General features: G+C 42.0%; 6 protein-coding genes across 12 annotated transcripts in view; 2 read left to right on the top strand and 4 right to left on the bottom strand.

Moving 5' to 3' along the window:
- Positions 1-17247, bottom strand: part of LOC115784264 (myosin heavy chain, fast skeletal muscle-like) — a 19344-nt gene extending 2097 nt beyond the window's left edge. The window contains exons 1-34 of the mRNA XM_030735425.1: positions 17044-17247; positions 15042-15185; positions 14804-14960; positions 13595-13622; positions 13365-13476; positions 13167-13259; positions 13006-13069; positions 12820-12918; positions 12638-12741; positions 12425-12563; positions 12229-12347; positions 10868-11017; positions 10615-10785; positions 10222-10531; positions 10010-10101; positions 9341-9428; positions 9131-9248; positions 8948-9039; positions 7693-7724; positions 7450-7586; positions 7106-7361; positions 6779-7021; positions 4810-4986; positions 4588-4733; positions 4416-4506; positions 3940-4329; positions 3273-3399; positions 3072-3190; positions 2792-2988; positions 1256-1439; positions 985-1150; positions 771-895; positions 364-672; positions 1-54 (exon numbers count right to left, since the gene is read on the bottom strand). The exon at positions 1-54 is cut by the window's left edge and continues 150 nt beyond it. Coding sequence (XP_030591285.1) covers positions 1-54; positions 364-672; positions 771-895; positions 985-1150; positions 1256-1439; positions 2792-2988; positions 3072-3190; positions 3273-3399; positions 3940-4329; positions 4416-4506; positions 4588-4733; positions 4810-4986; positions 6779-7021; positions 7106-7361; positions 7450-7586; positions 7693-7724; positions 8948-9039; positions 9131-9248; positions 9341-9428; positions 10010-10101; positions 10222-10531; positions 10615-10785; positions 10868-11017; positions 12229-12347; positions 12425-12563; positions 12638-12741; positions 12820-12918; positions 13006-13069; positions 13167-13259; positions 13365-13476; positions 13595-13622; positions 14804-14960; positions 15042-15185; positions 17044-17247 — 5037 coding nt within the window. The remainder of the gene's footprint in view (positions 55-363; positions 673-770; positions 896-984; positions 1151-1255; positions 1440-2791; positions 2989-3071; positions 3191-3272; positions 3400-3939; positions 4330-4415; positions 4507-4587; positions 4734-4809; positions 4987-6778; positions 7022-7105; positions 7362-7449; positions 7587-7692; positions 7725-8947; positions 9040-9130; positions 9249-9340; positions 9429-10009; positions 10102-10221; positions 10532-10614; positions 10786-10867; positions 11018-12228; positions 12348-12424; positions 12564-12637; positions 12742-12819; positions 12919-13005; positions 13070-13166; positions 13260-13364; positions 13477-13594; positions 13623-14803; positions 14961-15041; positions 15186-17043) is intronic.
- A 4242-nt stretch (positions 17248-21489) lies between these two features.
- Positions 21490-53012, bottom strand: LOC115784530 (myosin-1B-like). 4 transcript variants are annotated; one of them, XM_030735787.1, is made up of 39 exons: positions 52178-53012; positions 47649-47858; positions 47416-47559; positions 47171-47327; positions 44877-44904; positions 44679-44793; positions 44481-44573; positions 44309-44372; positions 43231-43329; positions 43026-43129; positions 39533-39671; positions 37995-38113; positions 37760-37909; positions 37494-37664; positions 37108-37414; positions 36934-37007; positions 35398-35485; positions 35192-35309; positions 34995-35118; positions 34677-34813; positions 33984-34239; positions 30012-30254; positions 29755-29931; positions 29519-29664; positions 29079-29169; positions 28596-28985; positions 28389-28515; positions 28184-28302; positions 24830-25026; positions 24566-24749; positions 24322-24487; positions 24108-24232; positions 23721-24029; positions 23438-23641; positions 22364-22489; positions 22102-22272; positions 21914-22018; positions 21723-21818; positions 21490-21633 (listed from the first exon to the last, which is right to left on the bottom strand). In XM_030735787.1, the coding sequence occupies exons 2-39, from the start codon at positions 47847-47849 to the stop codon at positions 21490-21492; spliced, it is 5808 nt and encodes a 1935-aa protein (XP_030591647.1). In that variant the 5' UTR covers positions 47850-47858; positions 52178-53012. The 4 variants fall into 4 exon arrangements, with proteins under 4 accessions (XP_030591647.1, XP_030591651.1, XP_030591649.1 ...); XM_030735791.1 differs by lacking the exon at positions 52178-53012 and adding an exon at positions 49954-49961 and having other exon boundaries at positions 36934-36991; positions 37104-37414; positions 47649-47844; XM_030735789.1 differs by lacking the exon at positions 52178-53012 and adding an exon at positions 49954-49961 and having other exon boundaries at positions 47649-47844.
- A 216-nt stretch (positions 53013-53228) lies between these two features.
- On the bottom strand, positions 53229-56629 carry LOC115784532 (protein SCO1 homolog, mitochondrial). Its single transcript, XM_030735792.1, has 7 exons — positions 56313-56629; positions 55138-55257; positions 54752-54842; positions 54413-54610; positions 54060-54152; positions 53596-53711; positions 53229-53513 (listed from the first exon to the last, which is right to left on the bottom strand). The coding sequence occupies exons 1-7, from the start codon at positions 56460-56462 to the stop codon at positions 53379-53381; spliced, it is 903 nt and encodes a 300-aa protein (XP_030591652.1). The 5' UTR covers positions 56463-56629; the 3' UTR covers positions 53229-53378.
- A 201-nt stretch (positions 56630-56830) lies between these two features.
- Positions 56831-59849, bottom strand: tmem220 (transmembrane protein 220). Its single transcript, XM_030735794.1, has 6 exons — positions 59305-59849; positions 59176-59205; positions 59032-59092; positions 58607-58730; positions 57732-57791; positions 56831-57082 (listed from the first exon to the last, which is right to left on the bottom strand). The coding sequence occupies exons 1-6, from the start codon at positions 59404-59406 to the stop codon at positions 56950-56952; spliced, it is 510 nt and encodes a 169-aa protein (XP_030591654.1). The 5' UTR covers positions 59407-59849; the 3' UTR covers positions 56831-56949.
- A 3421-nt stretch (positions 59850-63270) lies between these two features.
- map2k4a (mitogen-activated protein kinase kinase 4a) lies at positions 63271-75554 on the top strand. Of its 3 annotated transcripts, XM_030735687.1 has the most exons (13): positions 63271-63693; positions 64525-64560; positions 65457-65489; positions 69694-69796; positions 69885-70059; positions 70162-70281; positions 70369-70488; positions 70583-70634; positions 70716-70843; positions 73253-73330; positions 74390-74538; positions 74662-74707; positions 74819-75554. In XM_030735687.1, exons 1-13 carry the CDS (start codon positions 63558-63560, stop codon positions 74930-74932), a joined length of 1290 nt encoding a protein of 429 aa, XP_030591547.1. In that variant the 5' UTR covers positions 63271-63557; the 3' UTR covers positions 74933-75554. The 3 variants fall into 3 exon arrangements, with proteins under 3 accessions (XP_030591547.1, XP_030591549.1, XP_030591548.1); XM_030735689.1 differs by lacking the exon at positions 65457-65489 and having other exon boundaries at positions 69706-69796; XM_030735688.1 differs by lacking the exon at positions 65457-65489.
- A 1775-nt stretch (positions 75555-77329) lies between these two features.
- elac2 (elaC ribonuclease Z 2) lies at positions 77330-91224 on the top strand. 2 transcript variants are annotated; one of them, XM_030736381.1, is made up of 25 exons: positions 77330-77414; positions 77634-77836; positions 78901-78951; positions 79054-79124; positions 80618-80682; positions 80772-80829; positions 80918-80986; positions 81083-81199; positions 81526-81581; positions 81677-81735; positions 82038-82110; positions 82198-82310; positions 82618-82716; positions 82796-82934; positions 83142-83227; positions 83550-83671; positions 84426-84522; positions 86447-86585; positions 86667-86705; positions 86801-86910; positions 88096-88195; positions 88280-88400; positions 88866-88944; positions 89272-89416; positions 90802-91224. In XM_030736381.1, the coding sequence occupies exons 2-25, from the start codon at positions 77646-77648 to the stop codon at positions 91048-91050; spliced, it is 2448 nt and encodes an 815-aa protein (XP_030592241.1). In that variant the 5' UTR covers positions 77330-77414; positions 77634-77645; the 3' UTR covers positions 91051-91224. The 2 variants fall into 2 exon arrangements, with proteins under 2 accessions (XP_030592241.1, XP_030592240.1); XM_030736380.1 differs by having other exon boundaries at positions 77342-77836.
- Positions 91225-142055: the final 50831 nt, after the last annotated feature.

Below are 142055 nucleotides of genomic sequence, written 5' to 3'. Positions count from 1 at the left end.
TTCCTTCATATCCTCCTGTCCTCTAACAGATTCATCCAGGTGGATTTGGGCATCCTGCAGATGCAGTCAGGTGAGCGGCCAGTTAGCTTGTTTTTGCCCACCTGAGAGATCTCACTGACTGCTGCTCTAACCTGAGCATCAGGTCACAATTTACAGTGTATAGAAAAGCTTGGTCCATTTTTCAAGAGCTCCTAATGATAATGTTGACCTTTGTTTATACAAAGGTTATGTTTATTTTTAAAAGCACAAACTTTTTCAGTTTTTTATCATTTGCATTAAAAACAGGTCATCAGAAAACAAACATTCTTGCTTTAAGTCATCCCGTTGTGTGAATGGTATAAAAGTATGAATGTGTGGTTGTACCTTGAGTTGCCCTTGAATGTTCCTCAGTTGTTTCTGAGCCTCGGCCGCCTGCCTGTTAGCGTGGTTCAGCTGGATCTCCATCTCGTTCAGGTCTCCCTCCATCTTCTTCTTCACTCTCAGGGCGTCGTTCCTGCTGTGGACCTCGGCGTCCAGAGTGGCCTGCATGGACTCCAACACTCTCTGGTGGTTCCTCTTCAGCTGGTCGATTTCCTCGTCCTTCTCTGCCAATTTCCGGTCGACTTCAGCCTTCATCTGGTTCAACTCTATTTGTAGGCGCAGGATCTTCGACTCCTCCTGCTCCAGGGAAGCCTTAAAAACATTTTGGTTTAGTCTAATAGTGCCACATAGCAACGCTCGCTAGCTGTGAAGTATTTTTCTGACTTTTGTCAGTTCTTCATGAGTCATACCTCAGCTTCTTCCAGAGCAGCCTGCATGTCATATTTCTCTGTTTCCACCTGCTTCTTGAATTTCTCAAGCTCGTGAATCGTCTTTCCGCTTTCTCCAAGTTGTTCCGTTAAGTCTGAGATCTCCTCTGTGTGTGGGAAAATCGGGGTTGAAAGAAATTTTCAAAACAGCGGATTTAAGTTCGTGCTTCACACAAACCACTTTGATTGGACTCACGCTGCAGGTTTTTATTCTCCCTCTTCATCGTCTCCAGATGATCCAAGGCTTCTTCGTATGAGTTCTTCAGTTTGAAGAGCTCAGTGCTCAGAGATCGACTTTCTTTCTGAGTGCCCTCCAGCTCAGCCTGCGACTCCTCGTACTTCTGCTTCCACTCAGCCAGAATCTGAACTCATTGAGACATTAGGGGGTCAGAATTTATCCTGTGGTATGAATTTATCCTGTAATATGAAGTGTGTGATATGGAGCATAATTAAACACACAAAAAAACCTTGTCAAAGTTTCTCTGCTTCTTGTCCAGTGTAGCAGCTAAGCTGTTGGATCTTTCCACATCCACCATCAGGTCCTCCATTTCGCTCTGAAGTCGTTGCTTAGTTTTCTCCAGTGAGGCGCACTTTGAGTTCACCGCCTCGATTTGTTCTTCAGCCTCTTGGAGACGCTGGGCGAGTTTTTTCCTGCCACAAGTAATAACATTTTTCTAGATTCAAAATTTTACAAGGTGACTAACTTGTTATTGTTTGAGTGTTGAAACAATGTCCATCTCCAGGCAGTCAACGAGACTCAGCTCACCTGCAGCTCGTTTACTGCTCTGCCAACAATCAGTTATTTACAGCTGGTATTTGCAGTAACGGAGTCGGGTCATTTACTAACTCCAGTTTTATTTTTAACAGGCTTTTTAGAGGGATTGGTCTGATGGCATGGTGATGATAAAGGAAAGGTGTGTGGGGTCATTATAGTTTACATTTTGATTTTATTGTAATTTTCTGGCAGCACGGTGGCGTGGTGGTTAGCATTGTTGCCTCACAGCTGGAAGGTCTGAGTTCAATCTTCTGTGTGGAGTTTGCATAGGTTTTCTCTGGGTACGCCGGTTTCCTTCCACAGTCCAAAGACATGCAGTTAGTGGGGTTAGGTTAATTGGTGATACATAAGTGCGAATGGTTATCTGTCTCTCTGTGTGTACTGTGACAGGGTGTACCCTGCCTCTCGCCCTATGACAGCTGGACAGGATAAGCGGGATGGATGGATGGTGTAATTTTCCACTTCTTATCTCTCCATTGTTCTGCGACCACGACTAACAGGTCTTGAGCAGCTGCAGCAGAAGCTTTGGTGCTTTTTGCTTAAAAATGATTGAAACCACATTAGAACATTTTAGAATGAATCTGCCATAGATAAAGGAAACAGCATAACTTTTTTCTTTAAAAAAATAATTCTTATATAAAATATAATTGTATCATAAATTACCCTTGAGTGGACATAACCAAGGTCGGGAGCTCTAGCTACTTTAGGGCCTAAATCCAGGTCATCACAGGGGGTTCATGTTTGTTCACCCTTAAACTTACACATATCTACCCCCTACGTTGGCCACTTGACCAAAGACTTGAGTTTAGACCTTTTATTTTCTTTAATACAAATAACAAGTAAGCAATGGATTTCACCGATTTTGATTTTTGGGCTGTTTTCTTGCTTTTTCTGCTGTCACTTATGCAGCACTTTGGCTCAAATTTCTTTAAAAATTCACTCTATAAATAAACTTGACTTTGAAAAGAGTCTTATTTCTGTAGGTTAAGCTGATCTGTTCTGTTTGTAGCTGACTGCAGATGCACTAAATAAAATCTGCTTTTCTTTTCTTGTTAGAGAAATGCATTAAAGGTTTATTAGGAAATCACCGATGCACAAAATTAAGTGTTGTGCTTTGTTGCAAGATGAAGCAAAATAAATTATGCATAATAATTTACTCATTATTATATTAAATGAGTGATATTTAGTTAAAGCCTGACGCACTGATCTGTTCCCATTGTTTAATTACTTTGCCTCCTCTAGCTCTTCGGTGCGTTGGATGGCATCAGTCTCATATTTGTTCCTCCAGAGAGCCACCTCCGAGTTCGCCTTAGACAAACAGCGCTGCAGCTCGGCTTTGGCCTCCTGCTCCTCCTCATACTGCTCCCGAAGGAGATCGCAGTCGTGACGGGCCGACTGCAAACCGTGAGCCAGGGCGTTCTTCGCCTGCAGAGGAACACATAGATATGAAACATCATGCATAAAAAAGTAATGTAAAGCAGATCTTCGCAGGTGTGAGCTCTGATTACCTTTGTTTCCTCCTCAATCAGTCGTTTTAACTCATCAATGTGTAATGTGAATCCCTGTTTGCCTCTCGTCAGTTGGGAGATGAGACTTTCTCTCTCTTCCATTTGTCGGGATAATTCGGCTACAGCGACCAAAGAAGAAAACACTTTTTAATTAAAGGTTAGTAATTTTATCGCCTGTGATAAAAGGAGGAGTAGAATTACCGTTCTCAGTCTGAAAGCGAGCTTGCTGATTGTTGAGGTCGGAGATTTGCCGCATGTTTCCATCATTTTTAGTTTTCAGCTCCATGAGTTGATCTTCAAGTGAGCGACACATCTTCTCCAGGTTGACCTGTGAGAGTATAAATGAACACAAATGAGAAATTCAAACAGTTACATTTTTTTTCAGTGTTTTCATTTATGCACTATCACAATAGTGGAAGCTCATATTAAACCTGACAACAGTTTTAAATGGAGGTCAGCATGAATAAAAACTCAGACTTTAGGCTGCTCTAAATGCTGTTTCAGACAGTTTTTTTCTACTATGCTCTATGTGATGTCAGTAAGAGTAGTATTCTCAGAAGCCCCACCCACCAGCTATCCATCAGAAGAAAGTTGGCATAAAAGGAGAGGAGCTAAAGCAGCTTCTTTCAGACAGAGGATGAACTGAGCTGCCCAGTATAAGAAACTGCATAAGGATTATTTTGAATTGTGATTCATGCAAAGCTACTCTAGAGTCAAAGAAAATAAACACGGAGCTGGAAATAAGCAGAACGGGTTGTGCAACAATCGAAATGTTCACCAAATCTGCGGTTGAGCAAATCTATCAAAGCCTAAGGATAAAAATGTGACATTCAAAATAAGCCGAATAGGTCAAATTCTGTAAAACCACCTTTGCTTTTGCAACGGTTTCCATATTGCTGGCCAGATCATCAATCTCCATCTTCAGCTCACTCTTCTCCTTCTCCAGCTTCTGCTTGATTCTTTGGAGGTTGTCGATCTGCTCTCCCAGCTCGGCCATGCTGTCCGCCTGCTTCTTGCGCAGAGCTGCGGTCGTGGCCTCGTGGTGCAGCGTGGACTCCTCCAGGTCGCGGCGCAGTTTGAGGAACTCGGCTTCGTGCTTCTTGTTCATCTCGATCTGCGCGGCGGTGGCTCCTCTGGCCTCCTCCAGCCTCTCGCTGATCTCCTCGAGCTCCCTGGTGAGGTCAGACCTCTGCTTCTCGATCTTGGCTCGGACTGCCCGCTCGGCTTCAACTTCTTCCTCCAATTCTTCAATACGAGCCTGAAAGCAGAAAAACACAACACGTACCATCGCCAAGAGACAATGAATTTATATCAGTCTTATAATTTCACTCTGAGCTTTATTACATGGAGCTCCTTGATTTTCTTCTGGAGCTGGTTGTTCATCGCTTGCTCGTCTGAAACTTTGCTGAGCAGCTGGTTGTTTTCAAATTCTTTTCTGTGAAGAAAAGAAGATATAAAATATTTAATCAATTTTCTTTCCACTCTCATTCTCCACAAAATCATTGCATGAGCTTACTTCTTAATTTTCTCCTCAGCTTGCTGTTTGTCATTTTCCAGGTCCATGAGGGATTCCTGTGTCAGCTTCAGATCCCCCTCGAGCTTCCGCTTGGCTCGTTCCAGGTCCATGCGGATCTTCTTTTCCTGCTCTAGTGAACCTTCAAGCTTTACAAGCAAATTGCACAGAGTTAATTGAGACGTTTGGTAACATCAGGGTCTGAATGTAATTACAGCAGCTCACATCATCCACTTGCTGCTCCAGCTTAGACTTGGCTTTGGTCAGAGTGTTGACTTTGTCTTCCTCCGCTTGAAGGTCGTCCAGTGTTTGCTGATGAGCCTCTTGGAGGGCTTTCTTCTCCTTGCTAAGTTTGGTAATGTTTTCATCCTGACCAGCCAGCTCCTCCATCAGGTTTTTAACCTGCAATAGGTCATGAGTTAGTATTCTGAACAAGAGTGCAGGGTGATACCTGTGCTTGCAAAAAGGCTTCTGGTCCTGCAGAAGCATATGGGAAAACACCCCCCAGCCCTGACCTCTGTGATGTCACAGCAGCCACGACCCTCTTTTATACAGTCTATGGGAGCGTCACTGTAAGTTTGACTTGAAGGCATTGGTGTAAAATTTGCTATTAAGTGGGAGCCCACCATCACCTCTGTCGTCAAAAAGGCCCAGCAGAGGATGTACTTCCTGCGGCAGTTGAAGAAATTCAACTTGCCAGCAAGGACCATGGTGCAGTTCTATACTGCCATCATTGAGTCCATCCTTACCTCCTCCATCACTGTGTGGTACGCTGGAGCCACCACTAGGGACAAACAGAGACTACAGCGCGTTGTGCACTCTGCTGAGAAGGTGATTGGCTGTAACCTCCCATCTCTCCAGGACCTGTACACCTCCAGGACACTGGGGCGTGCAGGTCGGATCACAGCCGACCACTCTCACCCTGGGCACAGACTTTTTGACCCTCTCCCCTCAGGCAGGAGGCTACGGTCCATACGGACCAGAACCTCCCGCCATAAGAACAGTTTCTTCCCCTCTGCTGTTGGACTCATGAACAATAACCCTAAGACTGTTATCATCACCCTCCACAAATGCTGATGACCCTATGTCTATGCACCTGTCTGATTGCACTGATGTACATATTAGTGGAATATAGTCTACATTCTTTTATCTTTTAATTAGTCTCTGCACTGTATATTTTGTAATTTTGTAATATTGTGTTATAGTTATAGCTCTAATATCTCTGTATATTTGCAATTTGTATACTTGTATATTGTCTTATAGTTTTTATACTTATTTGTTTTTTCTGTAAGCACGAAGTACCGCAGCAATTTCCTAATGCTGTGAACCTGTTCACCCATATGGCAATAAAACCTTCTGATTCTGATTCTGATTCTGAATGTTCTTCCCTTTTTTTGTTAGATGTTAGATTGAACTCATTCTCACTGTGCACACAACAAAATGATTGTTCCAGATCACTCATCCAGAGACAAGCATCTGCGGTCATGCAGCCAGAGACTGCTGCTACAGTTAGGCAATGTGGTTTAAGTGTCTTGCCCAAGGACAAAACGCAGCACAGGGACAGGGGCTCAAACCGACAACCCTCCGGCTGCAAGGCAAGCGCCTACCCAGTGCGCCACTGCCACTAAGCCTTTATTATCTTAACTTTATTAGATAGGACAATAATGCACAGAAATGCCTCAGAGAGGACTTTAGCCTTGAGTATGTGGCTTAAACAGGTGAGTTATCATGGCACTCAAATATTGCAGCTTGAGTGATTCTCCAAATGTGTTGTTGTGTTTGATGCCAAATATCCAATATTAGCATATTAACATGATAAACTGAGGTTGTGAACATGCTAAAGGCAGTGGGTTTTGAGCTTGCAACATTTGTTCTGATTGAATCCAAGCTTCAGATCTGAGATCTGAGCTTTGATCTAAGATCTCTGCAGAGTTGTGAGACTTTCTTCTAAAAGAACTTTGGCCCGTACCACTCGTGTATTTGTGCACATTGTGTAAAATCAATCCACCGACTTAAAGGTGAACTGCCATAAACTTTTCCAGGGTTTCATGTTTAATGTAAAAGTGTTTGAAAGTGTACGACATCAAAAATGACAAAGCTTCATGAACGATAAAACGATCCACAGAGACCTCTTCAGAGATCCTGTCACCAAGCAAGGCAGTTTCAACCAAAACGTCCATTTAAAATCACAGACCTTGTTTTCGGTAGCATGTTTCTCCTTCTCCACTTTAGCCAAAGTAAGTTCCAGGTCGTCAATGTCTTTTTTAAGCTCGGAGCACTCGTCCTCAAGCTTCCTCTTCTTGGCGGTCAACTCTGCGTTCATTTCCTCTTCGTCCTCCAGTCTCTCGGACACCTCTTTGAGTTTGGCCTCGAGCTGGATTTTGCTTTTGATCAAACCTTCACATCTCTCCTCTGCATCACAAAGATTTTCTGAGTCCTGAGAAAATTAAATGATAGACCAACATTGATGATAAGCATCGACTGACTGAATGGTTTGAGGCTTTTTTTTTTTTGTACTCACAGCTTGTACTTGCAGTAGAAGGTTGTTTTTCTCCTGCAGCAGAGAAACCATTTTCTCTTCGAGCTCCTTTCTCTTGGCCTCTGACTTCGCCAGATCGTCTTTACATTTGATGAAGTCCTCTTTCATGGTTGCCATCTCCTTTTCAGTTGCTGCGCTTTTTAGAAGTGGCTTTATTTTAAAGAACAGCTTCATCCATGGCCAGTGTTTGACATTCATGAACGAGCGCAGGTTATACTGCAGAATCCAAACGCAGTCTCTGAAAGACACACAGCAGCAGTTTTTAGGCTCTGTAGTGCTAGTTTTTTGGGGGGATAACTAGGGAGCATTTGCAATTATGGGCACACCTTTGTGCGATTAATTTGGAGAATTCTTTTCTCATCAGATAACCACGACACAGAGCTTGAGTCTGGGTCACGAGAGAAGCGAGTTTCTCATCTCGCAGCTCCTCTAGAGTGCCGAGTAAGCCAGCTTTAAAGAAGACCTGCACCAATACGGCATATTAACAGCATGAATTCAGTGCATTCAAATTAATCAATATGTTCCCAAAAGCTTTTAGAACTTTGCTCTGCAGACATCTAGACAAATACCTTTGTAGAACCAAACCGGTACTGCGTGTGGTAGGGTTTAATCCCGGGATCCGGGATTCCCGGGAAATGCGATCAGAACCATTTCCCGTTTCCCGGGAAACGTTAGACGGGAAACCGGGAAAAAAGTCGCGCGCGTCGATTTGACTTTCAGAAAGAAAAGAAAGCTTCAGAAAGTTAAATTTAAGGAAATATTGAGAGAAGGGTTCGTTTAATGCGAAAAGCATTACTCTTCATTTCAGGCACGTTCAGCCTCCGTTTAAGGCTTCAGCTTCATCTCAAGCGTTTTAATAGAGGTATTACACAGTTGTACTTTTTTCCTCTTTAATTTGTTGAAATCGTAGGCAATGTGTTTACCCTAAGGTATTTTGTATTATATAATTTTATATTATTATATATTGTTATATTGCATTATATAGCCTATAAAATATGCCTGCCCTGAACAATAAAGAAATATCTGTTTAACTTCGAGTGTTTCTTTTCCTCGTTTGCAGCCGCTTACTAACAATCATGAATTAGGATACGGGCCTAATGTGTGAAGAAATTATCATGAAATAGATTGCTTTAACATATTTTGCTTTTTAAATGGAGTTGAGTAAAATGTATATTTTTTAGGCTATAAGGATTGGCCAGTTTTTCAATAGACGATTCACAGCGAACCTACTTTAACCCTCAGACACGGTGTTATAAATTTGCTGTTGCCAGAATGGCAATGACCAAGTCGTAGTGCATTACTCGAGGCCCTGTGTTATGTCATATTATAGTGTAGTACGGTAGTTTACTTTTCAATGACTATTACAGCGTTCCACTTGTGGAGATATAGCGCAACAGATGTCGCCACGACAGCGTGGCTGAGCCTTTATCAATGCTGTGGAGATGAACCGTATTGTTTTGCACCAGCAGTTGTAAAATATCTTGGTATAATTCCATGTACAATGGAGGAATATTCGAATTATATTTGTTAAGGGAGTGTTGAGGAACGACACAACACCGCATAGCTCGAGCACTCGAATGTCGAGATGTAGGTTTTATTGCGTTAATCAAGCCGACGTTGCCCCCTACTGGGCATAACAGGACATAGCTGGAAAGCTACCTCTACAATATCACAATAGGTTAAGGCCGACACAGGCTACAGAAGGCCTAATTAAAATAAAAAAATAAATAAACTTTTTCCCGGGATTCCCGGGAAATGGCTCGTCATTTCCCGGGATTTGATTCATGTCATTTTCGGGAAAAATATTAAACCCTAGCGTGTGGTCAATGTCAATCGAACCAAGAAGCTTCTCAGAAGCCTTCTTTCCATCGATGAACTGTCCCTCTGGGATGGCACTGGCGTTCAGGATTCTGTATCTGTTGGATGTGGGTAAATGTCGGCAATCACAAACTGCAGTTTAGCTAAATACTCATTTGTAGTTGTCTTTAAATTGTGATCAGTGCTGACCGCTGCTTGAAGTCAGCATAAAGGATCCTGCTGGGGAATCCTTTCCTGCAGATCCTGATGCCCTCCAGCACGCCGTTACAGCGCAGCTGGTGAATAACCAAGTTGTTGTCCATGACACCTGCAGCGAGATTGACACAAATTATTGTCATCAGACAAAAGAATATGTTGCATTATTTTTGTCTTCAATAAGTGTTTTGCTTTTGCGCGTACCTGGTTTTTTAATCTCATTTGGAATCAGACATCGTACAAAGTGAGGATGTGTGCTCCTCAAGTTGGTCATTAGCTTTCCAAGATTTTCCTGCAGAAGAACAATTATCAGACTTTTTAAATTATCGCACACTGAGAACAAAGGTTGATGTAAATAATCCAAAATGAATACAGTTCAGTATTTTTTTAAAGATTTTCTTAAAACTGAATGCATCAGTCGTCCATTATGTGCATTGGACACACACAACTTGCAAAATCTGAATATCCAAAGAAATCAAAGGTTTGTCCTTTTGGAAAATAAGGTCAAATTTCAAAGGTGCTTGAAATCCATAAAAAAGGCAAAAAAGCCAATCAAAGACCAACATGGAGGGATGTCAGCAACCCTGACCTAAATTTAAATGAGCTCCACAATATTAAAGTATTTATTGTTTTTATTGGTTCACTCTGTCCAAGTGTGAAACCACTTGTGTTAGCATCTGTATCGAAGTGTAATGTTGTGAAACTTGTAGGTTAAACAAACAAACAAAACTTTAACCTTTGAAGTTTACCAAATTCATTTTCATATGTTGTAGCTGTTTGGAGATGAAAGCTGCTGGATACAGGCTCACCACCTTGAAGAATTAAAGCAGTTTAATAAAAGTTCTCTCCATAGATAATTTATTATTTTCATACTCTGAAAACAGCAGACACAGTCTGAAATGAGCCTCCCTTCTTCTTTCCTCCCTTCTTTCCACCTTTGCCTCCTCCAGCATCACCACCTGATTCTACGAAGCAGAAACAGAAACATTAGCTGACATTTCGTAGGTTTAAAGCTCGGTTTGTGTTTCCACTGGATTCCATATTCAGGACATTTATTTTTGTTTTTGAAGGTAAATATAATGCACCTGCTTCTGAACTGGAAAAAGAGGCATACAAGTATGACAGCAGTTTCATTGGTGACTTCTGGTATAGCTGCACCACTGACTCATTCAGTGGGTCTTTGTTCTTCTCCAGCCAGCCACTGATGTTGTAGTCCACGGTGCCGGCATAGTGCACCAGGGAGAAATGAGCCTCAGGCTTGCCTTTGACAACCTTTGGTTTCTGGAAAGCGTTTGTTTTTCCAAGATGCTGATCATAGAGTTTGTTCTTAAAAGAAGTATCTGAGGCCTTAGGGAACATACACTCCTCTTCAAGGATGGAGAAGATGCCCATTGGCTGTTAAATACACAATGGAAACACATGAGATATGGTGTCCAACATGAGGTCTGGTGCATTCATCGACAGAATGCTTATCTCACCTTTTCGATGAGCTCAATGCAGGCTGCGAGGTCCATGCCAAAGTCAATAAACTCCCAGTCAATTCCTTCCTTCTTGTATTCTTCTTGTTCCAGCACAAACATGTGATGATTGAAAAACTGTTGCAGCTTCTCGTTGGTGAAATTAATGCAGAGTTGCTCCATGCTGTTGAACTACAACCCCCCCCCAAATTTGACAAATGCATAAAACGTATATTTGACAACTGGAAGCCATCAGCTGAGCGTCGAAACTTACATCAAATATTTCAAATCCAGCGATGTCCAGCACTCCGATGAAGAACTGCCTCGGCTGCTTTGTGTCCAACATCTCATTTATTCGAATGACCATCCACAAGAACATCTTCTCGTAGACAGATTTGGCCAGAGCACTAACTGCATTGGCAACCTTATTGGAAGATTTTATTGATAAGTAAGAAAATACTGTTTGGGAAAAACAAAAAATATAGTTAGTATACTAAGGTAATCCGGCCTTTTTGTACTTCATCCAGTCTGTAATAGTATTCATGTTAGTGAACCAGTTCACCCAGAATTTGTACTTTCAATACCCTCAACCAACTTGGACTGACTGCAGTCACTCTCAAACAGCTTGGCAAAGGTTTGGAAATGGTTGACTAATTCATAACTGCAGACAGATTGGCAACATGTTGCACCAATGAGTGCGACTCATCTGTAATACGCCTCTTTGCCAGAGGGAATTTGACTCAACTGGTTGCCAATTGACTGCATTCTGGTTGTGTTACTATATAAAAGCAAGGCTGCCAACGATCTGTGTCATTTTACGGTTGAATTGCCATCCTGCAGCAACTATGTCACTATTTATGTATTTCTGTTTCAAATATATGAGGTTCTGGCTGGACTCTGAATGGAAGGAATTAATGGGAATTTTGGCATATGTAGACAGCAACAATTTAGCAATTTTTGCTGATTTATCACAGTTAATTACCAAATTACCACAAACAGTTTGCATACAGTTGCCAAGCTGACCCATTCAGCCTCAGACTGACTTCACCTTATTGCTGTTTTATCGCTTTCTTGACGCACCAAAGTTGCTTTGAAGACTGCAACTGACTGCGAGTGGTCACAGACCTGGTCCCTGTCTTCGAAGCAACAATTTAAAAGGCAACAAGATCATAAGTTCATTGCATAAGGTTGCAGTAATTCTATTTGTGCCACGCTCTCCAACCACTGTTTAGCATAAGTGTAGGAATAGGGAAAACATTTTAATGGTAGCACACTAACATTTATGGTAGACATTCTAATACACAGCAATGATAACAATGTAGCTGAACTTCAATGGAACGGCGTCTCCCTGAATAGGTAAAGAATTTAGAGGAGACCAGTGCACCTGTTACCAGCACCTAACACAATTTATCAAATTACTCTTTGTATTATGAGCTTTTTATCCATGTGTGCATATTTTAAATAACTTTCTAGTTGTACACTAGTAGTACAAGTACAGATCTTGCTGTGATCAGAGGATTTGTGAGAAGGATGTAACAAGATTTCTCTTTGTATCATTCCCTCCCCTCTTGTGCAATAATTTCAGCTATCACTCCACACTGTTGTACCGTAGGAGCCTTTAAAACGTTACCATACCTGAGGGACTGTTTGGCCCTTGGTGACATATTCATTCCCCACCTTCACTCTGGGGTAGCATAGTCCTTTCAAAAGGTCAGCAGAGTTCAGCCCCATGAGGAAGGCGACTTTGTCTGCCACTGAGAGACAAAAGGACATGTTTGACATTAAGATATTCATAGTTTCTTTATTGATAATGAAAGGCAAAGGCACTCACCCTCAGTGCCATCAGGCTCAGCCTGCTCCTCCCGCTGCTTCTGCTTGAACTTCATGTTCCCATAATGGATCACAGAGCCAGTCAGCTTGTAGATGGAGACTTTTTCTTCACTGCTGAAGCCCAGGATATCAATGGCAGTCTGTTAAACAAGACACATAATGAGCTAAAGCGTACACGTGTGTATGCCACTGAAAGTGATGAGAAGTGACTCACATCTGTGGCCACCAGCTCTTCTTTGTCGTTGATGCTGGCCACAGAGATCTGCCCCTGACTTATCATGGGGAAATCGTACGGGTTTGTTGTTATAAGGAGCATTTCTGTAGAGAAACAGAACTGCTTTTATTTAAATGTCTTAAAACTAAATCACTCTTTAAGACCTAATATGCTCACATTACCTATAAGCTCTGGCTTGTGCCCAGTGAGTATCTGATAGAAGATGTGATAGCTCCTCTCTTCAGCCAACTGGAAAGTCACTCTTGATTTTTCCAGCAGATCTGCATGGAGTTACAGGAAATACTTAACAATACCAAGCATCTTACACATATTACAAGCATCATTAAATTGTGGAAAAGCAAACTTACAAGTTTCTATATCAGCGGAAGCCAGTTTTCCTGTGGTGCCAAAGTGAATTCTTATGAATTTGCCCTGTAAAATAAAAGTCCTCTGTGAAATCCCTCAAGAAAAAACAGCTATAACCCTAAATCTTGTGTCAGTTTATGGCTTTTCTGATTTTGAGACTTACAAATCTTGAGGAGTTGTCATTCCTCACAGTCTTGGCATTCCCAAAGGCTTCCAGCAGAGGATTCGCTGAAATGATTTGATCTTCCAGCGTCCCCTGAAAAACAAGTCCAGCTCCATCAGAATCGCATGTTTGGGATTTGGTGTTAAATCCAGTCATAAGATCATGAGCTGAAATCTTGTCATATTTCTACTACAGTACCTGCATTTTGCCAGATGAGTGATCCTTCTTGTCCCCACCGGACACTGCGATTGTCGCAAAGTACTGAATGACACGCTTGGTGTTGACAGTTTTTCCTGCACCAGATTCTCCACTGAGACGCAAACATAATAAAACACTTGAAAAACAATCAATAAAAAACACCAAACACTTGATTTATTTCATGTTTTGAAATATAAGGCTTGTTTTTAGTTTGCATGCAGCAGACTCACGTGATCAGGATAGACTGGTTCTCACGATCTGTCGGGAACAAGAAGCATGAATATACACCACTCAAAAACAAAGTTAAAGGTACACCTTGAAAGATGCATCAGATGTCAATGGAGACAAAATCCTGCTGGATATCTATACTGCTATGGACTGGGTAATGTGTTAGGAATGAAAGTATACCACATCGTTTGATGGAAATTAAAATTATCAACCTACAGAGGCTGAATTCAAAGACACCACGAAAAATCAAAGTGAAAAAATGATGCGGCAGGTTAGTCCATTTTGCTGACATTTCATTGCAGTAACTCAAAGTGGTGCTCAGTAGTTTGTTTGGCCCCCACGTGCTTGTATGCCTGCCTGACAGCATCGGGGCTCCTAATGGGATGACAGATGGTGTCCTGGGGATCTCCTCACCAGACCATCACTGACCTGCCACCAAACTGGTCATGCTGAATGATGTTACATAACGTTCTCCACAGCTTCTCCAGATCCTTTCACATGTATCACATGTGCTCAGGGTGAACCTGCTCTCATCTGTGAAAAGCACAGAATGCCAGTGGTGGACCTGCCAGTTCTGGTGTTCTATGGCAAATGACAGTCAGGCTCCATGGTGCTGGGCAGTGAGCACAGCGCCCACTAGAGGACGGTAGGACCCTCAGGCTAACCTCATGAAGTCTGCCTATGATTGTTTGGTCAGAGACATTCACACCAGTGGCCTCCTGGAGGTCATTTTGTAGCTCTGGTAGCCGCTCATCCTGTTCCGCTTTGCACAAAGGAGCAGATACCAGTTCTGGATTAAGGACCTTCTACAGCCCTGACCAGCTCTCCTGGAGTAACAGCCTGTCTCCTGGAACCTCCTCCATGCTCTGAGACTGTGCTGGGAGACACAGCAAATGTTCTGGCGTTGGCACATATTGATGTGCCATCCTGGAGGAGTTGGACTACCTGTGCAACCTCTGTAGGGTCCAGGTATTGTCTCATGCTACCAGTAATGACACTGACCCTAGCCAAATGCAAAACTAGTGAAAAAAACAGTCAAAAAAGGTGAGGAAGAAAAAAAATGTGTGTCCTCCACTGAAAATCATAATAAAATATTCTGCTTAACATCACACCCAATTACACCACAAGTTTACAAGCTACTTTTCAAATCAATACCTGTTGCTATAAGTCAACAAATGTTGTTGTCTGAAAAAAAAAATCATCTCTCTCACCTGTAAGCATATTTTGATATGCACTATCAGAAACAGAGAAAATGTGCGGCGGGGCCTCCATGCGCTTTTTCCCCCTGTAGGCTGCCACCACCTGTGGGTCGTACACTGGCAGCCACTTGTAAGGGTTTACAGTGACACAGAAGAGCCCGGAGTAGGTCTGCAGAGGAGAATAAATGTGAGCCGAGGGACAAAAATCAGGGAGTCAAACAGAGAGATGAAAATGTCCTTTATTACTCACGTAAATCATCCACGCTGCATAACGATCTTTGAGGTTAAACAGCACAGAGGGCTCATTGAGGTGCGTCATCATGGCCATGTCCTCGATCTTGTCGTACTTTGGGGGATTCATGGGATGGCAATCTCCCTCCTTAACTGTTACAGTCTGGAAGAGTGAAGGAAATGAAACAGAGGGGGAAATGAAACAGGAGTAATGGGATCCAGCAGCAAGGAAGACAGACAGAAAAAGGCATAAGAGAACAGGCTGGAATATAAAATTAAAAGAATCTGAAAAGAACATGAAGCAAAAACATTTAATGGTAGCAGGATAATTTCTGTGTATGTACAATGCAGCTGGAAGAGCAAACTGAGCTGGGCTCCATCTGCCTCTGTTACACTTGTGTTTTGACTCTGCGTGAATAAAGTTTCCAAACCTATTATTGTACTATTGGTCTGCACAGCTGAGGTTCATTAAGCTCTAATTGTGAACAAATGATAGCTCTCAGTGGGCACACATGGATTAAACTGCCTCTGCCTCAAAAATCTGGCAAAGCGACGGGTAAATCATTTGGCAAAAATGTCAACATTTGGTTTGATGTGAGAAAATATTTTAAAGAACAAAATTCTCTGTTTCAAAATAGTCCTACATGACATAACCTGGAAGAGCAGATGCTACATCTATGCTTTAGGCCTCTGAATGTGTAAACAGAAAATATTTCTTTAAACGTCTGCAGCTGAAAGGTTTTATAAAAGCACATAATTAACTTAATTACATAATTAACCCCCACAAAAACATGCTGAAATAATGACGAGAAAGGAGTGTTGGTCACGGTGTTTGGTACAGAGATCAAAACATTTTGTGTGATTATTTTTGAAAGAGTTTTCAACAAAACTGAAGTGATTTCTATTTTTGTTCTTATCCAGAAGGACACGTATAGAATAAAACTCTCACTAAAAGCCTCATTTTTTTAAATGCCAAAAACATAGTAGTGTTGTTTGGGGGGAAGATGCTCGTAGACCAAATGTTGCACACCAGAGAAAACAAATAATTTCAACATTTACAGTAAAAGCTAAAAAAAAGATGTAGGGACTGTTTGTTTTTTTTAGGTTTGTGAAGAATTTGGATGGGGGAGGGGGGGGTGACTTTAAGGCTTGTTTTTGAAATATATTCATGGCCACGTTTCTAGTGGTTGGTTTCTTTCTCAACCCTCTGAGGTCAAAGCTGTCATCTTTGACCGCCCTTGGGGGCTGAGCTGTCGGTTATAACTTGGGGTAACCTTCCCAGCATCAAATGATGTAGAACTGTACATACCAAACCCTTTAACCATATTTTCTTATTCAGTCTTTACCTCTAATCTTAACTGCTTCAGAATTTGCCTGTGTGGTACTATATGCATCCCAAGATGCCATTTTCCCTAACCCCAACCTTTTATAACCCAACTCCTTACTCCGGCCCTGACTGCTAACCTTCCCCCTCAATCTCAGCTCTATCTCTAGCAGCTTTTCATCTCCTTTCCTTCTCCTTCCCCTGTAAGAGTGATGGAGGGAGATGAGTATATGGGCTACGCCTAATCTGGCACAGCTGTGGTTTTCAGTGCAGTTGCATTACCCACTTCTGATCCATGCAACCTCTTTTCTCTTCAATTATTTCTTTTCCTACTTCTGTTTCTCCCCTCCAGTTGCTTTGGTGGAGCAACACATGGTGCAGAGAGCTTGGAAAGTGACACGCACTGACCTGCGCATTGCCTTAGGTCGACAGATCGTTTCGTGGAGGGTCATCGAGATAACTTCAAAACCCTCAACCTGCCCCTGGACAATCAGAATTTGTCATTTTTGTTTTTGCTCAATTGTTCTCCAAAGTCTCGCCAATCAGAGAACAAAGAAATCAATAATTCCAACTGACACACAAAGATAAATCCCACTTTTTCAAAAAGTTCATTTTGGCCTGCTCCAAAACAAAGAGTTATGGGAGGATTAGGGTTTGAATTGCCACCTATGATGAAGCTGTGTGTAGAAATACTCACCTCATCAGCTTCAGTCTTCACAGTGACTTGGTCACCTTCTCTGCTCTGGATGACACCTTTGATGTACAGCTCCTTGGCATCGGGCACAAAGCAGGCTGTTCTGGCATCGAACGGACGGTTCTGGGCCTCAATTCGCTCTTTCTCCGGTTTCCGGAGATAGATGGCTGCCGGCCCGTACTGGGCCATCTCAGCGTCGGTGCTCATGTTGATATCTGAATTTTAAAAAGAAACGAGGAATGTTGGTGAATTTTTAAATAATTTGTGTGAGCCTGAGTATATTTTCTTACGTACCAGGTATCCAGACCCTGGTTCAGTTAAATGAAACAACAGGGTGCAAGTGGTTAAAAAATGCAGTCCTCAGCCACCAGTGTTGACAGAGACCTGAAGAGTAGATGGATGGTCTTCTAAGTGAACACCAGCAGGAGGCTCAAACTCCTTTTATCAAGATGGATGTGCTGCTGAAGCAAACCGGATGCTCCAAACTTGGCAATGTCACTCTGTCCAAATGTCAATCTCAGTGCATTATCGATCTCTGCTTGACACTTAAATATGGCACGGGATTTTACAGTAGTAATAAGAACATGTCAGCAGCACCAGGTGATGATCCTCAGGCACTATTTTTACACGCCTTCCATTCTCCTGATAACGGTCTCTGCTTGATCTGCAGGACGGCACGTCACGTTTAACGCACGATGAATCCCTTAATCGGGTTATTCAGTGCAAAAGCATTGATTTGGAGTGAGAGAATTTGTCATTGTATTTATTAATGGGCATCAACCCGACATAAAGATTGTCTCCATGGTGAATCGTGACCTTCACGTTCATCCTGAGCTCAAGGAGCAGCTGCTCGTTCACCTCCAAGGCACCTTGTTTGGATTAATTGTCTTAAAGTCGAGACAGATGAAAGAACAATGTTGACATAACATTTGAAAGAAGGTACAATTATTTCTGCTTTTGTCAGTTATTTTAATGTTTAATTTCACAATAAATTATTTTATTCAAATGTTCTAAAGTACAATACACGCATGCGCACCAAAAAGTGACCTTTGTCAGGAAATTTCAGTAGCACCAAACATCACCTGCAGTCGCTCTCCTCCAAAGTTCTTTATTCAAAGTCAGCAAATACTAATACAACGCAGCAAAGGGTCAAAATATGGCTCTAAATGGTGTAGTTTGCAGCCTACCACATTTCTGTTCATTTTAATACGCGTATAAAGGATATCATTGTAATCCTTTTAAAACATATGTTTTAATATATTTTTGGCATACCTGTTCAGTGTTGTCATTTTGTAACTTTGTAACCTTCCAAATATTTTTTTATACTTGTGTGCTTTTGTTTATGAAGCACATTGGCTTAACTCCTGTTATTTTTATGAGCTGTCTGAATAAAAGTGATGTAACTTGACATCCTAAAGCTTGTTACCTAACATCAACTGATGAGCTGTAAAATTCTGCAACATTTAAAAAAACCCAACAAGCAAAAAAAAAAGAAAGAAAAGAAATGAAAAAAAAACACCTTATATTCGTAGAAAAGGTAAAAAAAAAATGTTCACAATTCTGCTGAAGCTATTTTTAATTGTCACATTAATTCTACACTAAATCCTTTTTAGTGTTTTCAGTCACCTTTACTTGGCTGGTAAAAGGCATAAAAATCCTACAAATATAGGCTAATCTCATGTGACCTACCTCTGTTTATTTCTTTACCACAAAGCATCACACAGATATAATGTTGTGCATCATTAACATAAAAGCGTAAACAGAAAAGATGACTAATGTGGCAGAGCTGGAGCTCATATGAAGAAAAGAGAATCGAGCCAAGGATTGAACCTTGTGGGACACCGTTCACCGATGGTTATGGATTAAAAAGAAAAAGACAAAATATGATTCCAGAGAAAAAAAATGTATTAATCTTTGTGGACTGTTCCTCACACTAATATTATTTTAATACAAATATTGCAATGGGGGGAAATTGGCACTGAATTCAATTATTTTATATTTCTGTTATTGGCATTTACATATTTATTTCTTTTTATTCTTAGATGAGTTTTAAAGCTGGTGGTAGCCAGCCACCTTGAGAGACAGCGTGTCTGCTTTGATTACAAGTTAACACATAACCGCGTCCAGTGTGTGCTGCACCGAAGGCCGTGTGAACATCACGGGCAGGTGGAAACACATGGCAACTGCTTTGCGCCACATTTAGACCGAGCATGGAAGAGTGTCTGTAATTTAATATGTCATATTAGAGGGAGAAGTGCGCGGAAGCAGGTGTGAACAGCAGCTTGTCAGCTTGAAAATAAATCACAGCACCTCTTAATGCTCAGTATGAGAGACTGTAGGTTCTTAGGCTTTGCAATAATAAGAATGACAATAAATTAAGTTAATGGAAGTGTAAAATACTAACACACATTCGTCTTATATATTTTCCAGTACACCCAAAATCAGTCCTGTCTTTGTCTTATATAATTTAAATTAGACATGTTCTTTATTCCATATTTATGGTAAGCTGTAGTTTTACTTTACAGGAAGACCCTGAGACTGATTTAAATATCTATGACCCCCCCCCGGCCAATGTGAGTCACAGTCACAGTTTGCCCCCATCCGTCTGCTCGGCGTCCTGTTATGTCAGTGCAAACAACAAGTTGTCGGCTCTCTCCTCTCTCAGAGGTTACCTTCAGCACTCGTACGTAACCCTCCGACGCTCAAAGTCACACATGTGCTGCAGAGGTAACTCTAACCCCGCTTCACACGGATTTCTACAAATGTCATGAACATACCAGCTGCTGCTGGTTACTGCAGCGCTGACAGGGGGGGGATTTTCATGTGGCTTTTCTACACTGACTGACCTTCAGGAGTTTTTATCTCAGCCCTCTGCTTTTCCCCTCGTGAGCTGTGAGCCGATACTAATGTGATTTTTACAGTTGAACTGATGAGTGTCTGCAGTGCTAATGAGCAGCTTTTCAATACAGGCTGTGCGCGTCAGTTGTTAGTTGAAATCTGTGGTGCAGAGTAGAAACAGGCTGTTTTAGTGCTTTCATTTTATCCAGTTACTCTGAGCTGTTTGCATATTTCTTTTATTTTGCTGCATGCATCAAATGTCATTTTTCAGCTTTGATGTCAGTCATGTTTTCCTGTTTTGTTGTTAGTAGATAAAAGAGAAAAAAGCATCAGCGTGTACATCTATGCTGCTCTTGCTATTCGTTTATTGATCGCAAACTTTACTTGGAAATGTTCATTTTGCTGCACGTAGCGGGGGGGTGTCCATAAGTATTTAATATGTGATTGAGGTACAGATTTTCCACTTTAATTCAAGGAGTTTAACAAGACACTTGCATTGATGGTTATAGACAGAAATTACAGCTATTTTTGTACATAATCCTCCATTTTCAGAGGCTCAAAATTAATTGGACAGTTCATATATTAGCAGATAAAACAGATTAAAAGAAACAACAACCCCCCCCCCCCAAAAAACAAACAAACAAAAAAAACCAAACAAAAAACAAAGTTGATTCAAACTTGCATTTAGTAACTGTCCACATGAGGTCCAAAGAGATGCTGATTAAAGTGAAGTTGGCCATAGTTAGGCTCAAATAAATCTGCCGGAGAGATACCAAAAACCTGAGGAGTACCCAGTTCAACAGTCTAGTCCCAATAGTTGTGATCTATGAATGAAGGCCAAGAGGCCTGAAAGACCACAGAAGACACCCAAAGGATTTTCATCCAAGTATTAAAGACAATCCTGATTTAATATTATGTTAGTTTGCCCAATAACTTTCAAGTCATCTCACTGAAAGTCTGCATTTCAGTTCCATCTTAATTGTTTGATTTAAGCTTCGCTGTGGAGGGTACAGCAGCAGAACTACAAACAAACCCCCAAAACTGTCATCGCTCAGATACTAATGGACCCGGCTGTATGTTATTCATAAGGACTTAGGAGGAGAGAACCTGGAGAACAACTTAATGATAATAATGTGTCCACAGATGTGCGTCTGCTGCAGCAGATACCATCTGCTCGTACTGTGTTATTTGATGCAGGTCATACAGGAGAGAACCGCCAGTGAGAACTATCACTGTGAGGTTGTAGTTTCCTGTTCCTGCTGTGAGATCACTCCTGCATTCATTAAGGCCTTCTATGACTGACATCAGATTCATTCATTATAACCTTAAATAATGGAGCTAAGAGAAACTTAATATCATTTTATTAAAGCTCATAATCTTTATTTTTAAATAGCACAAGGCAACAACTTCATAAGATGCAGTGTAACTGTCAGTGGGTTCATCCGCCCACATTAGCAGGTGATGGCAGGACGTGAAAAACACACCCTTCGGGTGACTGTTGTTGTGATTTGGTGCAATATAAATAAAACTAAATTGAATTTGTTTGGGCATTTTCTGAAAACGATGATGATTTCTATTTTTTTCTTTAGAGGATTGTACTCGTGAAGATTTCTATTCCCCTTTCCCAGCAACATCCCGACTCTTCACCCTTAATTTATTCAGCTGGGACTCTGCGACATCAGCTCGCTCCTCCGCCTCCTCCAGTTCATGCTGCACCTTTCGAAATTTAGCCAAATGGATGCTGGTTTGTTCCTCCTGCGTGTCACAAAGCAACCGTAAATGCGGGTATTTTATTCTACTTACTGTGTCTGAATTTCTCACAGTGTTTAAGGATTTTCTCTCACCGCCTCCTCGCACTGCCGCTTATATGCTTTCACTTTGAGCTGCAGTTTGTTGACCAGATCCTGCAGCCTCGCTGCGTTCTTCTTCTCCTCCTCGCCCTACAATAAAACATTAGAGGTGCTCCTCTCACATCTCTCTGAATATTTTCTGAGCAGCTTGTGAAATCTGCTTTGTTATGTAACAGAATTGTTACCTGATAAGTGAGCTCTTTAATTTTTCTTTCATATTTCCTCACACCTTTCATGGCCTCAGCACTGCGTTTCTGTTCCACCTCCAAGTCGTTTTGCAGCTCACGGACCTTAATAGAAATATGCTTAGTTCAAATGACATTTTATGCCTTAATTTCTCTGCAGCATGTCTGTGCTCTCTGTCACATCATACTCTGGCTTCCAGCTTCTGAAGCTCCTTTTTTCCTCCTTTCAGAGCCACCTGCTCGGCCTCATCCAGGCGCTGCTGCAGGTCTTTCACTGTGGCCTCCAGGTTCTTCTTCATCCTCTCCAAGTGAGCGCTGGTGTCCTGCTCCTTCTTCAGCTCCTCAGCCATCATGGCAGCCTGTATGCAAATGTGAAACTTTAATCCAGCCTCAAAGTCCAGCAGCTCTCATTCAACCGACTGAGCAGTTAATTGATTTGAGGAGACTCACATCCATGATGGCTTTCTTGGCCTTCTCGTCTGCGTTCCTCGCCTCCTGGGCGGTGTCCTCCATCTCTGACTGCACCTGACTCAAATCGGCCTCCATTTTCTTCTTAGCGTTCATGAGGCTGGTGTTCTGATTATTAAACATTTCAATTTGAAATTGATTACAAGAAGTGGTGAAAGAAGTCTTCAGATCTCTTACATTTGTGAATGTGTTAATGCCAATGTGCTGGATGGCCGCAGCGCTGGCTGCAACAACAAAACAGAGCAGACCCATCAGAGAGAGTGGCAGCAAGGCGAGTGGCCAGATCAACAGTGTTGGTGCCAACGAGCTCAGCAAGACAAACAGACACAGATAAGCACAGAAGATGACAGGGGTGGATGATTGAAGGATGCTTTCGATAATGAAAGGGAAAAAAAACACATTCACAACATCTGTCTAAGTAAAGAAAACTCTCAGGGGGGGAAGGCTCATCTTTATCTACCTCTATTATAAAGAAGAGACTTTGCAAGAGAAAATACAGACGTGCAAACCGGTCATCAGTCTCAAGAACAAAAAGGCCACATTAAAGTTCACCAAAAAGCCCGAGCAGCTCTGAAGCAGTTTTCTTTGGACAGAGAAAGCTGAGGTGAACCTGCACCAGAAGGATGGGGTTAAAAAAAAGTATAAAGAAGGCTTGAAAATGGCTCATAATCTGAACCTTAATACATCGTCTTAAAACACAGTGGACGCCCCTGTGTCTGTTACACATGCATTAATATAAGAGAAGCTTTCACTGTAGCAGATGGTTTAAATAAAACTGTTTTATATACAGTAGAAATGCAGCTATAGATTGATCTGATGAATCTGTGAAAGTCCCTGCAATCATACAGAAAAAGACTAAAAACTGAGGACTGCTGAAATTCATGCAGGACGTGTTTCGTCATCATCTCCTGAAATAAGCAAGCTCAGCCCTGAAGGAGACGTCACCTGCACCACGTGTAGTAATGATATGAAAAAGCTGATTGTTTCCAAATCATTGCACTTTTTATTTATACCTGCTACACAGAACTGGAACTGGGTTGTATTTTGTGCCCTCACCTGAGACTGTAAAAGCTGAACGCGCTCGCTGACTTCGATCAGTTCCTGCTCAGCGAGCTTTCGGCTTCTGTCGGACTGCTCCAGCGCCCCCCTCAGCTCCTCATTTTCCGCTGTCATCAGATTGTTGCGACGTTCCTTGATTGCTAGTTCCTGCTTTAGGTCCTCCTGACGTTGGAGGGCTTCGTCCAGATGGACCTGGGTATCCTGAGGATGGAAGCAGCTGTTTCAGGTTTTAAATGTCATCCCAGAATTTTTAACCCGAACGGAAAAAGTTCCCACACACCTTCAGCTGCGCCTGCATGTTTCTCAGTTGTTTGGTTGCCTCGGCTGCCTGCCGGTTGGCGTGACCCAGCTGGATTTCCATCTCATTGAGATCTCCCTCCATTTTTTTCTTCATCCGGACAGCGTCGTTCCTGCCACGCGTCTCAGCATCCAGCGTGCTCTGCAGATAATCCACCGTTCTCTGGTAATTCCTTTTCAGCTGGTCAATTTCTTCGTCTTTCTCCGCCACCTTTCTGTCCACCTCTGACTTGATCTGGTTCAGCTCCAGCTGAAGCTGCAGGATTTTGGCCTCCTCTTGTTCCAAGGAAGACTTTGGGGAGAGAAATCAGCACTTAATGATGTTGTTGTGATTTTATGACACGTTAAAGTTTGTGGAGGTAAAACGAACCTCAGCGTCTTCGAGGGCAGCCTGGGTGTCTCGCTTCTCTTGTTCAGCCTGCTTTGTGGCTTTGTCCAGCTCACGGAGCGTTTTGGAGGACTGTCCAACCTGCTCGGTGATATCTGTGATTTCCTCTGAAAAGTATGTTAACATGCATTATGTAAAACAATGACTGCTGCCCCTCTGCACCAAAACAGTGGCTTGTTTCCTGCAGAAACCTTACGTTGAAGATTTTTATTGTCTCTCTTTGTGTTCTCTAGTTGATCCAGGGCTTCTTCGTATGAATTTCTCAGCTTGAAGAGTTCTGTGCTCAGTGCTCTGGACTCTCTCTGGGAGACTTCCAGATCTGATTGACTCTCCTCATACTTCTGTTTCCATTCAGCCAAAACCTGCTAGGAAGCAGCATGTGTAATCACTGTAGCCTTAAGCTGACACAGATAATAATGTTTGCATAAAGAAAGACGCACCTTGTCAAAATTCTTCTGCTTCTTTTCTAAGGCGGCATTTGCTGCATTTGACCTTTCCAGCTCAACCATGAGATCCTCGACCTCCGCCTGCAGCCTCTGCTTGGTCTTCTCCAGCGATGCACACTTGACATTCGCTGCCTCTGTCATCTCCTCCGACTCCTGCAGCCTCTGGACCAGCTTCTTCCTTTGAACCAAAGATAAATTGCATTAAAGCAGAAGCAGCCCATCCGCGCTGACCTGAAATACACACCGTGCAGTTCTCACTTTGCCTCCTCGAGCTCATCGGTGCGCTGGATGGCATCTGTCTCGTATTTGGTTCTCCACTGAGCCACGTCACTGTTCACCTTGGACAGGAAGCGCTGCAGTTCAGCTTTGGCCTCTTGCTCCTCTTCGCACTGCTCTCTTAACAGCTCGCAGTCATGACGAGATGACTGCAAACTGTGAGCCAAAGAGTTTTTAGTCTGGAAAGTGTAAAAACATACACAACAAAACTGCTTCAGAGAGATGCACTAACACATTTTGACAGGCTGTGAATGCAGCTGCGAATCACGCTGAAGTTACGCCCGCAGGCAAACATCTGTTACATTTAATATTTATGGAGTAACATTTGAATTCTTCTGAGGTCTGATTTTGGTTTCCTGACTCTACCTGCTGAATGTTCACCAGCTAATCTCTAACACTGAGCAGGTAGGGAGGCTTTGAGGTTTCTCTATGGAAACAGCCCTGAGAGAGAAAAAGAAACAGACAAATGAGGAGATGAAACTGGCTGCAAAGCTCCATCAAGCTGAACTGAGATTCAGGTGATAATTCTTTGCATGTTCATTTTCTTTTGCATTAGTTTTTAATGTTTTGTTTGTCTGTTTGTTGTTGCAAAATATATTAAACATTTACTTTGAAAGTGCTGTGGAGTTTTTAACTGGTAGTTTTTTCTGGCTTTGCATGTTGTGTGTGTGAATGCGAACACTCCCAATACCACTAAACAGTTGAGGGGCAAAGATGCAATCTATGGTGCAACAATAACTGGAAAAAAAAGGAAAAACAATCGAGAATAGATACAAAAGAAACTGCAGCCATTATTTGTGAGGACCAGTTATGAAGCCTATATTAATTTTTTGAAGATGAATGGATCTGACTGAGAACCTCAAGGACTCTGCGCGCTTATGAAGCATCCATCCATCCATCCATCCTCTTATCCTTTTCAGGGTCACAGGGGGCAGGAGACTATCCCAGCTGTCATGGGGAGAGAGGCAGGGTACACCCTGTACAGTCTGTCGCAGGGCTAACACAGAGAGACAGACAACCACTCATTGCCATATGGACAATTTAGAATCACCAATTAATTGCATACCTTTGGACTGTGGGAGGAAACCGGAGAAAACCCACACAAACACAGGACAAACATGCAAACTCCACATGGAAAGGCCTGGGAAGATGGTGGATTCGAACCCAAGTCCTTCTTCCTGTGAGGCAACAGTTATAACCACCATGCTGTGTCATGTCAATCAAAAGTTAGGCCTGTTTTAAAGCAAACACTGCTTTATTATCTATTTTACTCTAAATAGAACCATTTAGGGTGAGGAGTGCGGCCATTCAGGAGGGGCTCAGAGTAGAGCCGCTGCTCATCGAGAGGAGCCAGTTGAGGTGGCTCGGGCATCTGACTAGGATGCCTCCTGGGCACTTCTTGGGCGAGGTGTTCCGGGCATGTCCTACCAGGAGGAGACCCCGGGGCAGACACAGGACAAGCTGGAGAGATTATATCTCTCAGCTGGCCTGGGAACGCCTTGGAGTCCCTCTGGATGAGCTGGTGGAGGTGGCTGGGGAGAGGGAGGTCTGGGCTTCTCTGCTTAGGCTGCCCTCACGACCCGGCCCCAGATAAGTGGAAGAAAATGGATGGATTGATGGATGGATAGAACCATAATTTACTAAACATACATAGTCTCATTAATAAAAAGGTTTTAACTGATGGCACAGGTCATCAGAGCCAAGGGCTGTTAGTCCATAGAACGATTCATATTCTTTGCACATTCAGAATATACAGGAAAGGCTCCAACAAAACCTTTTTTCTTTTAACTGATTCATTAAAATTGCCAATTACAATTCTCTTCTTCTTTTAGCTGCTCTCTTACTTGCAAGGGGACACATATTAGATTTGTCCTTCCTGATGCAACACCTACAGGGATTTGTGTCTCCTCCCAGTCTTGATTCAGCAACGTTTCACATGTTGAATGAACATGTTAAACACTACACTATGGAGCTGGCGCCAATCACAGCTTTGTATACTGAAAACAGAATGTTTGAGCTGTAAGATATCATAAAATAGTGATACATCTATGTTATAATCATCTAAAGTTGAGGGTGTTGTCTTCAAGGTACTTCAAGTCTTTTCCAGCAGCCGCTCTATAATGTGCATCAGTTACTCAGCCTTATATTTTCACAGGCTGGGCAAGAGGGTAGTTGCCATTTGTGTCCTCCTTCAAGTGAACTAATGAACTGAGTATTAGTATCATCGAGTAACTCCACGGATCATGTTTAAGCTGTTTCCTCCACCTGTTATCGGGACATGGCTCAGAAGGAATCAGTAAAGGAACTGCAGTCGTGCACTGTAGCTCACGATTAGCCGACATGCATCAAACTTGGTGTCAGAGCCGAGTTTATTAGATTCTTGTCACATGGTTTTTCTGCAATAAACTAAATGATTCCTGAACTCTTGCAGCCAGTAGGCTCCAAATTGGCTAGTCTGTAACTTAGCCCACGGGGGGGCAACAGCCAAAATTTTAGGACTTGGGGTGTAGCCGGGATATCCAGAATAAGGGATGACAGATATCTGTGGCCAAAACATCCTGTTCAGTCAGCCAGTCATTGTTTGCTAATTCAGACAGTTAGAAAAAAAAGCTAAATTGTCATGGCTGATGGTTTTGAGATTGAATTTCTCATATCCATATTTTTATTGAATGGACCCCCTTGTCTTTGTCCTGGAAGTGCTCCCAAGCGAGTGGTTAACCAAAGAAAAATTATCTGCTTGGAATTGGGTGGCAAAGAAAATGATTACTGTATGCTGGTACAAACCCTCTCCCCCCCACTGTAAATCAATGGAAAGAGAGATTGGTGAAAGTTTATAATATGGAGAAAATAACAGCAAAGCTAAACTTAACCACTGATTTATTTAAGAAAAGGTGGAATCCACTGATAACATATTTAGAACTGACATAACGCGTAAAATTACGCAAATGTGTATATATGCTTATGTATATCGGTGTATAGGTGTTTGTAGATAGGCACATATGTGCATATATGTGCATAGGTGTATGTATATGTGTATATAAATATATAGATATATGTATGTAGGTGTAATTTGTTCCCTTTCAATCCCTCCAAGATGTAAAGGAAAAATCTTTTTTTGCTAAGATCACCGCACGCCAAGATGTTCTCAGTGTTCAAATTCAGTTTTGTTTTGTTTTATTTTGTTGTACTGAAAAAGATGTGACTTGGAAATGTAAACAGAACATTCTATTTAAACAATAAAATACACAATTGTTCAAAAAGGAATTTCTCATATCCATTCACAGAGATCAGTGAGCATCCTAAATTTCCTCTCAGGCTTTATTGTGTCTTTCAGACCTTCATTTCCTCGTCCAAAAGTCTCTTCATCTCTTCGATTTTCTGACAGGCCACAGTCTTCCCTCTGTTCACCTGGGACAGAATGGACTCTTTTTCTTCCAGCAGACGGCTAAGTTCACCTATTCAGGACAAAAAGAACAAAAACTCACGAATCTGTCCATCGAAAATGTCATTTTTATTCTTTAAATAAAAATTAAACACCTACCATTTCGTGTTTGCAGATGAGCGCTCAGGGTAGCGTAATCACTAAGAGAGCTCTGGGCTTCGTCTGCTTTGGTCTTGTATTCATTCATTTGATCCTCAAGGCTCCCGCACTGTTTCTCCACAGCAGCCTGAAATATTAAGCTTTGGTTATTATGGACTGTTGAAAACAACATTTTAAGACATATTCCTCTCTGTCTCTGATGCTTACCTTGCTTTTCAGAACGCTCTCCATGCTTCTTGCCATGTCATCGATTTCCATCTTCAACTCACTCTTGTCTTTCTCCAGTTTCTGCTTGACTCTTTGAAGGTTTTCCATCTGATCGCTGAGTTCGGCGATGCTGTCCGCCTGCTTCTTGCGTAAAGTTGCAGCGATGGATTCGTGTTGCAGGGTGGACTCTTCCAGCTCATGGCGCAGCCTCTGAATCTCAGCCTCGCGCTTCTTGCTGAGCTCAGCCTGAGCGGCGGTGGCTCCTCCGGCCTCCTCCAGCCTCTCGGTGATCTCCTCCAGCTCTCTGGACAGGTCAGACCTCTGCTTCTCCACTTTGGCTCGAGCTGCGCGCTCAGCTTCGATTTCTTCCTCCAATTCTTCAGCGCGAGCCTCCAACATTAATGTATGAAACTGGCATTATCATACAGAACATCAAGTGCTAGATACTTTGATACTGTTAGAACTATGTCATAAATAATATACCTGAAACTCTTTGATCTTCTTTTGAAGCTGAGTGCTAAGGGCCTGCTCATCATCAATTTTGCTCTGCAGGCTGCTGATTTCAAAGTCCTTTCTGAGAAGAGAATAATTTCAGATTCAGATCATATTTAATGCTATTTATATGAGCAAAATTTCCTTGCTATAGACCACAGACTGTGATGGATACAGCCACGTGACAGCATCCACTGGTGCCAGTGTTCATTTTCACCATCTTGGTGTTTTAAAACCAGACTTGATAAGTGTGGAATGGAGCTGACTGAGAACCCAAGGGACCCTGCACACGCATACAGCAGTGACCCGTCAATCACAAGGTGGGCCCACCCTAAAGAATACCCTATTTTATCATTATGTTTGAGTTTAAAGGGGGCTAAATAAACATCGTGTTTTATGCTGAACATTTTATTCAGGATTTCTCAACTCACTTCTTCAGTCTTTCCTCCGCCTGCTGCCTCTCATTCTCCAGATCCATGATGGCTTCCTGGGACAGCTTCAGATCTCCCTCCAGTTTCCTTCTGGATCTATCCAAGTCGGCACGCAGCTTCTTCTCCTGCTCCACCAGGCCCTCCAACTGCAGGAGATGTCTACATCAATCACTAAGTCTGCAGAAAGTCAAGGTGTCATCTTCAGTTTAAGAAGCGTTCGGCCTTTTCATACTTACATCATCAACCTGCTGCTCCAACTTAATCTTTGTCTTCATCAGAGAATTTACTTTGTCCTCCTCGGCCTGGAGGTCATCTAAAGTCTGCTGGTGCACCTCCTGCAAAGCTTTCATCTCCTTTGAGGACTTTAACAGGTTTTCTTCAAGAGTGGCTAACTCCTCTACCAAATTCTTCACCTAAGGAGAGAAACATTTATTTTCAAGTTTGTTTGGTAAAAACTAAAAGCTTTAACATCTTTAACGTGAGAAATCATCACCTTATTTTCTGCTGTATATTTCTCCTTCTCCACTTTGACAATGGTAAGTTCCAGGTCATCGATGTCCCGTTTGAGCTCCGAGCATTCGTCCTCCAGCTTCCTCTTCTTGGCGGTGATTTCGGCATTCATCTCCTCCTCTTCCTCCAACCTCTCGGAGAATTCTTTGGCTTTGGCCTCCAGGTGGATCTTGCTCTTTATCAACCCTTCACACCTCTCCGCTGCATCGCACAGGTTCTCCCGCTCCTGAAAAACCGGGATGCAATGTTTGTTCAAGAATCAAGAATCAAGAATGCCTTTATTAGTCCCACAAATGGGGAAATTGCAGTTAACAGAACATCCATCCAAAACAAAAACATAACACAGACAGGGGGGGACAGATGTCTGAGGTCATGCAACCGTTTCTCAACGGCGCTACCTTTAGCAGAGAGACAGAAAGAGATACATTGGGATAGTTAGGTTCAAAAAATCATCTCATACTGTGTTCATAAAGAACACCTTACGAGGTTCCAAAAAACACCTCAGCAAAAAGCATATTGCACATATAAAGCCGGGATAGCAGTATGGTGGGTAGGGTCAGGGTCAGGAGGGGACGCAGACGGAGACGAGAGGGTGGGGGCATTGTGGAGCCCAGATGCCAGCTCCCAGGCAGACAGTTTGCTGATAGTGATGGAAGTTCATCAGCAGCCTTGGTACACCAGATCCAGCTTCACAAATCACAGAGAGGGCTGAGGGGGATAGCGGCCTTCACACATAGTTCTGGAGAGATATGATTGCCAGCCAAGGCCGGCTAGGGAGCCGAATTCTGATAATGCAGATGTTGTTTTGGAACAGGCTGCTTGTTTTTTCAACAGCCTTCAGTCTCACTGGGAAACCATTCAATAAATCCAATAATCCAAATTCATTAGTTACCTTCCTCACTGAGCAGAACCGTACCTTATCTCCAGATCGAACCCCTCTCACCTGCTACTCCCCAAGTCTACGGCTCAGGTTCATCAGGCTTTGAGTCTGAGTCTGTACCATTCTGGTCAGCCCATCCACCTGGGTCGGCAGCCTCTGCAGATGTCGAACTGCCGTCCAGGTTTTCTTGATTCCACGGTAAATCAGGTATCCTCCAAGCCCAAACAGAAAAGATACCGCTACCAGATAGCCAAATATGTAAGCGTCTTCCACGTCTTCCACCTCTAGGGCCGAGAAGCACACAGGTCTCCACGAGCTCCAAGAGTCGATGACGTATCCAACCGGGTCTGTTCCACTCGGACACGCAGGCTCCCCTTTCCCAGATCTCATAGTGGAAAAAATTCGATCCATGGTCTTGAAGGCCCAGTTTGCCAAATCCATATTGCTCTCAATCTTATTCTTATTCGAACAGTGTGCAAGAGACGCTCTCACAGCAAGCAGCAAGCAGGAAAGATAGGGAGGGCAGGGAGAGAGATAGAATGCGACCGTCCCCGTCAGAGGCTGGAGCAAGAAAAAAAATCCTGTTATCCTGTTACAGTCCAGGATAACTGTGAAATATCACAATCATGTAACAAGCAGAGCAAAAAATATTTTAGACTTAGACTTCTTCAAAGTAGCAGCGGTTTGATAATGCTTCATTATCTCAGCCAGCTTCATTCCTACATATAATAAGCATACTAAGGTTTAGGCGGGCTGACTGTGGAGGCAGGTGATAGAATGCAGTAGTTCATGGGTGGCTCTGTGGATGAGCGGGTGACCACGCGTGCCACGTGCTTATGGTGCGGGCGGCCCAGGTTTGCGTCTGACCTGTGGCCCTTTCCTGTGTGTCTTCCCCTAGATCTCTCTCCCCACTTTCCTCTCTCTCTTCACTGTGAACTATCTAAAAAAAAAAAAAAAGGCCCCAAAAAGAATGCAGTACTTCATCACCTGCTTCTTGGTCAAACAGGGTCTGGAGTCATGTTGGACCATTGTTCCCCCAAAAATGATGGTCCCTTCAAGTTCAAACTAGATGGGATGACTTGTGGTAGCTATGCTGTTCAAGTATTGTCTCTGACTACACTACAAATATGAATATATTATGAACAAATCTCCAACAGTGTCCCCAGAAAGACTCCAAATGCCATCAGAGCTCCTCCTCAGTCCTCAATTCAATTTTACTTATATATCACAACAAACAGTCGCCTCAAGACGCTTTATATTCTAAGGTAAAGACCCTACAATAATTACAGAGGAAACCCAACAGTCAAAACGACCCCCTATGAGTAAACACTTGGCGACAGTGGGAAAGAAAAACTAATTTTTAACATGAAGAAACCTCCAGCAGAACCAGGCTCAGGGAGGGGCAGTCATCTGCTGAGAGGGGGCTGAGGGGAGAGAGACAGGACAAAAGACACACTGTGGAAGAGAGACAGAGATTAATAATAACTATTAATTAAATGCAGAGTGGGGTATAAACCGGGTAAAAAGAGGTGAATGAAAAGAAACACTCAGTTCATCATGGGATTCCCCCAGCAGCCTAGGCCTATAGTTCAGGGTCACCTGAACCATCCTGATTATTCAAGACCTTGTATATGAGAAGAAGGATTTTAAATTGTCTTCTAGATTTAACAGGGAGCCAATGAAAAGAAGCCAATATGGGAGAAATCTGCTCTCTCTTTCTAGTCCCTGTCAGTACTCTAGCTGCAGCATTTTGGATCAGCTGAAGGCTTTTCAGGGAGCTTTTAGGACAGCCTGATAATAATGGATTACAAATTCCTCACCTCTTTGTGGCTGTAAACAGATAATTTGAACTTGAGGTGAAATTTTTGGAGATGACACCTCTATTTGGTTACTTCTCAGCATTTTGTAGAAGCCTTTCAGAGCACAGTGATCTGTCTTCTGTTTGGCAGCTTCCATTTTGCCTCTATGAAGGGCCTCAAAGATGCAGAAGCCTCTCATTTCCTCATCTCTATCTCTATGCAGTGAAACAATAAACCTTAGAATGGGACTGTTACATTCTGTAGTTTAATAATAAGATAAGAAATATTTTATTTATCCCAGAAGTTGCAAAAATCACTGTGTTAAAATGGGAACAAGAATGGAATAAATACAATATCACAAAAAAATAGCTCAAAATAGACTAAAGATACTCAGTTAAGGAGCTTTTAGCTAAAAAAGATTTAGAGTGAACTGGATTCAAACAGCGATGATGAATTCCCTCAGTTTCTGCAGTAACGTGTTGGAGCTTTACACCATTTTTCAATCAGACCTTGTGCAGTTACTCCGCGTTTCTTCTGACTGTTCAGATTAGCGTCCTGTCCAGGTAATTTTTGCTCCTTTCTGCTCTCATTCTAGACAGGTCTCAATCCTGTTTTACTAATATTTTCATAAATGAGCTCATCAAACCAAAGTCCAGATTCCCACTGCTCTCATGTCCACTCACTGTGTTTCTGGCTCCCAGCAGCTCTTTTTCTTGCAGTTCTCTCATAGCTTCTTCCGACAGCTGCTTGAACTTGAGGAAGCACTGAAATGGGCTCTAATTTCAGAGGATGGTGACACCAATGACCTAACTCTCTGCAGCAGAGTGAACTTGTGGTCTTCCTTTCCTCGGGCCTGTTTCATCACAGCATATGCAGATGCTCTCACAAACACTTAGACTCTTGTGTATTCGCTGACCTTCATGTTTGAAAGAAATGATTGACCGTCGTGTTCTTTACTTGACCTGTTCTTGCCATAATAAGGATTACTGCAGTAGTAGACGTGGACTTTTTTCTGTGCACTAACACTGGAAACCTTTGACCCGTATCTTAATATATCTGTTATAGTCATTGTTTGCTTTGAGTGGAAAGGCCCTGTCTGCTCTGTTCTTATTTTTACTTTCTTTTCCTCCAGTTTCCCCACAATGATCAATAATACTGCTTTTTATCTCACCTCATTATTGATCATCTTTCCTTTTAATCGGATCTTAAGTCAGACCGAACAAAATCAATACAAACAGACCCACTCTGTCCCACTCTGGGCTGAGTGTTTACATACTGCGTGGATTTGAAGGTAAAGGTCGTTTTTCTCCTGGATGAGCACAACCATCTTCTCCTCCAGCTCCTTCCTCCTGGCCTCCGACTTTGCCAACTCCTCTTTGAGTCGAGCGAACTCCTCTTTCATGGTCTGCATCTCCTTCTCAGCCTCTGCACTTCGTAGCAGAGGTTTTATCTTGAAGAAGAGCTTCATCCAAGGCCAGTTCTTCACATTCATGAATGAACGAATGTTGTACTGGATGATAAAAACGGCCTCTCTGCAGAGTGAAAAAGCAAACCATTGAAGACTTTGTTACAGATTGATGTTTATTTATGTTTTCCGCTCTACGTTTCTCCATCTTTCCCATAAATTTCATGTCCAGTACATCCATCCATCCATTCTCTTCCGCCTATCCTTTTCAGGGTCACGGGGGCTGGAGCCTATCCCAGCTGTCATAGGGCGAGAGGAGAGGTACACCCTGGGCAGGTGGTCAGCCTGTCGCAGGGCTAACACAGACAACCATTCACACTCACACCTATGGTACACCTAAGTGCATGTCTTTGGAGTGTGAGAGGAAACCGGAGTACCTGGAGAAAACCCATGCAAACACGGGGAGAACATGCAAACTCCAAGGTGGAGTCGAACCCAGACCTTTTTGCTGTCAGGCAACCACACCACCACCATGCTGCCCCATTCAGAAAATGTGTCAGAAACCTTTTATTCATCATCTCCTTCAACCTCAGCCTGGTGACGTAGCCTCTGGACACAGCCTGGATTCGAGTCATCAGCACAGCTAGGCGCTCATCTCGCATCTCCTCCAGAAGACCCAAAAGGCCAGCTTTAAAAAACACCTGCATGTTGACGGAGAGAAGCTCAGTTTCATATCCCACTGAGGTCAATAGGGAAACATTTCTAATTATTTTAGAATGAAATATTAAAATGAGTGGTCTGTGCAGAAATTTATCTGTTTCTAGCATGAAAATGTCCATGAAGAGAATTGAAAACGGTCTTTATAGGAAAAGAAAAACAAACCTTTGTGTATCCAAATCTATACTGGGTGTGGTCCATGTCGATGGAGGACAACAGTTTCTCTGAGGCCTTTTTGCTGTCAATAAACTGCCCCTCAGGGATCGCACTGGCATTCAGAATCCTGTATCTGTCACACACATGAGGAGGTTTAATCTCAAACTCAGGTAAATTCCTCAACCAAATTCAGTGGGATATGTTACCTTTGCCTAAAATCTCCATACAGAATCCTGCTGGGAAATCCCTTCCTGCAGATCCGAATACCTTCCAGCACGCCGTTACATCGCAGCTGGTGAAGGACCAGATGGTGGTGCATGATTCCTGTAATAGATACAGGTAACTTTTCTCCACAGGTTAACTTCAGGTAAAAGTTTCTTCTTTATTTGCTGTCTAGTCCGTATTGTTTTACCTGGTGTCTTGGTCTCATTTGGGATGATGCATCTGACAAAGTGTGGATGTGTTGACCTCAGGTTGGCCATTAGTTTGTTCAGGTTCTCCTGCAGCAGATAAACACATCATGTTCTCAGTCAGATGGACTGATGATACCCTTCTAATGTCTATACCACAGAATACATATTAACAATAGATGTCACCAACTGGTTTTTGGACTCACTATTCTGAAGCCTTGGCTTTAGTATTGGTGCAAGAAATGGCCATATTTACATGAGATGATGGCATGCTAAGGTAAAAGCTAAAGCTAGTAAGCTTGGTTAGCAGCATGTTTCTATAGACTATATGGGTCCAGTGCATGTACACAGATGCTAACTAGCGCTAAATTGCTAAAAGTCACTAAAACTGGAAGACAGAGTTCTTGGCTGTAAAAGTAACCACACATCAAGCCACATTATTTGACAAATAATTGTAACTTTTTGTCCAAAAATCTATTTTATGTCTCAAACATGAGTAGATAATTAGCCTTATTTTTCCAGAGCTCTGGATATCATTAAAATCAGAACATGGAATTTATTTCTGGGAATTTGGGAAACTGGGATAACTTCTGGACAGGTGAAGTCAGGCAGAAGTCTCTGTGGATTATGATAATCATAGATGACACAGTGATCTGTAGGGAGAGTAGGAAAGAAAGCCTGGAGAGGTGGAGGTATGCTCTGGAGAGAAGTGGAATCAAAGTCAGTAGAGGCAAAACAGAATACATGTGTGTGAATGAGAGGGAGACGTGTAACAGAAATGCTGCAAGGAGCAGAGGTGGTGAAGGTCGATGAGTTTAAATACCTGGGGTCAACCATCCAAAGCAATCGACAGAGCACAAGAGAGGTGAAGAAGAGAGTGCAGACAGGGTGGAGTGGGTGGAGACGAGTATCAGGGGTGATTCATGACAGAGGGAGAGCAGCAAAGGTGAAAGGGAAGGTTTACAAGACGGTGGTGAGACCTGCTGTTATGTGTGGTTTAGAGACGGTGGCACTGACAGACAGGAGGCTGAGCTGGAGGGGCAGAGCTGAAGATGGTAAAATCTTCATTGGGAGTGACCAGGATGGTCAGGATTAGAAGATTAGTGGATATTCTGGACAAAGGTTGTTGGATATGGAGCTGCCAGGCAGGAGGAAGACCACAGAGAAGAGTTGAGGATGTAGTGGTGGAGGACATGCAGAAGGTTGGCATTTATTCCAGAAAAGTAGAGAAAACAAGATGATGAACTCTTAGTGAGCTCTTAGACTTGTAGTCCATCACAAATATCAATGAGTTGTTTCATTTTAATCAATTTTTGATGGACAAAGATGAAACTCAAAGCTTAAAATTCTGAAATGATACATAATTTATGTAGAACAAAAAGAATTCCTGTCCCGTCTCATAAAGACACTGTAGAGTCATCAAAGTGGAAACTCTTTTGGTCACTGTTCTTTGTCATCATACAGAAAAAATATCTTTTTTGTAATGAAAAATAAAGGCTTTACAGATTCATTTAATAACTGAACATATTGTTTCTTACCCTAAAAAGTGCAGAAACTGTCTGGAAGGACGATCCTTTTTTCTTATAATTTTTCTTGCTTCCATCAGCGGCAGCTAAAAAAAAAGAGATGAATTTGTGAAACATCAAAGCAAAAAAATCGTAATCTAATTTCTCCGATCTGCATTTGATGTCCGTCATAAAGAGAGGACGTACCGTCAGCAGATGCATATGTGGCAAAGAGCTGACAGAGCAGTTTAAGGGAAGCTTTTTGGTAAAGCTGCACCACGGTGTCGTTCAGTGGGTCCTTGTTTTTTTCCAGCCAGCCGCTGATGTTGTAGTCGACGGTCCCGGCGTAGTGCATGAGGGAGAAGTGGGCCTCTGTCTTTCCTTTGGATGGTTTGGGCTTCTGAAAGATGCTGTTCTTCCCCAAGTGCTGGTCGTACAGCTTGTTTTTGAAGGAGCCGTCTGTCGCCTTTGGGAACATGCACTCCTCTTCCAGAATAGAAAAAATACCCATCGGCTGAGGGGCGGAAAGCTGATTAGTGTTTTATTCCTGTCTTCTACTCCTGATTTGAAGGTAATAAAAAAAGCAAACAAACCTTCTCGATGAGCTCAATGCAGGCTGCCAAGTCCATGCCAAAGTCAATAAACTCCCATGCAATCCCTTCCTTTTTGTATTCCTCCTGCTCCAGCACGAACATGTGGTGGTTGAAAAACTGTTGCAGCTTCTCGTTGGTAAAGTTGATGCACAGCTGCTCCAGGCTGTTTATCTGAATCAAACAGAAAGCTTTTACCCATCAAACAATCAGAGATGATCTTTAAAGTGATTTAATGGATCTTTCATGTCAGCAGGGATCCCGTTCACCTCAAAAATTTCAAACCCTGCGATATCCAGGACACCAATGAAGTGCTGTCTGGGAAGTTTGGTGTCGAGCTGCTGGTTGATCCTTGTGACCATCCAGAGGAACAGTTTCTCATACACGGCCTTCGACAGGGCGCCCACGGCATTGTTCACCTGAAAATTAGACAGCATTTTCACTTGGATTCTCACAGACGGGCTGTGGTTAATGGATGTTTTCAGCTGTAGAAACATCATGTACCTGCTGTGGAGTCTGACCTTTGGTGACATACTCATTCCCAACCTTCACTCGAGGGCAGCACAGAGCTTTCAGCAAATCAGCAGAGTTTAGACCCATCAGATAGGCAACTTTGTCTGCCACTGAGGGATAGATGAGACAGAGGGGAGGGTCAGTGGGAGGGTGCACCCTGCTTTTTAGCTGGAACAGGCTGTAGCCCCCCCAAAAACCTTAGGATAGACACATAATTTAAAAAAAGGGATGATCGATAACTCTGGTCAGCAAAATCTGTCATGTTAACACTGGAAAGAATCATGAAATTTGAGGAAGTTAAAAACAATGAAAGCAAATTTTCAAAATAAAGGCTATTTCAGGTTCTTTGTGCTGCATTCAGCTGTCGCTCAGGTGGAACCTGCAGCCTTGTTCATCTGTTAGAGGTATGGCAGAGCCTCATGCTTCCAGCAGAACATTGCAAAGTATGCAAAACTGTAACAGTGAAAGAAATAAGTGGAAGTGACAGACATCAAAGACCTATTCTGAACAAAGGGGTCAAACTCAGGTGTCAAATCTGAAGCTTTCAAAGGAGGAAATGCACAGACCTCTAAAATACTTTGTGGAAACTGGAAGATGAGATTTTATACCGAACAAAACAATTGTAACATCCCTTTCTATGTCTCATATATTTTTTTTAGTATATTTAGCTAAAATGCCGGCCAGAGCCTTGAGTGACTCAGGTTTTTGTGTTTCATTATTCGATGGAGCAGCCGAGTCGTGCTCATCAGCGCAGACTGACTGAATGATTACATGTCGGCAGTCTGTGTTTATAAATTAGATGGTGATTAATTGCAAACCTTCAACACTCTGTTGTTTGAGACTGACTGCAGTCAGTTTACTTGGACTGAGACAGGTTGCATCACAGCAGGCAACCTGTGCAATCTCCTTGCAACCAGAAGTGGTCGCCCAGAGGTTGAGGATGAGGGTGCTGCACGTTCAGCCTCTTGGACACCAGGCGGTCGCCACAAGTTTTTTCAATTGGTCCTAGATGGCAAAAAACATTTAATGCAATAACTAGCCAATAACTGCTTTTTCCTGGTTGCATGGAGACTGCTGTCCTACTGTTACTGCACTGTGACTGAGGTGTAAAGTAGAGGCCAGAACAAAATTCAATACAGAACTTAAATTTTGAGCTGAATCTGAGCCAATCGTCTTTGGAATGACCTGCTTTTTCTCTTCTCGATGCTTCTCAGCTTTATCTTAAATGGATCACTGGCACCAGTGTTTGGCTTTATGTATCTATTTACCTTCTAAGTATTCTGTTCTTAACAGATGAAAACAGTTTTTAAATGTGGTAAAAAAAATTACATTTATTATTACTATACTGTAACTATGACATTGTCAGGTTTTGAACAAACTGGTGGAGTCCGTGAGATGGTCTCAGCTTTTCACTCAGTCCTTTAAGCTGGTGTCTTTTCAGTGAAATTCTTTCTGTGGTGGTCTCAGACATTCAGACTCTACATTACTTTAAATCTAAGCTGGAAGAAGCATTGCCTCAGACGTCTCACCCTCAGTGCCGTCGGGCTCTGCCTGCTCCTCCCGCTGCTTCTGCTTGAACCTCATGTTCCCGTTGTGCATGACGCCACCCGTCAGCTTGTAGATGCCGACCTTTTCCTCTGTGCTGAACCCCAGGATGTCAATGGCTCTCTGAAGAATGGACACAGACATGGAAACATTGTGCATGATATGTTGGTGCTGTGCATTAATTTATTGTCCAAATTATTAATGATAATGTCAAATATGCATTTGTTCTGCAGGGGTAAATTTATGCATAATTATTTACACATTTAACATAATTTATATATTAAGAATCAACAAAAATCGGGTATTTGAGGTCTGAGTCCCTCCTGCAGGCCCACCACCCGCAGGAGGTGTCGTAGGGGTCGGGTGCAGTGTGTGTCGGGCGGTGGCCGAGGGCGGAGGCCCTGGCGGACCGATCCCCGGCTATCGAAACTGGCTGTTGGGACATGGAATGTCACCTCTCTGGTGGGGAAGGAGCCTGAGCTAGTGCGTGAGGTTGAGAGATACCAGCTAGACATAGTTGGGCTCACCTCAACGCATGGCCTGGGCTCTGGAACCAGTCTCCTGGAGAAGGGCTGGACTCTGTTCCAGTCTGGAGTTGCCCTCGGTGAGAGGCGGCGAGCTGGGGTGGGTATTCTTGTATCCCCCCGGCTTGCTGCCTGTACGTCGGAGTTTTCACCGGTGGACGAGAGGGTAGTTTCCCTGCGCCTTCGGGCTGGGGAACGGGTCCTGACTGTTGTTTGCGCTTATGCGCCGAATGACAGTTCAGCGTACCCACCCTTTTTGGAGTTGCTGGGTGGGGTGCTGGAGAGTGCTCCATCTGGTGACTCCATAGTCTTGCTGGGAGACTTCAACGCTCACGTGGGCAATGACAGTGAGACCTGGAGGGGCGTGATTGGGAGGAACGGCCTGCCCGATCTGAACCCGAATGGTGTTTTGTTATTGGACTTCTGTGCAAACCACAGTTTGTCCATAACAAACACCGTGTTCGAACACAAGGATGTCCATAAGTGCACATGGCACCAGGACACCCTAGGTCGCAGGTCGATGATCGATTTTGTAATCGTATCATCAGATCTGCGGCCGTATGTTCTGGACACTCGGGTGAAGAGAGGAGCTGAGCTGTCAACTGATCACCACCTGGTGGTGAGTTGGATCAGGTGGCGGGGGAAGATGCTGGACAGACCTGGCACACCTAAACGTATTGTGAGGGTGCGCTGGGAACGCCTGGCAGAAGCCCCAGTCCGGGAGATCTTCAACTCCCACCTCCGGCAGAACTTCGACAGCATTCCGAGGGAGGCTGAGGACATTGAGTCCGAATGGACCATGTTCCGCACCTCCATTGTTGAGGCTGCTGCTCAGAGCTGTGGCTGCAAGGTGGTTGGTGCCTGTCGTGGTGGTAACCCCCGAACCAGATGGTGGTCACCGGAGGTGAAGGGAGCCATCAAGCTGAAGAAAGAGTCCTATCGGGCTTGGTTAGCCTGTGGGACTCCGGAGGCAGCTGACAGGTATCGACAGGCCAAGCGGAATGCAGCTCGGGTAGTGGCCAAAGCAAAAACTCGGGTGGGGGAGGAGTTCGGTGAGGCTATGGAAAAAGACTTTCGGACGGCATCGAAGCGATTCTGGCAAACCGTCAGGCGACTCAGGAGGGGAAAGCAGTGCTTCACTCACACTGTTTATAGTGCGGGGGGGGTGCTGCTGACTTCAACTGAGGCTATAGTCGGACGGTGGAAGGAATACTTCGAGGACCTTCTGAATCCCACTGACACGCCTTCTGTAGTGGAAGCAGAGTCTGGGGATGACGGGGATGACTTGACCATCACTGGGGGTGAGGTCACTGAGGTAGTTAAACAACTCCTTGGTGGCAGAGCCCCTGGGGTGGACGAGATTCGCCCTGAGTTCCTGAAGGCTCTGGATGTTGTAGGGCTGTCTTGGTTGACACGCCTCTGCAACATCGCGTGGAGATCTGGGGCAGTGCCATTGGATTGGCAGACCGGGGTGGTGGTCCCCATCTTTAAGAAGGGAGACCGGAGGGTGTGCTCCAACTTTCGGGGGATCACACTCCTCAGCCTCCCCGGTAAGGTCTATGCCAGGGTGCTGGAAAGGAGGGTGCGTCCGTTAGTCGAACCTCGGATTCAGGAGGAACAATGCGGTTTTCGTCCTGGTCGTGGAACGCTGGACCAGCTCTTTATCCTCTCAAGGATATTCGAGTGTGCGTGGGAGTTTGCCCAACCAGTCTACATGTGCTTTGTAGACTTGGAGAAGGCATTCGACCGTGTTCCTCGGGGTGTTCTTTGGGAGGTTCTGCGGGAGTATGGGGTGTCTGGCCCATTGTTGCGGGCCAGTCAGTCCTTGTACAACCACAGTGAGAGCTTGGTCCGTATAGCCGGTAATAAGTCGGATTTGTTTCCTGTGGGTGTTGGACTCCGTCAGGGCTGCCCTTTGTCACCGATTCTGTTCATAATTTTTATGGACAGAATTTCTAGGCGTAGCCAGGTGGCGGAAGGCTTCTTCCTTGGTGGCCTCAGAGTCTCATCTCTGCTTTTTGCAGATGATGCGGTTCTGTTGGCTTCATCAGGGGGGGGCCTCCAGCTCGCAGTGGAACGGTTCGCAGCCGAGTGTGAAGCGGCTGGCATGAGAATCAGCACCTCTAAGTCTGAGGCCATGGTCCTCAGCCGGAAAAGGGTGGAGTGCCATCTCCGGCTCAGGAACGAGTTCTTGCCTCAAGTGGAGGAGTTTAAGTATCTCGGGGTCTTGTTCACGAGTGATGGGCGAAGGGAACGGGAGATCGACAGGCGGATTGGGGCTGCTTCTGCAGTGATGCGGACGCTGCACCGGTCCGTCGTGGTGAAGAGGGAGCTTAGCGTAAAAGCGAAGCTCTCGATTTACCGGTCGATCTACGTTCCTACCCTCACCTATGGTCACGAGCTTTGGGTAGTGACCGAAAGAATAAGATCGCGAATACAAGCGGCAGAAATGAGTTTCCTTCGAAGGGTGGCTGGCCTCTCCCTTAGAGATAAGGTGAGGAGTGCGGCCATCCGGGAGGGGCTCAGAGTAGAGCCGCTGCTCCTCCACATCGAAAGGAGCCAGTTGAGGTGGCTCGGGCATCTGATTAGGATGCCTCCTGGCCGCCTCCTGGGTGAGGTGTTCCGGGCATGTCCCACCGGGAAGAGGCCCCGTGGTAGACCCAGGACACGCTGGAGAGATTATGTATCTCGGCTGGCCTGGGAACGCCTTGGGGTCCCTCCGGATGAGCTGGAGGAGGTGGCTGGGGAGAGGGAAGCTTGGGCTTCTCTGCTTAGGCTCCTGCCCCCGCGACCCGGCCCCGGATAAGCGGAAGAAAATGGATGGATGGATGGAGGTCTGAGTCTCGTCTGATGTTGTAATTTTCTTTATCAAAATTTAATCAGTAAAAAATACTGTAATTAAATGCATGACTTAAGCCAATATTCTGCATTTCTGCAGATATTCTGCACTTACATCTGTGGCCATGAGCTCCTCTGCATCATTGATGCTCAGCACAGTGATTTCCCCTTGGCTGATAAAAGGGTAATCATAAGGATTGGTGGTTATCAGCAGCATCTCTGAAATGAACCATAGAAAGATAGCTGATAGCTCTGCGCGGGACCAGATGCTACGGAAACTGTGTCATCACCATTTAGAGCTCATTGATTGGTATATTCACCGATTAAATCGGGCTTCCTGTTTGACAAGATCTGATAGAAGATGTGATAACTCCTCTCTGCCAGCAGCTGGAAAGTCACTCTGGATTTCTCCAAAAGGTCTGGCAGTAAGTAGAAATAAAGCACAAATGACTTGGAATGAGAGTAGAGTATTAATCATTCATAAGTATATTTATATAAATCAAGTGAACATTCATGGCCACCTACCTTACTCTCTGCCAGAAATTCTGCCATGATATAGCTTAATTTTTGATAACACCTTCACTAACTGACCTCAGGAGTAAAACCACATATTAATTATATTAATATTAACTATTATCAGGCAATGTAGGAAGTGCCTTGATCCTGCATTCCTTCTAATGGCCACCAGGGGGCTGCTTTCATAAACAAGTCAGATTATGCAGAAGTCTGTGAGGGAAAAATGATCACTCGATTTATGACTTCAATAAATACTTTCCTGGTGAGTTTATGACATCAGCCACTAGTTTGAAGTCATGTTTAAAACTGCACGATGTTTATTTTGTAACATTGATAAAGCAGGCTCTGCTTTAGCACACAGCTTTCTAGAGGATACGTTTAGCATTAAGGCATCAAAATGTTAGTAAAAATCTAATAAAGCTAATAAGTCGGTCCATTTCACCATCAACACTCCGCAGCCTTCATACACTTCATATGCTGCTTATTAATTAAAATTATAAAATTATAATTTGTCAAACTATAACTGAAAATGAAATTAAAGTATTTAAACTATTAAAGTATTCTAATGATTAAAGATTTAGGAAAGTTGGAATTGATTATTTTCCAGGCAACTTATGAACGGGATGAAGAGGACATTTGCACCTCGTGTCACCTCTCTCCTGCACTGGCACCCTCCTGGCAAACTGCTTACTTCCTGGGCAAACTGTGTGGATAGCAGAGATCCCTGTGAATACTTGCCTGTCATATCTCAGCATCATCTAGCCTCGGCTACTCCATGAGTGTGATGTCACTCTGGTTACGTCCATTTGTTGTATAAAGTCAGTGGTCAGACTTCATGGCAGAAAAGCTGCAGTTATTGTAACTAATAAAATGGGCACTTACAAGTTTCAATATCAGCTGATGCCAACTTCCCCTTTGTTCCAAAGTGGATCCGGATGAATTTTCCCTGGAAAATTTTCACATATAAGGACAGGGGAAATCTTTGAGTATTTTTGGTAGTTCTTGGATGTCCCTGGTAATAAAGCTCTAAGCTCAATAAAACAGATCAACTCACAAATCGGGACGAGTTGTCATTCCTCACGGTCTTGGCATTCCCAAAAGCTTCCAGCAGAGGGTTGGCCTGGATGATTTGATCCTCCAGCGTCCCCTGCGGCAAAATAAAAAGAGACTGTCCATGCCAGTTAAGTTAAAAGAATATTTCAGTTTGCCTTTCATCTTGAGATAATTAGAAGAAGAGTTAAGTGGACCGAACCTGCACTTTACTGTCAAGCTGTTCCTTCTTGCTCGAGTCTCCTAGTGATGTAATTGTTGCAAAGTACTGGATTACTCGCTTTGTGTTGACTGTTTTCCCAGCACCAGATTCTCCACTGATAAAAATATAAAATGAAATGAATGATGGGAAATAAAATAAAGACAAATAAATACAATACGCTAATAAAGGCATACTTACGTGATCAGGATAGACTGGTTCTCTCGATCTAAAGGAAGGAAAGAAACGGTGATATCTGAGTAGAGCTAGGGTGTGTGTGTGTGTGTGTGTGCGCGCACCTTAGTCTAATTTTAAAAATATCTTGTTTCTATTTATTTATTTCACAGTGTGGAACTCTTGAAATCTCAGAGGGAATTTTTTTTTTATTATCTGAAACAAGTAATGTACCTTGATAGTATAATTAAGAAGACTCATGTGTCTGTAACAACTCGGGATGCACAGCGCTGCCACATACTTAGTGATTCTGATTCTTAAGTCCTGATATGGACCGGGTAATGTGTTAGGAATGAAAGACTGACACATTGTTTGATGGAAATGAAAATGATCAAAGATCAAAGTGAAAAATGATGCAGCAAGCTGAACATTTGGACAAAATTTCATTGCAGTAACTCAAAATGTTACTCAGTAGATTGTGTGGCCCCCAGGTGCTTGTATGCCTGCCTGACAATGTCGGGGCTCCTAATGAGATGATGAATGGTATCCTGGGGGATCTCCTCCCAGATCTGGACCAGGGCATCACTGAGCTCCTGGACAGTCTGAAGTGCAGCCTGGCAGCATCGTATGAACCTAAACATAATGTCCCAGAGGTGTTCTGTTGGATTTAGGTCAGGCAAACGTGGGTACCTGTCAGTGATATCAATCCCTTCATCCTGCATACTCTTTTTTTAAAGTGTATTTTATTCCAAGGAGCCAGATTTTTTAAAGTGGTCGTGATCAATAGTTCTCCAGGCCTTTCTTTGGACATTGGCTGCGTTTTCCCTCATTTTCCATCCAGTTTTTATACCTACTTTTTTGTATGTTTGCTAAGCCAATGTATTACCAGCAGCCTATTACACAAACACATAGTTTATTTCCATTTCTTTAGTTGGATCTATGAAAAATGCCAAAGATGTCACATATACATATATATATATATATATATACATACATATATACATATATATATATATATATATATATATATATATATATATATATATATATATATATATATATATATATATATATATATATATATATATTTATTTATTTATTATTATTTTTATTTTTTTTTTCTAAACCAAAGAGTTATTGGCCAAAAACCTGACATATCTTGGCATGGTGTGCAAAGAATTTGAGAAAACTGGACAAGTGGAGCACCAAAGAAGAAGTGTCAGGCTTAAATAAAATGTCCACAGCTGTTGACCAGTATCTGCAAGTCATGACCTTAAGAAATAGGCCAGCAAAGACCTGACAGGACCTGAGAGATGCATCTGGACCTTCAGCTGATCCAGGTACTGTTCAGTGAAGCCTCATCAGAGATGGTCTCAGTGGCTGTCAAGAAGCCATTCCTGCAGTTTCACCTCAGAAGGTCATGAGGTGCATGAGATGAAATTCTTGTTGTTCTTACACATGAACATCATTTGCTTCACATGCTTACGGTCTGCATGAAGGGCTGTATAACAGAGCCTGATTCCTGCTGCTGTAGGTTTATGTTTGAGGGCAGCAAGAATGAAACTAAAACTGAAGCGTGTGAATTTCTGTGTGCACGAGTTAATTAGGTTGTTCTACGATTTAATTATCTTGTGTTCAACATAAATAACTTGTTGTCACAGTATAATTAACTTGCACACTGCTGATAATTAAATTGTTCTATCAAGTTGTTTATCTTATGTGCAAAACATAAAAAAACAGCTTACACCACCTTTGACCTCATTGGTACTATTATTTTTTCACAATAATAATATAATAAATAAATAAGTAGATAAATAAAAATTATTTTATGCTCATGTCAATGAAAAGCTACATTTACATTTTGGATTCAATCTCCTCATTTTTTAATGTATTTATTGGACAAAAGTTTCCACCTTTTTTTTATAGTTTCCTCACAGTTTACTTTTATGTTTAATTGTGTCAAACTGCTATTATGTGCACCGAGTTTCATCAAGCACGATCACAGTCGTGTATTATTATAATTTATAAAAATAATTTCCCAAAGTCAGAAAAAATCACGTTAACAGAACCTGCTTTGTTCTTTTTTATGCATTTCTGTCGAGCTGAATGAGTGTCCGATATTTATATACGCCTGAAAACAATTTAACATGGTTTAGTGGGAATGTTTTATTTGCATATTGCAAATATAGGAAATTTCCTCACTGCTTTTAAAGTAGTTATGCTTTTAATTATCCATAATTATGCTCAGTAAAAGTACACAAACACAACTGAACCAAGTGAAGCTACTCATGCCAACAGCAGATGTTACTTTGTGCCCAGACCTGTGAGCATGTACTGGTAAGCGTTGTCAGAGATGGAGAAGATGTGTGGGGGGGCCTCCTGACGTTTCTTTCCTCTGTAGCCGGCCACCACCTCTGGGTTGTAGACCGGCAGCCACTTGTAAGGGTTCAAGGTCACGCAGAAGAGCCCAGAATAGGTCTGAGTTAACGAGAGGAGGAAAGAAATCAGGATGCAGGACACAAACTATCCATACTGACTGATATTAAAGATATAAAGTTGTCCTTACGTAAATCATCCAGGCAGCATAGCGTTCCTTGAGGTTAAAAAGCACGGCTGGTTCGTGGAGATGCGTCAGCAGAGCCATGTCCTCTATCTTGTCAAACTTAGGGGGGTTCATGGGCCGAATGTCATCCACATGCACTGTGACAACCTGAAGAGTGATTTCAAAAAGCATCCACTGTAATGAAGGACAGGTAAACGACAGAAAAGCTGATGTGAGATGATTGAAACATCACTCACCCTTCCACCATCAGTCTCCACAGTGACCTTCGTGTCATCCTGGCTCTTGATTTTTCCTTTGACGTACTCCTGCTTCGGGTCGGGCACAAAGACGGCAGTTTTGGCGTCAAATGGGACATTCTGGGCTGCGATCCTCTCCCGCTCGGATTTGCGGAGGTATGGGGCCGCCACCCCAAATATTTCCATGTCTGCATCACTCATTTTGTCGAGCTGTGCAATAAGGATGAAAAAAAAAAGTCTTTAAAAAACTCAAGACGGTGAAAAATGAAAAATTTGTTGCTTACCTGGGTCCAAAAATGTTTATGGCCTTAAAAATCACTGTACTGTGTGGACTGTCGTTAATCTTCCAACACTACCCCACAGACTCCTGACCACACACCCTCACCAGACTTTGGCAGCTTTTATACGAGATGGTCAGGGATGCTGCTTCTCCTATATTTGGAGATCTGGCTCTTACGCTACCTTGGATAAGTCAAGTATGGCCATTTTGTATTTCAAACGGTCTATGTATAGCTGTATTGTATCACTTTTAAACAGTTTCTATTGTAATCCTTCAGCCTGTCCATTAAAAAGCAATGAATGGTATGGACAACAGCTTAGGGGGCTTACAGGCCCAGCGAGGCGGGCCTAATTTTGTGGGATCAGGGAAGATTAGGTCGTTTAGGGCATCGCCGAAACTCTGGAGAGCAGAGCCCATCACACACACGCACGCACATGGACACACACGCACGCACGCACATGGACACACACATGCACGCACGCGACTGTGCTGGGAGCAGCTGGTGTTGGTGGACAACATTAGCACATCACAGACATTGTTTTGCATTTAAGCACATTTATTTTTAAAAGCTGGTTTTGCTTCATATTCATTGCTGTATTAATCTTCTGCTGCCCCCCCAATGTCAGTCTGACGTCTGCTGTTTGGTGTGTAAAACGTCTGCATGCCATTACACTTGCATTTCTCTGTGTGTTCTCATGTTAGTTTTTTGTAATTGAACACATCATGAATGTATTTAATATAACTTATGGGCTTATCTAGATTTTATAGATTTTTATTTATTGTGTTTTAACTTCAAGTAAAATAATATATCATAACCAGAACATTAAATGCAAGATTTCTGCACTTTTCTTTTCTTTTGGGAACGTCTGAAGACCTTAAAGGAAATGGCGTGGTGGCTGTATCATGTTTACTACTCTTACTTGGCATTCAAAGTACTTTTGTACTCCAAGTTGCATTTATACAAATATATATGTATTGTATGTATTATATATATAATATATACACTATTATATGAAGGCCACCCTTCATATAAGCTTGAAAGTCAATACTTGCATGACCACCAGTGTAGACTGAACTCTCTGAGTCTTCAGGAACAGTTCTCGAGGCTTCTTGAAGGACATTTTAGAGCTTTTCTTTGGCTGTTTGCTGCCTTTTGCTCCATTCTCTGTCAGGATGATCGACACCGGCAACGACTATTTTATTTATATACCACATTTCATCACACTCATTGTACCCAATGTGCTTAAGATAAAACCATATGTCGTAAAGCAGTGAAAATGTAAAATGGTTAACGTAAAAGTTAATGGAGGATTGCGGGGGATCAGTGGTTTTAGTTCACAGAATCAGTGAGAATCCACCTCCTAGATAACACAGTTAACCATAAATCCATTTAAAATCCTTTGAGCAAGTTTCTATTATTGTGCCTCCATCAGCAAACATAATATAGTGCAGATATACATGTTTGAGTTTACAGGATGTAACTGCAACATTAAAGCAGGGCTTACTGGAAGCTCAGCTGACTGTTTAATCTTAGGATCCAGTGTTATTAAGAGACTCCCCCACATGAAAGTCAGAATATTTCACCTTCTTCTGCAGCAATTTTGAGATTTCTTTAATCGCCTCGTGTCATGGAAGTCATTAAATTTATATTTTGATACAATTTCAAGTTTTAGAAACTTGGTTCTTGATCTTAATTTAACTTAAAGATACAAATAACGGTCCTAAAAAAGTTCCTTCAAGTGTGAATTTTTTAAACTTCAAGCAAACTACACATTAAAGTTTATAGAACAGACGTTTGGCTAGTTTATTGAAACATTTAATTAACAACTGAGTCCTAATTTCAGACATTTTTTTTAAGTTGCTCTCTTTCTCTATATATTTGTGTATTTCATTTCTGGATCATGTCCTAAAATGCTGCGTGGCTGGCCGGATTTGGACCCAATGCAGGACTCAGGAGATGGAATTAATGATGAAGAATTTCCAAATTCCAAATTAATACAAACAAACTGTAACCAAGAACAGAACCCGGACATCTAAAACTAAGAAGGTCCAAGGACAGAGACAAAGAATCCGACCAGGAGACTCGCCTGTGATCGCCTGAGGCTGGCTCTGTGTCACTAAATGGAACGTGAGCCATGGAGCCGATACTGAATACAACATGAAAGTAATTTTGTAAATTATGGTCACTATAGTGCCATGAACCATAGCATGCCAATTGGCTAACAATGTGTCAATCAGAAGCCAATAGATGATCACGTATCATCCAGTTTCACAAAACCAAGATGGAGATGGCAAACACACTCAACTCAGACATCACCACAGGACTCCATGGTGCCAACCTCCATCTTTTACGTACAGTCTATGATATTTTTCAGTTTTAGACTCGATGTTTGAATACGCATTTTGTCTGAGAGTGCATCACAGTCAGTCTAATTGGCGCTGATTTAATAGCGTCCTAATATCACTTGAAGGTCTGGCAACAGATGTGATTATAATTGGTTTTGGGAAGACGTGTGGGCCTATCGGGCAAAGGGGACTTACGCCGACCCCTCTGTCATGTCTCAACATGGCAGCAAATGTGCATGTGGAAGTCTGACTGTGAAAAGGCGCAAACCACACGCATTAAAAAAAACAAGCTTTTTGTCAAGCTGATGCTCCGCTTTCTTGGACTAGGATTAAACCCTGATCCACAGATCTGTGTCATTTCTGAGCCAAAGCTGCCGCAACAAAGACAGAAGGCACTGAACTGCGTTTGGATCTACAGCACGATTGATCTGCGCACACTGAGCCAAATGTGCGAGGTGCTGATGGCGCCTGAAAGCCTCACAGATCATCGAGCCATCAATCCAAATGAAGTTTAGTTCACGCTTTCACTGCTATACAGCTTAAAAGCTATAATTGCTATAAATGTATTTATACCACACAGATCCAACCAGCTGACTAAAATACTACGCCCAGGCTATAAATACATTTCTATTAATCCAGAAATCAATTCGTCTCCCTGTGAGCGCTCCAGCCGGGAGGCCCCTCTCCTCCAGGAATGAGCGTGGTGTCTGGCCTCGGAGAGCCAAACGACTGCTGTGTTTGCTTTTCTAATCTGATTTATAAAGGAGGAACTACGACAGGTGCACAGGCGGAAAAGATATTAATAAATCATTATTACTGGTAATATTACACCCCCTCTTTGTCGTCCGCTGGACACGATTATATAATGGCTGAGGTTTTCCTCCAAAGGGAAGGATGAGAAATTCCAGTGGAAGCGATCCAGTGAACAGAGAGCTTTTTAATGATACAATCAGTCTGAATGCATTTACGTATTATGGGTGAGCTCAGTGTCCATGGACCAATTAGCTAAAAGAGTTTGGAATTAAATTTTCATCATCAGCAGATGATCAACAACAGAAAGGAATATTTCACAGATTGATGCAGATAACTATGATTTTAGTGCACAAATCCTCGACAAATTGGCAAAGACTCAAAACTCTGGAATGCCAAACCTAACTTTCAAAACATAAAAAGACAATCATACATAACAGTGATTGTAAAAGAAAAATTAAAAAGACCTCTTCATTCTTCCAGAAAGCTGGTCCAGATGAAGTGATCAGGTCTCTCTTATATTCCACCTGATATCCATCCTCTTTAGTGTTTGTGTTTTGGGGATTTATCATCAATAAATTATTTTATTTAAGCAAACTCCCTCCTTGTGGCATTCTTTGAGACAGTTTGTGACTACGTCACTAGTTACACCAAAGCAGACCACACTGTGCACTGCTGAGGCTGCACCTCTCCTACCAGCAGCAATCACTGCTTTGTGCTCTAAACGATCCTTATTTCCCAGCCTCTGGAAACAATCATCAAATAATAGATTACTTGAAAGATAGATGGCTTGATGCAGTCTAATCTAAAACATTCTGATATTTTATCTGTAGTGGAAAAATAGCTCCCACTAGTGGTGTTTATGAATTGCACTTGTCAGCCTGTGGAAACAGTTTCCATCCCTCCACAAATACCGACGGTTCAGTGGTCTGAGCCGCTGCATCCAGAGTGAAAGCTCAGGAGTTTGCCCTCCTCTGACTGCTTGCTGGAGTGTTTCCTTTCAGGTGCTCAGTTTAGTAGCTACTAATACTCATTTTCTCTACAGTGCAGAACAATACTGAAGGCTCCAAAGCTTTAAAACAACACACACAGGTACCTGTGCTTTGATACTAACCCTCATCGCTAATTCTGATTCACTCCTAAACCATCTCACCTGGGTTTAGGTCATGTGATTGTGGAGGCCAGGTGATCTGATGCAGCTCACAGTCCTCACAGAGCCCGGGGGTATTTTGGTTCACACCTCCATCTTAAAAAAAACGGATCCCACTAAGCTTGGATGGGATACCGCCGCAGGATGTTGTGGTAGCCATGATGATTAAATCTTGGCTCAAATTCTGCGTTGAGGTGAGCTCTGAACTGAGGTGCTGGTATTTGCTGTTTTGTAGAGGCTGATCTTCTGCTGCAGGAAGAACTTCTGGTCCTCTTTTCCTGGGGTGGTTCTTGGATGACTTTTACAGCTGCACAAGAAGAAACACCTGCTTATGCGCTTCCTGGGCAGTTATTTTAAAATTCCAGTGTATAAAACTGCATGTGTAGAATCATCAGTCAGATCTGATAAAAACTGAGTTTTTAGTCGTCCTTTGACAGGTGACAGGACGCTCTGACTAGGATAGGTCCTTCCTTTCATCTGCAGTTACAGAAAAGGTCATGAATGAGCATTTCTTTAAATGTGAAGCTGTGTTTCAAAGTGCTCTAAAAAAAATAATCACCCACATTTAAGAAATTGCCTCTGTGTGTTTGTAAGCCCCTAAAACCAAAGATGGCCAGAATCTCATTAATAGTTTCCAAGCCGTGCATTTGGATGTAAAGGGCACATCTGTGTTCCTGTACTCTAATCTTTATTGATCCTATGCTGGACCTGATTGGCTGCCTGAGATTAACATGTTAGATATGTGAGGTCTGTGACGTGGTGTAGACACAGCAGCAGGAACGCAGAGCAGCCTGAAACTTCGGCTTTTGGTTCATCGCATTATTTGGAACTTTGCGCATGTTTAATATGTTTAATACACTATTTTCACTGTATATTTTATGTTGGCTTGGATGAAATGAAATTCAAAGGCTTGCTTCATTTGCCTTTAAGAATAAGCTGCACTTTCTGCATCAGAAATTACAAATTTTGAGCTCATTTGAATGTTTGTGGGTTTTTTTTTTAATTCAGCAGCAATGCAAAATGAATAATCAGAAAATAAAATGAAAAAAATCTGGAAATTGTACACCACTGAGCATCACTGCAGACATGTATCTTTATGGAATCATGGATCCAGAATAAATAAAAGCCAAGATATGATGGCAGTAGTTGACAGACATGCCTGAGGATGTCTGAGAGTCCGCGGTCGACTTTAATGAGCTGCAGCTCATTTTCCTTTCTTGTACTTCCTCATGTGTGCTGCTATCGAGTTGGTGATCTCCACACTTCTTTTGTTCTGTCCAAAATATTCCACAAACTCTCCGTCAGGTCCCACGAGGTACATGATGATTGTGTGATCGACCTAAAGAAAACAGACAGGTGAATCTGGTAAATGAAGAAAATCCTGGCTTCTGGGAGCTGAACCAGAGCAGAGAGTGACTCACGATGTAGTCGCTGTCTTCATCCTTTGGCCCCTGACTGTAGTAAACTCTGTACGCTCTGGAAACTTCATTGATCTGAGCTGTCGACCCCGTCAGACCAATCAGCTTTGGGGAAAACTCTGAAGGATGAGATGATACGAATGTTTAAAATCCAAGAACACAGGATAAAGTTCCTCTATGCAGGAGAAGCCTGTGTTTACACCCACCTCTGGCATGCTTTTTTTGGATGCATGGGAGGGTCAGTTACTCTTTCACAGTTATTCTCAAAATATTAGTTTTGCTTCTCTTTAACAGTTTATGCATTTGCACTAAATTACAGCTTTAACCAAACTGCTTTAACCAGACATGTAGAGCTCCGTGGACAATATTTTGTGTTTCTGAATTGCTGCATTCCTACTCAACAACAGTTTTTCGCCATACATATTCAAACTTGTGGTATTCAGTTTGATCATGTGGCTTTTTTTTACCTTTCACATACGAGGCTAAGGCCTCTGGAGTGTCTCTGTCAGGGTCGATGGTGATGAGGATCGGCGTCAAGTTTGGAAGAGTTTTTATTTTGTCTGCAAAAAGCCAAACAAACACACACACACACACACACACACACGCACACACACACGCACACACACACACACACACACACACGCACACACACACACGCACACACGCACACGCACACGCACACGCACACGCACACACACACGCACACGCACACACACACGCACACGCACACGCACACACGCACACACACACACACACACGTTGAGTAAAATCCGGACTTGATATTCTCACCGCCTCTTCTAATAAAAACCAGTCTGAATACCTATTTCATCCACCACTTCCACCATTTTCTCCAGCTCATCGGGGCAGATGTCGGGGCAGTGAGTGAACCCAAAGTAGATGAGGATCCACCGGCCGAGGAAGTCCTCGCTCTGGGTGGGCTTGTTGTTGTGATCGATGAGTGAAAACGGGCCTCCCAGCGCCGGCCTCCCTATTGATTTGTTCCTCTCTTTTTCAATCACTGCCAATTACAGCATGATTAGAGTCACAGAGGCAGGTTATTTACGAGCCCATCACTTTATTAACATGTATAAAATAAAGGTCACATCCACTGTTTCCTTGTATACTGACATGAGTTTTTAATGTGTAGTGAAACACATACTTTCCTCCTTTTCTTTCTTGAAATATTTCATCCCTCCGAGCAGAGCACCCCCGACAGCGAATGTTATGGCTAAAGATTTCCACGTCACAGGCTTTAAAGAGAGCGCAGACATTTATTTCATCACAGCTGCTTCTTGGTTTGTTTTCTACCTGCAAATAAACTCTTGGTAAGTTTATTTAAACAGATCCGTATCCTTTGGGTCACCTTAAATAACTTGATTGCTGATGAGTGATGGAGAATATTTTGCAGGACTTATAAATGCCTAGTGTAGTTTCTTAGTGCTACTAAAGCCATTAAATGTCATCATGTCCTTGCCCTATAAGACAAAAGGAACCTTCCAAACTGAAGTTTCCATTTAAAATGAATGGCGTCAATCAAACTCTTACCCCAGACTTCTTTGGCTTATCTCCTGATGAAGGTGGAGGAGGCAGTGAGGAAAATGTTCTTAAGTTGTGTTGATTCAGCCACTGTGTCGCTCTGCAGGTGTGCTGCTGACTCACATTTACCTGTTAATGAGCAAGCACAGGAAACTGTGAGTTGATTAAAGTCATGAAATATAAAAATGCTGGATACTCAAATTAAACATGGCCACAGTTTTAAATAATGAGGTCTGTGCATACACAGGTAATGCTGCAGTTAATGCTATAATGCATACCTCATTGCTTGCATGAACAGTGACAACAGCCTCTTAACTACTTGAACTCACTGCTGTACACTGTGGATACAAAGGAAATTATCTCTGACTTCAGGAAGAGCAGCGCCTCCCATCTGCATCAACAACAATTGCACAGAGAGGGAAAATAAAGCCTTCTAATTCTAAATGTGATGACCTGCTCAGCGTCTCGAGAAGTCCTGGCCTGCTATTCTTGATAACTGGCTGCTAATGCTGCTGACCTGCGCCCTCCAGGCTATAAAAGCAGGTCCAGACAAACTGATCACTCTCTCTCTCTCTCACATTCCACCTGACATCAACCCTCCCTGACGTTTGTCTTGGTTAGTTTATGTTTAATAAATGATCTTTTATTTAAGTAAACCTCTTGTGGCATAGAAGGCCCACCCATCTACCTTCTGTTTATAAAGGGCAGCCAAACAGAGGAAAGTTGACTGAAAGGGGGAGGAGCTACACTTCTCAAGCCGCAGCCGTGGTTGAGTCCAAGAAGAAAAAAAAATGTGGAGCTGCAAAGTTGGATAAGTCAGCTTGAACACCGAGTTTCCCTGACATGGACTGATGGAGGGAAAATGGATCTTAGTCCAGGATCATCCAGGTCTGGGTTCTGTGTCTGTAGATCATTTCCATTCAAACATCTGCCAGTTTAAGTTGGTGCTGCTAGTAGGAGAAGCAGGTGTAACTGCAGATGGTCCTAAATTATTGAGCGTGTTTTTTCCCTCCCCGATACAGACAGCAAACTGTGACAAATTATTTGCTAAACGAAGCGCTTTGCTTGATATTTCTGTCATTAAAACAAGACCTGGTTTAACGATACAGAGAGAACGGGCTGCAAAACTGTCAAACTCTAAATAAAGTTTGCTGTCACCGCGGACACCCGCAGCTTTGACCTACCAGGCAGCAGTGAGCTCTCCGCGGGGACAGCGCATGTTTCAGGCCCGCCTCCCTCCGTAAAGCGCCGGCTGTGATCCTCACTGGGCTCCGTAATACTCTGCCATGAAGCAGACGGCAGCCCAGGCTGTGATATAACACACTCAGGGACATGTTTGCACCTTCACAGGACCGCTGCCACAACCAGGAAGCGGCTACAGCTTCGATAAAGCATGAGAAGTGAACAGAAACACGGCATACAAATCACCGTTCTCGGGTCAGTTTTACTACAGTCGTGGTAGTTTTAAACACGCCACTAGAACCTAATTGGCTGATCTCAGATCGGTAGCCAGGGAGCCGTTACTAATCACAGGAAATAGCGTCACAAATATCTTCTTCTTCTCTTTTGGCCGTGTGCTCTCTGCTGCCACCCGAAGAGTGGAAAACTTACCTTTAGACAAACCTGGACATCACTTTATCTTAATAAAGATTCATTTTATTCTATTTTATTTCACTTAAACGTTGCACAGGAGATTTTTACATTTAATCTGGCACATTCAATAAACTTTATTTTTTATTTTACAAAAAGTGTTTAACTAAAACAAAATTAAAGTGCACCTGAGCTGTTATAGATATTCCATCAGACAACACAGGCCGATGTCTAAATGGCAGTTGTGCAGTGTGAAGGCCAGTCTGATCTCAGCTCCTTATTGATGTGGTAATAAAGCCAGGCCACAAATGGGAAGACTGTGATGACAACAGCTGTGGAGACTCGGAGCATCCCGACAGGAGCTCTGACACAGAAGAGGGAATGGAAGGGGGTTAGAAAAACAGAATAAATAAACAAGAGCACCATCTAGTGGAGCAAACTACGCCTGTCACACTGTAGTAACCCTGTTTGTTGTCACATGAAAAACAAAGATTTAATAATTGTGACCTTGATTTTTGACCCTGACTTCCAGGAGCTGATCACTGCAAAATGTCTTGACATAGAGAATAATGATGCAAGAGTTCCTATTAGATATGAAATGGACATGAAAATCCAACAAAAAACTCCACAAAGATTTAACCATTTGACCTTGACCTTTGATCTCAACCCCAGTGACCCCATAAATAATCCCAACTTTGGTCATAAACTATCTACCCATGAAGTTTAACAAGAAATCCAAAAAAAGAAATAAAATGTGAATATTCTCTGAAAATAAAAACGTCACACATTTATGAGAAAAAAATTGTAAAAAATTGGAAGAAAAAATTAGGATACTATCTGAAAGTAAAGTAAAAAAAAAAAAAAAAGTTAGGAGAAAAAATTAAGGAAAAATATTTTCCTTTGACTATTAGCCCCTCTGCAGCTGTCTAATCTTCACTCCTTCCTAGAACGGCCCCAAAGAAATAAGTCATATTTTAACAGCAAGATGAAAAAATAAAATTTGAGTCTCTTACCTTCCAGAGTGGCGACACAGGAGAAGCCAAACTGCCGTCAAAATGAGCCCGGAAAATTCTCTAAAGGGGCAAAAATATATTAAATACCTATGTAAAAAATTAAATTAATTAATTAATGGGGACTGTTTCTTTATTACTCTAATTAAGTGGTTTTGTCTGTGCTACATTATTTATTTATTTTATTTTATTTTATCTATATAGCACCAAATCACAACAAATAGTTGCCTCAAGGAGCTTTATACTGTAAGGTAAAGACCCTAAAATAATTACTGAGAAGACCCAACAGTCAAAATGACCCCCTATGAGCAAACACTTGGCAACAGTGCAAAGGAAAAGTTCCCTTTTAACAGGAAGAAAGATGAGATATTTTTATTGTCATTGCAGAACACAATGAAATTTTGTTGGAGCCGTCCTCCAGGTGCCGAAACAAGAAATAATAAGAGATAGAAAATAAGAAATATAAATAAAATAAATAAACATGTGATATTTACTGTGAGCAAAGGTGATATAAACAGCAAATAAATGGTCTATTTACAACTGGATGCAATGTGCTAAAGTGGCGCAGTGGGTGTGCAAGGAGCTTGTTCACTGGGTTTGATATGGTCAGAGATCAGCAGTGTAGCACCTCTGTGGTAGAAGCTGTTTTTTCAGTCTTGTGGTTCAGGTGTACAGTGTCCTGAAGTGCCTCCCAGAAGGCAGGGAGGGTGAAGAGGCAGTGCTGTCCCTGACTGTGGCTGTGACCCACTGCACCAGGATTTTTATTTTTCAGTTTTTTTTTAATTTATAGAGTGTAGCAATGCTCAAAAATGTGTGCGCACTAAAATAAGGGATTTTCATGGAACAGAGAGCTTTTTCTCAGATCAGGTGAGGCGTACCTGCCCTCCTCCTGTTGGAAGATCTGTGTGATTCGCTCTTTATACAATGCCCAGCCCAACGTGGCACCAACAGCGCTGGAAATCATCACATGGAAGTCTGCAACACGTCTCCAGGGCAAAGTCTCTGAAATGGAAACAGCACAATATATATATATATATATATATATATATATATATATATATATATATATATATATATAAAGAATGCAAAAAATGTAATCAGGCCCTAAACTCTGCAACAAGTTGTACAGTCAGTGTACAGCCACATGGTGGCGCTACCAGCACTGAAAACCTGCATTAGAGCAAAGTTCAGTAGCAGCCTTAGATACCAGCTTCATATCCTTTAATATGAGTATTTTATTCTTAATAGGCAAAGCATCTATTAGTAAGTATCAACCACGGTAACACCAAACTTATCCCTCTACCTGTCAGGTGAGGCTTTACGCCAATAAGCGCACACAGGACCGCAGGGACGCCGTACCCCACCTGGAAAAGAAGGTGGTGTTAATAACTAATCCTGCAAAAACATCAACATATCTAATAACTTGGAAAAAATAGTGTAATCCTACCATCCATAAGCCTGCGTCAGGGTCATTGATCTGCAGCGGGAGATCAGGACGCAGTTATTGATCACAGTTGCACAGAGTGCAGACAAAAAAACCAAAAATCAGTTAAAAAAGAAAAAATCAAACTCTCACCTGAACGTATGACGCCAGAGCGAAGAACAAACACATGAAAACATTGCAGATTTGCCAAATAACACCAAGCCACGACTTCCTCTGCTCACAAACTTCTCCCATTGCTGCTTGGAGCCTTTCACTTCCCCGCCCGGGCCGACGGGACGTGCGGACACGTGAAATTAGACGCACTCACCGTTCCTATAGCCTGGCAAAAATAACGGCCAGGGGTTCGCTTGATGTTAACCACGTCAGCTGACGGCAGCACCGACCACAAGCAGTGTGAACGACTATAAGACGGACTGGTTTGGACATCAGCGTCAATAATCACATTATTTAAACTCAGGCTGGTTAAACCCCAGACCGCGAACTGTTAAACTATTTGTTTATTTTAATTCCATCCATCCATCTATCCATCTATCCTCTTCCGTTTATTTTTGTGTTGTTTAATTGTCTGCAATGAACACAATCAAGTGATTACAGAGGTATATGACTCATTCGGGCGTCTTCTTATCCTAAAAAGAGCCATTGGCCTTGGGCGCCTTGTTCAACGAAACGAGGATACGTTCCCAAAGCCCGCAGTGACGTCAGTCAGCCGGAAGAAGCGCCTCATCCGGTTTGTCAGATGCGTCTTTGCCGCCGCCATCCTGCAGCGGGGTTCTCTGACCAGTTCATAAATAAATAAATAAGGGAAAAACATTTCTTGTTTTTGTTTGTTGTTTTTTTTAATTGCACAGGGTACGTAGTTAAATCTCATATTACAGAAACATTACTCTCTCTAAAAGTGTCCTTTGATTTGAAAACCTGCAGGTTTACGGTTATTTATCCAGTTAAACAGTTTGAAAATTGGAGGAAAATTAATCAAGTTATGATTAATTTTAGTAGTGCAGATCCCCGTTCATGTGTAATAACATACATAACACTCGCTTCCCCCGTACCAATATGGTGGCCGGGCTGAGACTTTGCTGCAACAATTTCCGCAACTTCTTTGCAAAATAAAACCACCATAAACCTTCTCACCGCTCAGAACAGGAAATTTCTTAAAGTGTAAACTGGAGCAGACAGAGGTGGTTAGTGATTCAGCTGCTTTAAATGATTCATTTTTTTACTGAAACACGAAGATGCTGAACAAACAGTTCACAGTTCAGGAAAAGAAAATACAGGAATTTGCAAAGATTACTCCACAAGATCCCAAAACATAACGTTAGCTTCGATGCCACCGGAGTTTACAAGAAGTGGTTGAAAATTGCATAAAGTAAGCAGTATATTTGTTCTTTATGTAATTAGTTAGATATCCAACCACTTCTCAGCATTAGTGAAATGTTGCCCCACATTTGTTCCACATCAGGTTTGTTGGGATCAGGCCACCCTGCTTAAAGATTTTTTTTTTTATTATTCAAGTTCAGTGAGTTTCAAATGAGACACAGAGTCACTTAAACATCAGGGATACCGATCTGTCCAGTTTGGAAGAATAAACCACTATAAACCCATTTTTATCTGCTTTGGTGCAAATCAAAGTGACAACAGCTGGAGCAGCAACAACAAGACGACCCCCCCCCCCCCCCCCCCCCCCCCCCCCCCACACACACACACACAGTCCTGCAGGTGGGGGTCACAGGCCATTGCTCTCTCACTTCTGTGAACAGGATAAGTAGAAGAGAATGGATGGATTGTGTTTTACTGTGATAAACACAGCATACAGATCAGGAGGTAAAAAGTTCCCCTTCAAATTAATTTCAGTGCAACTTTATGTGCAGTCACATTCTCCAAAAGTTGAAATGTGGTGAAACTCCTCTGGACATTTTATTTTAATCTAATGTATCTAATTTACCTTCATTTCAATGCTCACTGGCTTTATTGTTTTCTTGCTTTGTCCCAAAATAAGTTTTTAAAACCACATCTGCGCCCCAATAAAATGTAGTTGAGGAATCTGACTGCCGTCTCCTGCTTATAATGTCTCTGAAGGACCTCGATTTAACTCCTAAGACATTTCAGCCAAGCACTATTTTGTTTTATTTTGAAACAAACTCTGACGAATATCCGTCCTGTCTCTAACTGTTTCTAGCGTGTAGGACCGCTGCAGTATGGAGGGCCAAAAGTGCCAACAAAGAACTGAAGAACAAAACTAAATATTTAATTAAATGTGTCATTAATTAATTACAAGTGGAACTAAATAAATAAAGGTGTCATTCATTCATTAAAATATCATTTTATTTAAAAATACATTTCATTATTTCACTTTTTAATTATTTCATAGTTCCTGTGGAGTAGTGCATTATGAAATAATTTAAACTGTTGCTCATTAACAGACCTTAACATCTTATTGGTAACCCTGCACAGCAAGTCAAGACAGATCAAACCCAGAGAATGGGTTGATGCAGTGTCACAGTCAGTTGGTGGTGGTGTGGACTTGTGGCTGCCATAATACATTTTAAACAAAATTACAAGTGGCAGTGGTGGAGGAAAGTGCCCCAAAACTGTATGTAAAGTTTTGAAATGCTGCTGTTTCTGTGTCACCAAATGCACTTTTTATATTAATAATTAAAAACATGGGCAGCAGGGTGGCGTGGTGGTTAGCACCTCTGCCTCGTAGGTTGAATGACATCTAGAAGGTCTGGGTTTAATTCCAGGCTTCTCTCTCGCTATGTCAGTGATTCTCAAATCCAGGCCTCATGGCCCAGTGTCCTGCAGGTTTTAGATGTGTCCCGTATCCAACACACCTGAATCAAATATAGAAGTCATTAGCAGGACTCTGGAGAACTTGACTGCATGCTGAGGAGGTAATTCAGCCATTTGATTCGGGTGTGTTGGATCAGGGACACATCTAAAACCTGCAGGACACTGGGCCACGAGGCCTGGATTTGAGAATCACTGCTCTATGTGGAGTTTGCATGGTCTCCTCGTGTCTGCGTACTCCAGTTTCCTCCCACAGTTCAAAAACATGCAGTTACTGGGATTAGGTTAACTGGTCACTCTAAATTGCCCATAGATGTGAGTGTGAATGGTTACGACCCTGAAGAGGATAAGTGGAAGAGAATGGATGGCTGGAATTAAAAACATGTTTTTTAGCTAAGAATTTAGCAGCCTAACAGCCAGCTCACCTCACCAGATATCAGCTGACCGAGCAATCGAATCTCGTGATACCTTTCAAGAACAGCTTGTTCGATGTACTTTTTTCAAAGCCCCCCCTGACCCTCACCTCTCAGTGGAGGGTAAACACAGGATATATTTCTCTTAGGTCATACCTAACAGCTGATGTTTTCTTTAATTTACCTTTTTATTTGTTCCCTGACTAAATCGGTTCAGCCGAGATTAAAGTTTAGCTTTATAACTGGATGGTTTTAGTGATCCTTAATGTCTCTCTGTGCTGTCAGTATATTTTGAACTGAATCATTCACTCTTTGTCTTTAATTCACTCTTTGTCTTTAATTAATTTCACATTAATCAGCATTTTATAGCTGAGCATCTTGCCAGAGTATCTATACAATTTAAAAGAACACAGGTAATTATGTCTCTTATGTGCTGTTTTCATCATAAATATTAACTGTAAGGATAAAAAAGCACAGTACACAGTGAAGCCAAGCTGATGTGTATGATGTTGTCTGTGCCATGAGCTGTTCCCCGTCCTCAGACTTCCAGAATCCTGACTATACCTGCTAAGTAGAAACTAACAAGTATACAAATACAACCTCTGTTTACTTGGTACTGAGAAACGGAAACTGAAAGAATCGACTCCAGACCAACGACTGTGTAACACAGTAGTTTTGACTAGGTCAGCGTTAGCCCTGCCCCGTTGATGGTTGTGATTGACAGATAAAATAATAAATGAATTCATGAAATATTTAAATGTATTTCTTAAATCAAATGAATTGTTTAATTTAATTTATTTATTTATTGCCAATTGTAATTGAGTCATTAAATTTAATTAATTTAATGACGTATTTATTTATTTCATTTTGGCACTTTTAACCCTCCGCACAATGGGCGTTGACATGGCGGTGTCACTTGGTCAGCTGATTGCGGGTCGTAAAGCCTCTTGGATAGCCAGTTCAGTTAGCCTAGCTTGGCTGGATGTTTGTTTTTGTTAACGTTGGTACGGAGGTGGCCTTTAACGCAGACCAGAAATTTTAAAAAGCTTTAATAATTTAAGGCCTTTTCAGTGCAGCTGCCTGCTCGTTTTTGCGGCTGTTAGCGCAGCAGCCGTTACGGTGGCTGGTAGGGAAGGGAGTGAAGTTGCTCTCCGAGTCTCTGCATTGCAGCTCCGGGCGCTGCTGATGGAATTCAAACACACAACAATGGCGACTCCCAGCCCTAACAACCCAACAACACCCAGCAGCAACAACGCAGGAGCAACGCACCAGCAGCACCAGTCCCAGTCCCAGCACATTACCACCGTGAGCAGCATGCAGGGTAAGTGGGAGGCGGTGGGAAAACATTGGCGTGAAGCTGGAGGTGGGCAGGGGGGGGCGCGTAGTCTGCTGCAGTGAAGGTTAATGTTAGCGGGGCTAGCCGTGGGCGGCTCAGGCTACTCCCAGGACTGAAAAATATTCCCAAGGGAGCGGACTGGCATTCCCTGCAGGCAGGAGAGCTGTTATTTTCGAGTTCACCAGTTAGAAACATTCATCTCTTATTTTTCTCCTATTGAGTTAAACGTCCGTGTTACCATTTTGATATTTTGTTGCCCTGTTGCATCCTGTTTTCTATTGCCCAATGTCGCCAAATTCCACTACAAAAACTGCCAATTTTAACTAGCGTCGATATTTCTTCATCTCATATTAGCCTGTTAAAATATTTATATTTGTAAATAACACAGAGCACGAAGGCACACTGTTCGGCCCAGATTAGGGCTGTGTCTCGAAATGCATTTGGGTTGCAGCACCCTTGATATTCAAAATGATCTTCCACACGTACACAGTGGCTTGCACCTCAGTTATGTTACGTGTGCTGACTTCATCTAAACGCCCCGATGATTAAGAATTTTCTCAGAAGTCATGCTTCATTTATTGTATGCGCGTGGAAACATGTAAAAGCAGGTTAAATAGCTGGACTCATCGTTGCAGGTTGGTTTATTTCCATGCATTCTTTACAGATTTATTAAGCGGTAAGTTTATGCAGTTCAGTGCAGCTCGTCTCAGTCAGCAGTGAAGCATCCAGACCAGGCTTTCCCAGCACCACTACACCAAAATGCTCACCATGCTCTGTGTGTTTTTTGTACAAACACTGTCTCATTTTAACTTTCAGAGTCCAACACCTGCTGGAGATGTCAGAGTGAAACAGGTAGCTACACCCTTTCTTGACTCAGTAGAGTCAGATAAGCATATGCATTTAAAAATACAGTTCTTAATCTGGATGGTAAATTCTTGGAAGAATTAAACACCGGCTACATACTCTGTTTTTTTTTTCTATTTTTTTATAATATACTGGTGTTAGAATCATGAATCTGAATATAGCTTTTTTTTTGGAATTAGGTTTATTTCACTTTAATGTAATTGATAGAAATGATATGCATGTTAATTTTGTAGCTGCCACCATAATAAAGTAGATGTTACTTTAATTAAGCCTAACAGTAGTGATAACATAATGTTTAAATGCTTTGACTGTCTGATTGTCAGATAATTGTGAATATAACATTCAGCCCTGATGTTTTCCTGTTTCTGCTTTCTTTTCCCTGACTGTATTTCATCTTTCATTTTAATGCTGCTAACTAACGATTCCTAACTCCTCCCGTGATGCTGATCGATGGTGAGCTGCCCCAAGAGGAAAAAAAAGTGTTTTTTTTTTTAACTGTTTGTTTTCTGTTGAAATCATTTCATGATGGTAAATCATGCTCACTTCCAGAATTTTTTTCTTTTTAGTTTTACCTGCAGCCTATTTTTTCCTCCATCACTGACTGACACCTCATTCTGCTCCAAGTGCTTGTTTCATAAAAACGTGTGCATGCCGGTGCATTGCCATCCAGAAAATGCATTTAACCTGCGATACATGCACCAGAATGTTTGACAGCTCAGAAACTAAAGCAGGGTCGGTTTTTGCAATTACTTCTCAGGGTTTTGGGTTGCTGGGAGGTTGAAATCAAAACTGACAAATCAGTCTGTCTCTTGAGGAATATAAGTCAGGCTGGCATATGTAAGGTGAAATGTAACAAAAATAAAAAGCTGTCTTCTCACCTCTAGGGTTTCAGATAAACCTGTCTGGAGCTCCCCCAAGTAAGCCAAATCTCTTTTGCTTCAGCACCAACAGTTCTCATCCCTTTGTTTCCGCCTGACAGTCTGGTATGGGGGAGTCTGTCCTGCTGTTCTTCACTAATCTGAGTCAAAACTTCTGATGGGTTCGAGTAGGCTTGTGCCGGTACCTGATGCTTTTGATATGACCTTCTCAGACGCTGGGATATGCCAGGCTACAGACACATGCAGTTATAGAAACGTGGTTTGTTGTCTACTTCAGGATTTCTGTGCTGCACAAAAAGGCTTTTATTTTTGTCAGACACAGTTCCAGGAAAAGCGTGTCTGTGCTCATCGGCACAAGCCTAAAATTCAGAGCTTCCATTGATATTTCGGCACGAGATCTCTCAACAGATCCCCCTCTGCCAATCGAGGAAAGACCAATTAAAAAGTGCAATGGAAGCTCTACCTGGCTGGTTTTCTGTGTGCGACTAACAAGCAGAAGTAGTGCCTGCAGTGTTACTTTTTTTTTTTTTTTTTTTTTTTCTTGGCATGGGTGCACTCCAGCACAGCACTTGCTTGTCGGGACAAAGTACACGCACTCCAAAGTTGTAATTTCACACAACACCTTCCACTGAAACCTAATGGAATTCCAGCACTCGCATTCCTGTGGTATTTTGGGGTGGAGTGAGCTGTCCTTCGATTCAAGGTGAAGTCAGAGCAGTTGGCCTGAGGAGCATGTTTCCATCCAGATATATTTTAGTGTTTTTGTTTTTTTCTTCTTTTTTTCCCCCTCGTCTCGCTCATGTTTACCTTTTGGGTTGGCGTGTTTGCATTATCAATGGAGGTGGTTCAAGCAGCATGCTGTATTTTTGTCTCTGCATCAAAATCAGAGCACCTGGGTTTTGTTTTGTTTTTTCCATTTACTCCTTTGGGAATTTGAGTCTTTAAATTCTCAGTTTTGCACAAACCTGACAGGGGACAGTCGTTAAAATTATGACTGTGAGAAACAAACAGTGACATGATAATTTCTCACTAGTTTTCATGCATAGATTGCATTCATCTGCCACTTTATTTGGCCTGCCTAATCTGAAGCTAATGCAGTCTAATCTACCAGTCCTGCAGTGAATCCTTCCTTTATGAAGATTATAATGAAGTTGAATTTCCTGTGGGCCCACCACCTGCAGGAGGAGCTTTGGGGATCGAGTAGAGGCTCTGGTGGCCTGATTCCTGGTTGCCCAAACAGGTGTAAGGGACATGGAGCATCATCCCTCTTGTGGAGAAAGGGTCCAGAGCTTGTGTGTGAGGATGAGAGGCGCAGTCTAGATATTGTTGGACTCATCTTAACACTTTGGAACCAATCTCCTGAAGAGGGGCTGGACTTTGTTTTACTCTGAAAGAGCAGGGGTGGGTGTACTCATAGCTGCCTGGCTTAAAGCCTGTATGTTTGGGTTTGCCATTGTGGATGGGAGGGTTGCTTCCCTGGACATTTGGATCGGATCAATTCAGTGTTATTTATATAGCACCAAATCACAACAAACAGTTGCCTGAAGGCGCTTTATATTGTAAGGAAAGATCCTACAGTAATTACAGAAAAAAACAACAAAACAACCCCCTATGAGCAGCACTTGGTGACAGCGGGAAGGAAAAACTCCATTTTAACAGGGAGAAACCTCCAGCAGAACCAGGCTCAGGGAGGGGATCACTTATGTATCAAACACCAGTTTGGTGTACCTGTCTGTGTTTGAATTCATGGGTGGATCATCAACCGATCATCACCTGATGGTGTCTAGGGAAGGATTATTGAACGGTCATGTGCATCCAAATGCATATTGAGGATGTTTTGGGAGCATCCAGGATAGTCCTTAGTCAGGGAACACTTATACTCCCATTTCCAGTGGAGCTTCAGCAGCACCCCAAGGGGGGCTGTAGAAGGCCATGTTCTGCACCTACTTTGCCGAAAGGAGCTGTCAAGCTGAAGGAGGTCCTGTCAAGCTTGGTTAGCTTGTCTGTGGTTACTGCAGGCAGCTGCAGGTACCACAGGGCCTCAAAGCTGCTGCGTTATACTGGCAGGTTTTTCCAAATTTTCATCAGTACCTGCAGTTCAAACACCTGTCTGTGTAATACGATAAAGTAGGTTTCCCCGAAAGTAAACCTTGTCCTGTCCATTTTAAGGAGAAGTGATGTTTTAGATTATTAGCCATGATCTAGTGTCATCATGGAGATGTCTGATTAGTCCCGACTTCATTCTGCAGCGTGACAAAATGTTAGAACAACCAACCTGCCAAGAACCTAAAAAAAAAAACATCCAGAGGAAAGGTCATCACTCAGAGATGTATTCAAAGATGCTTTACATGAATTAAAAAAGTACATCATGACTTTATTTAGAAAAGCCCCACCCTTTGCTATGTATTAGTGGTACAGCTTAAAGATATATGTGAGTTATATTACATTTTACTGGATGGAGGTGACTGGCCGCCTTTTTAAAAAAAAAAAAAATTACTTTAATTTTCTTTGCTCTGGTGAGGGAGGACTAAATACACGATGCATACCACTGAACGACCTTCTTGAGGGAGGATTTATTTTGCAGGACTGCTGCATTAGACTGTTTTGGTTTTAGCTAATGATATTAAACTGGCAACTGACTGTACACCAGTACTGATCTACTTTTAAAATTGCAAAAGAGTCAGCAGGGTTGCTCACTGGCAGGATTTTTTTTTTTTTATTTGTGCGATTAAAGTAACTGTATTCAAAGAGATATTCATGCACTTGGTTTACCAGGCAAAATTTGTAGGGTTTTTCCTGCATACAAAAGAGTTTCTGGCTGTTTCATCAAAAGAAAATCATGGCTGTAACAAAAATATATAAATATTAGGAAAATGTACAGACATTTGGTAATCAACATAACTCATTGCCTTCTGTTTGTAGCTCAGTCTTGCTTACATACCAAGTCAGCTGGGAAAAACCCCATCTATCTGTATTGCAACATAGAAATATTAGAAGTTGCAGAAAAGCAGGATTTTCTGCTTCCTGTATAAAAACCATCTAATACTGGATGAAAGGATGAAACTTTAGACTTTAGAACATCATTATCATCTCAGCCTATCCACCCTATTTTTTAAAAAATTCCATTATCATGACATTTATGACAAATGTTGCTGGATGAGGGTGGTATACTTCCCATGAAAACACCAAAAGTAACTCAATGACCTGTAAATCTAAATATAAATAAATAAAAACAGCCCGCGTGAGTTCCCCAAATTTACAACTGGTGTAGTTTTAAGCAGTGATTACTTATTAAACTGGAAAAGTTTTACATTTGTTGGGGACTACTTTGAGTGGCGGATTAATCTAATTTTACAATGACAAATAAACCACAGTGGGTGTGTTCGTGCTAATGCTGTTGGGCAGTTTGAGACTGCGTGCCTTCCCCAACGCTGAGAACGGTTTCCACAGCGTGCATGAATTGAGTCTCTGGATCCAGGCGGATTTCTGGATCGATGAGACAGATTTATTCACGTCTCGGTTCCAGTTGGATACAACATCCATGTGACTAAAAGCATGTGACCTAAGATGGTACTACTGCATGCATTGTTGTCTGATGATAAATACAGTGCAATAGATGTGCAAACCCGGAGCCTTGCAGTTTGTGAAGTGTTGATTTTTCTCTTTAATATTTTCTCGAGAACCTCAAGATGATGACTCCCAGGTTTTCTGATCCAATGCGATATGCATTTGGGAAAGATGCCCCATCTTGCAATAATTAAGAACCATTTCAAAAAAATCCTGGAAGTGCATTGAATCCAGAAAATAATCATTTCTAAATTGGTAGAAACCGTGTCATGCCAATCTGCCCGTAACTGTTTGAGTTATCCTGCTGACAAAGGGGAACGCTCGTGTGCTCCTTACTTTGGTGTTTTCATGGGTTTGCTGACATTAGGAAAAGCAGACAAAAATGCTGATATCAACTGGAGGGGCTAAAAAAATGTTCAGAGGCTTGTAGGTGAGTATTTTTTTTTTATTTTTTATAAATACACAGGTGATGCAGAGGTTGCCAGTTCTCATCCCAATAATCTATAAAAAGCATGTCATCTATAGATTTCAGGAGATTGGGATGCATTTAATCATCTGTCCAGTCCTTGTGTTGTCATTTTATGCTTGGTATCGTTTCCACTCACTGACCATTCTGTCATATGGGCTGAGTTTGGTCTTTCCTCAGCATCTGATTCATGTTCCTCCCCTCGGTCAGGTAAACGTAAAGCCCTGAAGCTGAACTTCGCCAACCCTCCGATCAAACCCATGACTAGATTCACACTGAACACGGCTGGGCCCCCCTTCCAGAACCCACACATGTGAGTGAGCGTTCCCTCCCGGGCTTGTGTCTGTTCATCGAGACCATCCGGTTCCTTGTTATTTAGCCGGCTCTTTCTTCCTCCTCAGAGAGCGGCTGAGGACACACAGCATCGAGTCCTCGGGAAAGCTGAAGATCTCCCCAGAGCAGCACTGGGACTTCACTGCCGAAGATCTCAAAGATCTGGGCGAGATCGGTCGCGGGGCTTACGGCTCCGTCAACAAGATGGTGCACAAGCCAAGTAACCAGATCATGGCGGTCAAGGTGATTATTTCCCCGTCTCCGTCTGTGCTGAAACCGAACGTGGGAGCAATGTTTGTGAGTCTGTTAGATGCATGTTTGAAACATTTTGCGTGTCATTTTCAGAGAATTCGATCAACAGTCGATGAGAAGGAGCAGAAACAGTTGCTGATGGACTTGGATGTGGTCATGAGAAGTAGTGATTGTCCTTACATTGTGCAGTTTTACGGTGCTCTGTTCAGAGAGGTGAAATAAAGTCACTTCATTACAGTGTTATTAATTTTTATGTCTGATCTCATACAAACAGGTAACTGAATATTTCTTGTGTTTTAGGGGGACTGTTGGATTTGTATGGAACTTATGGCTACCTCGTTAGACAAATTTTACAAGTTTGTATATGGCTCATTAGACGATGTGATTCCAGAGGAAATATTAGGAAAAATAACTTTAGCTGTAAGTTTTTTGGAAGTGTATTGCCCTCATTTTACACATAAAAGAAGCCTAATTATTGACTTCTTGCACTAAACCCTATTTTTGTATATTGCAGACTGTGAAGGCACTTAACCACTTAAAAGAAAACTTGAAAATAATACACAGAGGTAAGAGCACGCCAGACTTTTCCCGTTATACTGCGTGTGAACCGATGCGTGTCTTTTCACCAGCTGTGTCTCCTAACTCAGACATTAAGCCGTCAAACATCCTCCTGGACAGGAACGGCAACATAAAGCTGTGTGACTTCGGCATCAGCGGCCAGCTGGTGGACTCCATCGCCAAAACCAGAGATGCCGGCTGCAGACCGTACATGGCGGTGAGTAACAGGATGAGGTTAGCAAGGTAACGCTAGGCACAAATCGGCTCGAGTCCACTGAAAAAAAGCTCCAAAGCAGTTCCATGAAGGGGCCACTAAGTGATGTTGTATTTAAAGTAGCTAGAGAAAGGCTTTGTAATATACCCTGCAACATTCATTACAGGGTAATTGATAGTTTTGGGTTTGGGGATGGGACAGGCAATGAACCAAATATAGTTGGCAAAAGTTGCTTAACACAGTATGGTTGTTTATAATGAGGCACTGAGGAGGAAGAATTTATTTTATTTTCCCGCTCTAGGAAATGCACATGTTCTGGTGCTTCTGGTGTTCAGGTGTTAATATTTTCTGGGCACATTTTGGACCCTTAATACAATCAGTGGGGTCTGAATGCTGCCTGTGTTTCCCCTGCAGACGGCATCTACTAGCTGCAGTTCACCATCCTCTAATGGCTTGAATATTTGGATGTGTAGTGCTATTAATTAGACAAAAAGGATATTTAATAACCTCATTGTGATCTGGGAAAGGCTGATGAGTAATTTTTTTTTAATTTATTGGCCAAACAGCTGATAGATTCTGAGTAAAAACCATCACTGCTGCATTGATTTTTCTCAAACAGTGTTCTCATTAAGCACTCTGTGTGCACATACTTACGCGTGTCCGCGCAACACCAAACCTTTCAAAGAGGTGATCTCATCGTGACATCATCACTTGAGGTTATTGTTTGTCACAGGGTTACATCAGCTGGGGGCTCCTCCCTCTAACCCCCCCACACCTCCCATCCCTCCGGTTTCCATTCTAAATTTGGTTCGGCACTATCAGCGGTACGCCGCCTCCTCCGCACACGCTTGACTCTCCCAAAGGCCGATGCAGGGTGCTTCATTCATGACTCTGTTTGAACCAAAGTCACCTGGGAGATTCCCACAGCTGTGAGCTCAGAACGCAGGAATCTCAGCCCCAGTTTCTGGTTTCCAGCTGGCACACACAGCAGGTGTGTGACCGTCCTGCTGCTGGTTACTACAGGCTTAATGACGTAGAAAAAGAGACCAGCTGGGAAGCGAACACACACTTTACCTTTGGCGGATTTTCTTTTTTTCTGCAGATACAAGCTAGTGTTGATGATTAAACCCATGGTTAAAGCATGAATTTGAACCCCCAATAAACCACAAATATATCATTTTATTGTCTTATGTTGTTTAAAAGGTGTTTTTGTCAGTGAGGTTAATAGACGCAGCTTTAAGTATTCTGCTGTTATAGGTTTGCTCAAAGCATCATCAAGTTTAGTTTCTTAAGGTAAAGATGCAAATCATCTCACTGAAGAGGGAAAAGCATGCTAAATAAAATGCTTTCTAATAATTTCCTCACTAATATTGCTCATAGCAGCAGTGGTTGGAGAGACTAACGGTCTCCGGTGCTGGCAGGAGCGAGCAGCGTCTTTGCAGTAGTCAGCTGCTGCAGTGCAGAGCGTCCCAGTCAGCCGGGTGACATCAGCCTCTAATTCAGGCCTGTAAATGGGCCAGCGAGGCGCTTCCTCCTCTCAGTGCGGCAGCAGGAGATCTCTGCAGCCCTCTGACACACTTTGCTCCCGTGTCTGTTCTGTGCCTCTGTGACAAAGTGAAGGAGAGGTGGATTTTCACAGAAGAAGCCTCGTAAGGCAGGAGGGAGGCAGCGTGCTGAGTGTGGGCCTCAGAGCTGATGGCATCTTGTTGTGCAGGTGAAAACATGCCCGGAGGTGATGAGCTGTTTAGTATTCTCAGGGGTTGTTGATGTTGTTGTTGTTGTTGTTGTTGTTGTTGTTGTTGTTTGGCCCAGTTTGGGATTTGGGAACACCCGTTTCTTTCTTACCATCTTGTCTGAAACTTCACCAGGTATAAAAACCCTAATTTAAGGATTCCTTTGCACCTCCAAGTGTGTGACTTTCCTCTGTGGAGGCTCTGGGGGTTTCTTTCTGTCAATGCTGAAGAAAGACTTGAAGCTTTTATTGTTTTAAACCAAACAGTCAGAGTGACCTCTGGTGGTTTCTGAGACCTACAGCACCTAAAGTAAAATTTCCAGCGATTCATTATAGTGGAAAAGCTTTCAAAGCTGCATTAATGCCTTTCATATGGCTGCAAGACAAACTTTTATCTCTTATGATCAGAGTACAAGCCTACACAAGGGCTTTGTAAGCAGTTCTTCAGCGTACATGCTTCATCTGAGAGCATTATTTCAGTAACATGCTGATTGCTTCTTGTTTAAAAAACACACATGCAGTTATAACCTTTCCTAAATTTTTTCCTGGTATGTTTCCATCTCTAAAAATTCCTGAGATGAGCTTTTCTTTTCCTTAAAATCCTGTGTTCAGTTTAAAGATGCTCGCGTCTGTCTTGTGAGCTAAGTTTGTCTAAATCTGCTTCCTGTTTCTTTTGTCAGCCGGAGAGAATAGACCCCAGCGCGTCCCGGCAAGGTTACGATGTCCGCTCAGATGTTTGGAGTTTGGGAATCACACTGGTGAGTTTCAGCTCTCCTGAAGTCTCTTCATATCCTGAAAGAATCTATTATGATATAATCTTTTACAATATATGCAACGTGTGTAATATAACTTATATTACAATCTTTGCATGTTCTTTTGGTCCAGAAAATCAAGCACAGAGGTCTTCGTTGCAACAAACCCCCCCCTAACAAATGCAAACCAAGGGTTGCAAAATGACACATTAGGGCCACAAAGAGACTCTAAACTACAGTAAAAACAATAAAACCAGTCTGCTGTCATGGCGACTCAGTCAGTGGTTTTGATAAAAATTGGTGGGCTGATGAATAATGTGGCAGACTTGGTATAAAACCAGAACTTTCCCAGGAGAGAAGCAGGAGGAGGAGGTCATGTGATTCAGACCTTCTGATGCTGCTTGGTGTCTTCCTGGAGTTTGTTTCGTATGGTGCTTAGCGTAGCCTTTCTGTGTGGAGTCTCCACGTTCTCCCTGTGCTCACATGGGTTCTCTGTGGGTACTCCAGCTCTCTCACACAGTCCACAAACATCATTAGTTGGATATTTTTAATTGGCCGTGGGCATGAATGTGAACATAAATTGTCTGTCTCTCTTAGTTAACCCTGCAACAGACTGCGACCTGCCCAGGGTGTACCCCGCCTTTCACGGTGGGTGTACCCCGCCTTTCACGGTGGGTGTACCCCGCCTCTCACCCTATGGCAGCTGGGATAGGCTCCAGCCCCTCCTAATCTGAACAAGATTGATGGATGTTTGGAAGAAAACACAATCTGAGAGCCTCACACTGTTTCCACCAACCTTTGTTTTTATTAACAGTGCATACAGTGTGAGCAGTAAACCTGCACCACCATCACTGTTGCACGGTTTGAAGTTGATGATTTTAAACTATTAGCACGTTTAATAAACATTTACATATTTACAGTATGCTCTATTCTCTAAATGATGCATGCTCTATACAGTAAGTGTTTGTTAATGAATTAACCAAAATTCTAAAACTCTGCAGGAAATCTTGAGATTTACTCGTTTTACAGTTTCTTGTGCTTGAGCTTGTGTGTTACGTGTTTCAGTATGAGCTCGCCACGGGACGGTTTCCCTACCCAAAGTGGAACAGTGTGTTTGACCAGCTGACCCAGGTGGTGAGAGGAGACCCGCCACAGCTCAGCAACTCGGAGGAGAGGCGCTTCTCCCCCAAATTCATCGCCTTTGTCAACGTGTGGTAAGAAAAGACTGCTGTAAAAATGAATTCCTGCCATTTTCTAGACCGTTCTGTGTTCTCTTCTGCCCCCCAGTGGCTAAATCAATGAAGTGCTTCTGTTTTCTCTTTCATCTTCCTCTCAAGCCTTACAAAGGATGAATCAAAAAGGCCAAAGTACAAAGAGCTACTGGTGAGTTCATGTTAAATCACCATTAGTCTGTTAGTCTATTAGAAGGTCTTCTTCCAGGAATTTTGTATTAATGCATCCTTTTTTTTTTTTTTTTTTTTAAATCCACTTCAGAGAGATCCGTTCATTCAGATGTACGAGGAGCGCCCGGTCGACGTAGCAAGTTACGTCTGCAGGATCCTGGATCAGATGCCGGCCTCTCCCAGCTCCCCCATGTATATGGACTGATAGCAGGACAAAACAGAAACACATCCATGAATATACACCACTCTGCAATGACGGCATCAAAAAGAGATAACGAAGTAATAAAAAAAAAAAAAAAAAAATCCTTGTGTAAATTTGCTCAGTCCCCTTATTGCAGTGTTAAAAAGAGAATTGTAAAGCCTAAAAAAAAAAAAGCACCACATGCAGTAAAAGTGGTGTCCTTTCAGTCATTTCTGTATAATATATTAACGCACTTCTGTTTCTTTCTTGTTCACGAATGCACAGATGCACAGTCACTTAAATATTAATAGCAGCTGAATCAATCATGACTCATCTTGATGAGGATACATCTCAGTGATTTAGTAACAGTGATCTAAAGAAAAAAAGAAAACCTGGAACTTGTATTTATAGAACCAAAAATCACGGAGACTCTTCGACATACTGGAATCATGCTATTTGTGAAACGTTCCCACCTCTTCCATGTAATGAAAGCATCGTGTTTGGTATCTTAATGGAACTGTGCTTCTCTGGGTATAAAGCAGTTTTAAAAGTGCTGGTCAGAGTCACGCCGGACCCGCAGTCCGCTCAGTGCTCACTGTGCAGTGGACTCTAAGCTGATTTATGAATAAAGAGAGAAAACGCTAAAGGTGTGTTCTGTCTCTTTACTCTTACAGTGTCTGTGTGTTCTGCTTGGAACCAGGTAACCTGAAATATGGTATCTCAAATGTTTGATATAAACAACTGAGTAAATGAAGCAACTACAGTAATACTTGCTGAGTAAAAATTAGTAGTGGGAAAGAGGGTAAATCTAAATTATGTCACAAATTTTGTCACTGAACTGAAAAGGGGGTGGGGCTGCAGGTTACATTTCTGAAATGTTATTAGATGGGTGCTGACAGTTCCTGAGGATAGACACTGGGGAGGTGGGAGTTCAGGCCACCAAAACCAGCAGTAATAGTAGCTGTATTAGAAGAGATTAATTGAGTGAAAATACACTATATTACCAAAAGTCTTCACTTGTCTACCTTCACATGAATATGAACTTGAGTGACATCCCATTCTTAATCCACAGAGTTTAATCTGATGTCAGCCCACCCTTTGCAGCTATAACACCTTTCCACAGGTTTTGGAGTGTTTATGGGAATTTTTGATCAGTCTTGCAGAAGCACCTTTGTGAGGTCAGACACTGATGTTGGATGAGAAGGCCTGGCTCACAGTCTCCGCTCTAATTCATCCCAAAGGTGTTGTGTCAGGTTGAGGTCAGGACTGTGCAGGCCAGTCAAGTTCTTCTACACCAAACTCACTCATCCATGTCTTTATGGAGCTGCTTTGTGCACTGGTGTGCAGTCATGTTGGAACGGGAAGGGACCAGAGAACATGTCTCCACTCCTTTAGAGTTCAGTGGCGGCGTGCTTTACACCACTACATCCGATGTTTTGCATTGCACTTGGTGATGTAAGGCTCGGATGCAGCTGGTCGCCCATGGAAACCCATTCCATGAAGCTCTCTACTCACTGTTCTTTAGCTAATCTGAAGGTCACATGAAGTTTGGAGGTCTGTAGCGATTGACTGCAGAAAGTTGGTGACCTCTGCGCACTTTGCACCTCAGGATCCGCTGACCCCACTCTGTGGCCACTTTGTGGCTGTGTTGTTGTCGTTCCTAATCATGTCCATTTTGTTACAATCCCACTAACAGCTGGCTGTGGAATATTTAGTAGTGAGGAAATTTCAGACTGGACTTGTTGCACAGGAGACATCCTATCACGGTACCACGCTGGAATTCACTGAACTCCTGAGAGCGACCCATTCTTTCAATAATGTTTGTAGAAGCAGTCTGCATGCCTAGGTGCTTGGTTTATACACCTGTGTCCATGGAGCTGAAGAGTATAACTTTTTTCAAAAATGTCTGAGTAAGTGGGCATAACCAGGTGGCATGTAGGTAACTATGAAACCATGAAACCCATCTTCTGTAGTTTATACTGTATAATATCTTTAATTATGAGACATCAAATATGTTATTGTGTGTGTGTGTCCAGTGTCTTTATCTTCACCTGGAGACTGTTGTGGAAAATATATTATATTGTACATTTTTGAACTGTATATTATTATTATTAGTAGTAGTAGTATTATATAATAATAATAATAATAATAATAATAATATAATATATAATAATATTATTATAATAATAACAATTCCTTATATTCTCTAAATTTTGTGATAGCTCAGATTTTTTTAAGAGCTGAACGTGTAATTTTATTTTGCGGTGTTTATTTTGAAGTACTTTGTTTACATCAAACATGTCTTAAAGAAGCGGCTCTGTTCCCGCCTCTGTCTCTGAAAACCACGCTGTGATTGGTCCACAGGCCTGCTAAACAAGCTCAACGATCAATGAACGTCAAGAGCTGACAACGTCATCATTAGATGCCGGAAAAAGTGTCACATGTGTCATTTACGGTGTCAACCAACCTGGAAAGTCGTGAGGAATAAGCAGAGAGCTTTTGCGGGGTAATTAATCGGTCGAAAAGAGGCCAAGAGTGTTTAAGTAACTCTAATTGAGCGCGTTTACATGTGGTTTATTGGTACGTTGTGCTTTTAATGTGGGGGGTGTTTAGCATGAACAGGCTCCATGTGAGGCTCTGGTGCTTAACGTCGCTGTTCGTGAAAGGCAGGACTCTCTCTGCTGCTGCCCCCCGTGACTCTCTTCTCCACCGGACTGTTTTCCAGCTTTTTCGGACCATGGCCACCAATAGTAGTAGCAACAATAAAGATTTCCCGAGGAAAGCCAAGCAGAAGGAGCCGCTGCGCAGACTGAGAACGAAAGAGAAGCGAAGAGACGTTCACGGACCATCCACCGTGTACCTGCAAGTGGTCGGTGCTGGAAGCAGAGATAATGCTGCGTCAGTTTACGTCTTCTCCGAGTACAACAGGTACGTCATTGTGTTGTCATTAAAACCAGAGCTGCAGAAAGAGTTTATATTGTTGTATGTCAGAGAAAAAATATTTTTTTATGTATCTCACTTGCAAAATAGACTGTAAAGAAAAGATGGTTCACTTTACTGCAGTGGTGCAGGGGGAGCTACACTTCCAAGTTTCTCTTTTCACAGGCTATATACCCTCAATTCCTCTCGTCACATCTTAGTCCCTCCCAGGAGAGGAATCAGGGCAACAGGTGTAACAAAATGAGACATCCTCTCACTGGAGCCTTTACTTCAAACCATCTGGGCTGGAGCTTTCTGTGTGGAGTGTGCATGTTCTCTGCCACAGTCCAAAGACATGCTCGTAGTGTGGTTAGTTTAACTGGTGATTCTAAATTGCCCATAGGTGTGAATGTGAGTGGTTGTCTGTCTCTATGTTTTGGCTCTGCGATGGATTGCGTGCCCCACCTCTCACCCTGTGACACCCTATGGTGTAGGGTCTGGCACCCCCATGAGCCTGAATTGGATAAGTGGTTAAGCTCATAGAAAGTTTAAAAGATGCGTATATTACCCTAAATGTGTCATCTTTTTTAAAAGTCTGTTATGGCCCTCGGCTCCTGTTATTCTGTGACCCCAGTATATGGTCATTATTGGAGTCAGAAAGAGAATTATCCACAATGTGCTCATTGGCTAGCCACTTGTCAGTCACAAGTTGTTAGCCAATAAGCACGAGGCGTCCTTGGTTTTCACACAGCTCTATTTTTCCCTCTTGGTTTGAAGATGGTTATGGCTTCATGAGGATGTCATGGTGTTTTCATCCATGTTTTCTTTACAGTCTGTCTGGTCTAACTATCTTTGTCTTAGACCATCAGGGTGATGAGATTTTGGAAATTTAATTCCCCTTCAAAGACCTGTTTATGGGTTTAGGTATAAGTAAGAGTATGGGACTTTGTTTTGATTTGTCAGACCTGGAAATTGTGTTGACTGTCCCAACACCTTCTGAAGTACACCTAGGCAGAGCAACCGGGATTTATTTCCTTTTACCGTATTGTCATTGGCCCTCCTTTCTGCTGCAGGTATTTGTTCAACTGTGGTGAAGGAACACAGAGGCTAATGCAGGAACACAAGTAAGCTGTTTCAGACACAGCAGCATCATGATTTCAGTCTATCTGTGTTTAAAAAAACAAAAAAACAGCATTAATATGATCATCATGTTTGCGCTGTGACAGGCTAAAAGCTGCTCGCTTGGACAACATCTTCCTGACCAGACTGAGCTGGGAGAATGTGGGAGGTTTGTCAGGTCAGTGGCTTCAGGCTCACGGTAAAAATCACTGCTGTCACAGTGGTGCTCCACACTAGCACTTTGTAGAGAACTGAAATTATATGAAGTTCATACACAAAGGTAATATTTATTATATAATGGGAATTAAACAGGAATAAAATGTGAAGCTGATAGTGCCACATACAATGAAGTAATCATGAAAAACCCATATTTTCATGCTTTGCACTGTTGCAGCTCTATTTTCAATTCAGTTTGATTTATATAGCGGCAGTTTACAACAACAATCTTATTATATTAGAGGGAGAGCCCCAACAATCAAATAATCCCTTATGAGCAAGTACTTGGCAGCTGTGGGACAAACAAACTCCCTTTTAACAGGAAGAGTCCTCTGGCACGATCAGGCTCAGGGACCCTGTCGCTGGTTCACCGCTGTTCCTTGCTTGAACCACTGTCGATAGATACTGACCCCTGCAGACTGGGAACACCCCACAGGAGCTGCAGGTTTGAAGATGCTCTGACCCAGGTCTCTAGCCATCAGCATTGGTCCTTATCAGACTCACTCAGATCCTCACGCTTGGTCATTTTTCCTGCTTCATTAACGTAGAGAACAAAATGTTCACTTACTCCCTGATATATCCCACCTACTAACGGGTGCCACGATGAAGAGATAATCAGTGTTATCCACTTACTGGTGCAGTGGATAACACTTTTCACATTTCTACTCTTGGTTCTGTGCGATGTAAATGAGATCAGATCTCTCTGTTATAATCAGCACAGGCTCACACCTCTAACTACGGGAAGAGAAGCTCCGCTCACCTGCAGTTCAGATGTGTTGTTTCTGATGAGCAGCCATCAGAAGATGGCTTTAAAGGGGGAGGAGTTAAAGCAACTTGTATTTTGCATTTATTTATTTTTTGGGACCATGAACAAAGGACATTAATCTCTTAAGAGAAGAGATTCTTTGTACCAGATTTCTGCTGGCTAATGTCCCTGGGCAGGTCAAACAACAAATAAGAATAATTTAGTGCAGTTCAGACAGCTTCAAAAGCACTTAGACTCTAACACAATACCTCAAACAGAGGATGAAATGATGGGCTGCACTGAGTCCAAGAATAAAAAAATTGAGCTGGAAAATAGATGATCAATGCTGTTAATCTGCTTTACTTTGATAATTCATAAAGTTTTTTTTTAACCATTTCTAAATGTACAGGTCAAAGCTTCTTATGTTATTTAAATGTTTATAAATCCTCAAACTCTTTGATTATTTGCAGTTTTACATGGAAATATTTTTTTCTTTGTGCCCTCAGACCCCACTGTAAACAGATGCTGTATAAATATACATATATTTTTTCAGTGTCTGTGAAGCCAAAATAATTCATCTTCTGTTTATGTATAAGCAGAACTGTTACACAGAAAAGCTTTATGTTTCTGTTAATTTCAATAAAATAAAATCTTATGACTTCTTGCTCTGTAAAAACCTTCAGTTTCCTGAACCCTCGTCTGCGTTGCAGGGATGATATTAACCTTGAAGGACACCGGTGTCCCTGAGTGTGTTCTCTCTGGGCCTCCACAGCTGGTGAGAAGCTGAATCAATCACACCTTGAGGAGCTTTTAATGTGAAAAGATTCACTTTACATCTGCTCTCTGCCTTTTTTCTAATTAAAGGAGAATTACCTGAATGCCATCAAGTCCTTCTCTGGACCGCTGGAGGACATTAAGCTCTGTATGTCGAATTTCCTGAGATAAATTAGATAAATGCTTTATTTTTAATGTTACATCTGCACGATATTCACCGTGTCATGTTGTCTCAGCGGTCCGACCGTACACCGAGGAGACGTACGCCGATGAGACCATGACGGTTTATCAGGTGCCGATATTTGGTGGGTTTGAATCACCATTTCCTGATTTTGAGTCCCCTCAGCTTCTGTTTGTTAGTCATCAGATTTTTTTATTTATTTTTTCTGTGGTCTCCGCAGCCAAGGTGAAGGACAATAGCAGGAAACTCTCCCCCGAGTCGGGCAGGAACAGCCCCTCTCAGGGGTCTCCAATCAAAGACGACTACAACAACATTAACAGCAGTCTAGATTATCCAGGTGAGTAAGAGCAGGGGCCGCCTAATTATAATAAGATGAAAAGTCATAAATTATGTTATATTATTAATAATAATTGAAAATAAATCCTAGACCCGTGCTTACAAAATGAACCCACTGCAGATGGAAATCTTCTGTGGTCCAGACTGGCTGAAATCTCTGGCTTTAATTCTCAGCGTCTGGAAATGACTGTGATGTAGGGCGCTTCGTGCCCTCTTTCCATGTCAGACTGAGGTGTAAATAAGAGTGTAATAGGCAGACTTTGGCTGTGTGTCTTCAGTAATAAGATGAGCAAACTGAGTGTAACACTAGCTTCAAATTTCTTTCAGCTGAAAGGCGAACAGCAGCGAGAGATCCCTCTTTGGTGGTTGCCTTTGCCTGCAAGGTATGATGCTGTGAAGATAATCCCATCCTGTGATGTACAAATTGAGGCTCTTTGTGTCTGACATTCTGCTTTTTACCTGTCAAACACCTTCACAGCTTCACCCGAAGAAGGGAAACTTCTTAGTCGCTCAAGCCAAAGAGCTCGGGCTGCCCGTGTAAGTGGGTTTACTTTAATAGCCTTTAGTTAACACGCGGTCCTGTTGGTGTTATGAATGTGCAGTTTTTTGTTTTCCTAACACTGGTTATCATCTAAAACCTTTGTATTCTGTAAATCTTTGTACTTTTTCTCTATAAAATGTAAGAAAATAGTGTTTTCCCTCCAACAGCTCAAAGAGGCTTTGTGGTAACATAAAGGAGTTAAAAAAGATGCAGCATAATTATTTCAGAAGCTTTGATTCATTTTCAGTAGTGACCAATGATGTTTCAAGTGCTCTTTCCTAAACTTTCCACCTTTAAGGGGCACAGCAGCTATCGGTCCGATCATTGCAGCTCTGAAAGACGGGAAAAGCATCGTGCATGAAGGAAAAGAGGTGCTGTAGAGTAAAGAGTGATTCTCTGCCTCTGATGAACTGCAGCTCTGACCTGGATTTGCTAACTCTGTCGCTGTGGTCTTTCAGATCCGACCCGAGCAGGTCTGTACTCCTACTGATCCCGGACTCGTCTTTATTATAGTCGAGTGTCCGTCTGAAGAATTTGCTGCAGCTCTTTGTGCCAATCAGCAGCTGGAAAGGTAACAGTTGAACTGCCAGAGTTTTTTTGTTGTTGTTGTTGTTTTTTTAGCTATTCTTTAATAAAAGCAATACAAACATGCAGCCAACAAACTGCTGCTGTTCACGCCACACAATTAAACTTGACTTGAGTTACATATCTTTGCATTAACCAGTTATAGTGTGTTCATCTGAAGCGTGAGTATGAGCTTCATCACATGCTGATGACTGCTCGTCTTTCCCAGTGCTTAAAAAAGGTTTCCCTGTGTTGGTCTGTATATAGTGACAGAAAATAGTGACTTTCTAAATTGAGGCTGTCATCCCCTTCAGATACCAGACAGGTGGGACAGAAGACCCTGCTGCGTTGGTCGTCCACATCACTCCTGAGTCTGTTTTGAAAACAGATCAATACAAGAAGTGGATGGAGAGGTCTGCAGTCTCTCTCTCTGAAAGCTTTTTGCCGTACAGTTTGGCGCGTCGAGCCTCACAGTCGTGCGTGTTTCTGCAGGTTTCCATCCACAACAGAACACCTGATCCTTAATGAACAAGTGTGCACAATCCACAACATCAGAAGTCACAAGATTCAGGCCCAGCTCAACGTGATCCACCCAGAAATCTTCCCCCAGCTTAAAGCTTACCAAACTAAGGTGAGTCTGATGAAATGTTTGATTGATCCCTTTCAAACACATTCCCTTACAGTCTTGAGCTCTCTCTCCCTTTGCAGCTGATTGCTCCCTGTATGCATTTAAACCCTGCTTGTATTGTACTGCAAAAGCACAGTTGCAGAGAAAACAAAACAAAAGAGAAAACATCAAAAAATCTTCTTTTTTTTGGGGGGGGGTGGTTTCCTTTAGGAACCTCAGGCGGCCTTGCACGTCCCAAACGTCAGAGCGGAGTGTCTGCTCAAGTTCCAGCTCAGACCTGTAATGGAGTGGCAAAGGTTAGTTTGTCCTTCAATCCCTCCAATTTAGCCAACATTACTTTGCAGCTCCAAGCGCCGGCCTGTCATAGAGAACAATCTGCAATGGACTGTTGCTCTCAGCTGCTTTCTTCTCTGTTTGTCTTTTTTTAACCTCATCTTACAAGCGTCGGGGTTTTATTTTTTTTGCTGCACTGTTTCTGTCAAGTACTGTTGAGGCACATCAAGGTCAGATGTAGAAAAAAAAAAATCACTGCCCCCCCCCCCCCCCCCCCCCCCCCCCCCCGGCAGTGTTTTTGCAGGCAGTGGTGTGTGTCTTTTTGACTCTTGTCTCATTTGTTAGAGATGCCATCCCCTCTTGCAACTCTGAGGAGTTTGTGAAAGAAGCTTCTGAGGTCCCAAACTTTCTGGCAGAAGTGGACAAGTGCAGGAAGATTTGCTCCGCTGGCGCTGCAGAGCTTTCTGGTCAGTTCTGCAAAGTGTTGGCTCATTGGAGTGAGGATTCTCTTTCTGGAGTGTCCTTTTTTCTTTGTCTTTATTAGCTTCATTTATAGCACAAGAAATGAAATGAAGAAGTGGGATAGTAAAAAGATTGAGTTGATGTTTGTCTCGTGTTTCCTGACACCTCTACAGAGCAACTATATATGGACCATTTATTTTATTGGCATAAGAAGTCTTTAATTTTGTACAATATTGTAACAGATTTAGAAATTTTGGTTTTGACATAATTTATATGCAGTTTAATTTGTTAACAGCAACTCCCAAGAACTTAGTTTCAAGAATGATGGCAATTTTGACTTCATTTATTTAAAACATTTTTTTGGTTATTTAATGAGTTTTCTGAATATTATACATTTTGTTTTTCCATCAGCAGTTAAAATGCACTTCTGAGCCTTGGAAATCAAACATAAATCATTAATACATACATTATATAATGTAAACAACAATGGTCCACATACCGAACCCTGTGGCACACCGCACATTACCTTTAATAAACCAGAATCTGTATTATTTATATATACATATTTATACCTGCCATCTAAATAGCTAAATAACCAGTCATGGGTATCCTCTGATGCCATACCTGTCTAATTTGCATAAAAGTAACTTGTGATCAACAGGATCAAATGCTTTTTGTAGATTTCTCTGATCTGTTTTTGTAGACCTTACTCATTGTGCATGTATGGTTGTGTGTTCTATATATTTATTTATTTTGCAGGTCAAAGAGAAAACTATCCAGAGGTGGTTTTCTTGGGAACTGGATCAGCTCTTCCGATGAAGATCCGAAACGTCAGCGGCACTTTAGTTAATATCAGGTACGGCTCTCAGGGCAGTGTGGCAGACTGCTGGTGTCAAAACAAAATTCACTTAGAATTACCAGAAAAAGAAGAAAACCGTCTTTTTATGAAGAGAGTGCCAGTATTTTGATGAGATCATATGTGCTATGATCATATATGTTGTACAGGTAAAACAGGAAGACAAAGAAAAGCTTTGATCTTCTCATTCCTGTGAGATCGGTACTCATGTTTGACGTCCTGTCCCAGAGGAGCTGCTAAAGTATAATCAGAAGGATCGACTCAGACACAAATCTTTGAGGACTTTTCACTCTCATTGTGTGCCAGAGGGTGGAGTTGGACTTCTACAGTCAAACAGTTGTCAATGAACAGCAGTATGAGAACGAGAGCCACTCACTGTTTTGAGACGTTGCTTTTATCTGCAGATAGTACCGAGGATATTATTCACTGTGTCTTGATCAAAAACAAGACCAAAAAAGCACCTGATACATCATATCGCCTAAAACCAGGCTAGTATTTTTGTTTCATATTGCCAGCCGTGTGTTGCTGTAGATAACAATGGGACTGAGTTTTAAATTGAAGCTGTTGCCTCAGTTCTTTGTTCTCACTTTTGTCTGCTTTCCTCAGGAATTTGGGCGACTGCTGCTCGTTTATTTTTTTTTTTTAATCAATTCCACTTTTCCTGCACTGCCAAAGTCAGGTTGTAGTCACCACTCTGATCCAGTGATCTTTCTTTAAAACACACTGCTGCTCTGACATTTAGATTCTTACAGTCATTCATTCATGTGCCCCGCCTCCTCCTCCACCGTTACCACAGAACGATGTGATCCAGGATGTTCAAATCATACCATAGCTGCATCTGCTAAAAAGCTCAGGCGACTTAGGTCTTACCATAATAATGCCAGTCACAGAAAGTGACAGTATTCTCAGTTTATTATGGTTTTAGTATTTCTTATTCCTGGTTCTTACTGAGTCATTTGCTTTTGAATTGATATGGTGAATAAAGCCACTGAGGCTCATGTGCACCCCATTGAGATCTACTGACACCTGTAATTATGTGATCTAGAACTTCTACTTTCAGGGGATTTGTACTACAATTCTACTGCCAGGAGGCTGAGGGGGGGGCTGACAGTATTTGTTTGTTCGGCTCTTTGAAACAATCTTTCCTTATTGAATTTTTATTCTTTTGTATTTAGCTGAGGACAGTTCATTGCATCTAACAGAGTTTATTAAAATAACTGGAGAGAAGTTTTGAAGAGAAGCACCATCATGTTCACCAAATGACTTTAGAAGATTTTTCTGGGGTCTGGGTGCTGCTCCTGGTGACTCATGGAAATATCCAGCGGGATGAAGGGTTAATGGGGAATTGTGGTGATACTTAAATCACAGAGAGCTGGGAGTGATTGCCCCAGAGAACAAGGACGCCATTGGAGATGTTTGATGTTGAAAGTGAAAGTATCTCATAATGGGAGATAATGGGAGTGTAGGGAAGAGCAGGTGGCCTGAAATGACTATTTAAAAACTTAATATTTAAATTATGTTTTTATAGCTGCAACGTTCAGTGCGCTGAGTTAGCATTGAATTTGGTCCTTCATCTGGTTCATACAGCTGTTCATTCAGCTGCAGGACCCTGGAGTTGTTCAGCTGTCCTGCTGGATCCTGACAGGTGTTTCCATCATTGTTTGCACCTGTTGCATTGCCCATCTATCCTCAGTAGTGTTTAAACACTGCTTCACTGTCTCCAGTCAGTTTTAAAAGGCTTAAAAACTAATTAGTTAATAATGTTCATTCAAAATTGTAAAACCTGAAAGGGCATCTTTAATAAGTAATAATGCATGTGTACTGAGAACGCCGTACTCACCCACAGTTTTGTGTCTGGCTGGGCATGTTTCATGCTTGACTTCCTCTTTTTTAATGAACCTGTTTTGTTGGTACCCACACGAAGCCCGAGTCAGTCTTTGCTGCTGGACTGCGGAGAGGGAACCTTCGGTCAGCTCTGCAGACACTACGGGGACGACGTCGATGACGCTTTGTCCAAGATCTCGACGGTTTTCATCTCGCACCTGCATGCCGACCATCACACGGTAAGCAGCCGTGCATCAAGTGTTAACTTACAGAAACAAGAGTGCTCCAGTTAATCTCAATGTTGTGATCTTTTGTTTCAGGGGCTGGTTCAACTGTTGTACCAGAGAGAGAGGGCACTGGTATGTGGGATAAAGTGCTTCTCAGTTTCTTTTTCTCCTGCACTGAAGTCAAAGATTATAGCGTATTAACTCCTGTGTCATGTTTATGCCTCTAGACAACTTTGGGAAAGCCGTTCAGCCCGATCTACCTGGTTGCTCCGGTTCAGATCATGACCTGGCTCAACCAGTACCACGACTACTGTGAGGAGATCCTCAGTCACATTAAGTATGTGGATGCACACGCATCTTAACTCATTAGCATGAACTTCACCTCCATTCTGCATCAGTATTGGATTTGTTAAGTTGAATTGTTTTTGGTGTTACTGATCAATTTGAATTTGTCTTTGCATGTTTAGTAATTTGAAATGGATGGCAAAACCAAAGCACTAAATTATCGTTGCATTTATGCGCATTATATTACTTGCACTATATTTTTGTATACTGGACAAAGAAAGAAGTTTGTTGTATTTTTCAGCTCTCAGTGATCTTGATTTTGTTTGGTCTGATTGGTTGAAAAGTGTTAGAGCTGTTCAGAATGCTGGAAAGATTCTCACATCAGATCCTCCCTGTAATTACACGCAACAACATTCAGAGAGCCGTTTCCAGGCAAGTTCTAAAACTCAGTATTGATTGTATCCTTGCGAGTTTCCTGGTAGCAGTCGGACGGGCTGATCTTTTTATGTTTCTTTAAGGTGAGACTAGAATCAGCTTGTACAGCCAGGTTTCTAACAGCTGATTTCACATGAACGGTTAAAGACCGAGGCAGGACTTGATGCTTCTGTTCTTACTATCAGACAGTTTGTAAGGTTGGAGAGCTTTTTGAATCAGTGGACTTTACTGAGATATAGAACTGTGTGTCATCAGCATAGCAGTGGAGTAAAATTATATTTCTCTGTATAATGTGGTAACATACATAATGGAGGATAGGTCTTAAATTGAAGACACTTAAAAGACACAGGTATGAATAACTTTATTTACTTATATCTATAAAAGTATAGGACACAGAATCAATAATTTTGAAAATGTGTGTGCATTAACTCCAATAAACTACAATTCTAATATGTAGTTTTATTTTATATATTTGAACTGCAGCAGCAGGAGCTCTTTCAGCCTTCAGGTGGCAGTGACTGAGGGCTGAAGCAGCAAGCTGTAATATAAGTCAGATAATTTAATTCCAAAAGGCACCAACAGTTGTGACCTAGTCACAAAGGGTCAAGAACTTGTTTTGGTAGAACAGATGTCACTTTTAAAGGGTAATTCAGCATCTAATGTAAGTCTTGTCTTTGTTGACCTCCATTGGTTTAACTTCACACACCTGGTCATTGTGGTACTAGTTTTTGTGTACAATAAACACGTTTCCACATCATTCATGCAGTGTTTCTGTTTGAGGACATCTGTTTTTGTTTTTCAGCCTCATCCCTAATAAATTTCTGTGTGGCGACGCCGAGGTTCCCAAACAGAGGATGAAGTCATTCATCCAAGCGATGCTGAAGAAGAACGACCTGAAGAGGGTCTGCAGCATATTTCACATATTCCTTTACTGAAGCTTTTCAGGGTTTTAAAGCCTCTCATCATTTTATTTCTGTGTGTCTCAGTTCCAAACGTGTTTTGTGCGTCACTGCAAGAACGCTTTCGCCTGCAGCTTCGCTCACCAGTCAGGCTGGAAGCTGGCCTTTTCTGGAGACACCATGCCCTGTGATGCATTCGTACACATCGGTTTGTACTACTCAGACTGATTAAAGTCCATATGTCACCCAAGTGTATCTAGGCAGAAGCGCATAATAGCAAATTGAGCGTCCGCTTTCGATATTACAGTGATTCATATAAGGTCATCTTGACTCTAGCTTGACTACGCTGGTTGTTTTGAATAATTTATCCGATATTTCTTAATGCTCTCAATCACTCTCATAGCTGGCAGCCTCTTTAATGGTTCCTCTGGGATCTCTCTTCATTGACTCTTCTTAAATTGCTTGACTGGATTCTGTCCAAGCAAAGCCTCCCAGAGATAGCCAGTGTTTCCCAAGTCTGTTCATTATAGATGGCTCGGCTCACCGAACAAACAGGGCGTGCTGATTCTTGATCACGCTGACCACCTGATTGATTTCCTGTGGGACAGGAAGGAGCTCTAAGTGCTTGCCTCTGAGTCGGGCTTCTCATTCAGCTTTCTTCTTTTTAACCCAGGAAAGAATGCAACCTTACTAATCCATGAGGCTACGCTGGAAGATGAGCTAGAGGAGGAAGCTGTAGAGAAAAGACATAGGTGAGTAAAACAAACTCTGCGACTCTGCAGGTACTTTACCGTGATTTAAGGGAAATGAAGGAAATGTGTGAGCTCTGTGTCAGCTATTGAAAGACTTCACTTGCTGATTGAGGTAGTCATTATGTTCTGAGTGCATTGTTAAATCTCTTCATTCTCTGCAGATATTGACATTGATTTTTTTTTTTTTTTTTAAATGGTGCTAGCGTGAGTGTCTGTCTTCACAAAAGCATCTTTTTATGTCTTTAGAAAACAATGTTACCATTGATAAGTTCTCCAAAAAGCAGTGTGACATAAATCTCTGACTTTATGCTTCATGTTTTGCGACAGTACAACCTCCCAGGCCATTGGCATTGGCATGAAGATGAATGCTGACTTCATCATGCTCAACCACTTCAGCCAACGCTACGCTAAGATCCCTCTTTTCAGTGAAGACTTCAACAACAGGGTGGGAATATCCTTCGACCACATGAGAGTAAGTTGCAGTACAGACCTGGTTAACAGCAGCCACATGTGATTTCTTAATACCTGCTGACTGGATGCACTTGAAGGCATTTGGTTCAATTCAGTGCTTTATATTGTAAGATAAAGATCCTGTAATAGTAGAGAGAAAACCTCAACAATCAAACAACCCCCCTATGAGCAGCACTTGGTGACAGTGAGAAGGAAAAACTCCCTTTTAACAAGAAACCTGCAGCGGAACCAGGCTGAGGGAGGGGCAGACATCTGCTGCGACTGGTTGGGGGTGAGGGGAGCGAGATGGGACAAAAGACAGAAAAGGACAAAAGACACGTGTCAAGGTGACACTGAGATTTGAGCAATATGCAGACAATTAAAGCTATGCATGATTACTGAATCCAGAAAATTTTAATGTAAGCTGCAGTTATAGTGTTGCAGATATGGGTCACCATAAAGTTAAACATGGAGAGAAACTCGACTCAGTTGAACTTTCTCAGCTCTCCATTCAGATATGAACCATCCTTTCTGTAGCTACCCACAGCTTCAGCAGTGGGATCATTTATGCGTTCCCAGGTTGGGAAAGTTGCACACGTTTAAATATTTACATCTTAATACTTAAAAATAAATTTATTAAGGTTTTGAAGACTGTCATGTTTTCAGTGGAGCTACCCTGGCTCCCCTGTTGGTTGAACCCTGCCCCCCTGTTTCTTGTACAGTTATCTCGTGCACATAGAATATTTAAAAGTGTTTGAACAAATTGTGTCTTATAGCATTTTCTGTATTTAAGTAAAATGTAGCCTAGAAATATATTTTTCCCTCTTTGGCCACCGGTGTGCTCAGTGGACACAGTTCCTGGATGGTCTGGAGGGAATTTGCAACTTTTACATTTTTGCTTGATCAGATGTTTTCTCATATTAATCAGAAAATTAAGGAATAACATTCTGTGCTGACAAGTCTCTTTTTTTCATTACTGATGAGCAAAACTCATAAATTGCTCACCTGCATTTGTCCTGGCTTTTCAGGGTTGCTTGTTAGTGAATCATATAAAGATACCTTACATTACCAGTCAGAATAAGCCACACAAAATGGTAAATTAATATTGAGCCTGATGAAACAATTCCAATTGAAGGTACAGTTAACTCCAGGAAAGCTTGTTATTGGATGGGGATTGCCACTGCTTTCAAGGACTGTTTAATTTTAGGTCAAGTTTTTTATAACTTAGAAACTTTCAACAAAGCATAACTCAGTTATATAATAAATAAAAATGAAATGATACTGTATATAAGTAATGGGGCTGTAAAAGAGTAAAAAATAGGGATTTACAAAAAAAATGCTAATAAGCGCATGAATAGAATAATAGTTAGTTCTAAATTTCCATACTTTCATTTCTTCTGCTCTCAGATTAATTTTGGAGACTCTAAAATCATCCCCAAACTCATTCCCTCTCTAAAAGCCCTCTTTGCTGAGGAGCTCGGTGAGATGGAGGAGAGGAGGGAGAGGAGGGAGATGAGATATCCAAGAGGAAGCAGCTCTGGGGTGGCCAGCGAGCAGGAGAAGACTGGAGCACCAGAGGTCGGCAGAGGCGCTAAGAGAGACCCGGAGGAAGCAGCAGCAGCACATGTAGATGTGAAGAGGTTGAAATCCCGCTGATTACACTGAATTTCATTTAAACACGAGTTCATAGAAAAGGAGTGAACGAGTGCATCCTGAGTTATTTTATTTAAATGAACTGGAGATTTTTATTTGGCTTGTGTGGTCTAAAGATTAACTGTACAGATCTGAGCTGTGACTGTAGTTTTTTGTTTAACAGAATAAAGCATTACCACACCACGTCTGCTTTCACAGTTGTCTATTTCCTGCTAGGTGCCATTTCTCTTATCATCTGAATCCAGGCTTTATAAATATAGTTTAAATATAGTTAAATTTTAAGGAAAATTACAGCAGGTCTTTGTTATGCTGAACCGAAATGATGGTTTCCTTAAGGTTAAAAATAGCTTAAAAAAAATAATGAGAACAACAATGATGGAATCATTTTTGCAAGACATTGTTTCCATCAGCTTTCAGTACATATATTTATCTGATTACAGCCAGGTGGTACAATGTCCCACACTCACATTTTAAAAATACATCAAAATTTTTGTTAGCTGATGTCATCTTTTAGTTCAACTTGTTCGTGTTCTCAATAAAACTCCTTTACATTACTTTGTGTGTGTGTGTGTGTGTGTGTGTGTGTTTTAAAATGCTACAACTGTGATTTAATAGAAGCTAACAAACACTGTAGTTCCTTTAACGGCCACTAGAAACTGGCTCCTAAAGGGAGTCAATCCCCATAGGCTTCCTTGTTAAAGTTGCCAGTTTTACAGCATTAAAAAGCATATTTTAGCTCTGGCCTCTATGGATAGCCCCTCCCGCAACAACTTGTCCAGGTGGATACTGCAAGTGGGGATGTCGTCACATTGGTTGACAGGTGTCCTGACATAGGCATCTGGAGCGGATCAGTGTCTGTATTACACCTGTATAATTTATGAATGTAGCATACGGTCACGGTAACTAACATGGTGATGCTGAGGATCCAAAATACAACGGGTGGTGGCGACCATCTTTTATATACAGTCTGTGGTTTTAAGAAATTCAGAAGCTTATTTTTCCTTTGTTTTAATGTCTTGCAGTAGTACATTGTTTCTTAAATGTAATGCATGTCATTTGTTGAATAATTTAATTTAGGGACATTCTCACTCTTACTCTCACACACAAACACACACAGTCATATAGCACTTTATCCTATGCACGTTAAGTGATTTATCTATCCCACACACTCAAATGCCAAAAGATGCATGTCAGGCCATTTAGGGTTCAGTATCTTGCTCAAGAACATTTAAAAATGCTGACTGGAGATGCTGGGGCTCAATGGACAGTATGCTAATAGACCACTGGTCTGGGTTTGTTTGCTCCTTCCTTCCTTCCTTCCTGCCTGCCTGCCTGCCTTCCTTCCTAATCTATAACAACATCAAATCATATGAGGGTTATAAATGGGATTTTGAAAATTCCACACATGTCCACATGGGGGCTTCAGTGAGCCATCAGAGCTCATACGTACCTGTTACTGAGGCCTGAAGGCAAAATCAGCCAGCATGGTAATAAGCCTCATGAAGAGATGGGCTATTATCTTTTGCCACTTGAGGGAGTGGTGGCTGCAGGAATTTCCTGTGCTCACAGGAGCAATGAGGAAAAGTACTGAGACACCAGAAGGGTCAGGGGTATTGTTAGAAACCACATTAAAGGTGCTGGTTCAGTATGGGAAGCATCTTAAATGTAGTTTGGCTTGTTTAAAAGTTGCCTTTTGATTTGACGTATGACAGAAGCGGCATACGGTCTGCAGGCATGAATGAACTTTGGTTTCAGAGGACTGACCTTTCAATTACAGCAAACTTGCCCTCCGAGAAGACATTTACCACTGCCTTCTTTTCTAAGCACCCTTTTTTCTCGTATGACAGTTTTACCTTTGTGTCTAGGTTAAATTTGCCAATGTTTCCATCAGCTGTGGTTCTACTCTGAATTCAAGGCCACAGTTAGAACAGACGAGCTTCCTAAGAGCTTCTCCTCCTCTTTCTTTAGATAAGACAGTTTCCAGAACCCTGAAGTAAGTGTGAGTTTTCAGAGATTAGTGGGTTGAGCGGTGGGTCTGCGATTAGCCTATTTTCTGGAGTGTGAAGCAGTGAGATGAAGATGCATTGCTCCTGAGCCTCATGAGTCCATTTAGGGGCCTCTGCCACCACTGAGGCCACTTCTATCAGAGGAGGAATGCATGACAAGCAGAAAGGGACATAATTGGGTTTTGACATAAGCATTGCAGAGTCAAAAATGATGGATTGATGGACCTAATCATTGCTTGACCAGCAGTAGACCACCACAAATGAATATTGAAGACATGATTCAAATGGATTTATTAACTGCCCAAGACTTTGCTGGCAGCACTTTCCCCTCTGTGACTGACTTTAGTAGTTTTCACTGAAGGACAATTCAGTTTTTATACCTGTTTATTTTTATTTGTTGCTGCAGTCATTTAAAGGTTGAATGCAAACAGACAATGAGAGAAACTTAGGGAAAAGAATGCTTCTTGAGATGAAAGGAGAGAGATTGCCTTCACTTTGGTGTTAATTGATGTCTATTTTTAGATTTGACTGGGCAAGCAGTGCTCACCTTGCTTGCCCCGATGGAACACCACTGAGTAAAATGTAAGTTTTGCTTCTTGAAAATTACTTATGCATTTTAGAAACTGCAAAAAATAAAAAATAAAAATAAAGCTTGCGTAAAGCTAAAGTACAATATTTACATCCAAAATATAGTAGTAGAAATCAATATAATATAGAAATACTTAAAGTAAATATAAGTACATTAAAACCATACTTCAGTACAGTACTTGAGTATTTCTACCAAGTTTCATTTCACCACTGGTCCTGGGTATAATGTCACCCCATATCTTCTTTCTAGATGTGCCCTTGGTTTGATGATCATTTCGGTGATTACCTTTTTTTTCACTTTCAGTTTCTTCTCTAAAATCAGAGTTTGTTTAAAACTTCTCTGATCATCAGGTTGCTTTTTAGTAACATCATCACCTCCCCCTAGATTTCAAAGATTAACTTCACCATTGTCGATGATAAACACCCTGATCATCAAGGCATTTTTTTGGGTTACTAATGAAGCCTGCTGACATCAAAGGTTCTTCCACAGTGGTTGCCATGTGAGACCAAGACTCACAGATAGTGAGGAAGTGCATCTCTGAGTCATTAGGCACCCCCTTTTGCCAATGATCCTCCACAAGAAGCTCATTCTGATTCTCCCATGCATCAACACTTGGGATACTTTTTTCTTACTATGGTTTAGCAGCCCTGAAGTTTACCCTTGAAGTTCTTATTTTCTCATGTTTTCTTGTCATATGTTTCTGCATACATTTAATTTTCTTAATGGATAATTCTGGTTTATTTCAGTGTGGCATATTTTGCCATTAATGTGGCTCTGTGCTAACATTTCATGATTACCTCAGTTGTCCAGATCCAGGGAAACTGGACACAAAACAGGGGCTACACAAATAATTTTAAACATTTGTTTACCTGTCTGAACGTAGAGTTAAAATTAAATATGTCCCATTTTTTTCTGATTTATGTATTTTTTAAAAATATGATATCAGCTTTTAAAGTGGCATTAAGGTTTAAAGTTACATATCTTTGGCCACTTTGAGTGACAGGTGGGTGCCAATGTGTGAGACCTCATCTCTGCTAATTGGAATAACTAAACTAGACCTCTTGACTGTGTTTTTGCTGTTGGTGCATTTTGAAATTTTTTTTTTTTAATGGTATAATCTGACAAAAAAAAAAACCTCCTGTGCAATTAACTGTACCAACAGACCATCCAAGAAATGTGTACTTTATTTTTGGTGAGTGAAATTCTAGCATTTTATTTTTCTGTTAACATTAATATTCAGCATTGCGGTTTTGCAGACATGTTAATAAGATGTTAACTTGCCATTTTGGATGTGTGACTATCAATGCCACAGTGTAGGGTCAAGTGAATAAGACCTGAGCAGTAAACCTCTGGCAACCACTCGTTGCTAGGGAAAAACGTGGGAAAAAACAACTTCCTTGCAGTTGCTTTGGTTGTTAACCAAACCTGATCACTGGTAGTTTGCACTGAACATGCCAACTTCTCTGTAAACACTTGCCAGCTACTCTAAGCCATAATGAAACTATTTTAAGTGCAACACAAATCAAAATGGAGACTGTTTGAGCGACAACTTTTATTTTGAAGGTGAATGATCGCCATTTATGGTTTGTGTCACACTTTTTCAAGTTTCACTATTACTCAGCTAATAGGTAGCAAATGTTTGCAGACAAGTTGGCATCTCCCACGCAAACTACGGGTGATTGTGGCAATCTGCTAGCAACCAAAACAATCATAAAGAGGTTTTTGGTGCAGCACCCTCTTTACAACTGATTTCGCCTAGTGACAGAGAGGAACCTCCAGTGACCACTTGCCAACCAGTCAAGGAATATACATTTTTCCTGTGGTTGTATCACATCCAATATGGCAGAGGAATCCCATGTAATGTGTGCATGATGTCGAACAAGGAACCTCCATAGTATATTGATATTACACATACAGCTATGGATGAAACTCGCTAACCAAGCTTGCTAGCATTAACTAAAAAAATGGGGACTCTATTATCCAAATATTGTCAAAAAACAAACAACAACAAAAAAACAAATAAACAAAAAACTTTACTTCAAAAAAAGACTTTATAAACCAAATGCGTCATGTTTCTGTGGCTACATCCATCTTTTATATACAGTCTGTGAGGAGAACTGATTCTGAGTGCTACATTAGAAAATAGTTGCTATGAAAACCTTTGTGCAGAATGTAATTTTTTTCTCTTCAGTTAAACTCAGTTAACCTTTGTCACATTAGCTATCCAGAAAGCTAGATATTTCAAAACCTGGACAAATAAAACAATCTGCGTGGCAGCAAACCAGTAGAGGTGAAAATGTATTTCTTGATAATTGGTTGAATCAAGCCTGTAGCCTCTGCAGGCAGTATGCAATTATCTTTTACCCCGGAAAACCTACATTTGCACAAGTGGTTGCAGATATTTGTGAGCCCCTTGAGATATTACTGTTATTATTATTTTTTTAAATTAAGGCTGATAAAAGAAAGAAGCCTCACTACCATCCCCGGATTTGCATCGTGCATGGCTTATGTGTGAAAGGGGAAGTCATTAAAATATAACATCAAACAAACAGGCAGCTGTGTTACTCATGTTTGTCATAGTTTATTTGGTGTGGAATGAGGAGAGACAGATCCAAACAGAGTGGGACACCACCAATCAGATACACCTCCCCACCTGAATCCTCCACTTCAATCCAGAGTCAATTATGCTGCCTGCTCACCTCTCCTCACATTTAATGCCTGGCTGCTGATTCAGAGAGCAGCCCCGTTCTGGTCTGGCAGGAATCAAAGTGTGAGGTAATCTGAGGGGACTTGTGAAGAAAAAAGAGGCACCGGGTTACGCAGCCTCTCAGATTGGAGGTCACAGTCCAGGCCGGCACATCTCAGACACACAGACAGGTCGGTAATTATAGGCAGAAGATCTATCCCTGCTGATTAGACCAGCTATTTCTACATTACTGTCCATCAGCTGTCATCTCACATCTTCATCTTCATTCACTCTGCTCAGGTAGCTTTAACCACTGCTACAAATCAGGCCTAAAGCCAGAGGGAACACATCCCGAGCCTCAACCCACCTTCTCATAAAAAAAGGCTACAAAATTACGATCAAAGATCCATGCCAGACCTTTGATAATGTTGCGAATACAGTGAAAATGGCTTTTTTAGAAGTAGTAGAGCAGCTTTTGTGCAAGTACAGGAGAGCTGGTGCGACACAGAGCATTAATATTCCATGTAGTTCTACCTGGGTTAGCCTCTCACCACCCCAGCATGACTGCTCTGCATTAACAGACTGTCTGAGGGAGAAACCTCGGGTGGCCCGGGAAGCACTGGCACTCACCTGCTCCTGCATGTGAATAAAGATCTTCTCCCAGCTGAGAAAACAATCAGACGTAATATTCACAAGCAGTCGGTGCACAAATCCCACCTTCTTGCTGCTTTTTTTTTTTTTTTTAAAGGTGCGGATAGAACGAGAAGCTATTGAAAATCTTTGTTTTACAAGGTGAGCTGGATAAGCTGGGACTGATTTTCGTCCTAGTTTGTTATTTTGACATTCAGATAAAGACTCTCTGAGGATTAAGGGGCTTGTAGTGAAACCACAAAAGATGCTTGACATGCATTACTCTTAACTTCTGAAATAAATATCCCATGAGGGTTTGTGTTCAGTGGGAATCAGGGGAATTCTCTGAAAAATATCGCCCAAATTGAGGATTATGTGGCATCTTCTTTTTTCATGCTTTGTTTGTGGAAGAAAAACACATCATTTGCTTCTCAAAAATCACTCAGCTTAGTATTTGAGACCCAGTCCAATCTGTGGGGAATACTGATGAATTTCGGCATTAAAACATATAAGGACTTCTTAACACCTCTGCAGAGGGGACAGGAAGGTGAGGTGCTGCTTTATGTTTTCAAGTATGATGAGATAACGACTAGCCAAGCTATATGATGCAAAAACAACAAGCGAGGCTTTAATTTAATGATGCACTTTAGCTTCTTTAACATGACCATCAGAGACCACTTGTGGCCTGCAGATGGAGGAGAAGAGGCCACTTCAGTCAGGACAAGAATAATTTAACAGATTATAAGCTGTCATTATGTTATTGGCTTTAGCTACTGAAACACACATACTTTCATCCCTCATTAACGCCATACTTTATTTTAGGGGTTTGCACTGCCTGCTGGCTCTGCTGCAGACAATACAGTACAATCATATGCTTAGGTCATGCTCTCTCTGCTGATCCATTTATTATATTTATTGAACCATCAGTAATAAACTGATTAACATGCACTGATGTTTATTCAAACCTGGAAGTCACTGACGTTCTTCTGCATCAGTCAGACTCCACTGCTGTGAAAAGTGCTGAAAAATGTCATTTAAGCCTGAATCAGACCGCGGTGACTCATTCCTACAGCACGTCTCCGTTTTTGCAGGAAACCCTAATAACTTTTCCTTTTTTAATGATGCTCCTGTATCAGTTAATGAAAATCTATAATGGCCTCATAGCGGCTTATAAAATCCTATTTAATCCCATTTAGTAATGTGAATGAATTCAGGCCCATTTAACAGCTATTTAAACCTCATTTGTTTACTAAAACAGTTTAAATTTCCACCGTAATAATGCCTTAGGTTGGATTTCCTATCAGCTCTTTTTTGTGTAAGACAAACAAACTGTATATAAAAGATGGATGTAACCATCATAAGGTTCAAGTGAGAGGTCCCGTTCTGAACCCTCAACTTTAGGTTTCAAAGTTTTTTGAAGCCGCAAGTGACAAAAAGCACAAAAGCATATTGGGACGGGTGGTTGGCGGGGGGGGGGGGGGGGGGGGGGGGGGGGGGGGGGGGGGGGGGGGGGGGGGGCAGCCTGGTGATGCAGTAATCAGCACTGATGCCTCACACCAAAAAGATCCCGGGTTTGAATTGGCTGGGGCCTTTCCGTGTGGTGTTTGCTTTGTGGGTTCCCTTCAGGTACTCCATCTTACTCCCACAGCCCAAACATAGGCTTTTTGGGTTAATTGGTGATTCTAAATTCCCATAGGTGTGACTGTGACATTGAATATCTGTGTCTATGTGTTAGTCCTGCAACAGACTGGCAACATATGCAGGCTGTAGCATACCTTTTGCCCTATGAGAACCTTGAGAAGCTCTGGCACCTCCACAGCTCTAAATTGGATAAGAGGTTAAGGAATTAATGGGTGGTTGCGGTGCTATGTTATAAGCTAATACCAGCAACCTGCAAATAAAAGACTAGAATTTCACTCATCGAAGCTAAAGCACAGAATCTTTGCTGTGAGTGTGGGTCAGGTGGCATTAAACATGCACAAAGTCTGCATTGAAATGGATCGCAGTGATATGTGGATATGTAAACAAAACCAAAACCCCCCAAAACACTAGACTGGAGTTAATCTGTGGCATGTATCCATGAGGGTAGGGGAAAAATACTGTACGGTTATTAAGTACAGTATTCTTTTTAACTGCAGAAAACAAGTTGACCCCTGTGGTATAAAAAGACAACTTCTGAAAGAAAAAAGACTCAAATGTGGCTTCTGTTACCGCTTATAGAAAAAGCAGAATTCTGGTGCTGCAGTTGGATGAAGACACTGCCAGTGCCCGACTGCTTACTGGCTTGTAGCAATTATCTGGAGGATTGTGCATGTGTGTCTGTGAACTGAAATCAGACAGGAGAAGAATAATAACAAATTGCAAATCAAAACATCCATTCACTGCTCTCCATCCAGGTGTTCTGAGCACAGACGATGTCACTGTGTCCATTCTGAGGAAGCAGCTGGCAGCAGTCAAGAGAAAACAGGGAAAACATCTGCAGAACAAAACCGTATTATGTCCGAATGAGCCCCTTTCTGCAGGAGACATTATGACTTGTCATAGCAAGGAGAGTACGGATGTATTTGATAAAACAATAATGACGGCTGTCTTCCATTCACAGTTACATGGTTTAAAAAAAAGCTCCTGGTTTTTCTGCATTTTGGATTTCTGGACAAATCTAAAGGAAACAGAGTTGTCATTAGTGCTGTGCTGTTTTTGGAATAATAGGATGTTAGGTGTGAAGAAGGTGAGTGATGGAATGGTTTTGACCATCAGGCTGAAACTATAGTTTAAAGGATCCATCACTAAATAATGCTGCAGAGTCTATGACTTTTACATTTCTGTAAGAACTGATCCTGACTGGTTCCGATTTAATGCAGAACAACAGAAGGATCAAAATGGCAACATTTTTTGGAGCCAGAGGAGTTGATGGTCAACTCAGTGACTCCATCACCGTGACTGACAGTATGAGGTGTTTGTGCTGATATGCTGTGTTTGGCTTTCTCCAGGCATAATGCTGACTCGACATCTCCACTTCAGTCTCTTCTGTCCAAAATATCTTTTTCCAGAAGTCTTCTCCTGTCAGCACTTCCAAACAAGCCGTTCTTGTTCAGTCTTTTTTTCTAATCGTACTGTCATGAACTTTGACCTATAACATGCAAGTGGATCCCTGCAGAGTCTGAGATGGAGCTCTGCACGGTCTGACCTCGAAGGGAATTTACTGTTTCTACTCCTGGGAAGATTGTGGCCTTATGTTAACACACATGTCAATGCTCCAGACCAGCAAAACGTCTGCTTTCATAGAGGTGCTCACACTTGTTGATGATCAATGAATCAATTTTTTTTACAAGTGTGCATGTGAAAAAGACATAAAAGAGAATAAAGCATCTCAAACTACAGTTTTCATGTTAATTAGTAGAGGTTTTTTTTGTGCAGGGGATCTCTATGATGTTTTAATTGAAGCTAATCTGGCAGGACTGAACTTCAGCAGTTTGAACTGAAAAGAAAAAAACAGTTTGCATTCAGGTTAATTGTTAAAACTGGTGGCATTAATTCAACAAAGGGCCCCAAATGTCTTTAAGACCCGTTAAAGATGGCTCTACAAACTTTCACATATTCGCCCACGTGAAGAAACAGTAAATGCAATAAAATTGCCAGGGGGAACAAATGTATCACAACTTCTTTATGAGCACCAAATTCTGCTATATCGGGAAAGTTTGACACACACACACACACACACACACACACACACACACACACACACACACACACACACACACACACACACACACACACACACACACACACACACACACACACAGTTAGTTGTAGCACTTTATAGAGCCTTTTGTAAATTGGACAGGTTCTGAATTGTTTTTTAAAGGCTTTTATGAGCCTATCGGGGGTTAAAAAATGTGTTGTAGGCAACAGAGGACCTTGTAATTTCTTTAAGTTACTTGAAAGTCAATACAGTGTTATTGTGAAGGAAAGCCTGTGGGACCGGGTCATCGTGTGCTGGAATGAGGCTCGGGAGATAATCAGATGTCTTACGCAGAAGCATTTAATGAAGCTTGGTTGAGGAGAATTGAGTACAGCAATAGCAGTAGCTCCATCCTAAAGGTCATTAAGAGATATTTGTACTCAGTCTGTACACGTGTACACAACACTTTAAGGTTTAACACATCAGCTCTCCTGACGGAGGGGAACAAAATGCTGTGCACGCACTAAACTGGGAACAAAAAATAGCCTTTTCCTTTTGTGCCACATGCACGGGCATCATATTCTTACACTTTAACAGTAAAGCACTGCTGGTGAGTGACCACTGACTGACCCTTCTCCCATTGACTCTTTGTGAATGGTCTGCATTCATGTAACATCTACTTAACCTTAGCTTGCTTCTACAAACAGTTTTACAGTTACTTATCAGGGTTTAGTGTCTTGTCCATGGACACTCTGGACATTAAACCACCAACCCTGCAATTAGTGGACAGCCCACTCCACCACCTCAACCTTAACTAAGACAGAAATTGAAGGAAAGCAGACCCTTTTTTTTTTTTTATCCTTCATCGACAGAGGAAGAGGCAGCTGCAGGTCCACAGGAAGGAGAAGTTTAAATATGCGCTCTGCATTCCTGCCATTCTCACTCAGCTCCAAATAGGAATTCCTACAACGCAAAATAGACAGAGCATCAATGCAAGAGGCCCTGGGGCCATAATAAAATAAGATAGATAAATAAAAATCCTAGAATATCTCCCATCAAAACAGTACAAACTTCTTGCACTGCCTGTATGACACATTAAGCGATATTATTTATCAGGCAATTGCATTCAAAATGCTCCAAAAGGAGCAAACATGTCAGAGAGGTCCAGTTAAGTGATTCAAGTTAATGAAGGTGAGGCCCAGCAGACAGCGACTGGCCACGGCTGCCTGTACTGGGATCAATCAAAGTGGCCTAACTCCAGCATCTATATAGATAAGTTATAAAAGAAATCACCCTCTGTGGAGCGGATATGAGAGGAAACTTTCCACAGAGGCCAAAACCATTTTTGTACCAGGCTGTAAACATGCATTTTAATGGAAGTTTATGGAGATTGACTTGATTTTGGCGCCACCTTCAAGTGGTATCTATCTATCTTACAGACTATAGAGTGTAGATTACACTCTAATTACACTCATCAGATTAATGAAACACGGATGAGGATGAGGAGGACACCAGAAGAGTTAAAGAGTGAGAGTAATTATGTTTGTAAAAGGTTTCTGAATGTGTTTGAATGTGACTGTGAATTCTGCAAAATTCTGGTCCAAAATATGAGAGTCACTCTTAAGCTGGAAACAGACTGAAGTTTTAGAAGGGGATTTATATGAAAGACAAGATTTTTTTGGGATAAAATTGAAAGTTACGACCAGGCAGATTGAATGAGGAGCCCCATGTTGCCAGTCCTGTTCCATCTTTCCTTCAGCACATTGTAAAGAAGCTCCAATTATCCTGGGTGGTCCCACATCGCACATCTCTTCATTTTCAAACCCACTAGCCTTCAGCTTCCACGTCCACCTCCGCAGCTTTGATTTCCCTGCAGGCCAGTGTGCAGTCCTGCTGCATTCGTGCTTCAGAGGCAGGCTTCCCTCACTGCTTGATGTCGCCTCACACATGTAATAAGGAGAAGGAAAACCTGTGCTTCATCATACTGTGTCCTTGTTATCCTGAGGTGGTAGAAAATTTTCCCCCCTTTTTTAAAATAAGAGGGCTGTGATTATGATATTTTCTATTTTGATGAATGAAGATGAAAGCGTGTCGTTGGGTAATAAGCTCTCCAGAAAAAGGAATGAAAGAATTTCCCCTTTTCTCTCACAAACGCTAATCGACGGTGGAGTGAGCAGCTCAAATTCGCCTTGCCTGCAAAGCCGGGTGAAAAAGAGCGTCAACATTTCAATCCAGCTGTGCGGAGAAGAAAAGCATAATCACACTCTGCAGTGGCTTCTGTGTGGAGATGCTGTGAGGAGATAAACACAGCCCCCTTGGGGGAAGGTGGGCAGACAGAGACGGATTTGCTTTATCTTCTTAAACAGCGACATAAATGAAAGGTTGATTTAAAAAGTCCAGAGATAATTAAGACCTCATCCTGATGTCCTTTTTCTACTGACAAGACAGTGAAGAGCACATTCTGAACATTCACACCTTATATGCTTTTTTTTTTTTGGAGCTGCATGCCTGTTTTTTTTGTGTTTTATTTGATAAATTGCACAAATACAGCAGTGCTTAATGGTAAGTTGTTTAGAGTGTGTTTGCAAATCTGATCTGACACCGTCTCCGTATAACAGCTGTGCTGTTCTGTGCTTTTGTGAGACTAAAAGAGATTACCACAGGGATTTACTGTACCAGCATTTTCAGAGGAAAGTATGAAGCATGAAAAGGTTTCAACTTTTGTACATTTTAGAACATTCACACTTAACACCTAACTCGTCCTACAGGCGTTAATCAACAGGAAGATTAAGGCTACGTTACTAGGATGCGAACATTGTTGTTTGTAGATGAATTTTGCTAAACAGTTTTTAGTGCAGGTGCACTTTTGTGTTGTTGTGCACGTCTGTAAGTTACTTTGTCTTATACAGTGAATATATAGCTGGCAAAGAAGAAAGAGAATAAATATTTATTATTCATTTGTTGCAAAAACCGCCTGTAGGTTGGGGGTTTTTGCTTGTAATTTAATAAAAATAATTCTGAAATAATAATGTGAGAAATCTTTGTCTGTCCATCTCTTCTTCAGTTATTTCAGCAGTAAGTTAAACCAAGTCTCCCAAACAGGCCTTTGAAATGTGAACCAGCCAAAAAGTTCCAGCAAAATTTCATCACTCTGATGGTCTAAAACTCAAAGTGGCTCTTACACACCAAACGGACATGTTTTTTTTTTTCTTTTTATGTATTTTTTCTGGTTGATTTCCTGTGAGAAAAAGAGCTTCAGTCACTCACTCATCCTGGTTGGGATGAGTGGCTCTTGAGAAAGCTGGAACCCACAATCTGCCCGTTTTGCATAGCCACAGTTTGAACAGTCACGAACACATTCACTGAACGAGGGCTTGAAACAGTCTTTTCAAAAGTGATTGCCTGCATGTGAAATGGTTATGGGACATCTGCAAATTGTAGCCACAAAAACACATGTTTAGACCAAGCAGCAACATCAAGGGGTGAAAAATGAAGTCCCCAAAACTGCAGTTTCACCAGTTGCCACTTGAGGCCGTCTCCCACAGACTCTCAGCTAAACAGCATTAAAAAGCATGATGAGACCTTGATTCAAAATGGTTTTGTTTGTTATTAATTTTACCCCCCTTCATAATAATTCTACAGTGGATGAATTTTTATCCATCTGGATACAGGAGTCAGCGATGTGGCTACTCTGAGGCTACCCAGCTGCTGTCGGCTCGTTTGAGTCGCTGAACTGGACCTCTCCACTGTGTTTGGAGAAGTCCAGTACGGAAATATTTGAATGTGGCTCACTGTGTGGTGCAGACCATCCAGGAAATTGTAACATGTGCCAAAACCTGTTCCTCTAGTGGCCACTTGAGGCTGACTCCAACATTCCCACAGAATCTGATGCTAAAACTGAACATCATTCATAACATGCTGAAAACCTGGCAAACAACAACCTTTTGGTCTCTATGGATGGCTTCTCCCTTTATAACAACTGCATGGTGGATAAATGGTTTTTTTGTGTTTGGATAATTTGGATTCTGCTCACTCGACCTCACCTGTCCTTTTGAATCGGTGAACTGGATCTCTGGACTGTGTTTGTAGTGCTGGGTAACCTGCAGTTTTATTCAGTGTCTCACCTGGTTTGTATTTGCTAGTTTCAGTTGGATTTTCTTTTTTGCACAAAAGTCATTCAAGCCTTTCCAAATCAGTGGCTGTCATACTTCAATTCACTTTTCTTTTTTTTTTTTTAACAGATAAATATTCAGTCAAAGTGGCCTCTTTGTCCTCCCAATGAGCTGTGATATGCCAGTGCAACATATTGTTCTGCAACACAATGTGCAGTGACTGAGAAAATATTGCAGCTGGTTGTTTTCCTTCTTCCAGCCGTCACCTTTAACAGCGTCTGTGTGTACGAAGCTGAACTTCTGCCACTGAGCTCAATATAGACAGAAATGCACAGACAAGAGGACAAATCCCCAGTAACAGCATTTAGATCACATTTGTTAAGTGGATACAAACAGCACAGCTTGCCAATCGTGTCTGCTGAATACAAAACAGCCGCTTACAGTAAAAACGAATGAACCCATTCAAATGCTTCTGAACAGACATACAAATGTACAGGGAAGCCAATTGTTTCTGAGCCGTAGAAGTTTTCATTTATCACGACAAAGAATCAGGACAGAAAAAAAAACATGGCTGTGTTTCTGTTGTGAAGGAATGAATGGAGCAGACTTTAGCTGAGGTAAGGGCTCCTGGCTGTGGTGATGAATTGGTTGAGGCTTATTATCGTTGAACAGTGTGGTGATATAATCTCAGCCTGTCCATAAATCCATGGCTGTGTCCTTGGTTTAAATTTTACTACATGCTACAAAAACTTTTACTGCTGCACGGTGACATATGGTGGTTTGGATTTCTGGATGGTCCATGTGAGGTGCAGCAATGCATGTGTGAAAGTTATATACAGACTGTATGCAAAAGATGGATGCAGCTACCCGAACATCGTCTGCAGGTTTACAAAGTAGTGTTGGCGAGCTGAGTTGTTGTTGTTGTTGCCACCATTATAACCAAACTTCCCAAGAGTAGGGTAGATCTGGCTGAAAAGAACAAGAGAAATTGCACTTGCTGCACACCCTGCTTTGTTGTCCTTCTGGATGAGCATCAAAACTCAGGAAATCAACATCATGTCATATTCAGCCTTGAAATTAGCGATTGAGTCCATGAACCCATCAGGAAAATGTTTACAAAGGTATAGATTTCAATACAACTGGAAATCTTTTTGTAACCACAGGAATCGCCCCCTGTGCACGGTGCAGCACGGTGGTTAGCACTGTTGCCTCACAGCTCTGGGTTCGAGCCCACCTTGGCCCGGGCCTTTCTGTGTGTGGAGTTTGCATGTTCACCCTGTGTCTGCGCGGGTTTTTCTCCCACGATCCAAAGACATGCAGCTAGTGGGGTTAGGTTAACTGGTGATTCTAAATTGCTCGTAGGTGTGAATGGTTGTCTGTCTCTCTGTGTTAGCCCTGCGACAGGCAGGCGACCGGTACAGGGTGTACCCTGCCTCTCACCCTATGTCAGCTGGGATAGGCCCCCCTGCGACCCTCAACAGAATAAGCAGAAGAGAATGGATGGGTGGAGGTATCGTCCCCTGCTGGCCATTAGACAAAATGCAGGTTTAAGGCACTTCCACACTGGCTTCACTTTTCAGATATGGAAACAGAGCCCGGCTTTTATATACATTCTATGGCAGCCGTTCCCATTTTGAAATGTCAAAATCTTCTGCAGGCTCTCCGACCTTCAACCATAACTCTGATCCTCACATAAGATGAAGTAGTTTCTTTTTGGTGTTTTCATTTCATTTTTATCTTCTGTCAGTGTGCTTGCTGAGATTGATTCTTCTTTAACAGCTTTACTTCTTCCTCCTGATAGTCACTTCCCACTGTTGACACAATCTAGGAGGAAATCAATATCTAAAATAGATCAGAAAATAAAGAAGAACGTTTAATTTTCTTTGTTTCTTTACTTGTAAATGTAATGCTTCACTTATTAGTCTGGAAAACTGTTTCATAATATATGAATGCCAGTTCTAAGAGGCAGGGTTGAACCTTGAACCCAGGTCTTGCAATACATTTAAAAACTCTCTCTCTCTCTTGCTCTCTTAGCTTTATGGATGGAGGGAGCAACATGAGTACAGAATACTGAAATTCCATAGGTTGGTTGTTTTCTCAGTTCTCAAAATATTTGTTCTTTCCTGGCCAGAGGGAATAAAGAATGTTTTCACTGCATTTAATTAAAATCCTCTGCTTCCTTCCTTCACAGCCTGCAGAGTAAATATGATTGTTCTGCCTCATTGCCTCACAATCCAAATCGAGTCATAGACCCTTAATATTGCTACACTCCTATTTGTTGTTGTTTTTCTTCTTCTCGGTGCAGCAATACCCTTGCTGTCCCTGAAGCGATGCATCACACAAAACAGCAGAAGCACAGTGAAAACCAGAAAAGCACGCCGGACCGACTCTTCTTCCTCTCTGCTGTCTGACGCGAGCTTCCCAAGGCAAGTTGTTTTTCCAAAATCCGACTCTTGCTGTTGAAATTGAGGGAAAATAACAGTGGGAAGAGATTCACCTGTGTAATCTCTCCCTAAGACGGCCAACAGACGCAACAGTGCTACCCTGTTACTTTGTCTAATCTGGATTCTATCAGCGTGAAATCCTAACAAGTATAGATAGTTTCATAGTTTCTTTTATGAATTATTTCTGCTCTTTTCCACTGAGGAGGGAGACCTGGGGGACCCGAGTTTGTCCGAGCAGGGACATTAATTTTCCTGCAGTAGGCCTACATAGCTTGCGGTCACCCTATTTATACTCCTGCGTGAGGAACCCTGGATAAGATCTTTAAATTTGATGTCACAGCAGCAGACTGGACTGGAGGCTGTGGAAATATTCCACCATAACAAAAAAACGCCTTCACTTGCAAACATAACGAGAGAAGAGAGTTCAGATGCACAATAGCGCTGATGCAGTTTCATGCTCATTTGCTCTGAGTTTGAAGCATTAGCGCCTTGGGATCTGAACTCCTTTTTTTCTCGTTAGCTCCTTGGCTGGCCTGCTTAGGTTCAGTAACGACTTAAAATGAGCTGAAATAGACGCACTCTGCATCTCTCAAAGCCTCGAGGCTCTCAGACAGATGACAGATTCAATGATTTATTGTGGCAGTCCTCATCTTTTGAATGAAATGGACCCGAATTTACAGATTCATTCTTACCTGTCTTCAAAGCCAGTAATTTCTCATCGATGATGACTGATGCTGTTTAAAAATATCTGGTTTTGCTTTTGAAATGGTCACTGTGGTTTCTGTGGGTTCAACTAATTATCACTTTAACTAATGCTGCCATTGATTTTATTAATTAAATACTCACATAGTCAGAAAATACCCATATTAGGATACCAGATGCCAAAGTGCTTATTTTACCTCAATTTTGAATATATTTGTTTTGCAGTGATTTAAGAAAGAAAAGCAGAAAATATTAACTTGAGAGAATATGGATCCACAGAATATTTGTGGGGTTTGACTTGAAGCAAAATACACGATTAACCTTTGTGATATATCACTCAGTTCGGTTTAATAAATCCAGAAATATGATACACCGCCTAGCCTAAAGGGACATCACAACTGAATTTGTTCAGTGTGTTTTGGTGTCATTCCAATTTGTTGTCCACCTCCTACCCTTTGCAACCAGGGGTGCTCAGTGTAGCCAGGCTAGAGTGTGGGAGCAGGTTGGTCACTAACAAGCAGGAGCTCAGAGATTCCCAAATGACACAGATGGAGATTCCTGCAAGAGCTGGAAACCATGACACCATCTGCAGAAAACATGTGCAAAAATCTCCATAATTATCTAGTTTATATGTTCTGACTTCTTTTATTTTATTTATATTTCAGTGGTGAAACCATCTCAGCAACTATCATTTAAGCGAAGACAACATGTTAAACACAAGCACAAGTGGTTATTTTCTGATGATGCTGTTTGCCTCTCTTGGTTTGTATTCTGACAGAAACTGAATTCTTTTCACCTCTTGAAGCGGAGGCAGTAAGAAGAGTCCTCAGCAGTTAAGGAGCATCCACACACTAGCAGCAATGTAGAAAGGCAAAACATTCAGGAACTTAAAACGACAATGGGCGAAATTATGGCTGGCAGTGAAAAGTGGGCGGGTCCAGAAATAAAGAGAGCCATTGAAGAGGCTGCCACTAATGTATTCACTAAAGGGGTGAATACATTAGAGGCAGGAAACTAGAGCCTAGAATCTTCACTAGCAACCTACCAGTTCCCATCAGTTACAACAACTTCCTGTGCAGAAGCTTCGGTAGAGTGGCCATGGTAGTCTACAGTTACTATGTTTCCACCGCCGAGGTGCCGGTGCCCGCGCTGGTGTCGGTTTCAATGAACACTTAAGAATGGGCCTGCATTTCCACCGCACTTTGTGAACTGATCCTTTACGTATGAGTGTGGGCACGTCCTCGTCTGGACTCGGAAGCTGAAGGGCACAAACCTGGGAGAACACGCTGTTTTGCTGCAAACACGTTTTACAGTCCAAACCAAACTACTGCAGCATCTGTGTGCAGCGCAGAGGAAACACAGACAGAGATTACGAGCAAGACGACAAGTACGCACTTTGCGTCCTTTTATCTGTGATATGAACTGATACAAAGCAGCAAGTTCAGCCTTAGGGCCCAACCGAATTCACTGCTGTGAAAATCACATCCCTTTTCTCGTGTACTACACAGGATGCAGTGAAATAGTGGTAGAAAACCTTACATCGAGATGGCAGAGTCACGCCCTTCTGCTGCTTTTGTCACACGTTCTTGGTTCTAGACCAGCTAGCTTGAGGTGCTGGACTTGAACTCGTTTTTCGGCCGAGCACCGAGTGAGTTCGCGGTGGAAAAAGGGCCAGTGTTCTCTCCCTTGGTGCCTTCCTGACCCAAGTGAAGTACCTTCTGCACATTAGGGAAGAATCATGGGGATCTCTGGTCAAAACTCTCTTTTAGAATATGTTTTGTTCACATAAATTGTTTAAATGTGATCATTAATTATCCTTCATCCAGCTGTGGCCAGCTAACTACCCTTTTCTCCTTATAGGGTTGTTCCCTGGTGATCTTGTGGGTGTGATGATGTATGTGGGTGTATAGATTGGCCAGGTCTAACTTAAAAAAAAAAAAGGCTTTTTTAATCTTCAGGGACTTCTTGGTTAAAAATAGGGGTGGGACTTTAACGCGTTAATTCCGATTAATTAATTACGGGGAAATTAACGAATTAAAAAATTAAAAATTTTTTTTTGTTTTTTTTTGTTCCCAGCCGGCCTTCTTTATTATTTTTCATACAAAAAAACGCCCAATAAACAGAACAAGTCCACTATAAAAGGTAAAACAATTATACAAAAAATGAGAGAAGCAACAGTACATGTTAACATCTTTCTTCAGAGGATATTCAAGTTGAAAATCATCACTTTAAAGGACATAAGTGATTATTCTCAGCTTGTTTTCACCCCCCATGCTAGCCAAAAAAGAGGCTGCAGTGCACTGACACTAAAACAATGTGAGGCACTGTGCAAGAAGTAACAGTCAGTCCCTCATGCACAGGGAACAGTATGAACTAACTAGGTTTCAGCATGCAGATGGCCACTAGTGCACAAAACTACAGTCAGAACAGAATCTACAGGCTAAAATCAAATCAACTCCGATTCACTGAGAGCACTTTACAGATCTGAGGATGAAGGGATGCTCACTGAGCCACAGCACAAGGAAGCAGCTGATCACTAAGATCTGTTAAAACCCTTGCTGCACTTTGTTTTTTTCCTTTCAAAATAAGTGTGTTGACCTCCGACCTTTATTATGTCAGCTCTTTGGGTCATTCTCCACACATACAGCCTTTTTATGGTCCACGTCTGCTGTTGTGGAACATAAAAAGCTTGTTTGTACAAAGATGATTGCAGAAGACCAGCATGTCCCTTCAAACTGGACTTCTACACCCCCCAAAAGTCACGGTTTACTTGCTGCTCCCTCTCAAAATGTTTGGCCATTCCTCCGATGCACAGAAAAATACTGAGGTGCATTATGACAATGAATTGGGTATTATTGATGTCACCAGAGCTGATACCTGATGCTTTTCCCCTTGGAATCAGTTCAGAAAACAGTAAAGATCCTTCTGCTGAGTGACTAATGGATTGACTTTTTTTTTCACTTTAAAGTAAATCCTGTCTCAGAAACCCAACTGGTAGCCATGTGACCAAAATGCTGACACGCCTTGTCAAATAGGGAAAAACAGATACTTTTACGGCATCTCATCAGTTAATGTTAGCTACACTGGGCTTGTCCTTTTCTTACCAATACTCTCAGCCAGGGGCGTGGTGGTCATCGGGAGGTTTCCCGAACGGCGGGTCGTTTCCAGCCCGGACCGGCCAAGAGTTTTTTTTTTTTTTTTTTTTTAATGGTAGGATCGCGGCTGCCACCCAGCGGACTGGACGGAAACTGCTACATGTCTTCTTTACACTGTAATTTAAAGGGCTTTTGTTTAGAGGAAGCGTCGCGGCTGCCACCCAGCGGACTGGACGGAAACTGCTACATGTCTTCTTTACACTGTAATTTAAAGGGCTTTTGTTTAGAGGAAGCGTCGCGGCTGCTACCCAGCGGACTGGATGGAAACTGCTACATGTCTTCTTTACACTGTAATTTAAAGGGCTTTTGTTTAGAGGAAGCGTCGCGGCTGCCACCCAGCGGACTGGATGGTAACTGCTACATGTCTTCTTTACACTGTAATTTAAAGGGCTTTTGCTTAGAAGAAGCATCGCGGCTGCCACCCAGCGGACAGGATGGTAACTGCTACAAGTCTTCTTTATACGGTAATTTAAAGGGCTTTTGTTTAGAGGAAGCGTCGCGGCTGCCACCCAGCGGACTGGATGGTAACTGCTACAAGTCTTCTTTATACGGTAATTTAAAGGGCTTTTGTTTAGAGGAAGCGTCGCGGCTGCCACCCAGCGGACTGGATGGTAACTGCTACAAGTCTTCTTTATACGGTAATTTAAAGGGCTTTTGTTTAGAGGAAGCGTCGCGGCTGCCACCCAGCGGACTGGATGGTAACTGCTACAAGGCTTCTTCTTTTTTTTTTTTTTTTTTTTAATTGGACAAAAATGTACAAATCAACAAGTTAAGTATCACGTATAGCTTCCCGGCCCACGTTGTTCGCAGCCCACGAAGACTGCAAAGGCCGGAAGTGAGCGGCTAGCCTTCATATCAGCGTCACCTGCCCTCACCTCTGCGTAGCTCATGTCGCCTAGCAAACGTGAGTGTGAAGCACAGCTGTGTAAAAGCAGCTGGTTAAACAGAGAACAAACTTTATCTCCTTTTTGTGGTTTAATTTTAATTCTTTAATTCAAAATAATCTGTTAAAACAAGCATAACACATTTCAACATCAAGGAATACAGCTGAGCTAACGATTAATTTCTAACTATATTGAGAAATTAATGTTGAATAAAACTATCCAGTTATGATGCTTAACTTTAATTTCAGGAGTTTGCTTATCACAGGAGCACTTCCACCCTTCGTGAAGTTTAAGCTTATGTATATTGATTCATTCATCAACCAAACTTAAATTCATATTTCTCATGTTAAATATTGGAATGTGATTAAAATGCGATTAATTTAGATTAATTAATTACAATGCTTCTAATTAATTCGATCAATTTTTTTAATCGTGTCCCACCCCTAGTTAAAAATAAGTGAAATGCACTATAATACCATGTGTTTTGCTGTATATGGCCCCAGGGCACAAGGCCAGATAAATCCAGAGACATACAACTGAAGTAAATCACTTCTGGTTCAAATCTCCTCTGGTCTCCTCTCACAATCAACGGTGCTGCACACGCCGAGTATTGCCTGTCCGGTGTAATCACAGAGCAGTCTCAAAGCACGGGAAGCCTGCATGTGCACTGGAGACTCAATATGACAGACACTTTTCAGATAAACAGAGAGAGAGAGAGAGAGAGAGGGGAAAAGAAGATTTTTACCAATGAACAGCTCTGTGTAGGTGGCTGTGTGGCAGTAAAAGAGCTTTTCTTGAGATTATAATTCATGTTACTACATGTATACTACTTTGTTTTTATGGCTGCACCAGTCCTTCAGATATTCTTAATATGTCTGAGTTTGCATTTGCATTGAAAGTAGGCAGCTGACATGGTTCTAATCATGATGGTTCCTGGTTGCCTTCCTTTTGAGGTTTTCCAGGCGTGCCCAGTTGGAAGGAGACCATCTGGTAGAACCAGAACTCGCCGGAGGGATTATCTATCTCATCTGGTCTGGGATCATCTTGAGATCTCCCCCAGGAGGACTTGGAAAGCACTGCTCAGGAGAAGGATGCCTGGAATACAGTGCTTGGCCTGCTACTACCATGACCCAGCTCCGGATTAGTGGAAAAGAATGGATGGCAGATTTTTCCAACAGTCAATGTTCCACATCCTCTGAAACGCTGGGATATCTGCTGCAAATTAAAAGAAACTTCTGTCATTTTGAACAATGACTGGCTGCACACATGGCTTTGTATTGACTTGCCCACTGTCAGATAAAGCTGTTTATTGTTTAACAGGCTGGATTTTCTTCAATCTGGGAAAGCACTCCAATCATTTGTTTGTTAGCCGAGGCCTCGGGCAGCACAACTGCAGGTTTCATGTGCTGAAAAAGAGAAAGAAAGAAACTGATAAGCACCATTGTTGCTTGTATATTACAATATTGCATTTTTTTTTTTTGTAAATGAGATTTAAGATGAAGGCCAAATCAAAACAACGGCCACAACCCAGAAAGTTAAACTATGAATTTAATTTCAGTAGAAAATGCTTGGCTAATTTGAATTAATTTAGCATAATTCAATTAACTGAGAGCTACTCATGTCTTACAGTGCTTCTAATTGAATTCATCGGACACTGGACACAGTGGCAACATTACCGTCTTTATTCTTGCATGTGTGCATCTGTAGCAGCGTTATCTGGATCAGCATGACAACATCCATGTAACTGAAGAACTCTCCGGATTCACTGGTTTTAGACTCTGAGGGGATAATCAATAAGCAGAAAGCAGGGACTTCCTGTTGTGTGTGCCTGCCATTCTTTAGTGGTGCAGTTACATGGAAAAAGCTAACAAAAAGCTAAACTGTCATTAGAAGAGAGCCATAAACTGTATCAGTGGGTTACTTATTTTGCTCCTTGTTGTTTTGCAAGTAACTAAAACCTGCTCAACACCCCTTACAGTATGGGGTGCAGCAACCCCCCCATGTAGGGAGGAATGAAAACACAATATTCACACAATACAAATTATGACCTGGGTCATAACAGTCTACTGAGATTGGGTTGATCTCTTTGTCCTGCATCCCTCATTGTCATTTCAAGAACAAATTATTGCTCTTGGTCTTCTTGTCCTCTCCTCCTCCTCCTCGTTCACCTCTTCTTGCCTGAGCTCTCCCCCCCTCGAGCTCTGAGGTTGTTTCCATCCACTTTTGTTACCAACCTTCTGCTCACTCGTGCTGCTCTCTGAACTGTTTTATTGGTTTCTTCACATAATAATCAACTGTCTTGTGAACAAAAAATATTATTTGCCATACGTTGCTGCTTCCATTGGTTTTATCTGCAGAAAACTTAACAAGACAGACTGCACTGGGTGAAATTTGTCTGCCTTTTTTTTTTTAGCTTACATATTGTCAAATCAGAGACAGCTTTGTATTCAGTCCCTCTTGGCCTGCCTCAGTCAGCCTCACTTCTTATTGTAGAATCATTCACTCCACATTATAAAGCAAGAAGCCACAAGGACTTGGAAACCATATTGCAAAGAGTCTATTTTAAAGCTATTACTGACGCCGAATCCTGCTCAGGAATATCATTTCCCTTCCTCAGTAACTCCGTGTTTCTCTGGTGTCCTAATTTGTGCTATGGAGATATTGCTTGTTTGTCAGCATAATAGGCCATGCACAGAAGTAATGGCCATGCTGCTGTGTGGTTGCATTCTTTCTCTTCTCATCCTTCAATCATTATTCCTCCTCTAGTATGTGCAGCAGCATTAAGGACCAGGTCTCCCTTCATTGCTGGTCAAATGGCTGCTCTTTCTTCCTCTTTCTCCTTCTCATTGTGGGAGTTGGGGATAGAGGGCAAATCTCCCGGGGAAACAGAATCTAGACCAAAGCCTTCCTTTGCGCCGGCTTCATAATTAAATTGGCAGATTAAATTCTCCCTTATTGTGCAGGATTTAATGAATATTCACTTGGCTTTGGATCGTCTGGGTGATGTGAGCTTTGCTTTAGTTATCACATTGACCCCATCAGACTCCTAACCTCCCTCTGCTCATCAGCTCAGCACTCGCCGTAGACCTTTTGACTTAATTGATCCGTACTGTAGTGACACTTTGGTTTCCACTAATATGTGTGTTTAAAGGCTGTAACTTTGGCTTGAGCCATCAATACGAACTGATTAATCAGTTGACATGAAAATTGGCTATGTGTTCAAACACAGCATATTTTGCTAATAAGTGACCTTTAGCTGTCCTTTCAGCGAAGGCAAAAGAATATGATGGTATGTTCTCTCAAGGGCTCTCTTGGGAAGATGCTGGGGTGGATGGTTGGGTCACCAGAGCATGTGACATTGACAGAGGGCACCACACAGCAGTGGCAGTCAGCATCTAAAGCCCTTAACCCTGTAAAGCCTGACACACACACACAAACATAACATTTTATTCATTTAAAAAAATTATTTTTGAAAAAAAAAAATAAAACAAAAAGAGCAAATCAATCAAAGTTTTCTGAGACATTTGACAAAATACATTTTTAAATAATGATTTACTAATTAAAAGAGGGCAGTGCACCAAAAAAACTCCTTGTGATTGCTTTGGTTGCTTGCAGATTGCCAGATTGGGCCCTGATTTGCACCTATTTGCAAACACCAAGTGGTAGTGAAACTTAAAAAAAGTGCATGCAAACTGGAAATGGAGAATGTTCACCCTCAAAACAAAATTTGTGTCTTACCGCAGAAACAAACGCATTTCAGAGGGTGCAACTCTTAACTGCATTCCGCTTTTTACAGTTTCACTGCCATTTAAGTAATTGGTGAGTGTTTGCAATGACATTGCTGTCATTCAACTGGTGCAATCTGCTAGCAATTGCAAGGAGCTTTTTGGTGCAACATCCTTTTCACAAGCAATTTCACCTAGCAGTAGCCAGCAACCCCCAGCAACCACTTGTCAGCCAGCTGGGGAATACACATTCTTCCCTAACAACTGGAGCTTGACAGACAGTTGCCAACTGGTTTCTAGACCTGTGTGACTAAGGCCTAAATCAGCCCTTTTGCATATTTCACTTATAGGCACATTACTGACTCCAGTGCATGGTTAATCAAGTCATGTCTGTGCTTGAATCCTCCGTTTTGTTTTGGCTTTACTGGCTGCTGACTGTACTATCCAGCCAAATGGACTCAGCAGACCTGGTTAGAGCAGCTCTAGTCAAGCATGAGCAGGCCTCGAGGTTTCTGAGTGATCAACAACAAGGTGCCAAGCAGCAATAGGAAGAGATGTTAAGGATGATTCAGGTTATACATGAAAAATTACCTTCTGCCTCTTCCACAGGAACTTCTCCCCCCTCACAGGCTGCGAGCACGGGGGCTAAGACCACTGGCATTCCCCAGGGATGCCATGAAACGCTCTTATGTGGTGAGTTTGAGAGGTAACGCTTTGGCCTGGGCTGAGGCCTTTTCTTCTTTAATTCCATTGAGTCTTACTCATTCAATGGTTTTTCTCAGTGAATTTAAAAAGGCTTTTGGTCATCCTGTGTTTGAGGGGAATGCAGCTTAGAGGTCACTAAAGCTGTGGCTGCAGAGACCGGTTGGCTGGAGAATGCGGTGTGCCCCAGTCTGGTCCCAATCCATCTCCTACAGCTGACTTCACTCCTGACCTAACCTCAGTATCTACAGTACAGAATGTCATGATCTTCAAATGGCATTTAGTAAAGCTAGGGCCTTGTCACTAACACCTTCGCTATTCCATACAACTGTGCTATCGAACTTCTTTCAGGAGCACCTCTACCCTGAAGCCGCCTTTACAATCTTTCATGTCCAGAAGGAGAAGCCATGGAGAAATACTTCCATAGTCTTTGGCAGCAGGAATTATTAGACCATCCTCTTCTCCGGTGGATCCAAGTTTCTTTTTTGTGGCCAAGAAAGATAAGTCCTTAAGGCCATGCATTGACTACCGGGGGCTCAATCACATCATGGTGAAAAATAAGTATCCTCTACCTCTGATAGTTCCACTTTTGAACACCTACAGGTAGCTGCCCTCTTCACTAAGCTTGACCTTTGTAAAATTATCACGTGGTTCACATCTGGGAGGGAAGTGAATGCAAGACTGCGTTCAACACTTGCCGTGGCCACTTTGAATGCCTGGTGATGCCCTTTGGTTTAATTAATACTCCAGCTGTCTTACAGGCCTTGGTAAATGATGATCTCAGGGATTTCAAGGCATTCAAGGCAGTGGCGGAATGGCAAACTGTAACTACTAGGAAACAGCTTTAATGGTTCCTTGGATTCGCAAGCTTCTACAGATGGTTCATCTAAAACTACAGTCAGGTAGCATCTCTTCTCACAGCTAACCTCCACAAAAAAGCCTTGTTTGGTCTTCCAAAACAGAAACAGCCTTCACCTGTCTTAAGGAGATATCCACCTCCCCACCCATTCTGGTCCAACCCAATCCCAAATGGCAGTTTATTGTGGATGTTAGGGACTATGAACTCCTTGTGGTCACGCTGGTGCTGGAGGAGTGGAGGCACTGGTTGGAGAGGGCTGGAAATAAAAATAGTAGTACTCAGTCCCCATCTGGTCTTCAACTATTATCCATCCCACATAGGCCCTGGTTACATATCGCTTTGGAGGTTGTAACTGGTTTACCTCCCTCTAGTGGAACTAATCAATAGGTTCTCCAAATCAGCCCACTTCACTGCCCTCACTAAGTTACCCACAGCCACAGAAACTGATAACCTATTAGCTGAACACATCATATGGAATTCATATGGAAATAGTTTCAGATGGGTGCCAAAGTTTATCTTCCAGATCTGGAAGACTTTTTGCACCATCCTGTGGGCCAAAGTCTATTTTAGCACCAGTTTCCACCCTCAGACTAACAGCCAAACAGAGAGGGTAAATCAGGAGCTCAGGGCAGCCTTTCACTTTGTAGCTTCCAGTAATCCTTTGTCCTGGAGTTAACAGTTGTCCTGGAAAGAGTATGCCCATAACTCTCACACCTTTTCAGCTACTGATCTTTCTCCCTTTGAGGCTTCTCTAGGATACCAGCCACTCCCGTTTCCAGAACTGAAGTCGGATCTGGCTGTCCCATCTGTTCAACACCATCTGCAAAGAAGCCGTTGAGTCACGGCCGCTTTCCTCCACACAACAGACCAGAACTGCCATCTGGCACATCATCGGAGGACCCTGGCCCCCTGTTATATTCAAGGTCAGAAAGTTTGGTTATCTTCCAGAGACTTCCACTAAAGTCCTTGTTCAGAAAGTTGGAGCCTCGTTTCATTGGACCCTATGAGATTGAGTCTATTATCAGTCCATCTGCTGTCAAGCTGAAACTACCTGCATCTTTCAGAATTCACCCAACCTTCCATGTGTCCCAAATCAAGCCTGTTTTGTCTAGTCCTCCGTCCTCTATAAAAAATAAAGTCTTTGAAATTAGTAATGCTGTCTCTGTCAAAATGTCTGTGCTTGAGCCGACTCAAGCACAGACATTTTGTGTCGGCTTTCCTGGCCGCTGTCATCAGTACTGTTTGTATGAATTCACATAATTCATTAATAGAAATGTCACCTGGACAAGGTCTTATTACCACATGAATGCATCATGACTCATGGCCAACGTGTAGGATTCTTTTTCTTTTCATGGATTCAAAAGAATAAGATGTACAGATGTCATCCTGACATCAGTGATCACTTGTGAGCAGTGAATAACTTCAGTATTTATTTTTTTTGTTGTCTTCCTACGTGTGTGTCTCACTGCTTCTGAAAATAGTACTGACTACATTTTCCCAGTGATGCATCAACACTCTGATTTAGCATTAATAACCAGTATTATTATCGTAGTAGGTTCTATTACACACGAATGTAGGTCACTTTATTGTCAGGCAATGAATTTCTTTATAACAAAATGCAAGATGCTGATCACTGAGAGGCAGTCAAAGATTGTTTATAAATGATGGACATAGCTAAGTGGAAGCGCATTAAGCCTGCATTCTCTCTAGTAGCCAGCAGGGGGCAATGCCAATTGAAGAAAAAAAAAAAGCCTAGAAATCTGTGAGAAAATTCTTTTTCTGTTTATTTGATCTATGACCTCAGTAACAATTTTTCTGATGATTTTATGGTTCCAATTCATGCTTTCAACTGGTCCCATTTAGAGTAAATCAAATCAGACAAATCACAATATGCTTTGTCTGCCATGTAAGTGAGCCAGTGTCAGTTTCTCAGTCAGAGCCACCCATCGCTTGCTCATTTAACACAATATATAGATAAATGTACTGGGCCAACTGAACCTTATACCTACAGGAGTGTTTGTGAAATCCCATTCCCATTCCGTGTCTGCTGAAATTTTTGCCCAGTCATCCAGTAGAGCATTTGTGAGGTCAAACACAAATGTTGGACACTTGCAGCATCCATTCTAGTTCATCCCAAAAGTGTTTGTTAAGTTTGAGGTCAGGCCTCTGTGTTGGCAGGTCACGATCTTCCACACCAAAGTCATCCAACCACGTCTCTAAGAACCTTGCGTTGTGCACAGTCATGCAGGAACAGCAAAGGGCCTTCCCCAAACTGCTTCCAGAAAGTTGGAAGTATAGAAATGCCCAAAATGTCTTAGTAGCACAAAGATTTCCCTTCATTGGAACTAAGATGCCCAGAAAAACAATGACAGCAGTTATGTTGTGTGCCCAATTCAGAAGATATAAGGTATGTATTATTGTACTAGCTATCTTACTGTTTTGTAATGACGCTATAAATGCATAGAAAGCTTTAAAAATACTGTTTTTAGAATAACAATAGCAAATAAGCAAAGTGCTTTTTCTAAAGATTTAATTCTTTAATACAGAATCGTAAAAAAAAAAAGTAATTACCGTATTTTCCGGAGTATAAGTCGCACTTTTTTTCATAGTTTGGCTGGGGGTGCGACCTATACTCCGGAGCGACGTATATGTGACATTTATAACACATGAACCAAAATACTCCAGCCACTTGACATCTCCGTGAACTGCAGCTTTAAGCCAGTCTTGCGTAACCTGTGGGCGCAGTGGATGATGGATGGAGAGCACAGCTTAACGGCAACTGGGAGAATGCGCCACCCAACTTTCCTGGAAGTCATTGGATGGATCAAGAAAACATGGGCTTCAGTGACAACCAAACCATCCTGTTGGGATTCAGAAAGGCTGGAATAATTGGAACTGCAGCTGACGACGAGTCTGACTAACGCGACACAGAAGAGGAAGCGGCGCTTCGTCTACGGAGTGTACGGAATTGTTTAGAAGTGACACCGAGGATGAAGAATTCAATGGATTGATGGTTTGGTTAACTTGTTAGTATGTTCTTTATGCTATGGTTATCTGAATAACTTAATGTTACGTTAACATACTGTAGCGATTCTCTTAGTTAGAGAGCGTGTTGATGTTGTGGGATTTCGGACTGTTCGGGAGGTTCGTGAAGGCAGCATGGAGAGAGAGAAAAAGACCGAGAGCTTGCCTGTGTGTGTGTTGCTGTTCCGCTGTTGTAGTTGTGGTTGGCGTGGCTGTGGCCTACAGCAGCCGTTTTTCTGTTAATAAAGACGACCTTTGTTGTGAATATCGCCGACTTTGGAAGTGTGTTTACAACGTTACAATACCGAACACGTGTTCGTTGTGCGTCATGTAGCTGAATGTGCTACGTTAGCATAACGTAGGCGTAACCGTGTTCGTCCTGTTCTTTAATCCATTATTATTTTAAATTGCCGTTCAAGATGGAATTTCTGCTCTGGGTCTCGGATTCTATCAACCCCCCCCCCCCCCCCCCCCCCCCCCCCAAAAAAAGTGCGACTTATAGTCCAGTGCGACCTATATATGTTTTTTTCTTCTTTATTATGCATTTTTTGGCTGGTGCGACCTATACTCCGGAGCGACGTATAGTCCGAAAAATACGGTATTTGTTTTTTAAAAATGAATAAACAACTTGTTTAGGCCAAGCAGCAGCCCAAATGCCAAAAATAAATTATTCAAACAGAAAATTTTCACATTTAAGAAGCCGGAACCATCAAATATTTGGCATTTGTTTGTGCATGCTAAAAAAAAAAAAAAAACCCTCCTTGGATGAAATGGGAACAGACTAATTACAAGAAAAGAAAAGAAAAAAAAATCTTTTACCATAAATTAAACAGCTGCATTATAATTATCATCATACAGCCCTGAAACAACGCTGTAGTGATGGAGTGATTTTCCTGAGATGGTGGATGTGGGACGAAGGTAACGGTGTGACAAATGAGTGTGTTACCCACCACCCAGAGGAGCAGTGGAAGGAGGAGGACAGGTGGAGGAGAGCTGGGGATATTTTGGGTAGCAACTCCTTTCATGCCATTATCACTGTCATTTTGATGGTTAGCCATTCATTAGGCTTGTCCAGCAGCTGCCCTGAACCCTTCTGCAGTGGCAGCTAATATGTAATGTGATTTCCACTGTGTGAATATGATTATGCTGTGTGACAGACAGAAGAGGCCAGGATGCAAGGGCAGGCGCAGACAAACATGGAGGAGGTCAAGCATAATGAGAAGAGGAACTGGTCCCTCGTCCCGCCAAAGAGGACATTGAAGCTGACAGCAACAAGATTTGAGGAGTTTGGGCAAAAGACAAATAGCAAAAAATGTCACGAGGAGTCAGCATTGCATCATCAGAGAGGATCTGTTTGTATGAACCAGTATCCCAGAGCAGGGAAACAAGACTTGCGGCAGGATGTTCTGTCTGGGTTTCAGGGTTTCTGACATGTACTGGACGCACACTGAGGTAACTGCTGTCTTGTCTCAGCTGAAAAGCAGTTTAATAGATTCCAGACCAGAACACAGATCCCCAAACTGGAGAACTGGAGGCTGAGAAAACACTGCATGATGTTTTTCCAGTCCACTAGTTAAAAGTTGGCCATTAGAAAAGGTTTGATTATTGAGCCATAATGCGTTCAATTACAAGAGGTGCTTCTCAGTGCAGAGTTGATGTATGTCATGAACCAGTGTCATGGTCCCAGGTTGGTTTTTTGTGTGTGTTGAGTTTCGATTTTCCACAGAAGCAGCACTGCACAGTATTTATTAAACACATTTTATTAAGTGATGGTCCTGAATCCAGATAAATGAGGAGGGCAATCAACATAAAATCTTTGCCAAATCAATCACAAAAATAAAGATTTTGTGACCGGATCAGGCAAGGCCCAGGTTATCAATGACCGTCACCAGTTCTGTTAACCAGCAGGGTGCTGGTGCAAACTATGCTGCTGCTGGGCAAAGACAGAGAAGAAGGAGATGGGGAAGGCATGTTCAGAGGCAGAGAGAGAGAGAAGAGAAGGTAGGAGTGTGGAGGTGAGAGTAGGGACTTGAGATGGAGGCAGATGATGCGCTGTAGCAACCCTTAAAGGCAACAGAAAGAAGAAGAAGAAGAAGAAGAGTACTAGGGGACATTTTAGCAAGTGTTCCCAATGACGTACGTTTACACTGAAGCTGATGACCAATGACTTTAGCAACAGAAGGACGTCAGATGGCATATATAGTGACAAAGGATGTCTCAAATGTGTGTTCCCTAGAGGGAGGAGGTCAGGGTGGATGAATAGGTGCACAAACATCACCATCACACAAATCATCATTGTTCATTTCTTTATTTTCCCTGTAAATGTTTAAGACATTTTAAAACAACGAAAAAAGGCAACATATTAACAGCATTTATTTTAACCACAAACCGCGATGGCATTTTAAACTTAGCCGACTGGTTTGTGTGTCTAAAGCTAACCCAACACTGACAACACTCCTTTTTAAATCTTGTAACTTTATGAAACCATAAATTGAGACAAACCCATCCACATCGCAGAGTGATGGTGCGTGTTTGACAAGGCGAAACAGAAAACGCAGTCTGAACCTCTTTCCTGCACTCAGTCTTTGCTCACACCTTATTTCTGTGCACAATTGACTTCAGCGCCATAAAGCCACCATTATGTGTTGGGGTGATTGATTATTTTCCAACATTATCCTCCCTGCAGCACAGCTTCTTTGTCAAAGAATGGCATCTTTTCTGCCAACTCCATAACCAATTGAAGTTAACAGTCAATTCCTTGACTGTTAACTTCACTGTACTGACAAAAGATATTTTGCTGATTGTGGTTCTGCTCATACAGTTTGATGGCAAGACTTCCAGGACCTCTAATTTCATCTTATTTTACTTAATTGCTTTCTTCTTGGTGTTTTAACAGCTGCATCAAAAATAGGCTTTTCTGCTGCGCAATGACACTGTAATAACTAGCTAAGGTGCTTTGAGGAAGCAAAATATGCAATTAGTGGTAAATCCATAACCTCTGCTGTTCCAAACGGTCACAGCCACCGAGCATTGTTCACATTCTGATTGAACTTTAACAAAACTTGGTGACCTGATGCATCTCCTTGGTAAACGTATACTTTAACAATCACACCGATTATTCTGATTGTCCATCAGAAATCAGCACTTGACCCCTGGAGAAGAGCTGCATTATTCATGAGGAATGGCGCCTTTGCAGCAGCCTTGTGTAGTGCGGCTGATTTTGCAGATTTATATCTTACGGTACCAGCCACTCCGGGCCACACAACAGAGCATTAAAGAAAACCCAAAGTTAGAGAATCAAATGTTCCCACATAAATCACACAGTGTTATGAGTGGAAACAGCTCGGGTAAAGTTGAGCAACTGTGGTGAACGCTGGAGAAAATAAATCATTTATCACCTCAAACTGCACCGCTGAACTTTGCAGTGGTGAAATACAGGAGGAGGGCCCAGGAGTGCTTTGTCACAAAAACAATTCCAGTCTATCGGCACCGGACTGATGCTCACAAGCGCTCGGCTGTAAGGTGCACCGTGAGCTGCAATTCAAATAAAGGTTATGAGCCGGACATGGGGTTAATGGAAGAGCTGTGGTATGTGGCTGACCCGTTACCGTGATTTAAAGAACTGGTTGAACTGTTTTTTTCTTTGCACTGCTAAAAGGAAACTCTGACATTTTTGTGTTGTGATCCATTATTTTTACTCCAGCAGCAACTTGTCTTGAAGATGATTAATAATTTTTTCCAGTGAACAACTTGCTTCTAAATGAGACCAATTCACTGCAGCAAGCGGCAACTTAGTGGAATTGGTTTCAATTAAGGTGTTACCTGAAGACACATGCTGGAGGTCATCAATTTGGAAACGTAGCTCTGGCTCTGGCTAATGATGCAAAATGATCTTTTTATTTTGCACACTGTTTTCTTTAACATCTCCTGTTCTCTCCACCCTCTCCTCTCCCCTCGCCCTCGCTGCACTCATTTTCTTTGGTTATATCTGAGGGATCAGAAGGTGCTATAGATTTATGGCTCCCTGGACTTGACCACTGACCAGTCTGATTCAGCAGATAATTGCTGAGTATGAACTATTATCAACTGGACAACCAAGGTGATGTGATTTATTACCTGGATTCTCAGGTTAACTTCATCAGGCAAGCTGTCAGAGCAAGCGGGTTCAAGAGGAGGAGAACAAGGGGAGAGGTGCTGAAACAGTGGGAGTGTAAAAGTAATCATGGACAGGGAGCGTTGGTCGGCTCTCAGTGGTCATAAAGCAATTAAATACATGGAGAAATGCCAGATTTTGTGGAAAAGAATGTGAAATTTATGTGTGACAGACAGTGTACCAACAAACAAAAAAAGATGTCTTCGTGGTATACAAGAAAGCAAGCGAATAAACAAAATAATCCACTGAAGCAACACAATGTGACTGATTAATCATTTTGTCATCTTGTATGTGACAGCGTGTTCGTCTACAAGCAGCTGAAGTAATAAGAACACATTAATTTAGCTATGATTAAAAAACAGCAACACAAAAACAACTTACAGTAACATATCATTTAATAATGAGCGGTTTTGTGAATTCACAATGCATAATAATGTCCTGCAGTAAAATACAATATTGCACCAATGCACCAATTCCATGACTAACTGGTGTAAAATTATATGCACACAGTACATGGAATTGTACTGTACAGCGCTAATTTACCTGACGGTCCTTTTTTACACTCATATTTTTTTCACATTTGGAGCGCCCGCTTTAACCCTCGTTATTGCATTAAGTCCCAGTGTGCTCCTCTTTCACCTCATTTTCTTCACATTAACTGCATTTTACACGTTTTATATATAATAGCACCGCAATAAAAAAAACTAAAAAAACCACATGAAATCACAACTAATGTTGTGTGGGCAGAAAATGACATCCACAGTCTTTTTTTTCAAGGACACCCCAAGGTAACCTGGGAGCTCCCACTCCTCTGTACATCACTGCTTCATTTGCCACAGGCCACATCGGAGTGCTCTCTCACCATTATCCCTCTCTTCCCACTGTGACAACAGGCTCTTTAGAATGCCACCCACAAAGGCCAAAAGATGATTGCTGGAATGTGATTGGCTCTGCTGGGGCTGACTGGTTGCTATGGAGCAGCTACGTTTTCAAAAAGCTGATTTTCATATATCTCAAGTGGACGCCTATATGGCAAGACTGGTAGGTGATTTGTCATATGTCTCTGAAATTAGAGGCAGATCAGATTAAAGTTTAAAGAATTTTAATGATCGCTGGGAGGAAAATGGGTCACTTCAGCTGCAAATAGCTGTATGATGACGCAAAGAAAAGTATGATTTGAATAGCAAACACAGCCTATACTGACAATGCTGATATCAATATGGTGGGAATGCAATGAAGCATTACAGGGGTGTGCAAACTTGTGATTATGATAGAGAAATATAATGTTCATTTCTATTTTTAAAAATTGCACAATTACGGATAGTGAATAAAATTAATTTTTTAGTCTTTAGTCTTTTTTAAATTCTCAAACTATCTTCATGACAGAGACCACAATGATAATTTAACACTTAAAAACTTTACATGGTTTTCATCAGGAACTTAGTGGATGTGGAGAACAACACTAGAGGCCAACTTCAAGCCAACTGCACAAGTCACCATCAAGTGTGAGGTTTACCAAGGAGATGCTCTGACCCACTGCTGTTCTGCATAAGCCTGAACCCCCTCAGCCAGATCATGAACAAGACTGTCTACAAATACCGACTGTAAAATGGAGCAACCATCAGACAGCTTTTCTACATGGATGGCATCAAGCTGTATGCCAGGAGTGACCGATACAACGATCCACTGATCCACACCACTAGGATCTATAGCAGTGACACTGGGACGTGATTTGGACTGAAGAAGTGTAGTTGGATGGTAACAAGCTAGAGAGGATGTGGAAGGTGAAGGCAGCAGTGGTCCCCGTAGTAATAATCAGAACACTCGGGGCAGTGATTCCTAAACTGGGAGAGTGGCTCCAGCAGATTCCAGGAACGACATCTGAGATCTCTGTCCAGAAGAGCGCAGTCCTGGGAACAGCTAGGATACTGCGCGAGACCCTCAAGCTCCCAGGCCTCTGGTAGATGAACTGAGCTTGAAGGACAAACAAAGACCACCTGCAAGGTGAATGGGATTTTTTTTTTTTTCTTTTTCACACACAAATATACAGAGGCAGTTTGTATCGGTCACGGCATCATTGGCAAAGGAGGTCTAGCCAAATATCTTAGGAAGTGTATCCATATTACTCAGTTACTCATTACAAGATTGTTCAGTTCCATCCATCCATCCATCCATTCTCTTCTGCTTATCCTGTTCAGGATCGCGGGGGAGCTGAAGCCTATCCCAGCTGTCATAAGGTGAGAGGCAGGGGACACCCATCTTTACAAATTGTTTCATTGAAAACACAACTGTTATTTTTTGAGTTTTAACAACTTATGTGTGCACAGGCTCCACTACCATGGCTTTAAAGTTACCGATATTACAAAAAACTTTGCAGCTTGGAGCCGTCCATTCCACTGCAGTGGAAAATTGGGACTGTTTCTGATTCCTATTCCTGTTTAGTAAATAACACAGATACTGAACATCTGTGTATAATGTGCAGTGGCATTTTTTCCAATAAAATAACCAGTCATTGAGTACAATGTCCAGTTGTAATTAGTTCAGCAATATTCAATAACATTTGGAATTAAGCCACAGTGATATATGTGCTTGGTTTGTATTTTGTACACCTGCCATCTACCCCAACCACCTCCTGACAGTTCCAGTGCTGTTCATTAATGAAGCATTTATTCAGAATGTGACCCACTCAGCTATTAAACTGCCATTTATTTAAAAGTGAGGAAATAATTTCCCTATAAACTCTTTTTTTCAGGGTTGTGTGGGAATACAGGTGAGATTTCTGTCAGTTTGGATGTTCAAAAGAAACCTGCTTTGACTGAAAAAAGGTTCAAATCCAGCTGAACAAACGCTTTGCCATTTGAGACCTCACACACCTCCCTCTGTCTCCCTAAAAGACTAAAAAAAAGCTCAGTTTATTGCTGTTTTACTGTGGCGTGTAGGAAGTGAGACACGTTAACTGACTTTGACCTTGTTGCCAACGTTGTCGGCACTGTAATATAGCACTGCTGTGCTGTATCAAAAGTATCTTCACCAGCTGGAAATAATTAATCTTGACAAACTAAACTCCAGTTCTTGCTGCACTACACTCCTCTACCTTGTAAAATCCATTATACTTGTTGATTATCTTCTAATTAGAAAGTAAATGTTGCCTAAGACACTGAGGCGGTAAATATGGAACGTGGTGCCATGCATGTGTAATTGATTTCCTGCTCTCAATTTCCAAAGGATAACAGTGAAGATGAATTATTCAGAGCGTCCTCACCTCTCGGTGGATGGCTGACCTTTAAGAAGGACTTTAGCCACGCTTGTTAGTACCTGACTGATAAACTCAGACCTTTCAAAGAGCTCTGAAATTCACAGGGTGAAATATGAAATATGAGAGATTATTTCTGAAGCCGGCTCGTCCGCTCTCGTCTTCGTGCATTCGCTTCGGCGGGATGCGGAAAACTCAATTTGCCGTGAAAATCTGCACCACCATGAGAGACATATCGCATTAGATTGGACTGATTGTAAACTCTTCACATGGTTGAAAACTGAGGCAAATGAAATGAATTCATCATTTTGGTTCCGCCACAAGATTCATGCCAGCCGAATGAAGCGGTGCTGTCATTTACATTTAGGCCTTTGAGCATCGATCTGGTCAGAGAAAGACAACCACCTGAGGAGATGAAGCAGGCACGGGAAACTTGCTTATAAACTCTACCTATTAAGTTGGACTCATTTCTTTGTTTTTCCACTGAACAGTTGTTTTATCCCTTAAAATCCCCAGCTTTGTCAATATGGGTTTTATTGTTCAGTAGTTCCTCCATTACTGCACTCCAGCACTAGGCAGAAGAAGAAAAAGAAGCTAAAGTGAGTGTCTCTAGATAGCTTGAACTGCAATATTCCCACCATCAGTCTGAAAGAGAATAAAACATTTACCCACTACACATGGTTTCCTTCCCAAGTGAAATTCCCAGACTGCTGACTGTATAAAATTCAACAACACTATCTCCTTTTCATGCATTTTTGAGGAGAGCAAAGGGATCCGAAGGCTAGCATCACTTTAATCATTCACTGGTTGGTTTGTTTGTTTGCTTTTCTGAAGCCCAGCTCTCTATTTTTTTTCTCCCTCTTTTTTACGTTGAATTGATAAACCATCTGCTCCAGTGACAGTTCAGAGCAAAGTGTTATCAACTGCGCTGCTCAGATTCATGCAGATGCTGCTGTCAGACTGCCAGCCGGAGAACCAGAGACACGTCGTCCTGCAAATGGTGTGTGTGTGTGTGTGTGTGTGTAGGGTTGTTTATCATGGAACAGTGCCTGACTTTCTGTACATTTCCTATAATTTATCTGTAAGACTAAATGGACACTTCACTATCTGTGTCCCAGTTCAGGGGCTGCATCCTCTGAAGGCTACGTCACAGCAAGGCATCAGAGGCTATCCCATTTCGAAGGCTTCTTCAAATGTAGGGCCACAAATGCGATTCAAAAGGACGGGTCGGTATCCTTTGAGGCCCATCTTATCCCAAGATTCACTGTGTGGTCCTACCAATTGGATTTTTCTTTCTGCCAAAAAAAAAAAAAAAGGCAGCAGAGGCAGAAGAGGGAGAGGATTATAGTTTTGAATATAAGTTGATTTTGACTCTCTTCAAAAGCTGCCAGTACAAATGTTAAGAGCTTAAAAGCATTAGAGCTTTTAAGCTCTTAACATTTGTTTTTTCGCCTAAAAGTGTGCATTTTTTTTGACCTGAAGTAAACTTCCATGACATTACTGTACTGTTGTTTACATACCTGTCCCACCTTTTTTTTTTTTTTTTTTTTTGAATAAATTATGTATTTTACCAGTTTTAGAGGTTTTTTGCAAGACTGCTGTCTTTTTAGATTACATATGTACACCTGAACCCAGGCAGGCTGGCTGTGGAACGCACAGCTGATCAAGTCCTGCATAAACATTCAGTAGCACACACAGTAAACTCGCTTTGGACTGAGCAAAACTTAGTCAAACATGCCTTTTTGTTTCAGAGAGCAAGCAGCAGACTGTTTATTTCATTCAGCTGCTACAGAATGACCACTTCTTTTTATTGGGGCCAAGAATTTGGACATTTTTGGGGAAGATAAGCCTGCAGGGGAAGGTCAGCCTCTTGCAGGCTTAAAAAAGGGACAACAGGACAATTAAAAAATAATACATTGTATGCACATTGTATTAAGATATTGTTTTTGTAAAAAAAATTGTAATACACATAAAAATGTATTTAAAATATTAAATGTTAAAATGTTGCTCTGTTTGTCAACTGTGATTTTCAGTTTCCTCAGCCTTAGGATTGCAAGTATACCAGGGTCAGTCGAGGGTGTGAGTGGGAAGCACACGGCTGCTGCTTGGCCCTGGTTTGGTTTCATGGATGAGGGGTTGGGACAGAGGCTGTCCACCAGGCCTCCTGTCCTAATTGCCTCCGTCCGTGAGGACACTCCAGGGCCAAGTTCAGCAGTGGGTGAACCAGAGGGGGATAATGAGAAAGAGGAGGAAGATGAGAGTCAGCAGAAGCCACAGAAAAGAAAAAGAAAGAGGTACAGAGAGGATGAGCTGCTCAATCTAATCAGAGAGGACATGGGGCTGCAGAGGGAAGTGGAGGAGAGGAGAGTGCAGAGAGTGCAGTTCTAATATAAATAAATAATTGTGAAGAACAAAAAATAAGAGTAATATTATTAATGGTGAACATTCCAGGATGAACCTGATTCCCAACAAGGATGCGTTCTTTTAACCAGGCCTGACTTCAGCCAAAACTTTGAGTCCAAGGTGGTGTTGCTGGGTCTGCTGAACCAGGATTAGAGAGCTGGAAAGTGGAGCCTATCCCAGGTGCCATAGGGTGAGAGGTGGGTACGCCCTGGACAGGTTTCCAGTCTATCACAGGGCTAACACGGAGAGGCAGACAACCATTCACACTCACATTCACACCTACAGTATGGGCAATTTATAACCACCAATTAACCTAACCCCACTAACTGCATGTCTTTGGACTGTGGGAGGAAACTGGAGATCCTGGAGAAAACCCATGCTAATGTTTCAGCGCTTCAACAACACACTTAAAACAGGAATACTTGCTGGCTAACAGTAATGATGGTCCAGGTGTACCTTCTCCAGGGCAGACACGTCTGCAGACAGTTGATCCTGCTAGATAGTATTGCTGACTACCTCCAAATGGGTCTCCCCCTCATCCTCTGCCACATCTTCCTCAAGCTTGTCCTCTGGGGCCATAACATAACTAGCACCAGCACAGATGTTGAGGAGGATGACTATTATGCATGGTATTATGACTTGAAATGTTTTTAAAAAAATGTAATATTAATATATGGATGGTCTAATCAGGTTTGTCGGGTTTGTCCCTTGCTAGTTTGATGGTTATTTAATTTGACTGAAGCTACTGACTCCATCCTCTCAGTTCATTAATATAAAAAGACACAGTGGCAATGGTTTCATTTTGAATATAGCATTTTAACGCCTCATACTGCATTCTTTTTGGTTTGGAAATACTGCATATTTGCAGATGAAAAAACAGGATTTTCTAAACCTCTCGTGCAAAGTGAACTTTATCGACCTTTTATTCTCTAAAGGAATATGAACTGTCTGGGTGTTTCAGTATAAAGTCAGGACTGAAGACAAAGAACCACACTCTGCTTGCCTTTCTGTGGAGTAAATTTAAAGGTTTTGAGCTGACACATGTTTGTTTGCATTGACAGATTTGTTTGGATGGAGACACAGACTTACACACATCGGCATGCTGTCAGCTTTACGAGACTGTAGCTTCTAACTCAGACCATGTAAACCACAATCACTGGATGGGGAAGTCTCCACTTTATTCCATTATTCAACTGCCTTCCTTTGAAATTTGGCTTATGTATGATTGAACAGGGCTTAAATTTAGATTGGATTTTCTGAGAAGACTACTTGCTATTTTAAGCCCCAACCTTTGTCATACTGACGGAATCCATGACATGAGTGCAGCTGGTAAATGACATGGTTAATATGCACTCTGCACGGTCACTACAAGACGAGCTTGGCAGCGACTGATCCCAGAGGAGCGACGACTGAAAGCTGCAGGCAAAAAGATCGATCCGGGCCTCGGTATGGGTGCATGTTAGCATCATACAACACGCTGATGGTGTTGACTGTGATCATAGCACTGAAGTGGTAAATGAATATAATAGATTTCCATGTTTCACATTTATTCAAACATTTAAATACAATTACTGTTACTTGCTGTTGAAATAGGGTTGATGAAGAGGCGAGTTCTCCCTGGACTGAATCATTTTCACTGCCACCAGAAACATCACATTAATTTTGTGGAGATTTAAACAACAGTGCAGGACTTAATCTTTATTTTGTATTATTTTTTAAAAGAAACTAAAAAGACATTCATATCCTGTTTTCATAAAGACCTAAATTAGAATCTAAAGCTGCAAACAAATTAGATTTTTGGCATTTAATTCTGAAAGCTTCTCAGTGTAATTTCAATGGAACAGTTTGCATCATCGCTCAGTGTCAGAGTAGCTTCACCAGAATAAAGAACTTCAGTAAGATAAATTAGGAGGAGTGAAGTAATTGGCAACTTTGTATGAGATAAGTACTCAAGAAAATATTAAGATGAATCATTTAGACCAACCACAGGAATCTTTTATTACCACATGAATCTTCTGCACAACAGCTGCTTCCTTCATGTAACCAGTGACATTATAAAGCAGAGAAATGGCATCTCTTTGTACAGATGTAGGAATCTATAAAGCAAATTTGGATTTGTAGAGATCAGTAGTATGGTGGGGGTAGGGGGGTGGGGGGTGGGGGGGCTGAGCCTTTCACAGTAGGCATAACAAAAAAGTAGAAGCACTGAATGGTGGAAGTAGTAAATCTTTAAACAAGAACTTTAAAGGCCGAAGTGAAGAAAATTTCCATGCGAGCATCAGTCGAACATGGTCAGGTGGTCCTAAGGGATGGGCAAACCTCATTCAGATCTGCACTATGATGCCTCACACATTGCCCCCACACGAGTAAAGGGAGTTGGGTTCAAATCCCTGAACCTGGAGGTGTGGAGCTAGGCACCACAAGGGGCCCAGTGTGATAACACAAATGAACCTGGAGAAGCTGGCAGGGGGGCCCCGGGGAGAGCTCTCTTTTCTTTGTGAAGTGAGGGCATCCTGGAATGGGTTCATCTCACGATAGTCGCCGAGGTCCCGAACAGCATGTGCTCTCGCTGAGCCTTGAAATCTGGGGGAGTTGAACCTCTGACATGTTAGATCAAGGAAACTACAGAAAGCTGGCAAACCAGATCTGTAACTTACAGATCTGTACATGTGAATTGAAGTTTCAGTGGCCATTGAAATTAAAATTACAGCTCTCACTGCCTTTGCACCGGGGCTTCAGAATAACTACCTGGGCATCGGCAAAATGGCTGCGGACTTCTCCCGTCACGATGGGAGATATGCTTCTCACTTAACTGTGGCATAAATGAAGTTGTCATGAAGCAGAGACAATTTTATTGTTCACAGTGCAGAGCAGAATATTGTGACATTCTTGCTTATCTCTAATTTCAGGATTTCTCTGCCTTTCCAAGCTCTGCCTCAGTGATGACGTATTAAACAAGGAGTCAAAAAAGAGAAGATCTCAAATCACATAACAGTAAAAACGACGTCAGTGCATCAATTATTATTATTATTATTTTTTTTTTTTAGAATTAAATAGCTTTTAACTTCTGTGTTGGCCATCTGTATTATGTTTAAATAAGACTTGCATTGTGTTACCAATATACTGGTGAAAAAAAGTCCATGATACTGTAATCCTCAATATTAAACTGGCCTCCAAGAAAAGAAAAACATAAAGAAGGATTAGAGTTTGAGAGTAAAATACACGTGTAGGGTTTCACTAATGTTTGACTGCTTCCACAGTACATCTTTCCCTCTGATTAAAGCCAGTTTCCATGGTAGGAATGATTCATGATTTGATTTAATTTGTACAGCTTTACTTTTCAGGTTGTAACCTGAGCTGTGTTTAATTGGCTATTGTAATCTCTTTCCACAGCAAAAAAGTAATAAAAATGTGCCAGAAACTGCAGAAAACACACACGTGACGATTCTGGTGTTGACTGTCAGCCAATGAACTATCAAATTTTGTCTGAAAAAGACTTAATTGCAGGAGAATAAAGCAGATAACATGTCCTTGTTGGGAAATTTAAGGCAATCTAGTGACTGTGCTTCCCGGTTTCCGCAGTTTTAATTCACCCAAAGGATTTTTTAAGCAGTAACAGCTGAAACAAGTGCTATTTGGTAAAGTGTTCCCCTGCATCTCAGATAACAGTTTGATTTAAATGAAAATAAACCAAATCTCACGAGCGGATTCAAAATAACATGATGTGCTTTTATTTTCTTTACGCCGGTAAAAATAAAGTGAAATAAGTGAGGAAGAAATCAATGCTGTGGATGGATATTTGGCTCCATTATGAACAGTCTGTTGATCCAGCATGTAAATTTTTAATGAGCTCAATATGTGGAATATTTAAGAACCTTTTCTCTTTTTTTCTGTGAGCGTTCTGGGTTTGAAAGCAGATGATTAAAAGCCTTTGTTGCAGGGGAACAGGCAGGAGGCGACCACCCGAGGAGGCAGACTTGACAAGGTGGTTTGAGGTTATGCTGCTTCAGAAAGCTGCCTTGGAATTTCTGCAGATTTTCTCTTTGTCTAAATGATTTCTGATTCTACTGAAATGAGAACATATGCCATTTTAATACATTTCCCTCCAGTCCAGTGGATATAAATCTGCTATGGTGCTCTGTCCCTCTGCCTCACCACAGCTAGAGGTCAGATGAGACTTCTGTGGATATTTATTTCCTCTAATGATTTCTGATTAGTTTTTTTTCACCTCCTACCCTTTTCTCTGCATCCAATGATGTGGTGCAATGGGGCTCCTAGGTTGGTGAGATTACCTTTAAAGGGATACTCCACTGAAATCCCTTTGAGGATCAAGGACTCAGCAGTTCCTAATTTGAGACAGATTGTAAATGAAGGTTTTGCTGAAACAAACTCTAAATGCTCCCAGTTGTGGAAGAGAACATCATCAGAAAAGCTTTTAGAGACCTTTTAAAAAGCTTGGTGCTCCAGTGGGATTGATGTCGGGATGATGTTTGTGTTCTTTTTAGGTATTTAAGGTTTGGATTCCTCTCCTTATTTTATTGATCCTCCTCTTTGTGTTTCTTACTGTTTATCATTTTGCTGTGTCCCCCATGTTTCCTACTCCATGTCTCCCTCTGTTTCTTAGTTCTAGTCACTTCCTCTTTTACTTTGGAAATCACATTTCCTTGTGTTTCTTTTATTATCATCACTTTCTCCATTTTGGTTAGTTTCACCTATATTCATCCAGAGTATTTATAATCCCACCTTTTGCTTGGTTACCCTTTTTTTTTTTTACCCTGGTGTTGACTTTTGCTCCTTTTGGTTATTTTTGGACTATTGAATAAAACTTCAGCTTGCTTATTTTTTCAGACATACGTCCTTCTTGTGTTCTGCATTTGAGACATCTAGAAAAACGTAACAATGATTCATCAGTGGAGCAATAAATGCAGTGCTCCCAGCAAAGATTTGGCAAAATGACTGATCTGAGCAATATACTATGTCAAAGATGTTTTAACTGAAAATGTTCAGAGGATCAGGCTGGGACACTGACCATATTTCTCACATGTAGCACACAACAGGAGCTAGGGCTATGCCCACCAGCAGTGGTTTTTGCAATGGCAGCATCTGTTTTATATACGCTGCTCAAAAAAAAAAGCAAAAAAAAAAAGCAAAAATATAATAAAACAAACACTCTGGAAACACAGCATCTGACAGTGTTGGGGCATGCTCCTAAACCTGGACTGGCAAGCGTGGGGGCCAGTCAGTGGTATCAATTCCTTCATCCTCCAGGAACTGCTCTCCACATGAGGCCGGGCATCGCCATGCACCAGGAGGAACCCAGGACCCACTGCACCAGTGTCTGGTCTGATAGTGTATCCAAGGATTTCATTCCGATACCTGATGTTAGTCAGGGTGCCGTTGCCTAGCCTGTAGAGGTCTGTGTCCCTCCATGGATTTGTCTTCCCAGATTATCACTGACCCACCACAAACCACTCATGCTGAACGATGTTACAGGCAGCAGAACATTCTCCACGGCTTCTTCGGACCCTTTCAGGTCTGTCACATGGGTTCAGGGTGAACCTGCTTTAATCTGTGAAAAGCACAAGGCGCCAGTGGTGGATCTGGTATTCTATGGCAGATGCCAGTCAGGCTTCATGTGCCATCCTGGAGGAGTTGGACTACCTGTGCAACCTCTATAGGGTCCAGGTATGGCCTCATGCTGCCAGCAGTGACACTGACTGTGGCCAAATGCAAAAATAGTGAAAAACAGTCAGAAACGATGAGGAGGGAAAAATGTGAGTGGCCTCCACCTGTAAAACTGTGTTTTTGGAGGTTGTCTCACTGTTGCCTCCTTGTTGCACCTGTTACACCAAAGCAGCTGAAAGTGATTAACAACCCCCAGATCAATATCCCAGAAGTTTAATTGCCTTGATGCTACACTCTGATTAAAAAGTGTTCCTTTATTTATTTTGTTGGGTAGTGTATAATTCCTAAAGCTCAACACTGAAGCTCTCATGGTCCAAATTTCTTCTTTCTTAGTTGATACTTCAACTTACACAACACTGCTGCACTTACCAGTCTCTATTCTCTCTCAACAACCAGTGAAAATTAAGATGGAGTGGGTCTTAATAAATGGTGTAAATAACGGGGAAGGAAAATTGATCATGTGTGTCACTGAGCTGGTTATCTGCACTCACCTGCCACCTCATTAATTACACCTTGCTAGTCCCAGGTTGGACCCTCCACTACCTTCAGAACTGCCTTAATTCTTCATGGCACAGATTCCACAAGGTACTGAAAACATTCAAATTTTGGTTCATAATAAGAGCATCACACAATTGCTGCAGATTTGTTGGCTGCATGACTTACTTTGATGTAGCCTGTGCAGCCCAAGATGTGAATAGATGGTAACCTCTGGCATCAACAAAGCATTTCCTGCCAGAAAACTGCTGCTCACTAGATATTTTCTCTTTACAGACCATTATCTGTAAACTCTAGAGATGGTTGTGTGGGAATATCCCCACAGATCATCAGTTTCTGAAATACTCAGACCAGCCCGTCTGATAGCAAAAACCATGCCACATTCAGAGTCACTTATGTCACCTTTCTTCTGGATTCTGATGCTCAATTTGAACCTTAGCAGTTTGTCTTGACTACAGTATGTCTACATGCCTAAATGCACTGAGCTGCTGCCATGTGATAGGCTGATTAGGTATTTGCATGAACGAGCAGTTAAACCGGTGTACCTAACAATGTGGAAGATGAGTATATAATGTGATATACACTTACCTCCTCTTTTCTCAATGAGTAAAACAGACTTTATGCTAAACTTGTTTAGAGTCCAATCCAACTGAGTCTCACACACACACACACCTCTTCAGAGCTGCAGTGCACGACAGAAATGGAACACAAAAAAATTATATATGCTGCAAAACCCATTCTTCTGTGAACACACTTGCAAACATGCTTAAACCTTCAGAGGTCCCAAATATTACGTATCATCACACTTGGTGACACTTGACTGTTTCTGCCGCCTTAAACCATGGAGCGACACGAGGACGCTGCAACACAATGTGTCATACATTGAGAGTAAACAACCTCGCTGAGATCACAGCCGATATCGTTTAATTCAGCCTGGCAAATCGCCACAAAGGGAAACATGGTAGGAAGCGTTTTTCATTTTAGATAGTCATCGTATTTGTGTTTAAAGCGACCAAAGACTGTCACCCTCATTCTGCAGCCATCACCTGTCAAACACCTCCTCCACGCCCTCCACGCTGACAACCGCCTCCAGTGAGACAGAGAGGCGCGTGATGATGCTGAGTGAAGTGAGCTGGGATGATTACATGTGTACTTTCAAGAACATGACAGTGTGCTGTGTGGAAGATATTTTGTGATGTGTATTTAATTTTTTTTTTTTGTAAAAGTTTTGAGTGGCCCCGTCAAATCCTGTCCCCCATGGAGGACACTCAGGTGTTGGCATGTTGACAAGAGCAGCTGCCTCAGTCAACCCTGTGTGCTGATAAGAAGCAGTACATCTAAAGACTGAATAATAGCCTGCTGTCCTCGTGCCTGCAGATCACTCCCATGCTGCAGGACAGCAGGGGACAGGCAATCAGAGCTCAGTCTCCGGGCATCGGGAGGGGAAAAAAATCCGAAAGCAGTCCGTGCAGTCAGCAGTCAGCAGGTGGATGATGTGTTTACACTGACATCAGCACAACTGGGAAACATTCACAAAGCACTAATATATATATATATATATATATATATATATATATATATATATATATATATATATATATATATATATATATATATATACATATATATATATATATATATATATATATAACACACACACACACACACACAGTTGGAAGATAAAGTTTGTGCACCCTTTGGAATTAGCAGAATTTCTTAACTGTTGAAAAATTGTATCTTTGTCTTCATCTAAGTCAGAGTTATATAGATGAACTAAACTATTAACATTTTCATGTCTTTTCTCAGTGCAGGCTGAAAAAGGCGACCTCCATCTGATGTATCCCGTGGCTGCTTATGTGACTAGCACACCAATGAGGAGGAATTTTGGACCACTCGTCCTACAAAACTGTTATCCCACAATATTTCATCCCCTCTGGGTTCAGGCAAGCACAATTTTCTTCTTTTTCAGCCACTCTGTTTTCTATTATGTTTTGGTCATTGTCTTGCAGCATCACCCAATCTCTCCTAAGTGGGAGATCATACACTGCTGCCCTGAAAGTATTCTACACTCGTCTTTATTCCTCCAATCAAAGTGTTGTGCATCGTTGCCACTTTAGCCTCAACTTTCCACAGGAAATTGTCCCAGAATTCTTGTGGAAGGTGGTCTTTTGCAAACTTGATGTCAGTGTTTTTCTGTGAGAGCTAGCCTTTGTTGTGTCCTCCCGTTAACATTATTTGTATTCAGTGCTTTATCTCTTTCTGGGTACAAATCACATTTTTTGATCTTTGCAGCATGTCCGCACCTATGGAGAATAGCAGCCCTCCCTGATTTTCTTCATTTGTACGCAGTCTGAACACAAAAGTTTTTATGAATGTTTTTGCAGCCTGTTCAAGCTTCCTGCATCTCTATAAATAAGGTCTTATGAAATTTGGTTCACACCGGCCAATTATCCTTGAGAAGCACAGGCTTTGTCAGTAACCAGACCTCGTGTGCCTTTATTTACAGGGAGAGCCACCTCTGCCACCCAGACATCCAATTTCATCCCACTAACTGGAAGACCTGACTCCAAGCAGCTTCTGAAGTCGTCATTAGAACTGAGGTGTAATTATTTTTTTCCAGCCTGAGCTGTGATTGATGACTCAGTGTGTTCAATAAAAACACAAAAAGGACATGGGTTTGTGTGCCATTAGTTTTGTCACACTGTGATTGTCTAATTGTGAGTTAGATGAAGATCAGACCATTTCACAATAAAGGCAATTTCCCTTAAAGTCCTCTTCCTGCCACATGTCTCCAAATGCTCACCTGCTCTACACATTTGTTTGTTCCCTTTTGGGGGATTTACCCCTTGCTTACAAACGAGTTATATATGCAGAAGTCCTACTACAGCCAGCTCCGTGCAACTGTTGAGTTTCTTTCTTTAATGCTGCAGTTTTATCACAGGTATTAATAAGCTGGCCTACATGAAATGCACACATGCATCCCCATGTGCATTCCTTGGGACTTCACCTCACGATAAATCCTGCGCTTTTCATCTTCTTGCACTTCAAGCATTTTTAAATCCACTCAATCCACCTGTATTGAAGCATACTTTTTTTTTTTTTCCATCTTTTGGCAAGAAAGAGTAAAACCCTTATCTCTGTCCTTCAAATGTCTTGTAAACAGGATTTGACAGACTAAAGCTCTCTGGTCCAGAAAGCAGAAGTGTGGTGATCACTGATGAGCATCATTCCAGTTTCCCAGCTGAAGAAGAAAAGAACTTCTCTCTGAAACTCCCTCTCTGCACCACCTCACTCGCTTACTGTCTGTCTGCAGATTATCAGAGAATGACAGTTGTGTAATTCTGCAGGTATGACGAGATTATGCTTCACAGTTTGAGTTGTGGTTTGTGTGAACACTGCATTCACTTAAATTCAATTCAGTTTTTTTTTTTATATAGCATCAAGTCTTGACAACAGTCGCCTCAAGGCGCTTTATATTGTAAAGTAAAGACCCCACAATAATATAGAGAAAACCCCAACAATCAGACAACCGCCTATGAGCAAGCATTTGGTGACAGTCAGAAGGAGAAACTGCCTTTTATTAGGAAGAAACTTCCAGCAGAACCAGGCTCAGGGAGGGGCAGCCATCTGCCTTACACAGTGTGCACAGTGGTCATGTAACTATTGGAACTATTTTGTGTTTCCTTTTAAAAACAATCACACACTTAGTGTCATTATACGAAAAACAGTCAACAGATAACTATTGTTCGAACTGGACAAATTACCTGTGCAATCCCACAATGTGAAAAAAGTAAGAGTCAAGGTAAAACACACACACACACACACACACACACACACACACACACACACACACACACACACACACACACACACACACACACACACACACACACACACACACACACACGCACAAAACCCCAGTATATAAATTAAGAAAATCTAGAGGCTAAGTAGGTTTTAAGGCCATTTAAAGATTTCTGTGTGTGTTTTTTTTCCACAGAAAGACCTTCAGCACTCTCTGAAATGGATTTTAACATTAACCCAGTCACTGTAACCGGAGCTTCACTGACTCACTTCACTGTGTGCCTTTTTGTCTGCAAAAAGGTAATTAACTGAGCTGTAAAAGCCCAGAACATTTATTGGACTGACAGAAACAAAATGTATTGTTTGATGAACTCCATCCTTGTAATTCTTTGCAGATTGCAAGTGTGACACTTTGTGAATATTAACTACAGGTATAGCATTGCCACAGAGCAACATTTGTCTTTTTCTAATGAAGACATCAACTTATTATCCCAGCTTATATTTTCCTCACTAGCTAAAAATTGTTGTGTTGGATTCAAAATTAGAGGCCATACAACTTGGTTTCAATGTGACAGTTTTTCATTAAATAGATTTTAGAAACATTTGCTTTGAATATTGTGCTGAAGATGTTTTTGGGCCTTATTGGATTAGATGTGGAGAAAAAAGCAAAACTGAACACTTGAATTTTCAGATTTCACTTTCCTGTCATAAGTTGCAAGCGAGGTAAAACATGCAGAAATATTCAGTGCTGCTGAGTACTTGTGTATGCCACAGTGTTGCTTCTGCGTGTACCTCACGACCACTTCCAGCACGGCAGCTGTTTTCAAATAAATTAAAGATCGTTTGTGATCATTTGAGTTCTGTGTGTCTGCTATTTTGCTGTGGATCTCAACCTTGTGATGACAACTGTGTTTGTAGCTGCAACTCAGGAACCAAACAGCAGTTTTTAGTGCGAGAGTCCAGTGTCCAAGTCTGAAGGCAGCACATCAGATCTGGACTGCAGCCAGAAGTGTGCATGTATTTTTTTTTTTTTTTGCACATTCACAAGATGGTGCATCATGAATTTTGCCACCAGGGTGAGACTTTTAACACAGTTCTACTGCAATGACCTGAGGTCTCTGAGGGAAACAAAAAAATAGCACAAATAACCTCAACTGTCGCACATGCCACCAACAAAACCTATTACAAACCTACAAGCTTTTCGGTTGCACCAACACACTCATATCTTACTTGCCAGGTTGGGCTCCCTCGGTCCACTTCCCCCAAATAAAATCCTACTGATACCCCGGATGCATTGCCCAAGTCTGGCTAAACTTTGTGATTGCATCTCACGATTCTTTGTGGATAAATTCAGCAATCACAAGTGCACAAAACAGCCAAGAGCCATGTGCAAGAGCTTGTTCTAGCTCCACCTCTCTGTGTCTGATTTGCACAGAATTGATTTTAAAGCAAAAATGCCAGTGTGTACACCCTCCGGCAATCACCAAGCACGAACTCTTGAAAGTGTGGTAACTGTTTGGTACGCTCGCTGCTCAGTTCTACACTGTGCGAGTAGCAGTGAATGCTGCTACGACTACCACGTTTCTCTCAAACTTAAAATGCTCATTTGCACTGCACACCAACTATCCTGAAACTAAACCTTCTGCTGCTCTGGATCCAAGCTGGTTTAAGGTCAGTGCGTGTTGTTTTCATGAAAAACAAATGAGCGTGGTCATGGTCCCTGGAGGATGATTTGTTCGCAGTGAGTGTCGTGTTCAGGTAAGCCTTACTCTCCATTGTCTATACTGTCAGTTTGTATCTGAATGGAGAGTTTTAATGAATATTTGGACTCAAACTGAAGTCTTGTTTCTCACTTGGCACTGACAGGCAGGCTTGCACTGAGCATGTAATTTACATACTTAGGGTAGGCCATTATTTTGTCATGCTTCCACTTTACCAGAACATGAAGGCTTCGCCTGTTTCCTTTCCAGTGTGTTTTCAAACATTGCTTTTCTCATGAATGGCTTGTCAGCTTG

The sequence above is a fragment of the Archocentrus centrarchus genome, chromosome 8 (assembly GCF_007364275.1).
Source record: "Archocentrus centrarchus isolate MPI-CPG fArcCen1 chromosome 8, fArcCen1, whole genome shotgun sequence".
Taxonomy (NCBI): domain Eukaryota; kingdom Metazoa; phylum Chordata; class Actinopteri; order Cichliformes; family Cichlidae; genus Archocentrus; species Archocentrus centrarchus.
This window is presented reverse-complemented; position numbering and strand designations above follow the sequence as displayed.

What these genes read in the sequence shown, in the direction of transcription:
- LOC115784530 (XM_030735789.1), bottom strand. An exon ending in AATATACAGCAGAAAATAAG is followed by an intron (nt 29,932 to 30,011) that starts GTGATGATTTCT and finishes TTCTCTCCTTAG; the next exon opens with GTGAAGAATTTGGTAGAGGA. An exon ending in GCGGAGGAAAGACTGAAGAA is followed by an intron (nt 29,170 to 29,518) that starts GTGAGTTGAGAA and finishes TTCTCTTCTCAG; the next exon opens with AAAGGACTTTGAAATCAGCA.
- LOC115784532 (XM_030735792.1), bottom strand. Translation starts at nt 56,462, where the DNA reads ATGTCCCTGAGTGTGTTATATCACAGCCTGGGCTGCCGTCTGCTTCAT. An exon ending in CTTAGCCTCGTATGTGAAAG is followed by an intron (nt 53,712 to 54,059) that starts GTAAAAAAAAGC and finishes CTCATCCTTCAG; the next exon opens with AGTTTTCCCCAAAGCTGATT. An exon ending in ATGAAGACAGCGACTACATC is followed by an intron (nt 53,514 to 53,595) that starts GTGAGTCACTCT and finishes TGTTTTCTTTAG; the next exon opens with GTCGATCACACAATCATCAT.
- tmem220 (XM_030735794.1), bottom strand. Translation starts at nt 59,406, where the DNA reads ATGGGAGAAGTTTGTGAGCAGAGGAAGTCGTGGCTTGGTGTTATTTGG. An exon ending in CTCTGGCGTCATACGTTCAG is followed by an intron (nt 59,206 to 59,304) that starts GTGAGAGTTTGA and finishes CTCCCGCTGCAG; the next exon opens with ATCAATGACCCTGACGCAGG. An exon ending in CTGACGCAGGCTTATGGATG is followed by an intron (nt 59,093 to 59,175) that starts GTAGGATTACAC and finishes CTTCTTTTCCAG; the next exon opens with GTGGGGTACGGCGTCCCTGC.
- map2k4a (XM_030735687.1), top strand. Translation starts at nt 63,558, where the DNA reads ATGGAATTCAAACACACAACAATGGCGACTCCCAGCCCTAACAACCCA. An exon ending in CCTGTCTGGAGCTCCCCCAA is followed by an intron (nt 65,490 to 69,693) that starts GTAAGCCAAATC and finishes CCCCTCGGTCAG; the next exon opens with GTAAACGTAAAGCCCTGAAG. An exon ending in ACGGTGCTCTGTTCAGAGAG is followed by an intron (nt 70,282 to 70,368) that starts GTGAAATAAAGT and finishes CTTGTGTTTTAG; the next exon opens with GGGGACTGTTGGATTTGTAT.
- elac2 (XM_030736380.1), top strand. Translation starts at nt 77,505, where the DNA reads ATGTGGGGGGTGTTTAGCATGAACAGGCTCCATGTGAGGCTCTGGTGC. An exon ending in TCGTGCATGAAGGAAAAGAG is followed by an intron (nt 82,111 to 82,197) that starts GTGCTGTAGAGT and finishes GTGGTCTTTCAG; the next exon opens with ATCCGACCCGAGCAGGTCTG. An exon ending in AGAAGAACGACCTGAAGAGG is followed by an intron (nt 88,196 to 88,279) that starts GTCTGCAGCATA and finishes TGTGTGTCTCAG; the next exon opens with TTCCAAACGTGTTTTGTGCG.